General features: G+C 34.2%; 17 protein-coding genes and 1 non-coding gene across 36 annotated transcripts in view; 7 read left to right on the plus strand and 11 right to left on the minus strand.

The window, feature by feature from the left end:
- Positions 1–946: 946 nt before the first annotated feature.
- Positions 947–7571, minus strand: LOC100249749 (plasma membrane ATPase). 2 transcript variants are annotated; one of them, XM_019222275.2, is made up of 15 exons: positions 6906–7571; positions 6136–6255; positions 5937–6035; positions 5657–5794; positions 5216–5530; positions 4793–5119; positions 4574–4693; positions 3756–3878; positions 3543–3647; positions 3135–3444; positions 2471–2985; positions 2178–2351; positions 1913–2050; positions 1627–1808; positions 947–1338 (listed from the first exon to the last, which is right to left on the minus strand). In XM_019222275.2, the coding sequence occupies exons 1-15, from the start codon at positions 6948–6950 to the stop codon at positions 1242–1244; spliced, it is 2808 nt and encodes a 935-aa protein (XP_019077820.1). In that variant the 5' UTR covers positions 6951–7571; the 3' UTR covers positions 947–1241. The 2 variants fall into 2 exon arrangements, with proteins under 2 accessions (XP_019077820.1, XP_002280201.1); XM_002280165.4 differs by having other exon boundaries at positions 1913–2095; positions 6906–7569.
- Positions 7572–9533: 1962 nt separating this feature from the next.
- LOC100260024 (uncharacterized) lies at positions 9534–12658 on the minus strand. Of its 4 annotated transcripts, none has more exons than XM_010656230.3 (7): positions 12483–12658; positions 12065–12324; positions 11924–11986; positions 11679–11759; positions 11109–11167; positions 10945–11027; positions 9534–9831 (listed from the first exon to the last, which is right to left on the minus strand). In XM_010656230.3, the coding sequence occupies exons 2-6, from the start codon at positions 12302–12304 to the stop codon at positions 10970–10972; spliced, it is 501 nt and encodes a 166-aa protein (XP_010654532.1). In that variant the 5' UTR covers positions 12305–12324; positions 12483–12658; the 3' UTR covers positions 9534–9831; positions 10945–10969. The 4 variants fall into 4 exon arrangements, with proteins under 4 accessions (XP_010654532.1, XP_002280177.1, XP_059595430.1 ...); XM_002280141.4 differs by having other exon boundaries at positions 12448–12534; XM_059739447.1 differs by lacking the exon at positions 9534–9831 and having other exon boundaries at positions 10767–11027; positions 12448–12535.
- A 169-nt stretch (positions 12659–12827) lies between these two features.
- Positions 12828–16359, plus strand: LOC100254925 (uncharacterized). Its single transcript, XR_009466525.1, has 2 exons — positions 12828–12884; positions 15898–16359. It is a non-coding gene; the product is annotated as an uncharacterized LOC100254925 (transcript).
- LOC100251499 (beta-galactosidase 17) lies at positions 16319–32858 on the minus strand. Its single transcript, XM_019222276.2, has 19 exons — positions 32488–32858; positions 31020–31124; positions 30535–30730; positions 29527–29615; positions 28435–28515; positions 27003–27097; positions 24313–24383; positions 23307–23397; positions 23111–23228; positions 22932–23027; positions 22801–22849; positions 20197–20384; positions 20017–20088; positions 19506–19655; positions 18916–18966; positions 17951–18116; positions 17550–17686; positions 17372–17437; positions 16319–16744 (listed from the first exon to the last, which is right to left on the minus strand). Exons 1-19 carry the CDS (start codon positions 32692–32694, stop codon positions 16646–16648), a joined length of 2127 nt encoding a protein of 708 aa, XP_019077821.1. The 5' UTR covers positions 32695–32858; the 3' UTR covers positions 16319–16645.
- A 6609-nt stretch (positions 32859–39467) lies between these two features.
- Positions 39468–42659, minus strand: LOC109123222 (protein indeterminate-domain 11). Its single transcript, XM_019222281.2, has 3 exons — positions 41635–42659; positions 41126–41522; positions 39468–40728 (listed from the first exon to the last, which is right to left on the minus strand). Exons 1-3 carry the CDS (start codon positions 41804–41806, stop codon positions 39699–39701), a joined length of 1599 nt encoding a protein of 532 aa, XP_019077826.1. The 5' UTR covers positions 41807–42659; the 3' UTR covers positions 39468–39698.
- A 4409-nt stretch (positions 42660–47068) lies between these two features.
- LOC100253225 (putative hydrolase C777.06c) lies at positions 47069–53242 on the minus strand. 5 transcript variants are annotated; one of them, XM_059739449.1, is made up of 14 exons: positions 52981–53155; positions 52765–52801; positions 52103–52230; positions 51884–51996; positions 51381–51422; positions 50221–50276; positions 50017–50093; positions 49481–49600; positions 48479–48555; positions 48294–48357; positions 48142–48192; positions 47997–48045; positions 47699–47805; positions 47069–47458 (listed from the first exon to the last, which is right to left on the minus strand). In XM_059739449.1, exons 1-14 carry the CDS (start codon positions 53026–53028, stop codon positions 47432–47434), a joined length of 996 nt encoding a protein of 331 aa, XP_059595432.1. In that variant the 5' UTR covers positions 53029–53155; the 3' UTR covers positions 47069–47431. The 5 variants fall into 5 exon arrangements, with proteins under 5 accessions (XP_059595432.1, XP_010654537.1, XP_010654536.1 ...); XM_010656235.3 differs by lacking the exon at positions 52765–52801 and having other exon boundaries at positions 47069–47236; positions 52981–53239; XM_010656234.3 differs by lacking the exon at positions 52765–52801 and having other exon boundaries at positions 47069–47440; positions 52981–53239.
- Positions 53243–63544: 10302 nt separating this feature from the next.
- CWINV (cell wall apoplastic invertase) lies at positions 63545–67171 on the plus strand. 2 transcript variants are annotated; one of them, NM_001281279.1, is given in 10 exon segments: positions 63566–63657; positions 63660–63672; positions 63675–63692; positions 63695–63764; positions 63927–63935; positions 64330–65192; positions 65304–65462; positions 65578–65816; positions 65910–66000; positions 66806–67171. In NM_001281279.1, coding segments are annotated over 10 exon segments (1722 nt in total). In that variant the 5' UTR covers positions 63566–63577; the 3' UTR covers positions 66986–67171.
- A 757-nt stretch (positions 67172–67928) lies between these two features.
- Positions 67929–72968, minus strand: LOC100261732 (nucleosome assembly protein 1;4). Its single transcript, XM_002280175.5, has 12 exons — positions 72607–72968; positions 72288–72331; positions 72072–72167; positions 70390–70482; positions 70108–70195; positions 69962–70023; positions 69689–69873; positions 69429–69606; positions 69294–69337; positions 68522–68723; positions 68379–68396; positions 67929–68287 (listed from the first exon to the last, which is right to left on the minus strand). The coding sequence occupies exons 1-12, from the start codon at positions 72671–72673 to the stop codon at positions 68219–68221; spliced, it is 1146 nt and encodes a 381-aa protein (XP_002280211.2). The 5' UTR covers positions 72674–72968; the 3' UTR covers positions 67929–68218.
- Positions 72969–73802: 834 nt separating this feature from the next.
- Positions 73803–79054, minus strand: LOC100241231 (glyoxylate/succinic semialdehyde reductase 2, chloroplastic). The gene is made up of 12 exons (XM_002280261.4): positions 78635–79054; positions 77727–77805; positions 77476–77541; positions 76693–76768; positions 76561–76616; positions 75939–76023; positions 75800–75860; positions 75475–75527; positions 75318–75388; positions 75141–75213; positions 74239–74343; positions 73803–74152 (listed from the first exon to the last, which is right to left on the minus strand). The coding sequence occupies exons 1-12, from the start codon at positions 78834–78836 to the stop codon at positions 73982–73984; spliced, it is 1098 nt and encodes a 365-aa protein (XP_002280297.1). The 5' UTR covers positions 78837–79054; the 3' UTR covers positions 73803–73981.
- Positions 79055–79820: 766 nt separating this feature from the next.
- LOC100266965 (heterogeneous nuclear ribonucleoprotein 1) lies at positions 79821–83517 on the minus strand. 2 transcript variants are annotated; one of them, XM_010656238.3, is made up of 7 exons: positions 83360–83517; positions 83069–83242; positions 82862–82902; positions 81134–81297; positions 80908–81010; positions 80659–80828; positions 79821–80564 (listed from the first exon to the last, which is right to left on the minus strand). In XM_010656238.3, exons 2-7 carry the CDS (start codon positions 83218–83220, stop codon positions 80133–80135), a joined length of 1062 nt encoding a protein of 353 aa, XP_010654540.1. In that variant the 5' UTR covers positions 83221–83242; positions 83360–83517; the 3' UTR covers positions 79821–80132. The 2 variants fall into 2 exon arrangements, with proteins under 2 accessions (XP_010654540.1, XP_010654539.1); XM_010656237.3 differs by having other exon boundaries at positions 83069–83509.
- Positions 83518–84462: 945 nt separating this feature from the next.
- Positions 84463–87405, minus strand: LOC104880220 (uncharacterized). Its single transcript, XM_010656239.3, has 2 exons — positions 86952–87405; positions 84463–85170 (listed from the first exon to the last, which is right to left on the minus strand). The coding sequence occupies exons 1-2, from the start codon at positions 87325–87327 to the stop codon at positions 84689–84691; spliced, it is 858 nt and encodes a 285-aa protein (XP_010654541.1). The 5' UTR covers positions 87328–87405; the 3' UTR covers positions 84463–84688.
- A 4148-nt stretch (positions 87406–91553) lies between these two features.
- Positions 91554–94042, plus strand: LOC100853908 (pentatricopeptide repeat-containing protein At3g12770). Its single transcript, XM_019222384.2, has 2 exons — positions 91554–91963; positions 92132–94042. The coding sequence occupies exons 1-2, from the start codon at positions 91624–91626 to the stop codon at positions 93502–93504; spliced, it is 1713 nt and encodes a 570-aa protein (XP_019077929.1). The 5' UTR covers positions 91554–91623; the 3' UTR covers positions 93505–94042.
- Positions 94043–94966: 924 nt separating this feature from the next.
- Positions 94967–99000, plus strand: LOC132252658 (thioredoxin-like 2-1, chloroplastic). Of its 4 annotated transcripts, XR_009466526.1 has the most exons (5): positions 94994–95602; positions 96866–97048; positions 97999–98163; positions 98426–98498; positions 98629–98736. XR_009466526.1 is itself a non-coding variant. In XM_059739450.1 (4 exons), the coding sequence occupies exons 1-4, from the start codon at positions 95405–95407 to the stop codon at positions 98719–98721; spliced, it is 639 nt and encodes a 212-aa protein (XP_059595433.1). In that variant the 5' UTR covers positions 94967–95404; the 3' UTR covers positions 98722–99000. The 4 variants fall into 4 exon arrangements, 3 of the variants coding, with proteins under 3 accessions (XP_059595433.1, XP_059595434.1, XP_059595435.1); XM_059739450.1 differs by lacking the exon at positions 98426–98498 and having other exon boundaries at positions 94967–95602; positions 98629–99000; XM_059739451.1 differs by lacking the exon at positions 98426–98498 and having other exon boundaries at positions 94967–95602; positions 98044–98163; positions 98629–99000.
- A 707-nt stretch (positions 99001–99707) lies between these two features.
- On the minus strand, positions 99708–102351 carry LOC100256679 (phospholipase D alpha 4). Its single transcript, XM_002276133.4, has 3 exons — positions 102226–102351; positions 100343–102083; positions 99708–100224 (listed from the first exon to the last, which is right to left on the minus strand). Exons 1-3 carry the CDS (start codon positions 102349–102351, stop codon positions 99794–99796), a joined length of 2298 nt encoding a protein of 765 aa, XP_002276169.2. The 3' UTR covers positions 99708–99793.
- A 4941-nt stretch (positions 102352–107292) lies between these two features.
- On the plus strand, positions 107293–108303 carry LOC100258362 (PRA1 family protein F2). The gene has a single exon (XM_002279736.5). It carries the CDS (start codon positions 107465–107467, stop codon positions 108044–108046), a length of 582 nt encoding a protein of 193 aa, XP_002279772.1. The 5' UTR covers positions 107293–107464; the 3' UTR covers positions 108047–108303.
- Positions 108304–112147: 3844 nt separating this feature from the next.
- LOC100263499 (protein WHI4) lies at positions 112148–117339 on the plus strand. Its single transcript, XM_002279832.5, has 10 exons — positions 112148–112576; positions 113685–113747; positions 114554–114635; positions 114776–114850; positions 115065–115143; positions 115274–115319; positions 116255–116364; positions 116535–116604; positions 116858–116940; positions 117055–117339. Exons 1-10 carry the CDS (start codon positions 112397–112399, stop codon positions 117083–117085), a joined length of 819 nt encoding a protein of 272 aa, XP_002279868.1. The 5' UTR covers positions 112148–112396; the 3' UTR covers positions 117086–117339.
- Positions 117340–117913: 574 nt separating this feature from the next.
- LOC100244602 (inactive protein kinase SELMODRAFT_444075) lies at positions 117914–124072 on the minus strand. Of its 6 annotated transcripts, none has more exons than XM_010656245.3 (10): positions 123903–124072; positions 122075–123063; positions 121262–121416; positions 121080–121174; positions 119858–120897; positions 119481–119641; positions 119234–119310; positions 118997–119144; positions 118730–118879; positions 117914–118424 (listed from the first exon to the last, which is right to left on the minus strand). In XM_010656245.3, exons 2-10 carry the CDS (start codon positions 122253–122255, stop codon positions 118188–118190), a joined length of 2244 nt encoding a protein of 747 aa, XP_010654547.1. In that variant the 5' UTR covers positions 122256–123063; positions 123903–124072; the 3' UTR covers positions 117914–118187. The 6 variants fall into 6 exon arrangements, with proteins under 6 accessions (XP_010654547.1, XP_059595436.1, XP_010654546.1 ...); XM_059739453.1 differs by having other exon boundaries at positions 123462–124058; XM_010656244.3 differs by having other exon boundaries at positions 123404–124058.
- Positions 124073–136152: 12080 nt separating this feature from the next.
- LOC100251553 (ABC transporter C family member 8) overlaps positions 136153–138597 on the plus strand; it is a 6116-nt gene continuing 3671 nt past the window's right edge. Inside the window, exons 1-2 of the mRNA XM_059739824.1 lie at positions 136153–136177; positions 136757–138597. The exon at positions 136757–138597 is cut by the window's right edge and continues 174 nt beyond it. Coding sequence (XP_059595807.1) covers positions 136153–136177; positions 136757–138597 — 1866 coding nt within the window. The remainder of the gene's footprint in view (positions 136178–136756) is intronic.

Consider the following 138597-nt stretch of genomic DNA (forward strand, 5'->3'; position numbering starts at 1 on the left):
GGTATAGTTGGTAAATATTTATATAATTAAGGATATTTATGTAATGTATTTATTACCAATTAAATATTTAGAAAATTTGAAATATTTATAACATATGTTTGTTTGGAAAAGAAATTAATTCTTTTAAATTGATTATAAATGGTCGATATAAAATGTTTGGGAAGAAAAATGATTTACAATACAAACAAAAAAAATGGATTTTAGTGTCATGATTCAATATATGATAATTTAAAATTAGTAAACTTGGGGATAATTTAAAAATATTTCCACAATAATAAATATTTATATTATGCATATTTAGGAAAATAATAATGTTTATATAATCATCATTGATTCATTATTAATTGGATAAATTTTCCCTCTGGGTTTCATGGATTGATGAAACAAAAAAAGATGCTAGAATTTGTTTACTTGACAACAAATTTAATTTTAAAAAGTATTCTTATTACATTTTTTAATTATTTTCACTTATAAAAAACTTGTTTTCAATCATTTTTAAAAACAAAATTTCATTTAAAAACTTAAATATGAAATACAATTATCTAAGTTCTCCATCTTTTTTTTTTTTATTCTTTTTTTGCAAATAGTCAATTTTAAAAAATAATTCCTAGACTCTTTTATTAAGGATATGTTCATTTCTCGAAAAGTATTAATGGAAGAAAAAAATGTTAAAGGAAAATAATTTTCTCATATTTAGTTTTACAAAAAAATAAGAAAAAAATAAAATATAATTAAAATTAATAAAATTTTAAATTGTTTAAAATAAAATGAGTGAAATAATTTATAAAAATAATTTATTGATTTTAAATTTTTTTTTTTTTATTTTCCTTCACTTTTTCTTTCTCCCTATTTTCTTTTAAGAATATTTTATGTTATTTTACATGGTATTAGATGCTTATTAATCTATAAAATAAAATAAAAATCTCATGAAATAAAAAATTAAAGCAATTGGCAAAAAGTAAAAATAGGAAAATTTATCATTGAAAAAGAAAGAAATTAATGTCTTTAGCTAGACAATTTAACATCATTTAATCCTCTTGACATCTTGTGTTCTTCCAACAATGGATCATCATCATCACATGAGAAAACAATCTCATTATTGGATTATTCCCTAGTCCTTCCATCCTTCTATTCTCCTAGAGGAAAATCAAGGAAGAGGAAAAAGAAGTGGGTCGAAGCTAACTTCCACTTTCCCTTTAGCCTACAAAATCCATCCTCAATTAGCTTACATTCTCAAAGACTCAAACAGTGTAGTGCTGTTGAATGCCCTCGATGTCAAGTCCCTTCAGCTTCACCACTGACTCAACATGCCCTTTCAATGTGTGAAGCTCCCTTAACCTGCATTTCATATCAATTCAAGTGACATGAGATGTGGCTTTACTTAATCAAAGCTTCAATACCATGCACAAATGACAAATTATAGAACCAATGTGGGAACACAAAGAGTGAGACTTGAACCAAGACCCCTAGTTAATGGAAGCTCCGGTATCATGTTAAGCTATTAATTTGATCGAAAAGCTTGACCGATGAGGTAATAGACTGGGTCTACTAGAGGCTATCATTAATAATATATAAAGGCATTGATTCTTATCGACCAATTCAACCTGGGTTTTCCATGATCATTACCTTGCAACTTCAGCACGCCTCTTGGCCTGTTCAGCCATTTCAGACAGCTCCCTGTAGTTGCCCTTTTCAGTAAAGAGCTCGGATGTCTGTGGAGGCTGGAGGCCATGCAGTGTGCGCTGAGCCAAAGCCCATTGTGCCTCCCTCTCTCCTCTTCCATAATCCTTCTTTGTTGTGAAGGCAGTCTGGATTGTTCAGTACAAGAAAAAGGATCAATTAACCATACTGCAAAACCCTTTTTTCTTTTTTCTTTTTTCTTTTTCATATGTCATTGATGTAGGTATGGTACCTTATTCTGGAGGAGTGTGTCCCAGGCCTTGCCAGTCAATGCATACCGAATAAAGAACTTGAGAATATCTAGAGGAAAGTAGAAGACGATACTGTAAAGCCAGATGACACCAGCCCATCCCCATCCACAACCTTTGATCTTTGCAAAGCCCCAGTTTGCATATACAGCAATGAATGTAGCCACCTTAAAATCAATTCATCACCAGAATATTTCACTAGAGAAAGAAAGAGAAGAAAAAGAAGGGGAAGTTTCAGACACAACTCACCAACTGTGCTATTAGGAAGGCACTCACTAGCAGGAGACCGGGGCGTTCAATGAAAGACCAGCCCTGAGATCGAGTAACAAAGATGAGTGCCTGACTCACGATACTCACTTGGAGGTACACAACTGCTGTCAGCTCATGCTTGTTTCCCCTGATTGATCTTACTGAAAATTTATCCTGACAACAGTATTAGTATTAGTATTAGTACTAGTATTAGTATTGGCATTGGAATGAATTGTCAACACAGTGAAGAAAAGATCGTGTATTCGAATATGAATGGCATGCTGCTCACTTACTGAGAAGAAGTTAGAGTCGTGAGCAGCCCAGAAGAAAACAACAGTCATGACAGCTAGGTAGGTGCCAAGGACTATGCCAGTGGCAAAGATCTCCCTGAGCTTCCAGGAGTCAGGAAGAGGAGATGGTTTCACCCTGTCTTTAGCAATGGTCATGATGGTTCCATCATTAAGTATGGCTATGATGAGGACCATGAAGGGTGAGAAGTCGAATTTCCAGATAAGAGCGATGAGCGCGAACCCCAGCACGATTCGGATGGTTATGGAAACTGCATAGATGGTGTAATTCTTCATTCTCTGGAAAATGGCTCTGCTGGTCAGTACAGCACTCACAATCACACTCAGTCCTGGCTCGGTAAGGACTATATCAGATGCACTTCTGGCTGCATCAGTTGCATCAGCTACAGCAATGCCGATGTCTGCCCTCTTTAGAGCTGGGGCATCATTCACACCATCTCCGGTCATCCCACATATGTGCTTCTTGTCTTGCAGCCTCTTCACTATTTCGTATTTGTGCTCTGCAGGCGTCCCCCATCAGAGTTTGTACCAATAAGGGGTGGGGGGGTTGGAATGGCAGCATGCTCATATATTTTAGCAATTAATTTCTAAACTTTGAACTGTAAACCAACAATATAACTTCATTCAAAGGAGGGTTCAGTCCAAATACCAGGGAAGACACCAGCAAAGCCGTCAGCTTTTTCAATGAGCTCGTCAATGGGGAGGTCTGCAATGCTATGATCCTTGCTCTGTCCAAGGAGGGAAGAAGACGGGTACATGTTGGTTCCCATGCCAAGCCTGCGACCGGTCTCCTTGCCAATGGCTAGCTGGTCACCAGTGATCATCTTTACATTGACACCGAGGTTAAGGGCACGGCGAATGGTCTCTGCACTATCATGCCTTGGAGGGTCAAATAGAGGCAAAAGACCAACAAATTGCCATGGTCCTCCTGCGCTTTCCTTGTTCTTCTCTGGTACTGTCTGTCAGCAAGAAGAATGTTGCCTAATCAACTTCAGTTCCTACATTACCCCTTAAATGGTTAGAAACAATTAAGAGTTAAGAAGAAATATAAACTCACTTGTTGAGAAACTGCAAGAGAGCGAAGACCACGGTCAGCAAACTTGTCAATGATGGCATGAGCTTTCTTCTTTGCATGATCCTTGAGGTTGCAGAGCTCAATGATCTGGTGGAGATTAGATAAACAGGCACAGATAAACAAGGAATACAACATGAAGTAAGAAGAGATAAAAATCCCCACTAGTACTGTATGTGCTAATGACACATTCATTACCTGTTCTGGCGCGCCTTTGCTAGCCCGATGCCAGTTTCCATCAGAGTCAATGTATGTTATGGCTGTACGCTTCTCCACTGGGTTAAATGGCAGAAAGTGTACTTCTGTTATCCCTGATCTTGCCTGCAGATCACAAGTGAAACAGGGTGTGTTTAACTTCAATTGTCATATATCCCAGCGTCGTTTAACATCCAAAAATTCTAATTACATTCTCTATTTCTTTGCACTTTTATTCTGATCATTCACTTCAAACATTTTGCATGCTTAAAAGGGGGCTTCATCCCAAGGATGAAACTGAGAAGAGTGCTCAGCTGAGTGTTGGCTGTTTAAGCTCAGTTTGGCTGAGGCTTGGAATCAATCTTGACCCAAGCACAATTGCCCTACTGAAACATTTATGAAGCCAAACAGGTTTGTATTCTTCTCAAAATCTAACAGTCCTTGAATTCCTTAATGCAATCTAGAAATAATAACATACCCAGAGAGCTTGCTCAAAATTTTCTCAGATCTCACTAGTTCACATTACCTCCAGAATTTCCCTTCTAAATTTTTAAATTGTTCAAAGTGTAGTGTTGCTCGGTAATCAAACAAGCTTGAAGCTTAGACTTTAGGATGGCTTTATTAAGGAGAGTGAATGAGCTTGAACAAATCAAACTATTCATCAGGACTTGTTGGGTGAGTTGCTGTCATATTTAACTATAATGGTTGCAATGAGTCCATTTTCATTATCTTCAGTGGAAGTTGAGGTCAGAAAAGCTTAGTTCCCATCAGCCCATAAAGCTACATACTTCACTACTAAATAGTACTGCTCTTCAACATACCTCACTGGGGTCAGCCAACATTCCCACAATGCAGGCATCAATGGCATCCTGATTCTCAACCCGGGAAGCCCTAGCCGCAAGCAGAATCACCATGTCACTGTCCACATCCTTTGAAAATATCTGCAAATTAGAATATTGGTGACATGATCAATAAAGCATTACATTCCACAGTTTGATCATACTCTTAAATCTTTCCTTTATTTTTGTTCAATGGCCAACCTCAATCATGCTTTTGTCCACTGTAAGCTTGTTGAGGGTGAGAGTCCCAGTCTTGTCACTGCAAAGAACATCCATTCCAGCCATCTCTTCTATTGCTGTCATCCTCTTTGTGATAGCACCTTGCTTTGACAGACGGTGAGAACCTATGGCCATTGTCACTGACAACACTGTTGGCATGGCAATTGGTATTCCTCCAATGAGAAGCACCAAAAGATTATTGATCCCATCCCTGTACTTGCGTCTCTGAATTGGGTACATCACCACTATTTCTACTATTATGCCAAGCGCAATGGAGCATATACAGAAGTTCCCAATGGCAGTCAACACCTGATAAAACCATATCATCCATTGCCACATCTCATTACCAGTTCCACAACTTCAAATCCAGTAATCCCAGAATGGCCAATAAGTTCAGTATGGTACCTTTTGGAAGTGGCCCTGGTGGTTGGTGTTGTCAACAAGGTGAGCAGCCTTACCAAAGAAGGTGTGCACCCCAGTGGCAATTACAACAGCCTCAATTTCACCTTGCTTGCAGGTGGAGCCAGAGAAGACTTCATCACCGGGGTTCCTTGTCACAGGCAAGGACTCACCAGTGAGTGCAGCCTGATCAATTTTAAGAGGGTCGCCCTCCAGGAGACGGGCATCGGCTGGGATGATATCTCCCAACTTGATGCTGATCACATCCCCAGGGACCAGGATTTCAGCCTCCTGCTCACTCCATCTGCCATCTCTCAGAACCTCCAATCATTCAAACACACAAACAACACCCACCTTATCGTACATCCAACTTATCCAAAAGCTTGAATTTAAACTAGGAATTAAGTTGAAACCTGGATCAGGCTGACAGTTATCATATAGAAATACCTTGGCTTTGGGAGCAAGACCAGCCATCAGTGCTGCAGCAGCATTCCCTGCATTGTTCTCTTCTATAAAACTTATGGTGGAGTTGATGAAAAGCAACACTACAATTCCAACAAAATCTTGCCAATCTGGATCCTCTCCCTGCATTTAGTATACCCCAAAAAAAAAAAAAAAGCAAAAACAAAAAAAAAAACAAAAAAAAAAAAGTCAGAAGAAAAAAAGAAAAAAGGAACTGAAAGTAAGGCAAAGATGAAGAGGGAAGACATTAAGACGAGGTAATTACCCCTCCATTTGCCAGAACAATGGCCATGATAGCAGCAGCTTCCATCACCCATGACAGGGGATTCCACATAAAGCCCAAGAACTTAAGCAACTTGCTCTCCTGTTTCCAAAAAAAAAAAAAATGTTCTCAACAGATCAGTTTCTCCATCATTATAAACAAAATGAAACTAGGGCACTGCTCTAGAACATAGAGAATTTGCCTCTTTCTCCTCCAGCTTGTTTGGGCCAAAGATCTGGAGCCTCTTCTCCCCTTCCTCTGTTGTCAAACCGTCTCTTGTACATTTCAGCTGTTCGAATACCTCCTCAACTGGTATCCGCTCCTGAAACAAACAACAAATGAAATGATTCCCATCACTTGACCTGCCAAGAAAATTTTCACACAAATTTTTCCTCTTCAATGTCAAACAAGGCTTCCCCACATGCTTTTCTAGCTAAAAAGATACCAATTCATATCATGCTATGGAGAAATAGGTTCAACACATCAATGACTGCCCTTGTTTGTTGTTCAAGACGTCAATAATAAGCCTTGTTTGGTTGCTGAGAAAATGTCAAAATGGAAAAGGAGAAAAACAAAAATTCTCAAATCCTAGCAAGCTATAAATCACAAAACCATGACCAACACGAGCCAAACAGAAAAACATGAGAAAGAAAATTGAAGAACAAACACAAACACTGCAATGAGACCAAGATTCAAAAAGCCAAAACGAAACAAAATCATAGAAAAAAGAAAATCTGAAAGGAAGAAAACTCCCATTCTGAAAAACATTGAGAAACAGTTTCAGTGTTCATGAACAAGCGTGGTCACTCACTACCAACTTTTGAAACTATCACAATCAGAAAATATCAAGAAAATCATGTGTCTGTTTGAAAAAACACATTCAAAATCCAAACAAAAAAAACAACAAAAATATAACAATCATATGATCAGTTCGATGAAGCAATTTTCAACTGAACCAAAGAAAGCACTTACAAGATCAACTGTCTCATTCTTGATTTCTTCTAAGATATCAGCCATCTTCTTCTCTTCCTAAGCTCAAACAACAACAACAACAAAAACAAAAACAAAAACAAAATATTTGTATATATATCCAAAGATTCAGAAGAAAGCTTCAAGAACAACAGTAAGGTTGATGCTCATTCTCATCATCATAATCATCAACAGTTTTGTGTATAGAAAAAAAAAAACAAATTGAAAAAGGAAAGAAAATTGAGAATTCAGTCTGGGTTTTTTTCTTTTTTAAATTTTTAAATTTTTTTTATGGGATTAGTGGGTTAATTTGTAAGGTATAAGTTTCCTCATTTGGAAGACCAAGAGCCCTTGGAAAGGGTAAGTGGCTGTCCCTCTATAACGAACTTGGATTCAGTTTACGGTTGGTGTGTAAAAATTTTTGTCCAAACGAGAGAACCCCCGTGACTGTTGTTCTTTTTGTTGCCCAAGTCATTCGCTCTCACACTCACTCTCCTCTTCTTTCTTACTATTTTCCTTTTCTTTCTTTCCGTTTTCCTTTGGGTATCAAAAGAAAAAATATTTGGAGGAGCATCAATCATCGCATCATTTAAAAAGTAGTAGCACCAACATGGTTTTTCTTTTTTACAAGTTTTTATTCAAAATATTTTTAATAAAAATGTTTTTTTAGAAGCATTTTTAAGGGAATCACATGCTAAAAATGTCTTTTCTAAAAACATTATAAATTACTTTTTGAAATTTTAAAAATGTTTCTTAAATTTTAAGAAACATGTTATTTTTCTTCAAAAACAAATTTTAGGTTCAAAGTATTTTTTAAAAATACTGTCAAATAGACTTTTAGAACTTATTTGAACTATTTTCAAAATAAATAACATTTTTGATAAATTATTTTTTATGAAAAATAATATTTTAAGTGTCTGTTCTAATAATAATATATGAGATTGTTATAAAAAATAATTATATGTATGATTAAAAAATAAAATACAATATATAAAAATTATTTTTAAAATAGATTTTCTTAAAAAAAAAATACATAAAATTAATTTTAACAAGTGTTTTATAAAATTATTATTTGAGAAATGTTTTTGTTTGAAAATAATAAACCTTTTAAGTACTTGTAAGTTATTTCTAAAAATAACTAATCATCTGTTTTAAAAATAAAATATTAATAATTAGCTTTTAAATAATACAATCATGTGTTTAATTAAAAGTTGAATATTATATTGAAATAAAATAAATTATTTTAAAACTTTAAGGGATACCAAAATTGATGTAGGACAACCCTAGGATGGTTGCCTACACTCAAGGGTGGGTGGGCTAGGGTTTTATTTTTAGGGTGTAAGGAGAGGAACAAGGAATAAATTTTATGGTTGAGAAAATTATAATATAAGAAATAGAGAGAAAGAAGAACAATGAAGAAAAGATGAAAAAACCTTAGAGTCTCACCTAGAAGAAAATCAATGGAGTCTCACCATTGAGGGTTGTAACCTTGCAATGAAAGAAAGTATAATATTATTCATCAAATTCATCCCTTTGATTTATATTGATTAGCCTATTTATAGGCTTTTCTAAGAAATCCAAAGTCTATTAGAACTCTAATAACCTATTATGATTCTAATTATAATTATAACATCCAAAGTCTACTAGGACTCTAATAACCTATCATGACTCAAATTCTAATTATATTATAATTCAACTAGCTAATCCTAATTAGACTCCAACAAATATTAATCCTAATTTAATTCCAAGTAATAATAATCATACTTTAATTACAACTAATATTAATTCCCTTTCTTGATATATATCTTGAATATTCATCCTCATCAATTATTGATATAGGACAACCCTAGGATGGTTGCCTACACTCAAGGGTAGGTGGGCTAGGGTTTTATTTTTAGGGTGTAAGGTAAGGAACAATGAATAAATTTTATGGTAGAGAAAATTATAATATAAGAAATAGAGAGAAAGAAGAACAATAAAGAAAAGATGAAAAAACCTTAAAGTCTCACTAAGACCTTCTAAGAGTCTCACCTAGAAGAAAATCAATGGAGTCTCACCATTGAGGGTTGCAACCTTGCAATGAAAGAAAGTATAATATTATTCATCCTCATCAATTCAGTTATAAAAATAAATTGTTGTAACCTTTTAATATTAATAATTTAATAATTCAATTTATTAAATATTGAATTATTACTATTCGGAAATACAAAAGAATTTTTAAACCAAATTTTATCACTTAATTGTTATTCATCCCAACTCATTTTTCTTCCAAGGACAATTAAAAATGATTTAATAATTTTTCTTTTAATGAATATCAATAAAGATTTTTAAAAAATAAAAAAATAAACTGAAACATAATTCAATAATGCTAGCAAATACCACTATCTTTTGTTTTGATCTTCTAAATCATTCCATAAAAATAAGAGGTAAAATCAATAAAGATTTCTTGTTGGATTCATCCCTAAAGTCAATGAACATCTAAAACCCAATTCATCTGTAAATCATTCATTTCTAGGAAAAACTTCCTTCTATTTTCCTACTCAAAAGATCCAAAATCAAAGTCCAAACCCAAATTTGAAATTTCTTCCATCTTATAAGAAAAGAAAAACTTGAAAAATGAGAGATACTCGATCACAGGAAATGGATAAAATTATCCCATTTCATTGAAAACCTGGAAAACGATCTTGGTCAAGATCCAAAACATGATTTTACTAGCAAAGAGAAGATGGGTATTACTCAAGAGGAACAGAAGAATACACAAATCTGCTTTCTTCCAAACAAGTGGAAATTAACAGAACTACTTCTTCTGCATCTGACTTGAAATGGTAATAAGCTCCTTATGTGAATATCAGGAGGCGAAATTCATAACAGTGCCATCCTTCCCCTCTTGAGCTTGCAGAGTTGGACAGATTGCTCAGTACGCTAGGACCTGAAATTAACAAGCCAGGCTGAAGATCAGAAGCTGCTTCGAATTCATTAACTTTAGTTGAGCATTTAATCCAAAAGATTAGAAAGACTGGAATGTGCAAAAGCCACCAGGATTTAAGTTAATAAGTCTTTGAATGTAAATCTTTGTTAGATTTTGTTGATGATCTACAAGTGAGTTGGGCATTTTAGGACTGCTTGACAACGTTTTCAAAAGCAATTCTCAAAACAGTTTTTAATTGTTTTTAGTAACAAAATTCTGTTTGAGATAACATAGAAAACAGTTTTCTTAGCTTGGTCCCTGTGAAGGTACTGTGCACTTATGTATAATGTAAAAGCTTCCAAAGTATTTTTCACATTTTCAATTGTTTCTCAGAACTCCTCACAAAAAAGACCTGAGAGCACCTTAAATTTGTTCTTGAAACAAACTATTTTCAGAACAAGTTTTCAAAAAAACGTTTAAAGAAAAAAAAAATTGTTAACTGTTTTTTAAGTTGAAATTTTTTAAAACAGTTTCCAAATAGACACTTCATTTGTTATCCTTTTCTTGCCTTCAACAGGCTCTGTATACTTTTGATGTACTTGAGCAGTCTCCCCTTTTCCTAGGTCTTTACTAGTAAATATTTGCCTATCAAAAGATCAGATTAACAAGATTTTGGCTGCATTTGCATGCAGCAAAAAGTAAATTCAGAGAACATCACAAGGAAACATAGAAAACAAAGAAAATGGTTAGTTGATAAAATGTTCTAAGGAATAATGTTGATTAAAAAACAATCGTATTAGAAAAATCTTGCAAAATGTCATTGAGAGCCTAAAATTTCCATTTCCGACAATAACTAAAACCAAAAGGGATATCTGTGTGCAAATGTATCCCAACTTTGGTCTACATACCTTCTATCTCATTGATAATCGATGAATTCATAGAGGATAACAAATGAATTCAATGCTAAAAGGTTTACATTGTAGAAATGAATATGTTTACACCAACATTGCTCCCCAGATTCAGTGACAAAGTCTTGGTTCTTTCCAAAATATGATCAATGGCTCCGTTTCTAATGACAATGATAAAAATATTTTTCTTCAGTTTTTAAATAAGTAAACAAGGAGGCTCTCTTACCACGTCTTGACAGATTTCAAAACAATCAAGGCTCAGACTTGATGAGGTCTTCAACAGAGTTCCTATACTTGGCAATCAGATCCCTAGCATCGAAATATGAACATGGAATATATTAAGTAGTGAACTTGGTGCAAACAGAAAAATTCTAGAGTAACAATGCAAACCTCCGTTGATTTAGCAGTTGCTCACTTTCCTCCAGCTTGCGCTTTTGTCCCTCAACTGTCTATGAACAACATTCAGTAACCGAGAAAATGCAAGTTACATACAACTCATAGTTTCTGATATAAGAAATGAAAACAAACAGAGGTGTGCTCCAGTGTTCCATGAAAATTGAATTTTTCAGTCATTTTCTGCACATATAGAAGCTCAGACACGAACTCCGAACCCATTTTTGATGAATGGTATCTATTATAACAACATGTGGCCTTCATCACAAATGCTAGCAAAAAACTAAAACATCAACATATAACTAAAACCCTAAATCAACCATATGACAGATCCAACTGAACTCAATTAAAGGATTATATCCAATCCTTGGGCCATATTATCCATCAAATTCTAGAAGCCTACCATTTCCTTCTTAATGCTTCCCCATTTTCTCAAACACAATGGCACCTACTGAATCTCCAACCATAAACAATTAAACCCGATAAATCAATTGTAACTAGCGCATAATCTACAGAAAAAGAATGAAAACTAAAACTAAAACAAATATGATGAAATTAGTTAATTACCATGGCCTTTGTGTTGATAGATACTGATATCGAGTTCAACAGCTGCTGGCACTTTTCAAAGTGACTGTTCAATTCCCTAACCTTTCCCAGCATATAACAAAAAAATCAATGAACAAACAAAACACGGAATACCAATAAGTTATTAAGCCTAAGAAACCCTAAATTCGATCAATTGAACAAATCTCAGTAACAAAAATTCTTTCAAAACCATCAAAACTGGAAAAAGAAAAATGAAAAATTCAAACCAGTGCATCAGAGTGCTGGTCCCGTGTTCCATTTTCGATTGCGTCGGACAAATTCTCCACCAACTGTGACACATCAAAAAATCAAAATCATCAAAAAGGTATAATTAGGGTTTAGGGTTTTTCTGGGTTTACTTCACATACATGTAATAAGTGGAAGTGAGAAGCCAGTGATTGGTGATGATGGTGTTGCTGCTGCTGCTGCTGTTGCTGCTGCTGCTGCTGATGGTGAAGACGCTGCTGTTGATGCTGATAGAGGTGGTGCTGCTGTGGTTGCTGTTGTTGGAGGAACAGATGGTCCTGATCCGAGGGTGTAGCGGCGTTACTGTGAGGCGACATGCTAGGAATCATTGACCAGCTTCCTCCTGAGTATGGGTGATCCATTGCGTTATTCCTCCAAAACCCTAGAACAAAATTGAATTCTGCCTATTAGGGCTTATCATCTCAAGATCAAAATTTCAGAAAAGTTAGCAAAATCTTTAACAATTATGAATATGAATATGCAGGTGTGAAGAATTGAAAGTTACTTAGAGAGAGAGTTTAGAGAGAGAAGAAGACGAACCTCTGAAACTTAGATCATTAAAGGCTCCAGCTCTGGAGAAGACACACAAAACCTTCTCTGCAAATCTCTGGACGACGCCGTTTTGGGGTCAAGCGAAGTCGTTTGAGGAAACGGAGAAACTTAGAGAGGCAAAACGCTTTTTCCCAATATGGTTTCTTCGTTTACTACATATTAAAACGATGCGTTTTCCCAATCTGGTTTCTTCGTTTACTAAAACGACTTCGTTTTATTTAAACGCCGTCGTTTTCCTCCCGATTCCCATTTTCCTCCTGACCACCACCGAGCGAGACATCTGCAGAGACCATAAATACTCTCTCTCTCTCTCTCTCTCTCTCTCTCTCTCTCTCTCTTAAGAAGCCGTGGGTGTCTTCAAAGGTCTAAGCTTTTCGATTGAGCTTTAGGGTTCGTCTTCTTCCCTTTCTGGATAACATTGAAATTTGTTGATCTCTGCATATTTGTATGATAGAATTTTATTTTATTTTTTAATTTGTTCTTGTATTACGTTTCTGGGATGATAAACCCAATGGGTATTCGATTCTGTTCAAGGGTTTTGAATGGGCCATCAATATATAGTATATAGGAAATTTCTTTATATCGTAATGTGTGACCATTGTCAAGCATTTTCCTTCCTTTTCTTGCGAACCAAGCAAGGGAAGACTGAAAACTATGTTGCTGAGTCAAAAAATTAGAACATTGTGTGCAGTTAGGGTAAAGGGATTTTCAGAAGATGTTATGGGGTTTTGTAGCAGAAGGTTGAAAAGAGATTCTTATGCATATTGTGATGGTTGCTCTCTTGATGGTAAGGGCATAGAATAATACGATTCGGGTTATTGACTGGTCTAGCTCTGAATAGTTCTGGATTGAGACCACCGGAACTTCAAGATGAATACTGGCCATTGTGACGGTTGCCCTCTTCATGGTTTGGGTGTTGGACATATGATTCGGGTTATTGAAAAATGCAAAATTAAGAATAAGGGGTTCTATTGTAGTAAACCTTTTGTGAAGATGGTTTCACATGATAATTTGTGTTTGTCAATGGACTAATGGAGGCAAAAACTTTTTGTATTTGCTCTAAACCCACCCTGCAACTACTCTTCAATTTTAGGCGGCATGGATGATATATTTTTTCATCTAAAGATGATCGTTTAGAAAGTGATGATTGTTTGGAAATTATAACTGTATAAGGATCCTGTTCCTTTGTACATAATATGAGTATGATAGGATTGTAAAGGTGGTGAGAAATTTTGAGGCAATCCTAATTCTAATTATCAGGAAAAGCAAAAATGTATGTCTAAGGATGAATGGTTCAGAAACATGACATTTTTAATTAATAGAAATCTTCTGGATGTGGGAGATTAGAAGGGGGAAGATCATTCAAGTTCAGAAGATGAGTTTGAACGTTAGAAAGTTGGGGAGTTGGGGAAAAAAGTGTTATTAAAGACGCATGGTTTGCACCTGAATGTTGTATTCAGACTGGAATTTAATCTGTGTTCTGGTGATAGGTAAATCATTGAAACTCAAGACATTGGGTTTTCTATTCCAAGATAGAATTAGAACATTAGTGCCCTTGAGGCTTGGCTCAAGTGATTATGGGATGGGGAGGGTTTGTGGGAGGTTCCAAGTTCAAGTCTCAATGGGGACAAAAATTTTCCTATAACTAAAAATAAAAAAATAAAAAAAGAGAGAGAAGATAAAATTAGAACATCAGTTGGTTTGTGTATGTATGACTCAGTTGTAGAGGCTATTGATGTAGCTTTAGGATCTTTCATTTTTACTTTCATGTTAAGAAATAGGGACTATCACAAACTTTGGAAACTTGCTGCTGTGTCTGAACCAATCATCCTAGGGTTAGGTGCCTCTAGTGTCAATATCGGATGAGCTTAAGTCGTGGTGTCATGGGAAGATTTAATAAGACTGGGCTGTCTAGAAAGGGCAAGTAGGGTTATTCAGAAAGGGAAGGCATTTTTTTTTTTTTTCACCTGGGTCAAAAGATTTTCCTTTTAGAAATGCTAGTTTGGTGAACCAACGTGTAGGAATTTCCAGTCTTGTAAGTGGGATAGGTTTGTTCTTGATTTTGATGATTCGTCTCCAGATGTTAATTCACAAGCCCCTCCAGATGGGACTTTTTGGCCACTGCCTTGTAGTAGAACATTTGAAATTCCTTCTAAATTTAAAGTTCTGACTGGCCAGTAGTTCATAATAAGATTAAAACTCCCCTAAAGCAGGAAGTTCAAAGCTCTCTTAACCTATGTTTCATTATGTCGCTTTATCATTCCATGCCATCTTTTTCATTCTCTACAGTAAATGGTTATAAAAGGAAGTAAACGATAGAGCTATTTTCTTTTAGATATTTGTTAATTTGTTAGGTAATAGGTGAACAATGTATGCTAGACTAACACTCTCCTCACTCATGAGCCTATACTGGTAGATAGAGTTATCAAACTTTAGACAGATTACAAAGAACAAACGGGTGGAATAAACAGGATGAAGACTTAATGATGAGGATGAATCTCCAAGATATAAATAAAGAAAAGGAATTAGTATTAGTTGCAATTAAAGTAGAATTAGTATTAATTAGAATTGAATTAGGATTGGTATTTGTTGGAGTGTAATTATGATTAGCTAGTTAAGTTATATTATAATTAGAATTTGAGTTATGATAGGTTATTAAAGTCCTAATAGACTTTGGATGTTATAATTAGAATTAGAGTCATAATAGGTTATTAGAATCCTAATAGACCTTGTATTGCTTAGAGAAGCCTATAAATAGGCTAATTGATGTAAATCAAATGAATAAATTGATATTAATAATATTATATTTTCTTTTATTTCAAGTGTTGCAATCCTCAACAGTGATCTTTTTTTCATTGTTTCTTCTCTCTCTATTTCTTATCTTATATTTCTCTCTACTATAAAATTTATTCCTTATTCCTCTCCTTACACCCTAAAAATAAAACCCTAGCCCACCTACTTTTGAGTATAGACAACCATCCTAGAGTTGTCCTACATCACTTAAACTTGAGACTTCTAGTTAACCTAAGCTTCTTACCACATTAAGCTGCTAATCAACCCAAAAGTTTTAGTTGTTGGGTAACTGGCAAACAATGTTATATCATGCTAATAATATTAATGATGAATCAGTTCTTAATTTGTGATTGATGATTTAAAGAACTACTGTTGTGGTTTAGCTATTATTTTTTTGGGCATAGGTTTGAAATGTTTAAAGCCTAGAAAAACAATCCCACCAACAAGCTCCCCTGGACTCTTCTCTCTGAAACTCTCTTTGTTAAACTACTGTTATGGCTTGGATATTTCTGTCTTCAGAGGCTGCTATCTTCTTTATTATGACCACGATTTAGTTGGTTTAATGCACAACCTACAAATTCCAATTTTGCTATGTTATGGGGATTTGCAGGCACCATTAACTATGGAAATAAAACCATCAGTTGCCTTGAGGGCAATGCTTGTAGGATCGATAGCAGCATGTGCAAAAATTGCAGGCGTACTGAAGGCCGCAGGTGGTGCAAAGATCGGGGTAGCTGCAACTGCCATGACAGCAGCTGCTACTGCAGCTATGTCATCAAAGCAGGAAGATGCTTCTAAGCAGCCTTCAAAATGATTTTCTTTTGCTGATCTAGTGAGTCAATAACGTATGTAGCATGGAACAAACTGGAACCAAACTGGATTTATTTTGGATTTTTGCCCTCACACTCACAGTGAGGGTATGTATAAAACTACTGGAATTGAAAATAGATATATAACTTTCCCTAAAACTTGTAGGGGAAAATCATATTTGTCTCGCTAGATTTTGTATGACATTATAATTTGGTCACTAATTGAAAAGATATCTCCGGTTCAATGGAGAAAATTTGTTCGATGTTCAATAAATCTTAATGAATTATAATTTCATCATTGCTTATACAAAAAAAAGGGGGGTGGAAAGCCTCCCATCAGCTTTCAGTAGCAGAGGCTGCACTGGATTTTTATTCAATTATATATATATCATGTGGACATGCAGCATGACAGCATGCCTTTCAACATGCGTGTGGAAGATCTACATAAGGTCCATCGATTATTGTACTGTGGGCTGTCGTGTGTTTTCTGTGTTTTGGCCTTGGGGATTCAAGTTGGAACCACCTTTTTCCAGACCTGGCTTCTTGTTTTCAGAGCATGCTAGAACTGCTTGAACGGCATGTGAAGTCTGGATGATCAACTGAGTGAACCACAAGCTCAGAGTTTGGCGATTCTAATTCAAAGATGACCTGCGGAACAGTTAAAAGAACCAAGTCAAAGCAGGAAAAGTTCATTGTAAAGAAGACCAGATGTAGGAATGGCTTTGATCAACATTTTTTTAGGGCAATCAAGAATATTGTTATTCTAGTATAGTACTTATAAAGAAGGAGAATTTATTAAAAGCTAATGAGAATACTTGTTTAATTGGGGTTTACTTATTTATTGTGGAACTAATAGAAGGGGAATGGATTCAGAGTCTTGAAAGGTGTAAAGCTGTCACAGTTGAATCTGGAAGATACGCTTATAAAAATCTTGGTTCATGTGGTTGAATGATTCTTTGGGTTTTGAGGAGTCTTTACTTCGTAGATTCATTTACGGACTGAGGTTGGCCTAAGATCTCAGGCTGAATGATTTGTTCCTTTGGGTTGTCTTGGTTTTTTATATCTGTTTGTGTTTATCGTATACTTGCTGTGTCTCATGGCTACCATTTAATTGCTTACCTATAAAAGCATCGTCAAAATAGAGGGGCTAAAATCTTCCCTAAGGTCAGAAAACCAACAAGGATATGCCATAACCAGTAGAGGTTTGCTCATTATTTGCAAACTATCATGGAAAAAAAAAGGGAAAACGAAAAGCAGCATTTGACAATCTCATACCAGATTGTTTTCCCCATGTCTAAGCACTGGAGCAGGGACATAGAGGTTGCACTGTGGTCCAGTTGACTGCAAGGGGGGCCATTTAAAGATTCTCAAAGTAAAATAAATGCATTTAAGAATACAAACATCAATTCAGAATCACAAGAGAATCACTGAAATGTGGGAAACACCACTTTACCGGCCAAAATCTTCCTATGTTGAATTCATTGACAAATGCGATCCCTTTACCCCATCCACTGAATGATATGAATGTGTCTTTTGTTTCATCAACTACAAAACGGCCAGCATAGAGTGCTGGTTCTATGGAAACCTCCTCTGCAGAAGGAAAGGTAATGATGATTACTTTCATTGTCCCTCCACAGTATGATGCATTATTGCATACCATCGTTAATTGCACAAGAATAAGAGGTACAAGAGCAGGTAAATGTGGTTCAGAGTGGAATATGCTAATACAAACCAGGAACAGATAGATACCAAACAAATTTATACAATAGAAACAAAAGAGAACACGTACTGATGTTCTCACCTTAACCAGTTGTTTGTATTTATATGTATCGTAAGTAAGAATTGAGAACATACCAGTATTTTTTATATTCGTAAGGGCCAATGTTTTATTGATTCTGGAATGTGCAATCTCCTTGATGGGCTTGATATCCAACACCTCATTCAGGTTTTGGAAAGGAATTGCAACAATCTTCCAACTCTTCAGAACATTCCCATCCAGATAAACAGGAGACAAAATACCCTGTAGAAAGAAACAGAAAATTAGTTGAATATCATCTGTTAGGCTAAGATGCACGATCTTCTAAATTAAAGAGAAAAACAGAATGAGTGGGAATAACCACTATGCAGTTAGGAAGCATAGCATGTAATTTGCCTGAATAGATATTACATCAAATGTCTACTCAACATGATTACATTCATATTTCAGGAAGAGCATTTGAAATTTAGGTAAATCTCTAAGCTGTACAAACAGCGAATTCTAGCTTAAAAAGCATGAAAATGTAATTAGGAAATCAGGGGTTTCAGGCATCAATCACAGCTTGAAGAATAATGATGAAGATGGTTCTGCTTAACACAATGTTTAATAATTGCGGTGGACGAATTACTCAGGGCTGTAACAACTCCAGAAAATAACTTAAAATAAGATAAATAAAAGGAAACCATGAGGAGAAGATGAAGTGATACAAATCACACACAAGCTGGGTCCTATGGTTTTTGATGCAGCTGTACAGAGAAGGCATAGTCTAGGGAGTCAGACTTAATCCCATATTTCAGGACTTGGACTCGATGATAAGAACTGTCTGCCTACCAAGTACAGCCACTCGGAACCATTTATCAAGTAAATAAAGTATGATCATTGAGGAAAGAAACTATATTATATGAAATCCACAATTATACTCAATAAAGATAAAAGATAACCATAAAAGAAAGCAGCAGTAAACTTGCAAAAGGACTAAAAACTTCAGCTGGAAATTATAATAGGCTACAATCTAAAACCATAGAAGGGTTTAATAGGAATCCCGTATGTGCAGATCAGTTACCTTCTGGTCAAACAAGTGTGACCCATAATTTACACGTCCCATGTTTTCAACCTAGATAAGAAGAGGAGAAAATCAGAAAAAACTTATGCATAACCTACAGTTTAGAAGGTACTGAAAAATGATGAGCATAACAAAAAAATTAGTGGATAGCAATAACATACAGACAACCAGAACGTTATTATGGATAATGAAGCTTTCAATTTGCATGAAATTTACTGGTTTTTGTCAAGCCAGCAGCTATGAAAATGTGACTCAATGGTTTTAACGGTTTTTTAAGCAAACAAGAAAAAGTCTCTGCTTAGCCATGGAAAAACTTGAGTCACCAAGGACGTGTGCATCAGGGAAATCCAACTTACAAAGTAAATTTTTTTTTATAAGCCATAGTCTACTCGGTGTAACCAAATTAGCAGTCAGTAGTAAAAAATGAAGCAAGTCAACCAATCAATTGTAAAAATGCCTTTTTTTTCTATAGCCATTGCATTTTGAATTAACTACTTTACAAACTACAAAATAGAACTAACTGCTAAAGTGGATTAGCCAAAACCCTAATCCAATCTGCTTGAAAAGGGAAAGGGGAAAGAGTCACTCACTAAAACAAATAAGTTGATTTTGGAAGCACATTTAGTATCAGGAAGGCTCAGGTTCTGATTTGACCATCTTTCAATTGTACCTACATATGTTGGTCTTCCACCATTATCTTCAGAAGGGCATGAAATAAAAACCTGAGCTCTATCATGCACCTGCATTTTTTACATTAAAAAAGTTAGATTTTTTTTTTTTTAACTTCCGAGATATTTTGTAAACTTCAGGAAAATCTGAACCACTGATGATTATAAGTGGGACGATTTCTGATGAAATGACATGCTACGATTATACAAGAATGTTGCCCCTCATGAGATAAAAGGAAGAGAGAAAAAAAATTATAATAGGTCAGAATAGAAGGATCATAAACTGATCAGTGGTAGAGCAAAGGAAGAGAACTTTATTTGTTCAAGCAAAACATCAGCACAAGGAGAATTTCAAATGTAAGCAGATGAGTACTTTGTCACTCACATCACATAACTCCAGTCAATTTAAATATAAGGGAAGGACAAGACTTACATTTGGTATGAACAAATTGCTTCCTTGGTCCTTTGCTGCATATCCTGATGTATATAATAAAAATCCAAACATCTGAACAAAGGAACATACAAATTAAAAAAATAAATTGTTAGAAAACTTAAATTGAACAGGCATAAATAGTGAAATCTAAAATGCAACAAGAGCAAAATTCTTAAACACCTGTCCCACAGACTCCATTGAAGTTGGATTTTCAGATTCAACCACACCAATAGGATCTATTTTATCAATTAAATCAAACAAAGATTCAGTTTTCTGTAACTGGATAGGTCCATATCCTCTCTTTTCAGTGTTGGAAGGAACTGAAGGAAGAGATGCTGCACTGTGTCGCTTCACAACCCCTCGCAATGCTGAAATGAATACCACATTCATAAGTGGACCGTACTTGCTGGCTCTCCAACCAAAACTTTCATGAGAAAATTTTGGAAAAGACAATATCATGAATGGAAGCATAATAAGAAGCACTATACAACTGCAAGGAAAATGGGTCTACATGGTCATTATAACATGAATGAGCCTTCAAGTCAGAAATCCCTCTGGTACAGATGTAAAAATTAACAATGCATATGCAAGAATCATAATGAGTCGACCTTGAATGAGGAATAATAAAACATATAAAATTGACATTCACTTCAACAATGCTAACTAGCTAACTTTGTAATGTATGAGAGAGTGATACCAGAAAAGACCTCAGAGTCAGAAATTTCAAAACTTATCTAAACACCTAAACCTACTAAATGTTAGTTCAAAATTCAAAACCCATATAAGCACCTTAACCTACTAACTACCCTAATTTACAAAATTTTACCATTCTATAGAATGACTAAGTTGCATCTCAGTTGAGACCATCAGAGATAAAACTTTGATCTTAAATCATGGAAATGACTATTTTTCTATGAATAATAGCTGTATGACTTCCCCAAGCATGTCAATCGAACACCAGTCAATTGTGTTTGTTAAGCTACTAAAAAGTCCAAAAGCTTAAGTTTTGAAGTCAATTGGTTGCTTAACATGGTAGCAAAGCCTTAGTCTATGCAAGGTCATGAGAATGAGCTTAACTAAGGGAGGGAGTCATTTTTTGTTTTCACTTCCTCTATTTTTTGGCCATCTTTTGGTGGTTGTTATATACGTCTTGTGTACTTTGGTGCTCTCTTTTTGGCGCTTTTTAACGGATTCTCTTTTACTTATCAAAAAAATAAACATTTATTTCCCCTATCCATTGAACCCACAGAGAATACTATCCAAGCAGTGGCATGTCAAGGCTGTAGCTCAAATAAACTCGATATACATTGTTATTATCACCCAACAACTCAAGCTTTTACATCAATTGGCAGCTTAATACTGTATTAGAGCCTTGGTTTGTGGGAGACTAGGGGAGATCATGAGTTCAAACCTCAATGACGTTTATTTCTTCGATTTATTGAGTTCACATGCAAGCTCAAAGAAGGTCACCCATGCGATGAGGTGTTAGGGCTTTAGCCCAAGTCAGAATGATATACATTGTTAGCCCATTACCTAACACTTTAAACTTTTGGATCAAATTGGTAGCTTGGAGTTTTCAACAAATCCTTCTGACGGTTAGACTGTGCCTGTCCGTACCTAGGAATATACATAGATCAAGTGCACGCATCAACTTGAAAAACCCTTAACAGTGACTGTAAGAAGTTGGATACAAGAAAATTGCTATAAGGCTCATGTTCCATGTAAACTTTGCAAGATCCCAAGTTGTGAAAAATTGAAGGCACTTTAAGATCAGTCATCCAATGCCAAAACATCAGAAGTGTGTTTCCATTTTGAGTAACTTGGCTTGTAATACTTCTAAATGAAGATGTTGAGTCACAAAACAACAACAATTAATATACTCTTTAGTAATTAATCCTACACATTTCACACAAAGGGTGTTATCCACTTACAATACATGAGATTTTTATGAGAATTTTTATCTAGTGGCTCGGGAAAAAGGAAGCGACTTCTGAAGGAACAACAAGGCTTGGCAACTTAAAGGGGGTTGAGGGCTCAGAAGCAACTTTAGAGAGACAAGAAGGCTTCAAAAGCAATCTAGAGAGAGGAAGGGTGCTTAAAGAAATTTGGGAGTAAGACAAGCCAGCCAGACCTACCAATGTACAGTGAGAAAGGTTTTGGAGAAAAAACCAGTGAAATCCTCATCCAAGACTTTCTATCAAGCATAATATCAACAACTCTTGTAATGGAGAAAGTTTCAACAAGAAAGTGCTAAATTGAGTTCCAAGTCCTAAAGATATCTTCAGTGTTTAATCAAGAAGATAACTTTCTCCAAGGCCAACACAAGATAATTTGGAAATGAAGTGAAAGAGGATCTGAATAAAAATTCCATCCAAAGTCTTACTTCGGAACTCATTAATCATTCCAACCTTGATACCATTCTCAAACTCCCAACTACCAGATCAAACTTCGCTTTAGCCTTCAGAAATTTCCAAATTCATGCCTAAGAATGTAGCAACAAACTGACCCATCTCTATTTGAATCTTTTGTAGGATTTAACTTTCTAACATAAGCAAGCAAGGAACTTTCCCAATTTGAGGCCGTCATATCTCAGTCCAGAACCATAGATGTGTTCCAGTTTAATGCAATAACAATTAATATGTAGTGGACAAATGGACAATCATTTTTCATAAAACAAAAGGGAAATATTTACAGTTCTAGAAATAAATATATTCAATTTGATCCAAAAAATCCTATTTCAACTATGAAAGAGGAAATCACAACATAAGACAATTCAACACATACCTTTGAACTTCGCATTGTCCACATCACCAGATTCTCTAATTGGTGCATCCTAGAAAAGAAGGCATTGCTTTGATATGTATGGTAAGTAAAAATACAGTATGTTAACATAATAAAGTCAAAATCTTCCTCACATAATCATAGGAAGTAAGGTCAGGCTTGTAGTCCAACTCATCTGCACCAGTATTGGCACCATTGTAAAATCCAAAGTTTGTCCCACCATGTGCCATCTGGGAATTGGAAGATGCTATATCATAGAATTATCTTGTAAATGGTGAACTGGATTCATCAAAAGATAGAATTTAGAACATACATAAAGCACAGCGGAACCCTTCAGAGACAAAATTTTGTCAAGAGCAGCAGCTGTAAAATCAGCACCAGTACTTGCAATATTCTCCCCCCAGTGTGTAAGCCAACCTGTATAGAACTCCCTGAAAGATACAAGCGCAATCAGCAACAAACTGCAAAGATCAAAAAAAAAAAAAAGGCATACCAACAATTACACCTACGCGCAGAGAGGTGGAGACTTTCCTGGTGCATTGTACTCCTTTTGCAACTGAAATATAGGGCGTGGATCATCACCAGTTGAGAAGTCAACAGCTACAAATGGACAATTGAGATTAGCTTAGAAAAAGAAAAGAATTATGTAGTCATAAAAATATTTATGTTGCTTAATGGGTATTGTCATCCGATGAACTTCCAATGCAACTTCTATGATAGAAGAAGCTTCACTAACAGTATTCTGCATAATCTTAAATTTAGTAGGCATTTTGAAACGTGGACCAGAATTTCCGACCAGCAATAAACAGATAGATGCACATGCACACACATAGGCATTTGGCAGATACTTCACTACCTCAGAATTCCAAGGGACTAAGATTCAGTTTCTTACAAGCACATGTATCTCATATATGAGAAGCAAACTTGTCAAGAACACAATTGGATCATACGGTCTTCCCAAGAAATCCATGCACTTAAATATTTTTTTTTAATTATTTATCAAAGTAGGGTTATGCAGACTGGATGGAAACTAATGTCAGTTAAAGGAGAACTTTGAGAGTTACTAATGAACATGAGAGGGGAATGTGATACCATTGAGGCTTCAACTAATTATTGCAGTACATGTGTGTGAGACAAAAGTGCTTGAAGATGTAAAGAAGATCAAAAAGAACATATGTAAGTTTAGCAAAGAAATTGTGGTTAACGCTATAGTTGAATACACAGTTTTGTAAAACCAGAATGACCCAACAGGATTAATCATAACAACCCTGAAAAGTTGGGAATCTTGGGATAAATAGACCATGGCAGGAATTTTAATTGTAATATATGCATTAAAGATGGCTTAAATGTATTGGCTTAAATGTATTAGAAAGTAAGTAGATAAACAAAATATTTACAAAAGAAAAATGTCAAAATTGATGTCTGCTTCCTACTTCCAGTATCTAAGCAAATAGCCATTTACTCTTTTAAGTTCAAAATGCTGAAATTAAAACATAAGTTGATCACAAACTGAACCTGAAAAGACAGCATCTCCACGAATGGTGCCTTTTTCAAGAGTTTCCCTAGAACCTCCATCTGTAGTATACCTAAAAAGTCCATAAGATTTAGTCAAGAAAACAACAGATAATCAAAGAAGAAAACAATTATGACTCCAAAAGACCATTCTGATCAATATATGTAGCTCGCATACCTTTCCCTTAAATCATAAACCAGAAAAAATGCCAATGAAAGATAATCATACATGTATGTAGTGCAGGAAAAAAAAAATGCATGCATACCCGCATAAGTTCATGCCACATGCACAAAACCATTAACATGTATCCATTCAAATGGGCATAGCTATATATTGTAAAAGAAGATAACACACAAACTCTTACCTTGATTTGCAATTAGTTCACTGCTAATCTGAAGAATTTTAATTTAAATGAAATTTCTTACAGTCACAATATGGACAAATTTACACTGCATGTGTCCCACTACACCGGTATAGTATCCCTATAGAACATAGAATAAGGTTCATTTCTCTATTAAATCCTTCATTAGGCAGCTTTTGGAGATCTTTTCCCTGCCAATGAAGTATGGTGTTCAAGGTATCACTTTATAGTAGTAAGACAGAATATGTTCTTCATTATGGAATAATGGGAACCATATGAGTTATGACATTTTGTAGTAGGGAGAGAATGACCCCACTATGTTTGTTTTAGACTATTTGGCAAGAGTGGAACTGTAGGACCTTCAAAAGATGTTTTTATTCATCCCCTTTTTCTTTGGTTTACAGGTACTTTGGGTGCTAACGGTTCATCTTTGTTTAATTTTATTGTTTGTATAAGACCTTGCTAATATTTCTTTATTCCTCTATGCTCTCAATATGCTAGAGGTATACCCCTTTTTTTTATTGGCTCTTATCAATATGCTCTCTATTTGCCTACCTAAAAAAACCTTGAATGTGAAACAAAGGACTACACCATAGATCTTTTTTAAGGTAAAAAGCACTTTTAAGTTTTTTATAAGGAACTATATTTCATACTTTCCCCTTGTTGTCTACAAAGTTAGAAATGCGAAGCAAGAAGTAGTACACATGCATTGCAAATTTTCAATTGTAAGACTAGTAGTTATTGGCAATGCATCTGAAGAGCTTTAATCTACCAGAAAACTAAATTAAGTTAAACACAAATGCATTATGGATCTCAAACTATAAGTATGCATGAGATAAATGAATAGCACTAAAGCACTAGGGCCCATGTAGACAAAGAAAAATGGATGAAAAATAAATGAAGAAGAGAGTTCAAATTATTCTTGTGATAAATATTACAAAGTTAACGTCCCATGTAAGTGAATAACATACAATAGAAAGTAAAATATATAGCATACACAGACTGAGATAGGCAGGGCAGCTCCACCATATGACAGTTAAGATAGTGGCCTGTGGCTCCATTTCAGGAAAAAAAAATGCCTGATTCAGTTTTTGCCTATTACCACCACTATAAAATCTTTCTCATTTTTATGTATTATCAATAACAGACTCATTTTGATCTATTATTTATTTATTTATTTTGATAGGTAAATTTTTGTCCCCATTGGGACTTACCTAGAACCTCCCACAAACCCTCCTCAACCCTTGGCCACTTGAGCCAGGCCTCAAGGACGTTTTGATCTATTATTTAATACTAATAAGATCTTATCCAATACCAATCAATTAATTATTTGCCCCACTGTTATTGTTATAGATTGTTCCCAATTTTTAACTGTGTCAAATATCACCATAAAATATGCCAAATTATAATTTATAGTACTTAAACTGAAAAGATCTTCTGTGTTTCTGATAAAAAAAAACAAATTATATTACTTAATAGTGATAAAGAATTTATTCAATGAGTCTGACTACTTAAAAGGGAAAAAGTTACTCTTACCACTTTTTACCACCTCCTGATAGTAGGTGCTCACTGGATGAATGTAATTGTATTTATTTTATTCTTACCACTGCATCCAATGAGCACTGCTATCGGTACACTTTTAAAAAAAAAAAAAAAAAAGGCAGTAAAGAAGATAGCCAATTAAGCATCTTCCATTTGAAAAGACATTTTTGTGTGGGTTCACTATAGAATTTTAGAAGTGGACAACATATGTGAACCTTGAGGAAGAAAAATGAAGATGAAAACATCCTGCCCATAACACCAAAAGCAAAAAAATGCCAGGAAATTAAAAAAAAAAAAAAATGTTCAAACTCTTGCCACAATTTAACCAAGCTTTGAGAGTTGGTAGATTCTGTTAATTGGGAAACTAGATGACTGATATGAATTGACAATGACTCCAAAAAACAATGAGAGGGTAGCCATTAGGTAGGTATATTAGAAGTAAATAACATCTTAGGTCCACTTTTTTGTTATTCTTTTCCATACAATCAACACAGATTTGAAAATAATAAGTACCTCAGGTGAAAAAAACTTTGTATCTCTAATAATTCAAGTAATCTTATAAAGGAAATAAACGAGGCAACAAAAACATAAAATAAAGGAGGAAGAAAGGAAGAAAAGAAACGGTCTTCAATTGCCAGGTTAGAAGAAAACTAAAAAAACTGAAGTTGTTACATAAAACAAACAGATCAGAAGAATATTTTTTTGATAAGTAAATAAATCAGAGGAATATCAATCTTTTTCTTAAATACAGAACCATGACTATAGATGTGAAGATGGAGAATTCCTTACAATATTAGATCATTCCCAAGGTGTCTTCTGGCCACTGCAACCAGGTGATGAAGATAAGCTTTATCATCCCCATATGAACCATATTCATTTTCAATCTGTCAAGATAGTCTCCTTTAGTTGGAATATCACCAATCTCAGTATTGGATTTCGGACAATTAGATTTTCAAATTCACAAATTAGAAGTTTGAACTTAGCATATCAAATCATAAAATAAATCATGATTTCCTTTTTTTTTTTTCTAAAAAAAAAAAAATGGTTCTCTAGAATCTCTCACAAATTAGGAGTCTCATTTAATTATTCTTTAAAGGCTACTATTTCATCTCACATCCTTCCAAAAGACAAAAATTCTTCTTCATCTTCTTCAACATGTTCCAAATTATAGAGTGTTTCTAGGAGACTTCACCTAGTTCTGAAGAAATTTTTAAAATTTTGAGGTCTTCCTTCATGTTACCTTTTAAGGCTTTAAGCAGCTGCCTGAATCACTTAGGGGTTGAACTTACCCTAATGGATTCCCTAAAGAAGGAAATGTACAAGCATTTCATATCATCTGATGTTCTCAGTCCTCCACACTATTATTTTGTTAATGGATTCCCCACAGGGGGAATATAGAAAAAGTATGACGATTTTATAACATTCTATGTGCTCACTCCTTGACATTATTATTTTGTTTGCAAGGATTACAGGAAAAAAAAAAAAAAAACACAATGTGAAAGCACCCACTATTTTATTTCTTTATACCCAAATGTCATTAGAGATGTACTATTCTTTCTTTCATTTTTTGATCAGAATGGATCTTTCTGGAGGGGATGATGTAGTTAATTTATGGGCCAATCTATTATTACTACTTGGAATGGGAAAGGCAATTATGCTTCATACCATCTTTTAGAAGAGGAAAGAATGACAACTGCATCTAACAAAAAATTTCCAGTCATAACAGTCTGTAATAAAAGTACACAAGGGTTTCTGGCCATACTCCTGGTTTAATGATTGAGCTAATAGCCTAATAGGTGATTAAGGAATAATTTTGAACGCTCACTCAGCTCTAGTGTGACTGGTACACTCATGTGAAGCAGAATCATATGCTCCTTAACAGGATCTCAAAATTTTCAATCTCTATTTAAGATTTGGCAGTAAGAGGTAATTCCTCCAATGCAACTTCAAGGGCATTGTGGGACGTTCAGTATATAGTAGATAATTATCTAGATCCAATAGTAGCTTGTTCCACCCTTGGAAAGATATTACCTAGATCAGATAGATTGTTCCACCCTTGGAAAGACAAAAACCTTCCAAATTCTCTAACAAGAATGGTGTGCAGTTGCTGGAAATTGAAAAGTTGATTCTCACTGCATTTTAAATTACTTTATCATATATTTTAGTTGTTGAGAATCATTCACATAAAATAAATGCAAAGCAAAAGGCAAAAATGATGCACCTGAACCATTATAATAGGGCCTCCTTTGTCATAAAGAAGAGGAGCTATCTGTGGAAGTAGATTTCCCCACCATCTATCAACCTATAACAATTCATAATTGAAGTGATGAAAAAACATTAAGCAAATGGAAAAGAACAAAAAATAAAAATAAAAATAAACATAAACAGAAATTTCTACCTGAAACATACTTTTTTTGTCTAATGAGAGAGGCATTAGACACTTTGAGGTGAACAGAAACCATCATAAAGAGTTGCAGATCAATGGAGAAGATGAACTAAATTTCTTTTATATCCAACACACTGATTGTGTTGCATGCGTCCAGGCTATTCACTAAAAGAAAGCCTCACTAGGATCCAAAGGTTTCAGGCCCTTGGAGATGGCCTAATAGGGAAAGCACATGAAGTATAAATGCAATAAGGGGCATTGAGGATTCTGTTGATTGAGATTCAAGCCAAAATAGGGCAAAGAGAAATGCATAATCATCTGAAATGCGGCCTTTTATTTTCTTGGATGGAAAAAAAATTAAACCAGGCTAACATGTAAAAAAAATTGAAATGGAATAAATTAAGCTGATAAGAATGGTCATTCCCCCAAGCTAATCATGGTGTATTGGGTAACTCATTCAACTTTGCCACTTCTGCAGTTAGCATCTATCATATGGATAGCAACAAATATCCCCATAGAAGGAAAAAAAAATTCAACCTTTCAGAAAAATTAATATTACAAGGAAACTTCTCTGAAAGAGGCAAAAAAGATCCAATAGACTCACAAGAGAGAAAGAAAGCTAGAGATTGTAAACCAAAATATCTTCAGTATATAAGATTAAGTTAAATTTTTGTAAAAGAGTAAAACAATTAAAACTATGAGGAGAGAGAGAAGCTCCTTGAAATAGTAAAAAAGATTCCCTAGAATTGGGGAAAAGAGAGTATGAGAGATTGTTCATCATAACAGCTCAAGTACATAAAACAATTGAATACAATATAGTCTGTTTCTAATATCAATGTTCATTACAATTTACATCCACGAGTAATTTAAAGGGCATGCCATTCATCATTATGTTCCTAAATTATAAGCAAAGAACCTATAACGTACCAAATGAAGGAAGGCAGGATCCGATGATCTTAATCTGAGAGGCGGATTAACGGCAAGCAGCCAGGCAGGGAACCCCCCCAAATCCCACTCTGCAACAAAAAGATGTTCTCAATTGGAACCGTCGAACCAAATTGTGGAGGATGAATGATTAGAAAAGACAATGACAACTGAGGAACTAACGAATCATGTACTAATATATTGTACACTCACTTCTATTACTGGGCCCCAAACTAATAGCAGTATCACAGGATACAATAATAGGGACATGGCAACTCTAACAAAATTTCAAACAAAAAAAAAAAAAAAAACCAAAACAAAAGATGGTTGACAAAATTTTAGTTTTCATCATCTATTGTATTATGTAGACTAAAAATTCCACAAAAACAAATATTAGAGTGAACTTTTTAAGGATTAGAATGCATCATGTTACACCAAATAACAAAGATCAGGGAGAATCGTGAAAAATGTTGTGTACCAGGAAATATAGATTAAGAATGACGGGTTTAAAGAACCAGAAACCAAAGATTAAAGAATGAGATTAGACCCAAAAATACAAATTAGGGGCATTGTTGGGAAAAACATAAATATGTACTAGGAGTTGAAGAGAATGGAGAAGAAGAACAGCTATGCTGTGCACAAGCGCACTTGTGTGTGAGAGAGAGAGAGAGAGAGAGAAAGAGAGGGAGAGAGAAAGAGAGAAAGAAAGAGAATAAGCAGAAAAGGAGAGAGAATAGGCTTAATGCTTCAGAGAGAAGGAACAGCGATGAGGTTTGAATGAGGGGGCAATAGATAAGTATTACAGACTTCCCAACAGTTGATAAGATACAAAGGTGGTTGTCTTGCCTCTATGTGATATTTTAAGAAGTTTCCACTTCCAATCACGGCCCAAATTTTCCCTATTACAGTGTCCATCTATCTGCTAAAATAAACCAAAGTCTAGATACATATAGGTAAATAAGGATTAAGGATAAATACACAAGGAAGAAAGATCTGACAGTTACAGCTCACCTCCACAGATATAAGGTCCTGGTCGAAGCATAACAAGAAAATCCAGCTTCTGACAGAGTTTGAGAAATGCAACTATATCTGCAATACCCTCAAAAACCAGTTTTCCAGGTCTTGGTTCATGCAGATTCCAAGGAACATAAGTTTGAATGGTATTCAAGCCCAATGCCTTTGCTCTCAACAGCCTATCTTCCCAGTACTGCATGAATAAAGATACATAAGAAATCACCGAATTACACTAGAAAGCCTTTGGCTGCCACAAACTAAAGTATGAAGACATGTCCATTTAATTCAACAAAGACAGTCAATAAGATACAATAAGTTGCCCATGGCACCATAAGGGAAAGCCTGAAAGTATTTGAAGCTTGAAAAGCTGCCACTTGTCCCTTTCCATGTGGTAAGCATTAGGAAATTAATACACGCAAAGCAACAAAAGGGTTTACAAATAAAATATAACATATTATATTACAAAATTTGAAGAGAAATACCTCAGGATGAACCCGGAAATAATGCAAATCACCACCAATAATCTGGAAAGGTTGACCATCTTTCCAAAATTTGTCGTTCTTGATCTCAAACTTTTGACCAATGACCTGGTTATAAATCCCACTCATATAAGAAATCCAAAGTCACAAATCTAAGAATAACCATATCATTAATTAAGAATGACTAGCATGTCAATCTACCAAAAATCTAAGGAATGACAACTAAACCACAGCAAGAAACTCCTTATCAAGATCTTAACTGCAGATCATTATGCTTGAATGTTTTATAAACCAAAAATTTGCCCACCATGAAAATAGAGGAAAAGCAAAGAAAATTTCAACCTTCAGTTTTCTCTATTTTCTGTATTCAGTTTCTAAAAAAATGAAAACTCATAACTAAACCTGTATTTGGTTACATGGGTTTGGAACCCAGTGCATGGGCTACGTGGATTTACATACCGATGTATTTGTAGTAGGAAACCAAATACATTCTAGACCTAGTATTTGGAAAGTGAAAGTGAGTATAGTAGTAGTGGTAGTAAACAAAAGAAAATTCATAAAAGCCTGTGTAACCAAATACCTTCTAGACCTAGCATTCGTTTCTAGAGCTCCAAAAATGAAAATTCCCATAATCAAATTTCTCCTCTTTTCATACATTTTGTCATCGATCAAGTAAGAAATAGCTAGTCATAAATGCATAATATTTTTCAACTTAAAATGAAAGCAGCTCTTTCAATGTGAATCAAATAACAACAGAAACAAACAAAAAGAAGAAGGGAAAAAAAATCCTACATTAAAAGTTCATAGAATACCCATTGAGATAGTGTGCATGATAATCAAATCCAAGAGAATTAGAATTTCAAAACAGCTCTAGAGAGGGACAAACATACACACATTCTCATTTCAACTCAAAATCCAAGCACTTCTCCAAAACCGAATCCAGCAAGCCCTAATCAAAACAGAATTAGTATTTCTAGATAATTGCACGGAGAAAAAAAGAAACACACACATCCTCATTTCTCGTTTCGACTCAAAATCCAAAGAATTCTCCAAAATCGGAATGAACGAATTCTAGAAAGTTCCAGATAGTTCTTGAGACCACATTTCAAAGAAAAATCCAAACAATTCTCTAAAAAACCGAACCACGCCAATACTGGTCAAAACAAAGTCAGCATTTCTACACATTCCCATAAACAGAACGAATCGCAGACAGCCTCATTTCTCATTGCAACTAAAAATCCAGACAACGAAACAGAATTAAAAATCCCACAAAGTGCTAGATATTTCAACAAGCCCTAAAAGAAACAGAACTAAGATTTCCACAAAGTTCCAGAACCACATCCTCAATTGAGACATTTCGCATTCCAACTCAAAATCCAGAGAAATCTTCCAAAAACCGATCAAACGAAGCACAACCGCAATAGAATTACGAGTTACAGAAAGTTCCGTAGAGTAGGATAGTGAGGCGTACCCTGATCGGAGACGAAGCAGGGAGGGGAGGGGAGAGAGAGGAGAGGGAAGGGAGAGGAGCGAAGAAAGTGAAGGCAGCAACGAAGGGAAGAGAGAGGAAGAAGAAGGTGGTCCTGGAGCTTCGCTTCCTGGCCATTGTCAACAACCCTGACCAGCTCGACGCCTCTGTACGGAGACTGCTGGCTCGTCTCCCACTCAGCCTCTGCATCGCATTTATTTGTTGCCTTTGACGCCAATAATAAAATATGGAAAATGTGATAAAAATATGGAAAAAAAATATATTGAAAATTCAAAGTTGCAGTCAAACGCAGAAAAATATGATTCGAAAAATCACATTTGGGACTGATTTCATGACCAAAATCGGTTTGGAAACGTTTCCAAAATCGTTCTTAAAAAATCATTATTAACTGTTTTTTAAAATTTAAATTTAAATAAAAAACAGTTTTGGCGATTTATTATTTAAATATATTTAAATTATTATTACTTAAAAGTTAAAACAGTCTATCAAAAATAATTTAGAATATATAAAATTTGTTTTCAAAAAACATATTTTAAGTTTGTTCAAAGACTAAAAGTTGTTTTTGTTTTCAAAAAAAAACCTTGAAATTACTAAGGGTCTATTTGGTTCCTATTTTCAATAACTATTTTTTGTTATTGGAAACAAAAAATATAAAAAAAAAAACTTGTTTGGGGAAGGGGATATGTTTTTGTTTTTTCGTGTTTTCTCTTTTTTTTTTCTTTTTTTTTCCTATCTGTTTTTTTGTATTTCCACAAAGATGAGCTCCATCCAACCACCACCATCACCCGTAAACTATTTCTTCTTCCTTAAATTATTGAAATTAATATACTTACATATGGTAACAAAGTCATCCTTTATTTAAGAAAATTATAACTAGTGTAAAAATTTCAAAATGGAATTTTTTTTAAAATTTAAATGAATTGTGCATATGAAAATTATTTATATATTTATAATATTAAGTTAATGGAAGAAAACACTTTATTAATTAAAAAATAAATAACTTTCAAACATATTTTTTGTTTTATTTATTCTAAAAAACTTTTTTATTAACTTAACCAAACATTTAAAAAAAAAAAAAAACAAAAACTATTTTCCAAAATTCAGTTTCCAAATATATATTTTTTTTTTCTGAAAACATAAAAAACTATTCTCAAAAACTGTTTTTCAAAACAATTTTTAAAAACAGCAACCAAACATACCCTAAATAATCCTAAGGCCTTGTTTAACATTTGTTTTTTAAATTAGTTTTCTAACTCAGAAAAAGGTATCTAACAAATTTTTGGCAAAAATTATTTTTCAAAATTTGTTTTAAAAACGTATTATTTATAAAATAAATTTTAATTATATTGGATTGTTTATTTTTTTTTTCTAAGCATTAGAAGCAATAATTGACAACACGGAAAATATTTTGAAAATTTATAGGTTTTACCATAATAAAGAACACACTGCTTTTTATATTTGTATTTTTAAACATAATTTTGTTCCGAAAAACAATTAAAATTTAATGGTATAATTTATAGTTAAAAATAAGTTTAAGTAATAAATAAAAATAATTAATTTATTCTTAATTTCATATTTTTATTTTACCATTTTATCCCATTTGTCCCAATTACTTATTTATCTTCTTTACTATTCCACGAGCTCTATTTTACTCAACATTTTTTACCATAATTTTAATTTATGAGGATAAATATATCAATTTGATGATTTAAAATAAGTTTTAAGTTAATTTTATCAAACAACCTTAATTCTTAAGGTAAGAATAAAGTAATAAGTTTTAAGTCAATAATTTTAATATAATTTAACTTAAAATAAATTTAAATCATTAAGTAATAAGTATTAAGTTTTATCAAACACTCCATTTCTCTATACTTATTTTAAAGTTTTACTGTATAATACCTATATATAATTTGTCATTGATTAAATAATAGGTACATTATATATATTTTTTTCTATTATTAAACATTAGAATTTCGAATTATTTGAGTAAAGAGGAACTATTTTTGAAATAAAATTAAATTTTTGGAAACATGAAAAATTATTATTATTATTATTATTATTATTATTATTATTATTATTATTATTATTATTATTTTATATATGAACAAACTAATTTTCATCAATTTTTTTTATCTGTCTTGTGTCAAATAATTTTTTGAAACAAGAAATTGTTAAAATTATTTATGTCCAAGTGAGGTTCTATTTGCATTTTTTTTTTAAATGAAGATTATTTTTACAAAGTAGGGGGTTATTTTTTTTTTCATTTTGATACAAATATTCTTAATATTATTCATATTTATTTCATGAAGAATTTTTCTTTTTTTAGATTTAACCAATTTTTATTTTGAAATTTGAAAAAAAATAAAAACCCTCACCAATTTAAAAAAATAATATTTTTTATACTATAAATAAAAATATTCTTTCATTTAATTTTTCAAAAAAATATCTATATAAAAATATATTCTTAATTTTATGATATCCAAAAAGTACTTGTTTGGATGATTTGGTTAAGAAATTGAGTTAAAAGGCCCATGGGCCTGGAATGGGCTGAGTAGAGTGGCCCATAGGACAAGGCCCAAAGTTGAGCCTGCAGCAAAAGAGTGTCCATTGGCCAAATTAATATTAAAAATTTAGAAATAACTTTTGTTCATTCTTGGTATTAACATTGCATATTTTTCTAATATTTCTACTATTCTTGAAAATTCAAAATCTATACAAACTTTCAATTATAAATATAAAGAGCGGTTTCATGACTCCATTTGCTAGCTGCATGGAAAATTTCATTACCCTCACAAGCACGAGAAACACCCTCATTGCGAACTTGTACACATGCTTCTAGAATCATCTCAAGCGACTTTATTTGGAGTGAATTTTATTCATACAAAATAATTGATAATCGTACAAACTAAAATTACTTTTAGAATTATTTGCACTACATCTTAGAATTAACTACGATAAAATTGTTCAATATAAAAATATTTTTAATTTTATAAAAAATATAATATATTTTAAAATTTTATAAAAGCAATATCATATTTTATAAAATTAGTAATGTTTGGATTGACTTCTAAAAAGCCTTTTTTTTTTTTGTCCTCGAGCTCAATAAGAACTTATATGTCTTTTGACTAATTTTGTTAGAAAATGTTATACCTTAAAAAAGAGTTTAATATCGAATTTAAGATCATAATACTTTTTATAAAACTTCTATTTTTCCTTATACAAAGTTTTTTTCATGTTTACTAAAACTTTTATAATACTAATATTATTTGACTATATAGGTGTTGGGTAAACCAACTTAATACCTTAAAGGTAACTTAATAACTTAATTTAAGTCATTACATAATTTAATAATATGACTTAAAGTAAAAAACACCTTTAAGTAATAAGTAAAAATAATTAACTTATTTTTAAATTCACATATACATTTTACATTTTTATTCCAATTTATCCTAGTTATCTCAACGATCTCTTTTACTATTTTACGACTTCCACTGTTACTCGACCCATTTTATCTTAATCATAATTGATGATGATAAATATATCATTTTGATGATTTAAAATAAATTTTAAATTAATTTTATTAAACAACTCTAATACTAAAAATAATACTTAAGTAATAAATTTTAAGTCAACAATTTAAATGTAATTTAACTTAAAATCAAACCAAACAATCCCTATAACATCAACTTTATCATTCTATTAAAGCTAAGAATAAAAAGTGATCGATCTAAGTAATTATAGAACTTCTAGAATTTGAAATGAAGAAGCAATACCCATAATTCATAGAAATCATTGAGACAGCCTAAAAGTATAATCCCATGTTAGATGTGGATACTTTGTCCCAAAATGGTCACATGCAAACAAACAAGTCAAAGAAAAAAGTTGGCATTATTAACACAAAGTGCTTATCCCCCTTTACTGCTTTTACAATAGTGCTTTTTACCCATGACAAGTCAACTGTTTTTTCTCCCCTCTTTTCTTCTTCTTCTTTTCTCCCAACCCATGAAAAATGAAACACAAGCCAGCAAAGAAAGGAACCACTCATGACTGTGGCCAAAACCCAAACACCCTGCTCTGGGCTCACCAGCTTTTTTGGGTGTGTGTGAGAGAGAAAGAGAGCTAGAAAGGGCCTACAAGCATATGGGCAGCTGTATGCATTGTATGAATTATGTTGTGAGTCCATGAATTATGTTTTTTTTTAAATAGAAAAATATGAAAATAAAGTGTTTTAAAAAAATATATTTTAGTCATTTCTTTAAAAATAATTATATGAATATGAGGAATAATAAAAAATAAAAAACACATATAAAAGTTTATTTTAAAAGATATTTAAAAATATATATATAAAAATATAGGTTATTATATGAAACATGGGACAATAATTTCAAAAAGTGATCCCAAAACTAATTTTGAAAACACTTTCAAAACTCAACCAAACTTTTCCCAAACCCAAAACCCACAGAGCCCTAGGAGTCAAGGGCATTAGGTGATTGATCAGCTTTTGGAGAGATGACACCACACACCCACACATCATACTGTTTTTTTCTTCTTTTTTTTGGGATTTTTTAAAAAAACCAACCAGACAAAAAGCACCAGAAAGCAGCAATTATGATGAACACAAACCACATACTATGAGGTGGGTTTTTGGAGATTAATGCTAGAAAAAACAAACATGCCATTCTCTTTCTCTCTCTCATTTTATTTTATTCTATTCTTTGGAGGGTTTTTTCTCTCTGGTGTCTGCAAGGAGAGGGGGAGGACCATCATCATTCTATGCAAGTACAAGTTATTCCCTCTTTCTATTTCCATCTCTCAGAAACATATGTGAAGTGGGGGTGGTGGAGGGGTTCAGAGGAATCTCCATATTATTCTAACAATGAAAGGACAAGATGCCAGTTAGCAGCAGCAGCAACAGATTCATAGCATGCACCACTTTCAAGGCTAGCCCAGACACTGCCCTAACATAGCAAATCTTAGGGGATAAGCATCTGCCTTCTTTCTCTCTCCCATCCCACACTCTCCCTTTGTGCTTGTGTAAAGGTCTAACTTTACTTAATGATGGCCTAATCATATTATACCTTATTTCATAACATCCACATTTTTATATCATCTTTCCTGTCTCCCATCTCCTCACTCCTCAGGCCTCACACAATAATGGGGAGAACCCACTTTCACTCCCCACATTGGAATGCATAATTAAAGAACCATGATGTGGGTAAAGAGAAGTTATGTATCATCTTCTCTGGTAATTCACAATAACCCCATTCATAAGGGAATTTCTTTGATAAGTGGATTTTTGTAATTAGGTTCTTAAATATTAATTTATTCATGCATGGGGCAAGTTTTTCTATTTTATATCATGGTGGTGTAAATGTACACTTCATCATCATTGGTTTCAAATTTTATTGATTATTTGTATAAATTTATTCCATTTTATGAAATTTATTTTTTAAAGTATTTATCATTATAAGAGCGGGGTTTAAGTTAATTTTCCTCGTCTTCTTCTTATCAAAGGACTCCTAGCTAACGTATATAAAGGAGTGCAATTCGTTAAATAAATTCCTACCTAAGTTTAATATAACTATTGTTACATTTTTTAGTGATTTATTGAAGATCATGAGACGACAATATTTATTTTCATTGTTTTTTCCACCCATATACATATACGTTCAAAGATATCACTCATGGGTTAAAATCGATTTTAACCCCACTTGATTTGATATACATTGTCAACCTATTGCTAGGAGTTTAAACTATCTATAATTTTCCCATGAGGTAAGAAATTACTTAACCCTCTAAGCTTTATACTTAAGGTATCGAGTTTAAGAGTTAGTTTAGGAGTGATTAATTTGCAAGGGTTAAAAGTACTTTCTAATTCTTAAAAGTACTATTTAGATGTTCGAACTTTAAAAATATGAAGGCATCATCAAAATACTTTATTTTAAAAAAAATTATATTCAAACACTAAAATGTTTGTTTTTGAAAAATTTTAAAATAAAAACTTTACTAATAAAAATATTACAAATAAAAACGCTTTGATTGGAAATAGGCTTAACGCTCTAATATCATATTATTATTGTTTCTTTAGTTCCCTCAACTTACAAAAAAAAATATCCATGACTAAAACCCTAATATATATATATATATATATATATATATATATATATATATATAAACCTTTAATTAATTCCATATAATTGAGCTTTAATTTTTCTTCATCTTTGAATAAGAACCGACCACATGTTGCTGTGTTTTTGTCCTATATAAGCAGCAACTTGACCCTTATTTCCATATAAAACCCAAGAAAACCATGGCCTACCCCCCTCATAAACCATGGTGGTATTTTAAAATTACTGAGAAATTGAAAACACTACCCACCTCTCACAGCATTGTCTCCATAAGAAACAGTAATCCACTCATCCTCGGGATTGAATCCCACTTGCACCCACATCAGGTGTCAAACAGCATCTCTTTCTTTTCTGTTTTCTTCCAAAAAAAAAAACCCCAGAAAATATATACAATGTATATGCAGATAGATGTCACCATGTCAAGCTACGCTTCACCATCTCTGCACTTCTCAAGAATCTTTCCATGGGAAGAATCCAATGCTTTTGTACCTACTGCATATCCTTAAAGCTTTATGTATATTTATAAGTATATTCAAAGTTCACAACTTGGGAGAAAGCTTTGGTTCCACCTAGTGGGTGGGCTTATTGTTTGTTAACTGAGAAATTTATTTGAAATCCTCTTCAAACTAGTTGATTAATTAGGAGAGTGGTATGGTGGAAGCCATTAATTTTCTTACCAGCATGCAGCACTGCATGGATCATTTGGGTGTTTGTCATGTGTTACCTTCTGAAAAATCTGATATTTTATACTAAAATTGGATTCTTTCTGATGTATTTAAGTAGCAGTAGTGCATGAAATTAAGAGCAGGGCACATCAACAAGATGAAGCCACTGTTGGAGAAGTTGCTATAGGGGGTCTCCTTTTGCAGGTCTTGTTATTGAAGATGTAGAATTACAGACATTTGATCAATCTAAAGGAAAAAGGGGGAAAGGGGATAAGAGGATAAGATAGAAATATAAGGAATTTTCGAGGTCCTTCCCTTTGGGAAGATTGAAACTATAGAGAACAAAGGAGGAAAAAGGAGAGGAGAGAAAATTGAATGAGGGAAAGGTTGAATGTAGGAGCTAACCTTGCCATGGCTTTTGGGTCTGATTCTGATGATCATGGGGAGAGGTGTTCATGCAGGTTCCAAGGCCAGCTATACTGAGAATGTCGCTGTGGGAGAGAGCTCTTAGACCCAGAAAATCTCTTGTCAAACCATCATTTCCAGCACCACCACTGCTATGGTGGGTGGTGGCGGTGGTGGTTGTTGATTTTGATGGAAGAGTTTGGTGGAGATTGTTGCCATTTTTCCTTGAATTCAGCATACCACCAAAAGCATCTTCAAAGGAGGAGGAGTCAAACCCAGTTGCAGAAGACAGAGAAGTCATCATGTCTTGAAGAAGAAGAGAAGGAGATGGAGCACCACCACCTGGGCCTGTAGCAGCAGCTGCAGCTGCAGCAGCAGAAGGAACTGCAGCAGCTTTATTCCCAAAAGGGGCCAAGCCTTGGACAAACCCACCACCCATCTCTTCACGTGAAGACAAATTCAACCCAAAACCAGTTGTATTGTTACAAGAGTGATCAGCAGACACGTGAGCTTGGTGGGGTCTGATCATGGCTGGTGGTGAAGCACCAGAACCACCAGTAGTCTTGCTCATTGTTGCACCCATTTGAGCTGCCTTTTGCAGTAATGCAGTAGCAGACATGTGTGGGGAGAGTGTTGGATGGTATGGAGGAAGAGTGGGGCCAAGGCTAGGGTTAGGGTTAGGGTTTTGAATGTCATGGAGAGCCAAATCTTGGGTTGTCTGTGTGAAGTCATGGTCTAACCTTGTTGGGAACAATGAAGAAGATGATGAAAGCCATGGTGGTACCACCTCAGACCTTATACTGAAACTTTGCTGCTCTTTCTTCATCTGAAATGCATGGAAATCATGGTTGCTGTTGAATTGTTGTTGTTGCTGGAGGCTCATCTGAGAATGAGAATGGGGTGTTGATGATGATGGCCCTGCAGCAGCTTGTGAGGAAAGTAGAACTGGGTTCCCAGTGATTGCCCTTGCACTCTCCTCTGCCAAAGCATCACAGAAAGCTCTGTGAGTTATGAAACTATCCCTCCTGCAACCCAAAAAAAAGCAACATCCATCATAAAGTGGCAACACACATTGCTCATCAGCTCCTCTCTACTTCCATTCCTTTTCACCAAATGGGCTAAAGCCTAGTAGTCCATATTATCTGCTGTAATTAAAATTATCCACACATTACCCTCTATCTCTCTCTCTCTCTCTCTCTCTCTCTCTCTCTCTCTTTCTCTCTCCCTCTCTCTCCCTAGGTGGTGTTGTCTTCTAGGGGCATTGTCAACATATGTGTATATATAATAAGGTGATTTTTTTTTTCTTGTTTCCAATAATGATCTGAGTTTTGATGACTGCTCTTTAATGGAATTGAAGTCAAGCGTTCCCATATATTTATATAGTTTTCCTAAAATGATTTTTTTTGGGGAGGTGTTAGTTACCTTGAGAAAAGGGTTCCACAGTCACATCTGTACTCTCTAGTGCCACAAGTCTTGGAGTGAGCTTTCCAGTCTGATTGAACTGCATACCTCTTTGAGCACTTGTCACATTTCCACTTCTTCTCACCATGCTTTCTGCAAAAGTGCTTCTTGATTCCTGTCAGGTCCCCTAGAGCTCTTGATGGGTCATGGTGCACACAACTGGCTTCTGGGCACACATACACCTTCTTCCTCACCTCTTTGCTTGTTCTTTGCTTCAGTTTCCATGGAAGATTATGCCCTCTTCTATGAAGCTGAAGATTCTGGTCCCTCTGGAACCCTTTGTTGCAGATCTCACACACAAATCTGTTTGTTGCCATGAGTGTTTTGGGTGACAAAGCTATCACTTCTGCATCTGGGTCTGATCCAATACCAAGAAAAATGAACCAATAAATAAATAAATAAATAAATCTATCAAGCCCCATCAAAGAAATAAGAGACACAATCATGGAATAAAGAAAATGGTGTGGAACCTGGGTTTCCTGGCAGGTTTCTCTTCTTCTTCACTGAAGGCTGAGCTTGAACTTGAGCTTGAGCTTGATTTGGTGGAGCAAAGTATTGTTGTTGAGGATACATGGGGGCAGTTTCAGCTCTATTTCCAGAAGAAACACTTGCTTCACCAGATGCTGAAGTCAAATTAGACATGTTCTCTTCCACCACAACTGGCTGTTGATGATGATATTATTGTTGGGCTATCAGACCTTTTATCATCTTAATCCTAGGATTGCATCATGTGCCATGGATTTGAATCCTAGTGTTTCTTTGTCTCTCTCATTCAGATCTAGAAACAAACCTAAACCAACCTAGGAAAAGCTAAACATGGTAAGAAAGAAACACTTTGAGAGAGAGAGAGAAAGAGGGGGGGGGGGGGGGGGGGGGGTGTGGAGGGAGGGAGGGAGGTGGAGAAGCAGCTGAATCTGATATCTTGCCTCCAACCCAAAAATTATAAAACCATGAACCACCTATCTGATGTCTTCTTCCTCTCTTTGGCCTCAACCCAAGAGACAATTTTCGTTTTTACAATACACAAAAGAAGAGAGACATCAGTTTTCAGACCCTCCAACTACTTTTTTTCTTCTTCAATATGTTTCTATACTACCAAGCTTGCCAATACCAAGAAAATCCCACAACATCCACACAAATATGAACAAAAAAACACTAGACCCAGTTCTCAGAAACTCTATACAAAGACAGAGAGAGAGAGATAGAAAGAGAGAGAGAGAGAGAGAGATGTGGATGAGAAAGGGGATACCTCTGAAATCCTCCACCAGTCCAAAACCACAACCCAAGAGAGGAACCCTACGGCTAACTCTGACGTTGCACTTTCTGTCTTTTCCTTTGGTCTCTTCTCACATACACCCACAAAAAATCTCAACTTTTTCTTTATTGCATTTTCCTTTTAACAAAGTATAATCTTCTGCTAACAACTTTTGTTTAATCCCCCACCTTTCCCTTCTCTCTTTCAAAAGTAAGAACCCCCCAAAGAAAATTGAAAAAACAAATATATAAAAGCAACCATGTAAAAAAGCCACAATGATTTGTGTTTTTATAGGGGAAGGGGAAGAGATCTCAAGATGTCAAGATGCTATGGCTGATTTGTATATATATTTTACATCATGGGTAGTAGACCCCTTCTCAGCTTTCTACATTTACAGTGTCGACATGATTGAATCATTGATTAAAATTCTAACAGCCATGAGTCCTATGCTCCTCCTAAAAGTTGGTTTATTCTTTTTGCTCTTAAATTCCAGCCCCCCTTTACTTTCCATTCTCTCATTATTTCTCACTAACCAAACGCCATTATTACCAAAAGGACTACCCTAGCTTCAAACCCCTTTTGCATGGCTTCTCAGATTAAAGTTCAATTTCAAGATCATACCCATCTGGCCATGAGCCCCAAGCTATCCCAATCTCTTGGTCCCTCATCATCATTCAAAATCATCGTGAATGTCATTGTTTGCAGCTGGTAATCATCATGAAGTTTGAGAAAATGTGGTCTCTTGTGAAAGCAATATGAGCCATGCAACTATTCAAAGTAGCAGACTAGAATTTGATCGCATAAATGTATATTATTCATTGACTCACAGCATTGGTGGGGCTCATTCCTTCTCATTTTTTTCAAGTGGACGGATATTTTCCGTCCCAATTGTACATATATTCTCCGTTTTGTGCTTAAAACATGTTAAGAGGAACTCATATATTCCTTCTTATTTTCTCACTTGGATTACCTTTTCCCACATGCATTATAATGAGTCGATTTAAAATGGGTTTACATGGTTAAGAGGACCACATAGTCATATATCTTGATGAATTTTTTTTCTTATCTAATATAAAATATCACAATCACCCCATACTATACATAGTACAACCCATATGGAACTAAACAAACTCAAACACAGGGATTAAAGATCGGATTTGATATCATTTGTTATGATCTATTCTCAGTCATGTAGAATTATGCATTTTGGACCAAAGTAATCATCGCAATTTTAAAATGTGTCTACATGTTTAAGAAAAACACACGTAAATACGTACTACTTTTGGAGATAAAACAAATCATAAAAATAAAGGAATCTGAATTATTGGCAATTTTGTTACAAAAATGGTAATGTCAGTGTTATTTTTAGATTAACAATAAGAGAACAAATGGAGGTACATTGTCTTTGTGTTTGTTCCTGTTTTCTATCGGTTTGTGTTGCCTCTTACACTATGGGATTCTTTTTTTTTTTTTTAAAAAAAAAGAAGGTAACAATACATTATTGTTTATGTTTTGTCATTTTCTTGTTTTATTCTTCAATGATTTAGTTTTTGATATGGGATCTTGCTCAACCCCAAGTCTCAATATGCTCTCCCAGCTCATCACCATCTTTATAATATAGCAAAAATGTTTTTAAAAAGTTAATAAAAAAATTAAAAAAACAAAACAAAACAAAAGCATTAGGGCAATGCTCCCATGTGTGTCATGCATGCAATACACTACATGCGACGGGGTTTTAGTCGCATGATCGATGGATCATGGACAATGATTCTAGGGTGTCATCATCGCTGCCATCAAAATCTCGATCAAAATCCAATGGCTAATAACTCAATGGAGGGTCATCATCGATAGACAAACATATATTCACCTATGTGAAAAACATTTTGGTTTTTCGGTACGTATAAAGGCATCTCATGTGATATATTCCTCTTCCATGAATGAGACTTTAGAGCTAAAAGGGAAGGTGTGAAATGGGGTTCATTGATGGTGTGCTTAGACATCCATGGTATATTTTTTGGTGGGGATGGGCCAACTTAAATAGACCAAAATATAATTTATTAATTAATTAAACATAAGACTAATTACATTTAGCAACACTAATAGTACAATATGTCACATTCTATGATTGGGCATGACTAAAAAAAATTGAGAAATGAGATACAACCATCATATTTTAAGGAGGATAAAGTGGCGATAGCTCGCTTCAAAAATCTAAGGTGTTAATATTCCATTCTCACATGAAAGCTTGAAGCAAAAATGCAACAAGAAGTGGACATCACTTATTAAATATAAATAAGCTAATTTTATATCTTAATCAAAATTAAGTTATTGTCTAGAAAGTTAGAATCTATTAATATAATAAAGAGATGTCAAGTCGATCAATGAGTCTATCATATTAGTAAATGATAAAAATTTATAAAAAAAAATAAAATAAAAAGTCTTTTCATCGTGTTACATTGACTAATTGTAGCTTCCAACATGCATTTTATATATCCATGAAAGTGATGATGGAAAATGACTAATTTGCAAGTGTCAAGCAAATAGAATAATATTTTAATTTTTTTTTTTATAAATTACTAATGGAGTAAAAGACACTTTATCATGATCGAATAAGTATTTTATTTATTTTGTCATTTTCCACCACTTATGAGAATGAAATAAAACCAAAATCATTATATAATAAAAATTATTATTATTATTATTATTTGATTCTTTCACTTTCACTCAAAATTATTTAATTAGAAAAAAAAGGGAAAAAAAAAACTTCTGATTCCGGTCAAAATCAGTGGCATGAAGGGCAAATGAGCCCAAAAGGGAAATTCCATTTCACGTATCTGATTGGTCTGTGACATAACTCTGTAAGCCATTGGTGATTATATCACCACCTCTCAACCCGTCCATGCACCAAGCCTTCACGAGAAGGCACATGAACAGAACGTGGGTCCCACTCTAAATGATTGATTGAGTCAGTGGCCCCCACTGATCCTACTCCCCTGCGCCTCACTCCCATCGTTCTCAATGTATCCACGGTAACCATTTGACACGTTATCGAAAAGGGTCATCGTCGCCACGTGTACGTGGAGGATAAGGGGATCCATGGAGAGCAGTGCGGGTGAAGAGCACCGTAGTGGTCCCGTGTTTCCCGCCACCCACGGTCTGCTGCACCCGTGACTAGGAGCCGTACCTGAAGCGACAATCACATGTGGCGAGAGACGATTGGACGAGAGTGGAACTGTCAAAGGCTGAGTGCGTGATTGTACCAGAACCTCCCTCTGACAGCTGAAAGAGAAGGAGGCGAAATTCCTTTTGACACCTGTCATCCATTTTTCTTATTATTTTTTATTTAATTATAGTTTTTTATTACAAATAAATTGATTTTGGAGTGCACGTGGGGGCCACGTGACAGGGACGTGATAGACGCTAACCCAAGTGGGGGTGGCTACGAGCCGAAGACCCATGACTCCACGTGGGTCAACCATGGAAGTTTATTTCAGTAGTAGGCGGCTGAAATAATTTTGGAATTTAGCGTAATATTATTAATAAAAATAATTTATTCAATCGAAATCCTAAATATCGTTACAAGGTTCTAAGATAACTTGACTAAGAAATAATATTCTAAATTCTCGTAGAAAATTTTGGTAAAATTAGAGATTCTTTATTAAGTTCCGTGGCAAATTTTGTAAATATTTAAATAATTTTATTTTTAAAAAAGGAAAAAAAAAAAAAAAAGCCTTGTGGCATGAATGGTAGAAAAAATATTGATTTTTTGTAGCAGCCCATGTGGGATTTAAGGCAAATAAAAAATTACTATACCCCAACCCTATAAAATAAAGAATATTTAGGACTAAGAGAAGAATTTTATCACCAATATTTTTTTTTTTTTAATTGAAAGAGATTTGTGGTTGGAATTGGCATCTACCTATCTTGTCTTTTTTAAAAAGTTAAGAAAAAAAAAAAAAACAACCTTAATATTAGCAAATTTGCATGACCTTTGAGGTGGATAAGATGAACATGGTGACAAAGGATGAAAAATATCTCCACTGCTTTTAGCATGATAAATTGTCCTATATATATAAAAGTAAAATCGAAAAACTAGATAAATTGATTCAAATCAATCAAAATCGATTATATAAGTTGATTTTCAATAATAAACAAAAATCTGTTTGATTTGAAAACCGATTTGGTTGATTTGATACTTTTTGATCGATATTTTTAAACTTATATATAATTATTTAATATTTAATAAGTTTTATTTTTATATTAGGTTTTATTAAGAAATTAATTGTTTTTATATTATAGTCGAATTAATTCTAAATGCATCTAATGTAATTTTAGCATTAAATTCAAGTTGATTTCAATTAATTTTAAAAACAAATTAGACTTAAAAATGTGTTTGAGAGTGATTCTAGAAAGCGTTTTTAACATTTCAAATATTAATATCACTTCCAAACGGGTTTTTAAGGACATAATATAAACTCAAATTAATGGACTTTGAGCTCAAAACAAATACAAATATACAATTAGATTGAGGATTAAAAAAAGTTATTAAGTTGGATCAAAACCGAACCAAACCCACCTCAAAACATAATTTTACGAGAATTTATAATGACTATCCTGTAATTTAAAAAAAAAATAAAATTAAACCGAAGTTCGATAGTAATATGGACTTCTCTAGATTTCTAAATGTATCACAAAAATAACAAAAAGTACATCTTTCTTCTTTTCCAGCAACCATGCCAATGTTCCATATGATGATTTCAGAAGTTGAATGGAATTATCCAAAGGTTCACTGTGAAAGTTCCTCTTCCTCTCTATTCCTAACAAGAAATCCCATTGATTGTTCAGATATCTACCATTTTATCGATCGGTTTTGGGTTTATGCAGAAGGGAGCTAGCATGGAAGGAAAATGGCAGGACTGATTGAACCAGAGGTGGAAGGAGAAGGGAGAAGGGAAGGCTAAGAAGTATGTGTCTTCAAGCTTTGTTCATCCGGATCATTGTTTGATCCATTTTCAAGTTAGCTGATAGACAGATTCAGACTAGGATCAAGAAGAGAACAAAATGGATGATTTAGTCTGAGAGATAAATCATCTCATCATTTCATGTATGCAGCAATGCAGAAAATGTTTACAGGGGCAGAGCTCAACCCAGGAGGAGATTTCTCACACAGAGCGAAAACTCAACAATTATCATTTTGAAATACAGACATTGAATTAGGTTTATTTAGAAAATAATGGCTTGATGAAAGAAAATAGAACTTGAAAGGGCTAGAGCGTTACTGGCACACGAAGCCCGTCGTAGCTCAGTTGCACATCCAGACCCTCTGTCTTCTTCAGTTTCTCAAGATCTTCACTCACTTTCTCATGATCCATCAGGTGCATCATACCTTAACAAAATTGAAAAAACAAGATAAAATTTCAACTTTTGGTATTCAGCTTTTTTGATATGATGATATAGAAGCATCAAGATTGAAGCATCTGGGATGTCAAGTGATCAACAGACATGATAAGATTGGAAGAACAGGTATGGGAACTAAAGAAGAATAAAGTTTCCTCAAGAAAATGTCAGAAAATGTACCAGTGAATAATGTTCTCTTTGGTTGGATCTTTCGAACTTCATCTAAAGCCTAGAAAATAATCACAAATTTGAAACCTGATTATGATGATTCGTAAAAAATTCATATAAAAGAAAAATAATATGTAATTAGATGAAAAGGGTTCACTCTAGGAAGTCCAAAATGTGTTGCTGAAGAACGATCTGGCCTTAGAGCATCCTGAAGAAATAATATCAACAGTAATCATGATCATGTATATCTCAAAAATAAGTGGCCATGCCATTAGAGAAGCAGAGAGAGAGGGAGGGAGAAAGAAGCACCAGAACAAGGATTTCGCAGTTCTTCAGAAGCGGATAAGTTTCTTCGGGTATTTCACTAACGTCACTGAAATCATAAACATATAAGCAAAAAGTTTAGCACTGAAATCCTGATGAGAATTGAGCTATTATAACCATAATGTATACCATCACATTTGCCAGAAACTTGTGATTTTTAAAAGCATTACCTAATGTAGCAAATATTACCAAAACGAAAACCAAGGGAACGGTAACCAGGGCCATGCCACACTGGTAAAGGGATAACCTGAAGCACAAAAAACATAAATGCAACAGACAGTAAATAGATGAAAAGGTCACATGACAATTTGGCAGAGTAGATTTGAAACAAGAAATCAGCTAAGTTCCCTCTAAAAGTAATTGATGAGACTTTACATTAGGGTGGATTTTGAATGGGACTAACTTCTGAAAAGTTACAAACGGACCAGTCCTGTAGAGCCTAAATTCAGCAAAAGTTTAACTGAGGTGACCTACACAAAATTTTGGCATGTTTTGGGAACTACTACATGAGACCAGTCCAGCTTTCAGCAGGAACGAAGGCAGGGACTTGTATATATGTGTGTGTGTGTAGATCAAAACAATTTTTTTTAAAAAAAGAACAAAACAAAACATAATACATAGTTGGAACCTTGGTCACTATCAACAAGCCAATTTTTCCAATTTACCAAACAGACCAGAATTATTTTAGCCCTTTAAGTAGCATAAACCCAGGCAGAAAGCTTAATGGAATCCTCAGCCAATGCATTGTCAGTACCTTGGGTTGGGATTGACTAGAGATAGCTTAACCAATGATCCATTTTTCAAAATATATCATGCATTAGAAAGTTCATGATTCACCAATTCAAACTGGCATATTTCCGGGTCAGCCAGATCAAATTGCCCTACATCATCCTGTGCTTCATTTTCCAGCTTATCCCTCCCTGATTCTTGTAGATATAACATTGAAGGAGATAATTATATGGGATATAAACTTGATAGTTTTCTTACTTCTGGAGTTTCTTGAGGGGCATTTTGACAATGTAGTCAACACACTACCTCATTCACATTTTACTAGGTCAGGAGATAAAATTACTCAAACCCATTAGCTAGCATATAATAACCTATAACATTTTGGCATTCCATAGTTTGGGTATGAAAAGAAAATCCACTTCAATGTCAAGAAAATGACTGACCTTCAGATCATGTACAATGAATGGCTCCTCATGAATGATATTAAATTGCAACTCCGAGACAGCAGCACCAGGGATGATCACGCTTGTGTCCACTAAATAATAATGAGTCTTCTTCATCACCTGAAATTATTTTGAGAACAATTATACAACATATACAGTCTACTAGAACCTGCAGGATGTCAACATGCAGGATGTCAACATGCCTTAAAATAATTACTAGATAGGATATCTACTTGTTCACAACATATTATTTTTGCAGTGTAGTGAAGTACTCTGATGATGATTGGGTGATGAAGTTATAATTAAAAAGCCATTCCTAGTCAATGTGGAAATTGATGTAAAGTTGTAGGAGAAAGGTGGATTCCTTCAATCCTCAAGTCTACCATCTTTTTCATGTCGGCCATTCCTCGTCTATGTTAAATTATCTGATTCATCTTCAGTGAATATAAGTTAATAGATTATCCATGAATTTCAGAAAGGTATCAGTTTTCGTGAATTTCTGGAAAGTAAAATTAATTCAAAAGTTGAATTTAGACCTCAAAATCACGTGGTGCTACATAAATTGGAATGTGGGGTTGGACATTGTTTGTCCAGTCACGAAGATCATCAAGACCTGGACAAAAAACAAAGAAACTTCACTGCTGGATCCCATAAAAATTTCTTAGTTGAAAAAGAAATATTAACGCACTATGATGCTAATAATTCATATAATAACATTAGAAAGTGTTAACACCAGAGACCTCCAATTGCATCAGCATGAGAATGAGTAATAATAACCGCATCAATTGTTCTTATCCTGACAGAAATGCAACTAGTTACAAAAGGCAAATACATATGATGGAAGACAAAACAATAGAACAGAATCTGCAGAACACCACCAATTTTAACATTTCAACAGTCTTAGAATATATGAACACCCTAGTATTTGAACAAATGCGATTGAAAATTGCTTCACTGACAGAAAATACAACAGTCCTGTGGCATAAAAAGATCTAAGGTAAAATTTATAAGCCATCCTCAAACGAGGATGGTACTAGGGATCTCAAAAAATTAAGAACAAAAGCAATTGTTAGCATGGAAAACTACAATAGAGATAAGTTTGAAAGAGAGAGAGAATCAGAAGTTCAGTTCCATGTTTCAGTGCTGACATTTTATATTATGAGTTTCCACATCCCAGTTCGATAGTATCTCTCATATGTGAATTGCAGATTCTGCATTAGGTGATAATAATTAGTACTATATATAGATGATAAAAACAGGAACTTTTAGTACATCAAAACATGAGACTGACTAAACATACGAAACCCATCTAACAGAATATACCTCTAAAACAAAGATTTTAATTCAGTTTTTGGCATCATTTTGGTTCATGCAGTTAAAAAGGAACACCAGATTAGAAAATCATGATGAAAGGGCACAGAGTAATAACCACAGTAAGGAATGCAATGAAGACATCAGTATTGTCATCAAAATTAAGATAATCTACCAAAAGCCTAAGGTACCCTAAAATAAACTATTGTTAGAAAAAAAAACACAAATAGATTCATTTACTGCTATTAGAAACACAAAGAAATCATTTAAGATTCTATGCAAAACACAAATCACTCTAATTCCCTTGGGATGTCCAAATTACTGATGATTGAATGAGCCTTAAGTTACAGGGATGCATTTTTCTGCTGCATAAGTCGTGGTCTTAGAGAGGTTTCATCCCGCTTAGGAGTTGTGGAAGAACAATATGTACAACCAATCACTTTTCCCTACCTAAAATGAACACCATATTTCAACCTTGTCCTAGCTATGGTCATACTATATGATTCAGCTATTAAGCAACACTGTAACATTTGACATCTCAATCGACAGGATATAATAGCTTGAAGTAAAAGAAAAAGATGCCTCTTACCCAAATGTAGGAAACCAACGGAGAGCACTATGGTAGAAAAACCTGCACCATAGAAATTGAAAAGAACTACTAAATTAATAAAAGGACCTTCAAATAATAGCTGGAAAATATTAACTCAAAAGGAATTCCCTTTTCTTTTTTTTTTTTTCTTTTGGCAGGTCAATTCACGAGGCAAGAAAAAATTATAAGTACAGAAGTAAAAGAATAGAAACCATGACACATGTTAAAGATAACTGAATTGTACGAAGGCATGATGGAATGACTTTATCCTCCTTATCACTGATGGATTTTAGCTGAAGCAGAAAAATTATATCGAAAAAAGTAAATCCTAATGGAAAAAGAAGATGAAAAGATCCTAGGGAAGGGGAACTAGAGAAAGATACAAAAATAGAACTGCAAATGGAGTGTGGAGCATACATCCTTAATCAAGAAAACAGACTTGATATAAGAAAGACAGTTTCAAAACATAAGCAAAGCAATGCACAGAAGTATCTTTTACATACTTGCCAACATCTATAAGAATGGTACATCCTCCAGAGGAACTAGGATAACGGATAAGGATGCTTGTGTTGAGCCTCCTATTCTTACTACTGGGATCTGCAGCTTTCGAGCATACCTATAAAAGTTAAGAAGCATTCCAGTTCTTGAAGCTCTCAATGCAGGAACTAAATTAGAATCTGAGAGAACAAATTTCACTAAGAACAAAGATTCTGTAGTCACACCAGACATGTCTTCAGAGGATTTGTTAGGCAGCTCACACGTGGAATTCCTTCACTAGTTCCCGTCCCCAAAAATATAATTTCAGATTGCTCCACGGGTAATTGTACTCTGGTATTTCCCTTTGCAGAATCTGTGATACATTACAAAATTACCTCCATGAACAAAAAAAAATCATAATAATTGCGAGGCTAATAAAACTTGTGACCAAAGCACATAAAAAATTTGCATTCTAAATCGAGTATCATCAAATGCACAGGACTCGTTGTAGGATTCGGAAATCCACATAACAATTTTAGCAAATATCCAGAATACTTTGAACCTCTTTTTAGCCTTAATACACGAATCATACTGAATTTTATCAGCCATTAATACCCGCAAAAAAGAATACCCACTCAGTTGAATTTAAGGCAAACCCAACTGTGAAAGAACTACAAAACATAGCCCATGATAGAAAGAAGTACAGAGAGCATCATGGAACACAACCTGCAATGCATGATTCCTCCGGACACCATAAAATTTCTGTTTTCCTACAGAAAAAATGAATCAAAACTGAAACTGTTTTCACTATAAAAAAAAAAAACTTATACCCAGAAAATTCAATGCCCAACAATCCATGTAATGAAATTTGAGGCAACATTGAATACGAAAAAATGCACACACTCACACTGCAAACTAGAGATCTTCCAAATACCTTCAGTTCTCTTCCTTTCACAGCCAGAGGAAACAAAGCAACATCAAAACTTATGCAAAAAAGCATTCATGCCCAAGATAGATAATGGCCATTCAATCAGATTTAAGGCAATACCGAATTGAAAAAACACACACCCAAACACCCACATACATACAAAGAGAGCTAAGAAAAGGGTATTATGGAACTTACCAGACTCAAGGCAAGCTCGAAAAAGGCGCTGAAATGGAGAAGACCCATATCTGGAAACAGAGATTGCAGGCTTGTCGAAGAAAATTCGGCGCTTGTAAGGGGAAAAACAGGTGATAGAAGAAGGGTTTGCGCGGATTGAACCCAGAAAGGGAACCATTGAAAGCTTCAATTTTATTGGAAAAGCAATCAAAATAGAATAAAATAATGATGAAGTGCTTTGGGTTGGTTCAAGAAATGGAGCTTTACCAGATACGAAAGACCACAGAACAAGGAAGGTATGAAACGGTGTCGTTTTGATAGGTCAAGTGTTTGGGCTGGGTCTGCTTTGATTTTTTGGGCTTGGGCCCGTAACCCTTGGGCTTGTACACTGGAGAATCTTTTGGATTGGGCCTCTATTGGGTGCTAAGGCTTAGAGATACATTCCTTTTTTTTGTTGCGTTGGGGTTCAGGTTTAGGTTCACCTAGGACTAACTTGTTGGTCGATAGGGTTGCAACCCGGAAAGTTGGGTCAGGTTTGCGGTCGAATCAAGACCAACCCAAATTAAGAAACATTCAACTTGAATCCAAACTCGACCTCTAACTTAAAGTGTTTTACCGAACCTCAATTCGATATCATTTCCCGAAGCTTGAGTTCCTCAACTCAATCAAATAATTCTAAGCTTACATTTCAACACGAATTAATAAACATTCAACTTCAATCCAAACTCAACCTCTAATCTAGGATACTTAACTTGAGCTCAAATTGGTCGCGTTTTTCTAAACTCAAGTTCCTCAACCCAATCAAATAATTCATGTTAAATTTCAACCCAAATCAAGAAACATTCGACTTGAATCCAAACTTGACCTCTAACCTAAGGTGCTTAACCCGAGCTAAATTGATATCATTTTTCTAAACTCAAGTTCATCAACTTGATTAGAGAATTAAAGTTAAATTCAAGTTGGTTACATAATATATAGATATTGAAGACCTCCTTTATCAAACAGGTAACTTGTTAAGGTGACATATCCTTGTCTTCACTGGTTTTTTCTCGCTCATTTTCCATCATTTTCTCGGTTCCCTTTCATGACACAAAGAAACTGAAAATTCCTGGCTGCACTTTCAACAACAAAGCTCATGAAATTGACACAAGAGCTGTAAAAGAAACAGTCTAAATTCATGATTTTATGCATATTTTCGTTGATATCAATCATAAGTCTTAAAAGAAGGAATTAAAGACAATTAAATATAGTTTGTAAAATATTTTTAAATTTTAAAAAATATTTTAAAGGGTTGAAAACATTAATTTTAATTAAGAAATAATATTTCTAAGAAATAAAAAAACTGTTTGAATATCATGTTTTCAATTTCTATAAATAAAGTTAATTCCAATGTTTTAAAGACACAAGCTATTCGAAGACAATTCAAAAGCCTAGGGTAAAAGGAAGTTATTTAAGAGAAATTCAAAACCTTTTCAAATTTTCGAAGTGTCTTCAAATCTTCAAAGCCTCTAGTATCAAATTTTAAGATCAAAATATAGAAAAAAAAAAAATCTAGATCAAGCAACTTTAACCCTACTAAAGTCGAGCCAAAGATCAAGTTACACTAAGATTTAAGTCCTGTCAAGATCCAAGTCACATCAAAGCTCAGTTGGTACCAAAATTCATATCACGTTAAAACCCAAATCAACACAAACCCTTAAACAAGTCAAGACTCAAACTTTTTTAAGTCCTCTATCAACAACTAGGAAAAGAAGAATTACAGGACAAAATAGATATCGTAACCGCATCTTTCTCGAAATCTATAAAAATCCAATTTTACCATGCATAACTTTTCTTAAGAGATAAATTTATATGTAGAAGGAAACTATCAACCTATCTTCTCTTCTTTAAAAGTCAAGATCTCTACATGGAATCAAAGAAAAGTTTTGGCTCATGGCTCTAAGCAAAGCAAAAAGAGCTTTCCAACATGAACCATTCATCTCATTAGCTTTGTTGGAGATTCTAAAAAGAAAGACATAGAAGGAAACAATTGAGCAAGTCGGTATGACATTAGATATATGTCTATATCTTCACATAAATATCTACAAAAGACTTTTGCAATATCGAATAATAGCCAAATTAATCATGGTGGTTGAAGTGTATTTTATTGAAGAGCAAGTTATGGGATTGATTAGGACTATTGAACAACTTGCAAAATACAATCAAGAGGGGGATGTTATGATCAATTTACTTTTCCACGGGCTTAATATCCCGCATTCATGTTAAGATACAATTCAAGACATCCTTAAAATTTGCTTTAAAAGTAAATAAACGATTGAATAATAGATTACATGCTACTCTTATATACGCAAAACCACATACACAATGAATTGAGTTATGCATATAATGAAAATTTTGACTTATTTATACCTTAATAAAATTAAATTTTATTTGTTTTTCTATTCATCTAAAATAGAATACTATTAGCAATTATTAAATTTAAATAACTATTCTTTATTTTTCACAAAATAAATTAATTATGATTTTATAAGATGTTAATATCCCTATTTTTTTTATAATGTTTCTAAAATCATATAAATGGTATTACAAATTATTAATTTTGAATTATTATTATTTATTTTTAACAAAATAAGTCAATTAATGATAATATCTATGTTTTTATAATATATACAAATAATATAATTTATGATTTTATTATATCATTAATATTTATATTTTATTAAAAACTATTTAATTTTTAATTTATTTGTAATTAAAAATTTTTTATTTTATTTTTAATAAGACGTGAATTAAATTTAGTTTACATTATATAAATTGAATTTATAATTTACGTTTTTTTTTACAAATTCTAAATAAATGTTTTTAAAACCAACTTATCTAAAAAAAGTCTTTGGTTTCTTAATTTTTGAAAAGTATTTTTAAAAATAACTTGCATTAGAATTCAAAATACCTCCTAATTAAGACGAATCAAATCACTTTTGATTTCAATTCCATTATTGTTTAAATTATCCAAACATGAAAATAAAGGAGAAAAGAAATGAGATGTTTCGTTCTCATTCCTCATTTCCGATGTATCAAACACGTCCTAAGTATTTACTATCCCGATATACACCATACTCATTCAATCAAACAAGTAATTTAATAAGGTGAGAGTACTCATCTAGAAAATTCTTGTTCATTTTCCATTATGTTCTCTCATTTTCTTAGTCCTTTTTTATGTCCTAAAGAAGCTGAAAATTCATCACTGCATTTTCAACAAATCTTATCATGGCAAATGCACAAAGTCAAGTTGGAAGCATATGTGAAATTAGTAATTACAACAAAAATGACAGCACCTTTGAATGATTCAACGGTTGAGTGAGCTTATCTTTCTCATCTTTGCATCAAAACCATTTGACCCACGTTTAATTCTTTGAAGCCATGAAGCTCAAACTTTGACGCTTAAGCCATAAAATCAAGATATCAGGGCCCCACCTTGATAACTGGTTTTAAAAAACATTATTTTGTTATTCAAAACAAAAAAATAATTTTATTCTTTAAAATCATAAAGCATGATACCCATTTGGTAACGTTTTTCAAAACAAATAGGAAAATAGTTTTCCATTATCCAAAACTAAAACATTGGAAAACACTTTAATAAATAAAAATTAATTTTCAATAGTTTCATATTATCCGGGACTAAAAAATAGGAAAACACTTTAGCAACCAAAAAACAGAAAATAGGCATATTTGGTAATTGTTTTCTAAAATAATTATGAAACATTATTTTTGAGAACCATTTTTTAAAGTTGTTATCAAATTCTTATAAAATCAAAGTTTGTTTCAAAACCTAAAATGTTTTTAACATTTTTTTAATATTTTTAAATATGTTTTAATTTTTTTTTATATCTAGTGTTTTATTTTTAATCATTCTACATGTTTGAATAATCATTTCTTATAAAAAAAAATAAGTGAAAATAACATAAAATAACTAAAAGATGTTATCTGAAAACACTCCGTTTTTTATTCTTAAGAACATAAAATAAAAAATAGTTTTTGGTTATCAAATATGTTTTCTGTGTTTTTTGTTTTGAAGAACAAAAAACTATTATTAAAAATAAAAAATTAGGTATTTCTTTATTTGTTTTCACTTTTTTTTTTACAATTGTTTTTTGAATTATACAAATACAAAGAATGATTAAAAGTAAAAAAAACTACATATAAAAGTTATTATTTTTAAAACATAGAAAATATGTTAAAAACATTTTAGGGTGAAACAAACTTTTGTTTTATAAAACATTAAAGAACAATTTTCAAAAACTATTCTCAGAATTTGTTTTTTAGAATTGTTTTTAAAAAAACTTTCCAAGCAAAATCATAATGTTTTCAAAAAAATCTTTTAATTATTTTCAATTTTTTTAAACTTATTTTCTTATGTTCAGTTTAAAATATATAAAAGTTATTTTTAAAATATATTTAAAAATACAAAACATGTTAAATACATTTTAGGTTGTCAAATAAATTTTTGTTTTCTAAAACATGCATTTGAAAGAAAAAAATTTAAAACTGTTTTCGAAAATACTTTCAAATAAAATCCATGCATATATGCAATCCCCGTTCACTAACAATGCCTCAATCACCAAGTTGTGATTTCAACAATGATGTCACAATGAAAATGAGATCATTTCATTATCATTCTAACCTTAAAACCAAGTTTATAAATAGTTGAAAACAAATGAAAAAAGAAGGTTTTTTAATCACTTATAACATCAACATGTTTAAACTCATCGATATTAGACAACAAAAGGGTCAATCTGAAATCAATTATATCAATAGGTGAATAAATTTAAGGATTGATCATAAAAAGAAAATGTTTATAAGTTCATCATGTTTAAATTCATCGATATTAGACAATAAAAAGGTCAATCCATAATCAATTATATCAATAGGTGAAGAAATTTAACAATATAGTGTTGATAGTAAAAAGAATGTGTCTATAAGTTCTACATCAAAATTAGGACTTGATGGACGCATTCGGACTTAATGGGCGCATTAGGACTTAATGGATGCAATAGTTTTTGAATGGACACATTAGGACTTAATGAGTGCATTGAGACTTAATGGAGGCATGTGTCTATAATGTATCAAGTCAAAAATTGTCTATCACGTATCAAGTTAAAAACTGTCTATCACGTATCAAGTCAAAAACTTTTAAAGAATCAAATATACAATTACATGATGTAAAATTTAGGTGACGTTTGTTTTTAAAATTTTTTACTGAAAGCAATTCATTTTTAGCTTCCACATAATTTGTTTTTTAATTTTTTTTATTGATTTATTACTTATTTCTTAAATTTTTTGATTGAATAGAAAAAATAAAAATATTTAACTTTTTCTCCTTCCCAACTACGAATAAAATTGATGGAATTCCCCAAACCAAGAACAGAAACAAAAGCCTTTCAAATTAGTCCCCATTTTCTTTTAAATAAAGCTCGCTCTCGAGCATAAAACTTGGGAAGATCAAATCCAAACAACAAAGAGCACCCAACTATTAGTCTAGTCTAATAATTTTTTTTTTCAAGTAGTTGAGTTGTGATGCAATGCGAGCAAGCTTTTACTTATGAGATTAGTTGAGTATGTTTTCGTTAGTTATATGATAAAAGTAATATATTGATTTTTCTTTACATCTTAATGCTTAATAGAAATAAAATATTAAAAAATACATAACCTAATATTTAATACTATTAATCACTATTTAGTTTTAAGTCTCGTTTAACATTAAGTTAAAAAAAAAATACAAATGTAAATAAAAGTAAATTCATTCAATGACCTTGTCATATCACTAATTATTTGTTTTTCATGCTTTTATTTTCTAGAACTTTTGCTACGATGAAAGTGAAGACAGTTGTCCAACATAATTTTAAAATTTTCTCAAAAATTTTATTTTAAAAACAAAAATTATGAAATAGTGGTGCTACCGAATGCACCTTAAAGTGTCGCCTATCCAGGAACACATCGAGAGGTAATTTTTTTCTTGTTCATTTTCCACCATTTTCTCTCATTTTCTTGGCACCTTTCATGACCCTAAAGAAAGCACTGAAAATTCCTCACCGCATTTTCAACAAATCTCACCATGGCAAATGCACAAAGTCAAGTTTGAATGACAGCACCTTTGGACGTTTCAATGATTTAGTGAGATCAATATCATGTTATCCACGTTTAATTCTTTCAGGCCGGTAACGTCACACTTTGAACCAACACTTGAAGCCATAAAATCAAGAAATCAAGGCCAAATTTGATAAATGTTTTTGAAAATAGGTTTTTAAGCTTGGTTTGGAAACGGTTTTCGAAAATAATTTTGAAAAATAATTTCTGAAAACTATTTTTTGATTTTTGTATAACAAAAGTTGGTTTAGAAACCTAAAATCAATTTAACATGTTTTTAATATTTTTAAATATGTTTTTAAATTAATTTTTTATTTCTAATGTTTTATTTTTAATCATTTTATGTGTTTGTATAATTATATTTTAAAACAACCTTAAGAAAATAAGTGAAAAGAATAAAAAGATAATTTAAAAATATTTTCTAAAACACCCTGTTTTTTGCGTTAGGGTTTGTCGCAGTTGTTGAAATCCAAAAAAGATTCAAAGAATAAAAAACCCTTACAGATTAAATCTCTAGATTTTAGTTAGTGTTGTTAGATTTTTTTGAAATATGTTGATTTTAGTAGGTTCTTTAACAAAAACCTTGAATCACACTCAACTAACTGAATAATCGAGGCTTTAACCTTAATATTTCACAATTTCATAAATGATATTTAACTATATTTACATTAAAATGAACATTCCTATTAAAAACATAACTTCAATATAGTTTTTTGTGGATGAAACAAAACTTAACTTCAATTAAGTTTTTATAAATGAATTTAACCATTGTATATTATGAAAACATTTTCTTAATTTATATTAAGTTTATATACCGACAATATCTTGAATGAGAAAAAAAAAAGGAGTGATTTGTCATATGTTTCTTTCAACTTTTTTTTTTAATTATTTCCTAATAAGAAAAAAAGAATGGTGTTGAGAGACTAAGTTAAACATGAAGTTATCTTATATCTATCGAGATTTAGAGATACAAAAACAAATTGAAGTGGATAAAAAGAAATAAGAGAAAAAAAATGCTTTTGGAAGGAAATAAAAGAGAATTATTCCACTATACTATAGATAATATTTCAAAAAAGAGAATCAGATACAACAATTGGGTTTTCGAGATATCCCGTGTTTCCCTACCACGAACCTTCTCGCTCCACCAGATATCTCTTGTTTCTCATATCTCTATTCACCCCATATAGTCTCTACAAACTCATTTTCATCACATGACTTTTTCCCTTCATAACTTAAAATATTTATAGAGATATTCCTAACAATTTATTTTATTTTATAAAGAAATCTAATATTACAATAATCAAATTTTGACTAATTAGGAATTTGGGGCATTTCCCAACAATATATGCAGGGCCTTCTTGCTGATATTTCCCTTCTTCATCAGTTCTTAATTCAATTATTCATTCTTTGAATGCAACACCATACAAACTGTGCTGTGTGAGCCCACTTGACAGGCCGCCTTTTACTAGTGGCGAAAGCACTCAAAGATTAAGCCACATCCCAGCAGAATGATCCAGGAGATTAATCAGATTTCTTCCATTCTCAGATAGTGCAGAAGCTCCTCTCCTTTGTCCTCCATATGAAAAGGAGAAATCCAATAAGTGAACACAACTTTCACTAGGCACTAGCCGACTACTTTTTGATAAAGAACTTTTAGATTACTGCATCAAAAATTCCCCAACTCTCTCTACTTTCAATAGTTCATACTTTCTTCATAATTTCATGGCCACCAGAATGGACTTTTGCCCATTTTCAAAGCTCAAAACCATTCAAAGAAATGAGTCCTTTTGGAAGTATAGATATATATCTACCCATTTGAGAACTTTTTGGGGATTGACCTACTTGTTTTCATAGATTTATCAGTTGTAAAATGGGGCATTCCAATTCCTTTTAGCTCCTGAATCAGCATGAGAACAAATAAAAATATCAAAAAGTTGCATCCCATGTAGCTAGTGCTCCATGAATAGGCCTAAGATGAAGAAGAAGCTGACAGATATGCATTGATTTTGAGTGTTAGAAACCGATGATTTGAGGAAAAATTAGGTGGGGGTTATCACCATTTTATCTATACTTTAAAGCTTAATGTGCTAGTCAAATTCTTTGGGATCCAAGAATCTCCCATCACAACTATAAAAATTGTTGACCAAACTACAAGGGACGTTTATCCAAGTTGCATTAAACCACAAGAATATGATATACATAACATGGTTTGTGCAGAACTGGTGGCACAATATGCTCTGCACGTGGACGACGGGGGGCTGGCGCTTACCTACCTTAACGAATAATCAATCATAACAGCAAAAAGACGAGATAAGATGAGGATGATTCAATGCCATAACTCTTCAGAGAAACCAACCATGGTTTTAATATTAAGGACGACAACACAAGAGACAAAGTAAAGCTGTTTTTGTATGGTTTAAGGCCACTGTGCTTTATCTTTAAGCTTTAAGAAACTCAATCTTGACACTTAAAAGAAGAAGAAGAGTTTAATACAAGGATTGTGGCTCTCTTTTCCTTGCTTTTAGGCCTTTTTATCAAAGCACTATGGATTATTATATTAATCAGGGTGGTAATCAAGAACCTTAGGGCCATGATATTAGCTTAGATGGCTTTGAAGGAAGTTGAAGAAAAAAACAAAGGGGAAGTGGCAGGAAGAGAGAGAGTCCAAGTGAATTTTCCAGGAGGTGATGTATGGATAGAAGAAAAGTGAAGAGCCTAAGACCATTCTGCAGACTGAAAACTGTATTTAGTCTCAAAATTTTGTGTTTTGAGAGTTGAATTTTCAGTAAGCAAATGCAAAAACAATTACCATGTGAGACCAAGAACTTCAAGTCAAAATCTAACAGATGATCAAACCCCCTGTTTTTCAGGCTTTTACCTAGAAATCCAAACTCAGATAAGTCTTCAAAGCTGATGCATACACTAGGCATTACAACACACCCAAATGTGAAAGGTCACAGTCTACTGTGGAGATTGTGACATATGCCCATTGGGTTGGGTGGTCCATTGAAAATTGCCCAAAAAAATGGGTACCCTTCTTTTCCTCTTAGTTCTCTGCTCCGCCCCCCCCTCCCTCCCCCCCCTCCCATCTGTCTCTCATCTTTTTGGGGGAGAAATCTCAAAGAGACTTTAGTCAAACTTAGAATTCAAATTAGTAATGGTTTTAAACAGGACAATTAAGTATTAGGTCAAAGGTGTCCAGCCAATCTTTGAGTGTCCATAGTTAGGCTCATTAATGTGTTCATTTTTGACGATTAATTGATTCGACAAGTTAATTATTATATCCTCATTAGGGGTTTCAATTTTCCATATAAATGGTAGTGGACATATAACTTTTCATACAATGGAAATTGTATCTATCTTATTTGTCCAATACAATTAATGTTTGCATCAAAAGCATTTCTTGACTAATTGTAGAATTTTTTTTTTAAAGTCAACAAGTTCAAATTTAAATTTTTACGATTCGTATTTTCTTAATAAACTATCATCTTATAAGATTAGTTTATATTTATTGATATCGATACATTCAAAACTGACAAATTTTCGAGATTCCTCTGTTTCATTCTTTTTTTTTTTTTCTTCTTGTTGTTCAATATGTCATTGTTAGGCATTTTTTTCTTTTTACTTTTATTTCTCGGGTCTCTAATGAATTAGAGATAAAAATCATATAACACAATGTTAAGATTCCTTATCCATGAATAGAAATAACCCACTTGGATTTTGAAATTTAATATCGACAAAACATAATAAAATATAAATAAATTAAAAAAATTATAATCTACATATTAATTTCTATAAGTAGATTTATTTAAAATCCCATTGCAAATTAAATATTAATTATAAATTGGCCACATCTTATCACATGATTCACATGGCACACTTGCAGTCTTTATTTCTAATAAGTAATTATTATAGATGTTTAATTTGCTATCATATCAAAATTTTTGTTTGACTCATTTAAAGCATTCAAAAATGAAATTATGACACTAATAAAAGAGATAAGAAATATAAGATCATAAGACATCAATGCAAAGGAACAGTACCTTATCTATATCTGAGTGGATTTTTCTTTCCATATGATATGGAAAAGGAGCTTTTTGGCCAATCCCAAAATCAACTTTTTTTTATTTTATTATTATTATTAAAATAAAATTTAGCTAAAGAAAAGGAACCACATGGCCATTGGGGGTGGTCCAAGGAAGTTGCCTACACACTTCGCCCGCCTTTTTCTTTGTCTTTTCTAAATATTCAACCATCCCCATATATTGACTTCCATTGATACAGAACCCCTCTAATTTTCTATGGCACTTCTCCTCTCCAAAAACACTGTTTTCCTGATTTTTTGTGGGGAAAAGAAATAATAAAAAAATGAAAGTAAAAAACCTCATTGGTGACTTTTCCCATCACCCAAAATCCTTCACTATAAATAGGACACTCTGGCCTAAGGCTCTCTCCTCATTCCCACAAAGCCATCATGGCCACCTCTTCTCATTGCCTATTATGGTTCTTCTTCTCTCTGTTCTTTGGCCATGGCTTTGTGCCCCTTGAAGCCTCCCACCAAGTCTACATCCACCTCCAAAATCAGTCTCCCTCTTCTTTAAAAACCCACCAGCCTTACAGAACTGGATATCATTTCCAGCCTCGCAAGAACTGGATGAATGGTATATGTTGTCTTTGTCTTTTTCTTTACATGTTCATGGGTTCCTTCTTGTTGGTATATTCCCTTGGTTCTATCTCTCTGTTAACCTGGGTTTTTGGCTTTGTTCTCTTTTGACATGTTCTGATGTGGGATTGGCAAATGGGGCTGTGTTTGGAATATGCAGATCCTAATGGTTAGTTCTCTTCTTTTCTCTTCCTCTTCTCTTACTATTTTGTTGGTTTCCAGGGTTTGGTCATTCCTAATCCTAATCTCAACTCAAAAGAAACTAGAGAAATGACCCAAAGAGAAGAATCCAAATCTTGTTTGAACAACTGACCATAGTGTTTGGATTCATGGACCCTAATAGTGGAGAGTTGACTTTTATTTTTTCTTTCTGGTTTCTGGGTTTGTATTTTCATTTGATTTAGGCTTAACCCAGAGATGATGGAAAACTAAAATGTATCAAAAGTTTCGACACACAACACCACCCACAACTCCTAAAACAAAGTTGTTTTGATGTCAATTGGCTTTGGCGTCATGTACTAATTCTTTTAAGTACTAAGGCCTTGCGTTCTATCTCATTGCAGGGCCTATGATCTACAAGGGGCTCTACCATTTCTTCTATCAATACAATCCCCATGGTGCAGTTTGGGGAAACATAGTGTGGGCACATTCCACATCAACCGATCTTGTCAACTGGACTCCTCATAAATATGCCATTTCCCCATCCCAGCCAGCTGATATCAATGGCTGCTGGTCAGGTTCAGCAACCATCCTGCCAAACGGCAAGCCAGTGATTCTCTATACTGGTATCGATCCACAGAACAAGCAAGTTCAGAACATGGCTGTGCCCAAAAATCTCTCTGACCCCTTCCTTCTAGAATGGACTAAGCTCCCTCAGAACCCTCTAATGGAACCTACTACCATCAACAGCATCAATGCTAGCTCATTCAGAGACCCTACGACTGCTTGGCAGGGCACTGATGGAAGATGGAGGGTGATAATTGGAAGCAAAATAAAGCGAAAAGGATTAGCAATTTTGTATAGGAGCAAAGATTTTGTCCGCTGGACTAAAGCACAACACCCGTTACATTCAGGGAAGAATACTGGAATGTGGGAGTGTCCAGACTTTTTTCCAGTATCTATCAACAGCTCTACGGGTGTAGATACATCATCGATAAGTAAAACCCTTAAATATGTTCTTAAATTGAGCTTGGATGATACTAAGCATGACTACTACACGATTGGAAGCTACAACCGTGAGAAGGATACCTATGTCCCAGATAAGGGGTCTGTGGATAATGACTCAGGCTTAAGATATGATTATGGCAAGTTTTATGCTTCAAAAACCTTCTTTGACAACGCTAAGAACCGAAGAATCTTGTGGGGTTGGATCAACGAATCATCTAGTGTGGAGCACGATATCGAGAAGGGATGGTCTGGAGTTCAGGTAATTTACCTCTTTATCACTCAGAATTGTTCATGAATGTGCCTAGATATGAGGCAGTCTCAAGTCACTAGTTTCTGTGTACTAGATGCTGATCCTGGATTCATTTTGTAGGCAATTCCAAGGAATGTTTGGCTGGACAAGTCTGGGAAACAGTTACTGCAATGGCCGATTGCAGAGATTGAAAAACAACGGATTAAACCGGGGCATATGTCTAGCAGAGAGCTGAAGGGAGGATCAAAGGTTGAAGTTGGTGGAATAACAGCATCACAGGTAAGGTTTTGGTGATAAACCCATCTGGTAGATTTTCTCTGGAATGCTGTTTTGACAAAGAGGGAGTTAAAAACATGTGTATAATGCTTTTGAATTAACTATTGGTTTATTACAGGCAGATGTGGAGATATCGTTTAAGATATCAGACTTTAAGAAAGCAGAGGTTTTTGACGAAAGCTGGAGTAATCCACAGCTGCTGTGCAGTCAAAGGGGTGCATCAGTAAAAGGTGGGCTAGGGCCATTTGGACTAATGGTGCTGGCTTCAAAGGGCATGGAAGAATACACAGCAGTTTTCTTTAGAATTTTCAAACGTCAGACCAAATATGTGGTGCTCATGTGCAGTGACCAAAGCAGGTCATCTATCCCTCTCTCTGTCTCTCTCTAGATTTAATCAGACCGTGTTACCATTTTCTGGGTACTGATTTTTTTTTTTTTTTTTTTTTGCAGGTCGTCTTTAGATAATGATAATGATAAGACCACGTATGGGGCATTTTTGGACGTGGATCCTGTCCATGAGAAGCTGTCACTAAGGAGTTTGGTAAGTTCATTCAACAAAAATATAAAAATTTAAGAGTCTTCACATGTCAAAAAATCATTAAAGGTATGGGAAACAGCCATAGAAATTAGGACCACCCACTAGGAAATATCAGACCCCTTTCCTGAATTCTTCCTCCCCAGTTTCTGCCCTTTAGTCATGGTTACATCATTCAACACTTCAACACCGGCCAAAATTAAAAATCTTTGAAGCTCAGAGGCCTTTTGCATGTGATGCTAGGGTTTTTGAATGTCTCAGCCAACTTAGAGAAATAACTTCATAAATATCCTAGAATCCACCTATCTCAATAAAAGTTCATTTTGACAATAAATTAGAGGTCTAGAGTTTGAATCTCTCCTAGTATTTAAGAGATGTAGGCTACAGAGACGAGAAATGACCAAGAAGAATGATAAGAATTGTTAGCATTACTGTACCATAAAAAAGTACCCAACCCCAACACCACAACCCCCCCCCCCCCCCCCCCCCCCATGGAGGGTACTGAGCCCAGTAGATTCCAACCCTTTGTCTCCCTTGAAAGTGCAGGTAGCTTTCAATCACTCAAAGTGGGTAGATTCTTTTGGCAAAGTAGAGTTTGTAAGGAAGAAGTTCCACTCACTAATGGCTTACAACATAGATATATATATATATATACATATAGCCTGCACCGTCACATCATCTGTATGTCCTCGTTGCCATCGACTAACTAGATTTGGGAGTAGATGACTTTTACACTAGTGGAGAACCTTTTTCTGGCAAAAAAAAAAAAAAGAACAAAAGTTGATATAAGAGTTTGACATCCATTTTGCAGATTGATCACTCAATAGTGGAGAGCTTTGGAGGAGGTGGAAAGGTTTGCATAACAGCTAGGGTTTATCCTACATTGGCTATTGACGGTGAAGCCCACTTGTATGCCTTCAACAAAGGAACTGGGAGTGTAGGGATGACAACACTGAGAGCTTGGAGCATGAAGAAAGCTAAAATCAATTGAAGGAAACAATCCTAGAGATGTATGTAGAGTTGTGAGTGAAGAGCCAGGCTTTTGCAAATTTATCTTCTTCTATGGATTTGTACTAGAAGTCTGCAGCAAATCCTCTTATGTAATTCATGTCAGTTTCTTTTGTTACCTAGCTGGAATCAATTCAAAGTTAGTACAATATAAGAGAATAATTCCTGATGAGCAGAGAATAATCAGTTATCTACTAAGTAGAGAAATCTAAACTAGAATCTGACCTGAGAATTTGGTATACTATGTTTAACCCAACCTAAATCATAGGTAACATGATTATAGAAGAATCTGAGGTGTTTCACTCTTTATATTTAACTCTAATGTAACTGAATTAATTAACTCAGGAGAGTGCTTATGAATGAGGATTAAAATCAAGAAAAGTAGCTTAGCAGCAACAGTACTCTATTTCCAGGATTCCCTAATAATCCTAACATCTTCACCTATCAAACAAAACCAGGAACCATCCCACACAAATGTCAGAACAACCAATTTCTGGAATTGCTAGAAATGATTCAAGAGGAAAATCAGGTCATTCTGAACCAAAACCAACGAAATGGACCAGCACCAGACCTGGCCTTTCAGATTCAAAGGCATCCCACACAAATGGCAGATCAACTGATTTCTGGAATTGCTAGAAATGATTCAAGACGAAAATCAGGTCATTCTGAACCAAAACCAGCGAAATGGACCAACAACAGACCTGGCCTTTCAGATTCGAAGGCCTTGGCCCTCCCAGAACCTAGATCCGGTATACATTACAGGCAATATAGAGGGACAAAGGTGTTCCCCATAAAAATCTTTGGAAATAAAGACAACTTGTAAGTACCTGGGGGTGACTGTAACCAGGAACAGGACTGACACTTGAACAATTACAGATAAAGGATAAAAAATAAGCATGTACATCAACATAACCACTCAAGAACCATAGAAAAAGAACATTAATATACATTGACTTAATACTAACCATTTAAGACACAACATCAATATATAATTCAACAATGTAATTGGAAATCCACAACTCAAGCCAACCCCAGAAGAACCCAAACCCCAACAAATTATAAAGCTCCTCTATGGTAAAGACAAGGGGAAAAAAGAGGAACAGGCAATGATAATTAAATGATAATGAGAGAAAATCAAAGACCCAAAACTCTCAACAACCAGGACACCATTGACAAGACTCATCTGGCTTCCATGTCTGTTGTCTGCAATCTAATACTACTGTTGCTTGCACTCAGGAGGGCGCTCACCCAGCTGACCTTCCCCAGCACGTGATCTTCCACTCTTCTGCAGTTGACAAAACCAATCCAGATGTTAAGAAAATCCTAACATGATTTACACACAGAACAGATAATTTAACATGGTTGGTTTATCTCACCTTGGGTCCAGTAGATGTCTGCCAGAATATTTCGATCAAAAGCCATGGGAAAAAAAAATGATATTAGAATCTTGATAACTACAAAAAATCTACCATCTAATCATTTACATGTATACAGTTTGGGGTCTCTTCAATATCTTTACCTTCTTCCTACTCTTGTCTTCCTCTTCCTCATCCTCATCTTCATCATCCTCCTCCTCATCCTCGTCCTCTTCGTCCTCCTCATCTTCATCATCCCCATCTTCATCATCATCATCTTCTATATCTTCAAACTCATCCCCTTGAACAGCTTCCCCCGTAAACCATGACACAGCATGAGGAATAATTTTGTCCCGAATGGTTGAACTACACAATGCAAAAACAACTTTTGATGTGATTTCAGAAAAAAAGAAAAAAAAAGAAGGAAAAGTATAGATGATTTTATGATAAAATCAGATTAAAATTTTCCCAGCCAAACCAATAAACTAAGGGCACCTAAACATCTGGTAACATGCAGTTTAACCGTGTTTTGAATCAAAATTGGGAACCTCCTTTTTCTTTACAAATCACTGATGAAAGTGGATTGTTTTATGTAATATATAGAACAGCTTGATTGAATTTTTTAAGAAACAACATCATTCACGTACTATATAACATCAGGCTAGAGAAAATTCTTTTTTTCACTCTTTTGTCATGTCTCTGACTTCATGGTATCCACTTGTGCCTTAAATGGGCAACAGATATAATCATTTCATTTCCTTGAGATCACCGTGTAAATAACAAACAGAACAGATTGGCAAATTCACAACACCAGAATGTTCATGGAAATAATGTTCAACTGGAACACCAGTCATCCATTTTTTAACCACCAGATGGCTTCATTATTGATTTGAAAACCAGGATAATCTCAGTCCAGTGGTTAATTCAGTGACTCACCCTATGTCATAGTCTTGTTCCATTTGATTTTGGAGTTCTTCAGCCTGTCAATACATTATGAAAGAAATAAAAAAGTAAGCCTATGTCATTGTTAAAAGGATGTTGGTAGGTATTTTTCATGTAAAAAAAACTTACAACATCTTCATCAATATCCTCTTCATCCTCAGGGACCTGTGGAGGGTTGAAGAAATTGAAGAAACTTTCACAATTTTCTGTCTTAGTAATGGGTTTGGCATTCTTTGATCCCTTCCTAGGCTTCTTCTTTAGGAGCTTTTGGGTCAAACTTTTCCCTGGATACCATTCAATCTCCGTCCTACATAGTGACCAATATTATGTGAGCTATGGTGAAAGATGAAGCACAGCTTTCCAGCAAGATAATGAGTATAGATTGTTACCCTATTGCTTTCTCTAAAATAGGTTCATCATCATCAATCATGTGATATGTTTTTGTCAGAATAGAGTTTTTGAAGTAAGGATTAGCATCAAAATAGAACTCCAGCTTGAAGCCCTTTGGATTATCAATCCTATACCACTTGATATCTTTGAGATATTTGAGGGCCCCTTCATCACGCTCTGATATCTAAACTCCAGGTAACAAGAAGTCAATATTTCAGAATCAATTCAAAATATGAAAACCAAATGAAAAATGGCTTGTTCAAATCCCTTACCTCCTCAGCCAGTACTTCATTGGTCTTCATCGCAGTAAGCCAGAAGTTAGGCACTCCTTTCTCTGTATTAAGTATGCAAAGTGAATCAAGAACAATAAACTTGAAACCCAGAAAATAAAGCTTTGAATGTTGAACTTGAAAAGTACCTTCAGTGGCTTTATCCTCTTCTTGGTCCATTGGAGCTTCGTTGGTAACGCCTTCAACTTCAACTACACCATTGACAATTTCATATCTCTGCAAATGCTCAATATGTAATTGAATTAACCACCAAAATAATAAATCTGCAAATCTGTCAACTCAGAAACACATGATTCCCGTTTCTAGTTTGCAAATTTAATTTAGAAGAAACAATGTCTGAAAAATAGAAGTTCATAGTCATAACAAAATTATATAATAATAAAAATGTAGAATTTAATACTCGCAAGTACCTTTGTGTAAAGTGGTTCGTAAAGCTTTTGGTATTTCGCTTCAAGTGCAGCTCTTTCCTCAAAAAATTTAGCCTCCAGCTCATCATGTTGACCCTACAAATTGAGAACATATCAAAATACTCCACAGCTCTAAATCTCAGAACCTTAAGAAACCTAATCACTTCTAGCAACCTTCAGATATAAGGCAGCTTGTGCAGGCATAAATGATAAGATCATGAATAAAACATGTTTGATATAAATGTCCAAATTATCAACATTTTAAAAAGGCCCAAGTGAACATAGAATCACAAGACTAATAAATGTTTGTGATACTTTCAAATTCTTCACCTAGACACTTGTGCTAGAAAAAAAAAATTCCAATTGTATTAAACGCAGATCATCCAAGGGAATCTGAGACATAAAACTCAATTCAATTCTGCCTTTGAAAAAAAAAATCACCATCAAATTTGTGGAATACATTTTGAAACTAATTTAAGGTTGATTTCTATAAAAATAATAATAATAAAAATAATAATAATAATAATAATGACAACCATATCAAGATTTTGAAAATAAATGACCAATAGCATCAATTTACAAAGAGATTACTATTAGCAAAAAAAACATAACTTTTGAAATAAAGGTAATAAGCCGCATACATATTTTCACTAACTAGACATTTAAGATATTAACAAAGATCTCAAAATCTTGACAAATGTTTACAACAATGGGTTTTTTGCTAGGGGCTGTTAATATTATTTTTGCTTGCGTGTCAAAACAACCCCCTCCCTCCCCAACCCCACCCCAAGGGACAAAAGAAGAAGGAGGAGAAGGAGGAGGAGGGAAAAAACTTAAAACAATATCAAACATGTTAAGCCTTCTCCACTTCAAGAAATTCTCAAACAGCACCAAGTGGGGAAAAATATATATATTTTTTTAAATGATATTTGGTATCATTACATAACAAATCAAGGAATTTACGATTGTCCAAATATGTTAAAATATCAACAAATATAACAATAGAATTTTTTTTGTAAAACAAGGAATGATGGAAACTATTATGCAAATGTAACATTAATTTCCAAGGAAATTTTAGGAACTTCTAATACAAACGACTATATATCCATGTTACCAAACAAAGACCACTAAATGTGAAAAATGTGTAATTTGGGTAAACTAATAAGTGGGGAACCACTCATTTCGTGCCTTCTCTTGGTAGTTCTTTTCCTTCTTTAGCATTAGGTTGATGGACCATCCCACAATCATAACGGCTATGATCCACACTATAACAACCATTTAAAATGTCCCAAGAATTCCCACAATGCTGTCCTCTCTGTCCCACTGTCCATGACATCTACACTCAATCTCTTTGGCACAGTAAATGTTGTTTCTCTTCTTCTGTTTCATGTCTGGGTATATCAGCCTTAACCAATACATTGGCAATATACCCCAGTGAGGCAGCAATCAATTTTCGTGAAATATCACCAAGACTTCTATTTTAGATACACCTATGTATCCGCATATTGATGTTTGCATAATCAAAATTGAAAAGTTTTTGAGTCTAAAGTTAGCATGCATCAATCATATAATAAAACTAATATAAGAAACAAAACATCCACAAATTGAATACAATTGCCCATCAAATCTCAACGGATAAAATAAAAAACTGACACGTTTTTATAAGATTTGAAAAGAACTCAAACCTGAATTTCTCTGAGAAACTCAACACGCTTTCTGACATTCGGTGAAAGAGTTTCCAGAACATCTGAGTGCTGCCCAGCCAAATTCTGAAGCTTATTCTGCATCAAAACACCCCCAAAAGAACACAATTAAAATCACAAAACCCCAAAATCTAAGTCCTCCAATCAAATAAACAAATCCTCTACTTGAAAACGGCACAATTCACAACACCAACCAACCTTGAGAGCGTTCACGAGCCCGGCCCGATCCTCCGCACTAAGAGCTACACAGAACATAAACACAAGGATTAGAACTCAAAATAGCCACACTCGCTCCGTTTTGATGCTGAGAAAACAAACCAAACAAGCGAAGAAATAAGAAAAGCCTGGAACTTCAGATTTCTACTACTCCGAAACTCCACAGAAAAACCGAATCCACCAAAAAAATCAAACTTTGCCTCTCTTGTCCTTTCCTCCGCTTTCTCAACAACCAAACAGACCATAAAAGCACACGCTAAAAAGAGAGTGGAGATAGATTAGGGTTTAAGATTGACAGTACCGGCAGCAGCGGCGGGGAGGGCGGCTCCGAGATCAGCGATGTTGAACTGATCCTTGTCGTTGCTCATTGTAAGAGATAGCAACGAGTAAAACTCGATAGGAATGAGCGAAACCCTAGGGGCGAGAACGTGAGAGAAACTGAAGGAAAACAGAGGAGGTACAAGGGCTTCAAGAGGTTGGGAATTTATATACTGAGAGGATAGGCGTTTAAGTCACGCGCCTACAACCCGCGTGGGAAAAACTTACAAATTAAAGATCACAGAAGTGGGTTGGCGGTTGGGCCTGGCGGTTGGCAAAACCACATGACGGCTAGGGTTTGGTTTGGCCCATTTAGCCGAAGGGCTCATCATCATGCTAAAATTAAATAAATTAATTATTTTTAATTTCTCTGAATAAATATATACTATATACGTATTCAATTTTACAAATATCTATATCATATACTAATAATTTAAGAGCTTGTATGCTTGTCAACCTTCCCAATCTTGGCTAGACAATATCTAAACGATGAAAATATCAAACACCAAAAAAGGTAATTAAAAGGGAATTTTGGTTCTAAAAAAATACTTTTTAGCAAAATACCAAATCGGAAACAATAACGAAAGGTCTTAACCATTCACAAATTATCATGCAAATACTCATATTACTTTGTACATTTTTACATAATCATTTGTCGTGTTCTATACATAAAAAATGGTCTCGATTTTTTCTACGGTCGAGTCACAAGAGGGGTCGAGTTGACATCATGAGCTATCTCTCATGTTAAGATTTTCAAGATTAAAATATTTTATTACTTTATATCGTACAAATAGTCTCATTATCTTACACTTAAGTTCCATTATTTCATATCAAGTCTCGTTTCTCTATATCTTCTATATCTTTATCTTATTTGTTTTTGTATCCGAGTCTCATTTGTTTATACCATTATTCCATAATCCTTATTTAACCATTGGAATTGGGAATTCAGTAGGGTACTTATTTAGACAATGAGGAGCTAAACACAAGAAAATACCACTATAAAGGACAATGAGGAAGCTAAACCCAAAGAAAATAGCATTTTTGAAAGCTTAAAAATAATGGAAATGTATTCAACTAACAAACTCCCAGTTTGTATTTCAGAGCTTAGACTATAAAGCAAATGAATATCTCATTTTCCTGGAAGAACAAGAGCCCACAAAATGAAGACTTCATTCAAAATTGATACTGAAAATTTAGCTTCATTTCATCATAAAAATTTGGCCTGTAGGGAATACAGAACTCATGAATGATCATGGAATGTTTGAACTTGAATCAACGAGAAGCTCAACCGATAAATTCTATCGAGTTTCATGCCTAAAGGGAAACTATTTCTACTTGGATTATAATGGAAGATGGCTTTAGTATTCTGGGGGGTCCTGCATCTTCACTTTCAGTGCTTCAATGACTGCTGAGAAGTCATGGTCGCTGAGGCCATGAGATTTGGCTACTTTGTATAGTTCATTGGCAGCTGCTGCGATTGGAGTAGGCTGGGAAACAGATTCTGCTAATCCAAGGGCAAGCCTGAGATCCTGCAGCCGAGAAATAAGTTAAGGGTGGCATGATGGGGGTGGTGTCAGGTGGGATTGGTGCATAACAGTCCAGGAAAGTTACAGACCTTTTGTTGATGCTTTAAGGGAAATGCAGTTGGGTAGACGGATTTCACCATTGAAGGACCTTTCATGGAGAACATTGGTGCACTTATGGCTCCCTGTGATATTACCTGCAAAACCAGAGAGAGAAAAACAAAACCATGAATATGTTCAAAGTGGAGGAGAGGCAAACAGGAGGGAACTTCTAAGACAAGTTGGAAGTCCACTACATATTTAGTGTCAACACTGTGGGACATCATAGTCACCCTTGTGCATAATGTTCCATGGGATTGTGGGATCATTTAGAGTCCCACACCCTGATGTAGCTCTAATACTATCAGTAAGCACTTGCTCCCCCCCATGTAGATATTGTTCATTTTGAACCCAATGGACCTCATGGATTTTAAATGTGTTTACCTAGTTAAAAGAAGTCCATGAAGTCCTGAAACACAGGAAACCAAAGTTATGGTGTGTACTCCAGAAGCGCCCTACTATGGTGTTGCACTCCAGAAGTGCACTACCATTGCAAGATGGGAGAAATTTAAATGAGTCACAAGCTCAAAGCTTTTTCTGCATTTAAACTTTCCATATTTGCTTTATAGTATTTTCATACTAATATTTCCCTCACATTTCCCATGTTGCTTCAATACTTTGGTTCCCATTTCCATATGTCATATCTGCTCCTGTTTTCGCTTCCCAATTCAGTAAAAAAGCTCCTGACACAAATTACAACATTGCAAACCCGGTCTATGGCCTTAAACAATGATTATATGAATTATACATTGAGGAGCTTCCAAGTAACAAGATCACTCTATTTGTTGCCCATAAATGTAAATCATTAAAATCGGTGACTAATCAATTAAATGGAGTTCAAAGCAAAACCAGAGTGTATACAATCAAACAAGTGAGGTCTTAGCCATGGGAATACCTCGACAATAACATCTGGATCCAACCCCACTTTCTCACCGAGAAGCAACCCTTCAGAAAAAGAGGCCATCATACTGCAAAGATTCCAGTATAAATGAAGAAACATTATTACTAATTGCTTAGGACAAGGGAAAACATCGAAAAAGAGAATTTTAATTCAGGATTGACTTTTCAGAACCTTCCCATCACCATGTTGACAACAAGTTTCATTGCAGCTCCATTTCCAACACTCCCAAGGAAAAATCTTGACTGGAACAAAAGCACATTAAAATAAATGTAAAGAATCAAATTGAGTAACCAGGTCATCAGGTTATAATTATAGGAACGGAAAATACCTTTCCCATGATGTCTAAGAGTGGAGCAACAGTTTCATATAGAGATTTGTCACCTGAAAGATTACAGCCATAACTTCAGTTTCAGTGAGGCCTCCGATACTGCTTGCAACACAGCTTTCTAATGGGAAAAAAGAAAAAAAAAAGTAATGATCTGAAAGTGGAGGAAGAAAGAGTAGAAGAATCTTGCGGTTAACCAATAACACTATTAGTTTGACAAATGATTCTGCTTTGCATGTAAAATTCATGCTACCAACAGAAAAATAGTGAATCATTACTGCCGCAACAAATTCTCAGATAAATTAAGAGAAAAATAAATATTGCTTACCGCCTGTAAGAAATATTAGTTGTCCATCTTCTGCTGGCTTTTTGGAGCCTGAAACTGGAGCCTACAGAAAGCATTAATATAAGTGTCTTTTGCACAACATTAACATGTCAGTAACTTATAAAAGATGTAATCATTTTACCTCCAAAAACAATGCCCCAGTAGCTTTAATATGTTCACCAATCAATTTAGAAGTGGCACCATCAACTGTTGAAACATCTACGTACCTGAGAATGCCCATTGCACGGAAAGAAGTTCAACACAACTTAAACATCACAATTACAAGTGGAAAACAAACAATTTGGAAGTAATGACAGAAAAATTATACTCAGTGCATTATATACAATGGTGTGTGCACATGCATAATGTTTAGACTGACAATTACTTGACTCACGCGAGTCACATCTACATACACATACACTGTATACCTAAATACATATACATATAAGAATAGATACCCATTGAACGTTTCCATGATTTCATGCTTCACATCAAATGGACTCTAAAAGGTGCTGTATCTTTAAAGAAAGATATGAATATGAGAAGAGGTTTGGTGTTGGTTGGCTCTATGAATGTTCTTTAAATGTTTAATCCAATCACAAATTGCTGAGAAAAGAGGAACAAACAAGCAGCATGGCACATGAAGAGAGTGCGCTCTACTCAAATATTTTCATTTTCTAATTCTTTCTATTCGAACATGGCATGTCATAGTATGTTGGGATTGTTCAATATCCTTCCCATGAGGGAACACAAGGAAATAATACCCTTTTCCTGGACCAATTCCACTTGCAGCACCATGCTTCCCGCAAGCAACATCCACCTGATAGAAATTGAAAATCAGTAGCCATAACTAACATAGAAGTGCATGCAATATTTTTAAAATGAAACATACGCACTGCACTTTCAGGGTCTGCAAGCATAGCGAATGTGACATCACAAGATGCAGCTACTTCTTCTGGAGAGGATTTGTATCTGCAAAGAAGAGCAACTACCATGTTAACTGAAATCTTCAGGATGAATCTTTCCCCAAAAGGTTCTCAAACTATCAGAGGTCAACATGGAAACTAATCCTAGTCTCCTAGTAATAAAGCTGGCCATGCCAAGAAAGCATATTCTAGTATCGAATCTAGCTGTAGGTAAATTCCATTTATGACACATTGAGGAGCCCCTCTCACAGCCTCACTTATCTATGATGATGTCTCTGCATAAGTTTTCCAAATAAAGAATCTTTGAATTAGATTGAAGAACATACTTGTATTAGTGCAAGAAATGTATGTTACCAGTATCACACTTGCGCCCGTGCAAGCAAATGAACAAACATAAGCAATATTGAGAAAATCCCTCAACATATCTAGGAAGATGATATTATAGTTCACCAACAGTCATCTTTTTCCATAAGTATACAGTAGTACTGATAAAAGAGTAATAAACCCCGCAAAAGGAATAAGTAAAATATAACTTAAATCCCAGGTCTTTTGGCCTAACACCATGGAGCTCTCATTTCATTAGGGATATTGTGATATGGTTGTAATCGAGATTTCAAAGTCCTGTTGAATTACACTAAAAACAGAGCTCTCATCCACATTTATGACATTCAGATCAAATATGGTCAAGGCTATCCCATAGAACTACAATATACAAATAAATAACAATTTGATAGTTGTACCTCAATTACTTACTTGGCACCCAAGCTGATGAGGGGATCACATTTGCTCTTGGTCCTATTCCAGACAGTCACATCACATCTGCAACATGCCAAAAAGGGAATTAAAAAGTTTAAATCCTGAGGATCGTACATTGATTTCAAATCGCTGATTCTTTTTCAAGCCCTAAGGATATTGTCATGTTCTTGTTGGAGTATTTAATCCAAGAACTGCAAAAAATGGAGCTGGCATCCTACTCTAGATTAGATAAAGAAATGAAATCATACCCCGATTTAATAAGATTTTGTGCCATTGGAGAACCCATGATACCAAGACCCAGAAAGCCAACACGTGCCGGAAATTCATCTGGTGCAAATTCCAAATACAATTGGATTGAGTCCAATAAATTACAAGCTACCAGCAACTAAAGCAAATCATATACCGCAAATAGTATACTACACCACTGATTTAAAACTCAAAATGACCGCTATATGATGGTGATACACTTTTGTTTCCACTGTATTCATTTACTAGTTAACTTCTCATCATCGTGCCAGCAGCAACAACAATAAAACTTTAATAATGATGATAACAAGGGAACCTATTTAGAGTCTTATCTGCATTCGACTGGAAGCTGATTTTGTCTCTGCCTTCAGAATTTTACCTATTGGTTCCAAAACCGAGACTTCTTACTTCTCAGAAATCTGGATCATTCCCTTTAGTTTACCAATTTAAGCTTCAAGAAAACACTATCTTAAAATGCTTCAGGTAGAAAATCCTAAATTCAGAAGCAAATCTAGGAATTCAAATAATCTCCCAAAATACCGCTAAAAGCAGTTTGATTCTGATCATTTTTATAAAAATAAAATCACCAAAACAAACAAATGAGCCCATCTAATAAACTCAAATGAAGATTTTCCATCATCATCCCTCATCATCACCCCCAATTAATCTAACCAAGAATATTTCAACATCACAAATGTAAACCCCTCCAGTTTATCATGATTTTGACCATCTCAAACCCCATGAAAACACCCACGCAAAAGCTGCACTAACGCTAAACAATTCAAAATTTCACAAAGCTGCCAACCCGTGGTGAATAATCTGATTACACAAACACAGACTTGCCAATTAAGATTCAAAAAGAGAAAATATAAACGGAATACCCATCAAAGAAACGTGAAGAAAGAGTCACCTTTGGTGGAAGCAGTGGCTGTTTGAGAAGAGAAGGCCTTGAAAGAAGGTGGTTTGGGGAGGAAAGAAGGAATGGGTGTTGTTCCTCTGAAGTGGTTGGGAACCTGAGGAGGACAGAAGCTTGAGCACATAGCCATGGCCAGTGAAGCAGTGTTGGATGGATTGAGGAGATTGTAACAGCAATGACTCTTGACCAAGGACATGGCCGTATGGATTTTGTACTTGGGTGGGTGGCTGACACTTGAGGAGGAGCTCACATTTCTATGCAGAGAGAGAGAGAGAGCGGGGCAGTAGTGATTGGATAACCCAACCGAGAGATGGTGAGGAGGGTGTTTGGATACAGGGCTGGAGCAGGCCTGGTCTGGGATGTCATTTGCACTGAAATCATAAACTGCCAAACAGTTCTTCACTCGAGGCTGTGTATAACTCTTGTGATATCTTATTTTGGAAAGAAATTATAAAGATTAATAATATGGAAAATTCTGCAAGAATGGAAGAAGCATCTTTGTTTGGAAGTAATTTTAAGAAATGTTTCTATCATTTTTAACACTTGAATAATAAAAAATTTTAAATATTAAAAATATTAAAAATACTTCTTAAAATTACTGTTAAACATGTTTTTAATCTCAAATTAGAAATTTAAAATATATATATATAAAGATTTATGATCTAATAATCATATTTTTTAATATGGTTTGATTAATTCTAAAATGATATAGAGAAAATATTTTTCTAAAAAATTTATTAAATATAAAATAAATTTTTTATTTGTTAAAATATATATTTTTAAATATTATCATAATTTTCATATTAAGTTTTTCCTTCTAAATCATAAATTGATTTAATAAAATTAGTGAAATAAATATAAATATTTTTCCTCAACTTAAAAAAAGTTCTTGGCTTAATTAACAATTAATTCAAACTCTGTATTTATGATATTTTACCCAAAAAAAAAAAAATTGCAACCATGACATCACAATTTTCATATAGAAATTTGTCTAAAAAATGGCAATTACAGACACATTTGGGGGACATTACACCACTCAGGCAATGTTTAGAACATTGTAATAAAGGCTAAGATTGGGAAATCAATGCATTCTCATTCATTAATGTCCCCCTCAACGTCACCTTCATTCAGCACCAGTGATGACTGGCAAAAACAACATACAACTTACCAAAACAGATCATACACAACACAATTGCATTTCCTTTGGGCAGAAAAGAAACAACAAAAGGTAATACAAAGCTTCCTACAACAGAATATCAAACTAAACACTGCATTTCAACAGCATGCAGAGACCTGGTGGTTGGAGAGGGGAGGGAGGAGGAAGGGTAATGGGATGGTATTAAGCGTGCTGCTTTTGAAGTTCTTACATGTATGGGAGAAATGAAGAGAATTACAGTAGCAATCTGCTCTCAACTTCTATGAAAATGGTTTCCCATCTGGACAAACTGCCAATAGATGATGGTACGTAATTATGAAATTCCCGCCTTACGCTTCAGTAAGGATGGTATCTTCCGGTCACAGTATTCCCGCCCAGATGTCCTTTACCCCCGCCATGTCCAATGCCATTTCCATACCCTTTACCACCACCACCACCATACCCAGTAGCAATAGCACCACCATAACCATTAAGAGTCCCATAACCAGTGCAGCCATACATGGGGGCACCAAACCCATATCCATACATATATCTGCCATACCCATCTGGGTTACAGTAAGCACCATAAAAACCAGCTGCAACTCCACCATATCCCATACCATAACTGTCATATCCACCATAGCTAGTGTAGCCACCATAGCCAGCATCCCCTCCACCCATTTTTCCCCCATGTCCACCTTGAGAACCATTCCTGCCACCATAGAACTTTGCCGCACCAGCATTGTACTCGGCACCAGCTCTTTTTGGTTCAGCCTTCTTTATTTCCACCTAATATTTTATGTTGAAATTCTCAGGTTATAAGCACTGCAATGTGGAAAAACATAGAAACGGCATGATAATTTGATTTCAATCAGACTTTTACCAGTTTTCCTCCAAGTTCATGAGTTTTTCCCTCAGAGAAAAGCCTTTCAACAGCATCTTCACTCACAAAAGTGACAAATCCAAAGCCCCTTGACCGCCCGGTTACATGATCCAACATAATCTGGTTCTCAACAATGGCACCATATGAAGAGAAGTAGTCCTTCAACTCATCTGCAGTGTTTAAACCATTTTATTTATTTAAAGAGAATTGGAAAAAAACAAAAACAAAAAAACCCTTGTACTAAATTACCTTCCGTTAAAGATGATGGTATTCCACCCACAAAAATCTTTCTTGTTTTTGATACCCCTCTAACTTCCATACCCTCTCTAGGGACAGTCTTCTTCACTTCAACCTGATACAAGAATGAATCAAAACAAACTCCAACAGGGTGAAACCAATGCCCATCAAGTTGATAAAAGTCAGACAAAGAAGAACATCTGAAATATCATTCATTGGGCTGAGTTTGGCAACTTACTGCTCTGCCATCTATAACATGATCTTCCTCCAAAACCTTATCAGCCACAGCTGGATCAGCAAATGTTATAAATCCAAAGCCTCGTGGCCTTCCGGTATGTCTATCCATCATTATAACAGAATCTGTGATTTCTCCATAGTTGCTGAAGTAATTGGTGAATATCTCTGAAACCAAAGTTCCAAAGAGTGAATGGGGGTAAAAGGGGGAGCAAATACTAAAGAACATGAAAATGATGAGGAAATGGTAACATGGGAAAACAGGAACAGAAGCATGAAAATGGCTAAATATTTCACCTTTCTAACACTATAATCATAATTTGCAACCCAAAACCTAAACACCAACATGATCACCACTCCGGACTCTACGCACACATGCACAATACCAATCTCACCCAAAAGGGAAAAAAAAACATGCATATCAAGGACCTTGGCAAGTAGACACATAGACTTTAATACATGCACCATTTTGCTAAATTCTGTAAAACATACTGTGATAAAAAGAACACCCACAAAGGGAATCAGATGACACAATTACGGATGTTTAGTCATCCCATGGGAATGGAATTAGTCCCTTTTACATAGCAACCAAGGTTGACAGTTCTTTTTGTTCTGAAACATTAGGCTGACATTTATATGAAGCAAAAAAATTCTAGTATTAAGACAGTCATACTACCTAATTGTTTCTGACAGAGCTCACCAATGCTTGGGTTGGCTGACCATAAAACTTTACCCATGGTGAAAAATTCAGTCTAGGTTACAGACATCTTTCGACCTCAGCCCTGATGGAGAAGGAGCAGAGTAGGGTTGGGGTAGAGCAAGGATTCAAATATTTTGATGCTCCAATTATTTTTTAGGAGTAAAGTAAAAGTATATTATAAACAAAAAAAAACACCAAAACAGCGTTCCGAAGTACACAAGAGGTATACAACAAATGCTTAAAAGCCCAAAAAAGGAAGAGGACCAACAAAAACTATGTCCTCTTCACCGAGAACCCACCCAATTCACAAAATCTACAACTGAAGGACCAAAAAATTAAAATAACCTAGACCAATCCCATAGATTACAAAGGAAAGCCTGTTTTAGTCCTTGAACAGATTGTTACTCATTCTTGAAAGCTTTTCTATTTCTTTCCTTCCAAACGGTCCAAAGAGGAGCAGCCCGCCACACCCTTTTCCGCCTTTTACCAACAAAAGAACCATGTCATCCTAGAAGCGTGTCTCTAACAAAGGAAGTGTCCAAAGCATGCCAAAAAGGGAGAACACTAGATTCCATAACACTCTTGTCTTAACACAATTGATAAGAATGTGATCAATGGTCTCTTCCTCTTCAAGACAAAGGATCTTGATGCTCCAGTTACTACCATCCACACTAAAGAACTTTAGTTGTGGCAATATTAGCTAACGCTCCAGAGGCAAGAATTATAAATCCAGCCTATGACACAGTTAAAACCGCAAGAGTAATAAACTCAAACTCAGTTAACCACAATACCCAAACAATAACATACAATCATCGTTTCCACTCAACTTTGCACCCAATCCCATGAAAGATCAGTTATAAAAAATCATTTCATAATTTGAATTAATTTTTTCCATAATCCAACAAAAACCATAATAGCATTCAAGATCCATAAACAAAGAATTCAAACCCTCAAGGCAATGCACCAGACAAACCACTAAATTCATGACAAATTCAATGAATATAAGAACATAATATAAACAGCTTCGCATACCTTCACTTGTCTCCCACGAAATGCCGCCAACAAAAAGTTTTCTACTCACATAAGAAAAACCACAGTTACAGTTCATTCAAACCCTCAAATTTTATTTTATTTTTTTTCAGATTTTTCGAGCAATTCGGAGCCCAAAGCTAATAGCACCAGAAATAGCTTACACAAAACGCATCAAGAAAATCTAAACCATGACCTTTACACACTAACCCAGAGTACGAATTGCGAACATCGACCAGCTGCTGTATGCCAATACCTTCACTATCTACACTATTGATCGGTTCGATTCCACGCCCGGAAGAATGTCGGTGGTTGTGGTCTAGGTCATTCTCAAAAAGCCTGAATTCTGGAAGATCATCCATTGTTTTCTATCTAGCTATCTATCTGCAAATGAAGAAAGCTTCAATTTTCCAGTTTATAGCAGCCAGCCTTAGCCGAGATGGGGTTTCGAGATTCTTGCATAAACCCTAGAAAAGGACGAGCAAAAACCCTAGCCCTAACCTTGGATAGAAAAACCCTAGGGTTTTCTTTCTTTGAGGCTGCAGAAGTGAGAAACCGTCGGTTCAGTGTTTAAACGACGTCGTTTTTCCGGGAAAATTGTTTCAGTAGTCCAACCCCCGCAGAATGTGCTGCTCATCAATCGCCATCAACTAGGCGATATATATATATATATAGTGCCATAATTTATTTTTTTAATTTTTAATTTTTAATTTTTTTTTTTTATGGCGGGTTTCAGTCATAAATTTTTTCTTTTTAACTTTTTTTTACATTTTTAACAGTAGAGATTAAATGTTCAATAACTTTTGACTTTAATCTTAGGTTTTTTCCATTATACATATGTGCCAAAATTTAATATTAATTTTATTATAAAATTAGGCAAATTTTAGGGTACTAACTCAGTAACGACACCAATAGAAATACGAGATTCAGATACGGATAAATAAAATTAAGTACAAATGAGTGAGACCAAAGTATAAAGCATGGGTATTATATACAAAACAATAAGACTTAAAATGCATAATTATTACATCTTACGATAACGGGATCCTATAATTTATTATATGCCATAACAATTCAAATCAATGTTATTCATATCATATAATTTAATCAAGCCTCGTAGCAAAATTTTTGTTAATTCTTCTTCTTCAAACATGTTACCTTAAATTCATTGTCAAAGGAAATGCAGTTCTAAAATCTAATGCTGAGGTTTCATTGCAAAGGAGTAGGTGTAGGGGATGCTGATCACATCCTGAAAGCCACATTTCAGGTAAATACTTGAGATTTCTGGGAATCTATAGAACATCCCCTGCTTTCTGAGGTGGTAAAAATGAGCCTCAGGTATAACCCGGAAGCTGGAAATTCAAGCTCAGTTCAGTGATCTGAGGCATGATGATGATGATGATGATGATGGTGGTGGTGGTGGTTGCTGGAGTTGCCATCTCAAACTAGGGTTTAAGCATGCTGTTTCTGTGTTACCGGCGAAAAGATGCCCCTCCATCGCCTTCTTTTCTGCTTATAACAACTTACCCAATTCTGCAATGAATATTTGGGAAGAAACAAAACCAGCAAAAGAAGGAAGTTATGAAGGGAGGAGATGAAAAATAGAAACTTTCAAGCGTAAGTATGTATTAGCAAAATTGATAAGAGCATTTGTTACAGTTTCGACTTTAATCATCCTTTGGTTTCTATACATTGAAAACAGAGAATTTGTCCAAAAAGGGCTGAGGGAAGAGCAAAAATATGATACATGCAGTTTTCAGCCTGCAAGCTGCTCTTTACAATATTACATGCATCCTTCCTATCATCTCCATCTATTCATCCTAGTTGTCATTACTCGTCTATTTCTTCATCATAATCTTCCTCTTCTTCTTCTCCTTCTTCTTCATCGCTTTCTTCCTCTTCTTCTTCCTCATCATCATTGACAATGAAGCCTCCAAGTGTGTCTTCATCTTCAGTTTCATCATCTTTGTCATCTCCACTTGCTTTCTTCATAGAACTTTTACTATTTATGGTATCATTTGGTGTCTTGTTGTAGTCCTTTGATCTTGTTGAATATTTTGGTCTCTGATTCTTCCTGATTTTTGCAACTAACTCCTTGTCCTCATCGCTCTCACCCATCCAGTCATCATCATCATTGCCTTCTGCTTGCTTCCTCTTTCCCCTTGTGCCCTTCTTCTCCTTCTTCTCAGAAACCTCATCATCTTCACCATCTTTACTAGGTTCCTCAAGAAACCAGTTCCAGTTCTTTATATCACAGATCATTCGCTGAGGATAGGAGTCAAACTCATGCCCCATTACGATAAAACCAAACTCTGCATGTAACAAAACAACATTATGGAATTACAAAAGCATCGCATTGGCAACTAATATGAAAATAGATAGAGCATCCACATAGTAAATGTGCAAAATGCTTTAAAAAAAGAATCTAAATAATAATTTTTGGTAGATGATCTATTGTGATTCATCTTCTAAGTTGTTATCACTAACAGTTTTCTAATGACGAAGGATTAAGTGTCCATTTGGGAATAATTCTATTTAAAGCGCTTTTAATCTGTTGCACACTTGAGCTTTGGTCAGTAATGCTTTTAAGTAGAATTACTCAGTGTTCGGATATAAGCAAAAAATTTACTTTGATAGTGTTTGGTAATGCGTTACATAACAAAAAAGTGATTTTTAAAATAACAACTTCCAAGCGATTATACAAGAATCATTGCAAATGATTTTCTAAATTTCAAACACCTAATTTCTATAAGAAAACGCTTGTAAGCATTATGAACTCAAAATCACTCTCAAACAGACTCTAAGTCAACTATTTTCCAAGGATGCCAAAGGCCATAGAATCCACAACAACCAAGTATCAATAGATAGTGGTAATTTTTCATATGTTTCTTTTTTCTCCAAGTGATTACATAACTTTCCGACAATCAAGTACTAGGTGAGTTGCTTCCAAAGGATGCCTTGACTGACCTGCCACAGAATTTATGACAATCAAGTATTAACTAGTTGGGCAATCTTATAAGACTTTACCTCATCACCAATAGGCGTCATCCCTACCTTTATGTCAATAGAAACCTCAACTTTCTCAAAAATGCACTCATTTCTTTTTCAATCTTTCCTCATATTGCCACCCATTTCTTGTCCAATCTATCCCTCTACTGTCTTCAACTGGTGCATTCAGAGCCCATAAGATTCACTCATGATATAAACCGATACATTTGTCCCCAGATTAGTGCAAAAACAAATCCAACTCAACTTCCATATCAACCAACTGGAAAACCGAGCAATTGGACCATAGTGAGCTTTATCTACCCTACAAGATTAACTCATGTACATACCCCATCAGCAGATATATAATAACAGGCTCGATTTATTGGTGCATGACAAAGTGGCTTAACCTACTTCAAAACTTGTTCAGCTATTTCTAGCAATGGCATTGACTGTCAATTTCATTTAGTACAATTGTTTTCCAAGGCAAGAAGCAAAACAGGTTTAATTGTCTCAAGATGACTGATCATGTTTCCGAATTCCATGAATTAATCACATCTCTTCTACCTACATTAACTGTGGTGTTATACTTTCTTCAAAAAAATTCTCCAAAAAACTCAGGATTAGATATGGGGAAGTAATGCAATAGGGATTCAAATTCTTGGAAAGTAGTAACCTTGTGCAGCCTCCCTAAGTGCATTATTCGATTCTAGTTTGATTCAATGAGGAAATAACTATTTATATATGCACATTAATGTAAAACTCAGATAGAAAAGAGAGAGAGAGAGAGGAAAAAAAAAAAACAGAAGCATTTGCCACCTGTTTGTATTCTGGGAAAACATGGGAAAAGCAAGGAAAGCTAAAGATGGTGAACTCAACTCGACCTGACCCAGTGGTTAACTTGGCGCCCAAACTCTTAGGCCTGCTTGGTAGCAGAAATGAGAACTGTAAATGGAAACTATGTAGAAATGATGCTCAGAAAAAAATATTAGTTCAGTTTCGAAAATGAAAACTTTTCTTAATCATTTCCGCTGCCAAACAAGCCCTTGTGGTTTTTTTTTTTCTTTCCCGGCCTTTTCTCAGCAACCAAACAGTTCCAAAACCATACCTTTCACAGGGTCAACGTCTGAAACACTGAGAGACTCGAACCCACAACGACCCATCTCCGGAAATTCAGTTCTCTTCAAAGAAAACCAAATGGGGTTCTTCGAGGAAACACAGAACGAATCCCCACTCTCCATTTCACCTCTTTGATGCCTCCTGAAAACCCTAATTTCTCCACTTCCGCTGCTCAGAACCCAGAAGGGGTTCTTCCCAATGACCACGAAACGAACCCTAGTTTCTGAATCTTCGTGGAGCTCGAACGTAACGTGGTGGCGAGACACCGTTCTATCAGTGGTCGGAAACCCTGAGCCTCGTCCAAACTCCTTCTTTGAACCCTTTCGAAGCTCTGTTCTCCAGCCATTTTTGCCTTCAATCTCCATTGAATTTTCCTTCAACGGACACACAGGGTAAAACGCTACGTTTCGAATGAGGTCAATGCTCTAGTAGTTATATAGAGGGAAGGAAAGAGGAGACAATTTAAATTTTAACCCTCAATCCCTTAAAAGGTACAAAATATACGCCTCCTTTTTTCCTTCTAAGACACCTTTGCTTTTCCCATTATTTTATAGTATATTAGGTTTTTATTTTTTTATTTGGTCATCTAGTGGCTCACTTTTTTTGTTTTCCTACTGAGAAAAAGATATTAAAAACGTAAGCAATCAATAATTTTTTTTTATATTATTATATTATTTCTTTCCATTTCCTAAAAATTTAAAACCTTATTTCACCATTATAGATAAAAAATAGAGACTCCACTATCACTTAATAATGTTACCATAGAATTTTTTTCTTGAGGATGATTTAGTCATGTATCTACACTTTTTTTTTTATATAAGGGCATGATGGATTGAAATTTTAAGTTAATGTTTTAGTTTTATCATATAAATTAATTGGTTAAATTTAATTATGGTTAAGTTGACGATCATTATTAACTTAAACTTAACTATGGTTGAGTTGTATTAACAAAAAACTTAATTGTAGTTAAGTTTATAATCAGAATTTTCACATAAACTTAACAACGGTTAAGTTGTACTAACAAAGAACTTAACTATAATTATGTTTACAGTCAGAATTTTCACTCGAACTTAACAGTGGTTGAGTTGTATTAATAAAAAACTTAACTATGGTTAAGTTTACAATTAAAATTTTTATCAGAACTTAACAATGGTTGAGTTGCATTAATAAATAACTTACCTGTGGTTAAGTTCACAGTTAACATTTTCTCCTGAATTTAACAATTGTTGAGTTGCATTAACAAATAACTTAACTATGGTTAAGTTGATAGTTATAGTTACATTACAAAAATTGTGGCTTTGAGCATCAAGTCAAATTCATCTGAAATAACAATCAACCCTCAACGGTATATAAACTTATTACATAGTCAAATTCAAACCCATTACATGTGCAAATTTTTGAAGTAAAATAATTCAGTTACCATTTTCTCTCAAAACTGATCAATACGAGCATTGGTCAATGAGTTGAATGGATGATTATGCATGACTTATAATCGATCCTTCAACTCGTCAAGTTGTCTTATAAGCATGGCTTGATCATGTCCAAAGTACTCAACTTTATTACCTCCATGTAAGGAACTACTACCATCCCTCGATGACTCTCCATAACCATAATTTGATGGTCCCTCGTTTGAGTAGGTAGATTGCAAATATCTCATACCTCCTCCAATATCCTTTCTTGGGTTTCTCGGAAACCCTTCCATCTCACATCTCCCCCCAAATTGCCAATCAAAACTCTACTTTGATCTCTAGGATGTACTTGCATTTTGGACATGAGATTCAATTCCACAGTTTCCATTTCCATCTTTATACCACCCAATTCATCTCTATTTATGTTCATATCAAGAGAAATTTTGAAAACTCATTTATCAACTATGTCCTTAGAATGATCTCGACTTTTCTCAACATCTAAACCCTTTTTACCAAATTCAAAGAACTAATTTTTGACTTAACATCTGCATCAAAAATATCACTCAAGTTATTGAAATTCTCTGTTTCATTTTCTAATAAATTCTCAGATTTTAAGGAAACTCTTTCAACCCTTTCTTCATTGGACGTCTCTAACGAAGTGTTCACGCTAGATTTTCTATTCTTTTTCTTTGTAAATTAAAAGAAAAAACAATCAAACCCTCAAATTATTGAAAAAACCTCTCAACACTTCATTTGTTTCTCCAGAAAATGGTCGAAAGAGAAAGAAACTAAACTCTAGGGCCTCACGTTTTACACTATTATGATTTCAAAAGAATGAAAAACAAGGGATAAAAAAAAAACATCTCTACCACATAGTTGAATTAGCAAATGACACAAAAAGAATTCAAGATTTTGATTCATTTTCTTCTCTAGTAAATTTTATCAGCAACCAAATAATGGTAAAGGAGAAACAGAGAGTGAAAGAAATTTAACAAAACACCTCTAAAACTCTATTTATTTGAAGAGAAAACATATGAAATTAAAGAAGTTGAACCCTCTTGTCTCAATTAAGCCAAATAGTTGCATTAGTAAATGCCAAGCAAATGATCCAATAATTTGACTACTGTTCTTTCTTATTATTTTCTCGCCAACCAAATAGAGGTTAAAGAGAAAAACTAGCAATAGAATTGAAGAAACCGTAAAAGTTGACCCACCCCAATAATTGCTTAGGCAAATAACACCCAAATAATCTGAGATCTCTATTTCTTTTCTTTTCCCATTCATTTTTCTTAGAAACCAAACAAACGGTAAAAGAAAAAAACAGTTATAAAATAAGAGTTATTTGGTTAAGATGAGTTTTATGTTATGTGCACCAAAGAAAGAGAATGAAGTAGAAGAAGAAAATAAGAATTTCTTTTTTTCGGTTTTTGAAGGAAAAGATGAAGAGTCGTTCTAGAAATGAAATAGAAAAGAAGAAGCTATAAGTGTTGAAGAGAAATAAAATGAGGAGTATTTTTGTCTCAACTAGGTCATTTTTTGTGTTTTTTAACTGGTGGGTTATTTTTACAAATATAGGAGTTATTTTGACCCTTTTAACCAAATGACCCAAAAATTTATTCATAAAAAAAAAAAATTTATAGCAATTTTCACATATTTTTAGATAATATATTTAAAAAATGTTAAAAAAAACAATAAAAAAATATCAAAGCCATATAAAAGTTTTTATGTTATATATTGTTCCCTAATGTAATAATTTTAAAGAATTGTTATGTGATATCTCATATCGAATATATGATAAAATTTCTGATTCTATATAAATATGAGCTCTCCTTAAACATTGAAGACATGTTTTATAGTCATAAAAACTCCTTTAGATGGTCATATCTATATAATTGAACGTGAGTCATCATAAATGATATCATAGTTTATCCTCGATTTTGGTGTTTCTATTTGTTTTAAAGTCGTAAGAACCCATTTAAATGAAAATGCATTCTCAATGACTATTTGAAAACGTATTATGAAGCATAGCTTTATATAAATATTTTTAGAAATTAAAAATATGAAAAAGATTGATTTTGTATATTTTGATAAAAAGGTAAAATTTTAATATTTTTCTAAAAATATCCATTTAGAAGATAAGCAACAAAAGAAGCATCAAATATAATGCATTTGCTATTAATTTTATTTTACCATAAAATTAAAAAATTTATGCATAAAATTTTAAAATTATAATTTAATGATTAAATAACCATATATGATTGAAGATAACGAATTAAGATTGAAAATATTTTTCAATTTTTTTTATGACAAACAAGTAAATTATTTATTTCTTTTGTTACCAAAGTAATAATCTTAGTAAAATAAGATTGGATAAATAATGTAATAATGTAATAGCATTTTGGTGGGGTTATTAAAACCTATTATTAAAAGTATTTTAATATCATTTTGATATTATTTCAGTGTTATATTTGCTCAATTAGGAATGACAATGGGTAGGCTTGAAACAAATGACCCCGATCATTTCCCATCCCATTTATTTATATTTATTTTCATCCAAAAAAAAAAAAAGTCTAAATGAGTGGGGCGGGGCAACTATAGGAAATTCTCATGCTCACCTTATGTTATCTTGGCCTGCCCATTTAAATTTTTTCAACAATTTTCAATTTTTTATTTTTAAAACTTAAATTTATTAAAATAAATATAAAAATATTATAAGTATTTGTAATTTATTTTCATGAAAAGTAATATTTTATTTATGTTTACAAAGTTAAAAAAATGAAAAAAAAAATCAATTAAGATAATTTTTTTTTTAATTATATATAATTAAAGTGAGGTGGGATAAAGTCATTACCCGAACTCATCTCGAATTCTTAAAAACTTCCAAAACTTGCCCCAAATTAGTTTTTTTTAATCTTAAACCTATTCCATTAAGGACGAAGCATGAAAAGTGAAAAAAACTGAGTACATCGTTATCCTTAACTTCAATATATTATTCATCTTTTGTATATTATGACATAACTTGATTATAAAAAAAAAAGTCTTGTAGTCAATTTCTTTAGGATAAAAAAAAAAAAAAGGCCATTTTTTCTTGTCTTCAAAAATAAAAATAAAAATAAAAAAAACTTAAATCTTATTTAGCCATAAATTAAAAGTTGCTTTCTTATGGTTGCATGAAACGATGCCGCTCGAGGCTGCAAAAGCCTTCCCGCCCAATTCATATAAAGAGCCGTTATTTTTCAAACTTCCGTTACAATGGTCATGTTACTCTCCCTGCTCCGAACCGCCACCTCTCTGACCCAAATCCACCAAATCCATGCGCAAACCCTCATCCATGGCCTCCCACTTCAAACCCACCTCATTCCCAAGCTCATCGACCTTCATTCAATCGATTATGCTCGCTTCGTCCTTGATCAAACTCCTTCTCCCACTGATTTCTCTTGGAACTCCTTGATCAGAGCCTACACCGTCCATGGCTCTCCACAAAATTCCCTGTTTCTCTATCTCAAAATGCTTCGGAGCAGCACAAAACCAAGTAATTTTACATTCCCATTTGTCCTAAAAGCTTGTTCCACCCTTGGTTCAGTGCTTGAAGGTGAACAAATTCATACCCATGTTTTAAGATTGGGTTTTGGATCTGATTTGTTTGTGTGTAATTCTTTGATAGATATGTATTGTAAATGTTTTCGTCTTGATTCTGCTCGGAATTTTTGGGATGATATGGGGTTTAGAGATGAGGTTTCTTGGAATTCTATCATTTCAGGGTATGTACAATGGGGGCAGGTTGAGAAGGCACGGGATTTGTTCGAAGAAATGCCTATGAGAAGGAATGTGGTTTGCTGGACTGCAATGATAAATGGGTATGGGAAAGAAGGGGATTTTGTTGAGATGTTGAGTTTGTTTCGCCAAATGCTTGTTTCAGCTGATGAGGTCCAACCCAATGCAGCAACAATGGTGTGTCTACTGTCTGCCTGTTCAACTCTCTGTAATTATGAGGTTGGAAGGTTCCTTTCGGTTTTTATCGATGTTAACAAGATCCCTTTGAATACAATCTTGGTCACTGCTCTTATAGACATGTATTCTAAGTGTGGGGATGTGGAGAAAGCTTGGAGAATCTTTGATGGTGTTTCTTGTAAGAATCTGCCTTCTTGGAATGCCATCATTACTGGATGTGTGCAGGGTGGACTTCTTGAGGAAGCAATTGATTTATACCGTCACATGAAAGCACAGTCAGTGAAACCGAATGAGATCACTCTGGTAAATGTGTTGTCTGCTTGTGCTGGCTTAGGGGCACTGGAACTTGGGAGAGAAGTTCATCTGTACCTGGGCCGAAATGGCTTAGATCTAAATGTGATTCTTGCCACTGCTCTGGTTGATATGTATGCAAAATGTGGTAAAATCGACGATGCTTGTTTGATTTTTGTCAAGACTAGCGAGAAAGATGTGGCCTTGTGGAATGCCATGATACTGGGGCTGGCTTACCATGGCGATGGAAGAGATTCTTTAGCAGTTTTTTCACAGATGGTGAGGGCTGGGGTGCAGCCCAATGATGTTACATTCATTGGAGTTTTATCAGCTTGTAACCATTCAGGATTGGTAGAAGAGGGAAGGGTTCAGTTTTCAAGTATGGCCGATAAACATGGATTGTCTCCTAAACTTGAGCATTATGCTTGTATGGTAGATCTCCTTGGCCGGGCTGGGCATCTCAAAGAAGCATATGAATTGGTGCAGAACATGCTAATTCCACCTGATTCAATAATCTGGGGTGCTTTACTAAGTGCTTGCCGGATCCATCGGAATCTTGAACTGGCTGATAAAATCAGTGAAACAATAATGGCATCGCAGGATCCCAATATTGGTTTCTGCATTCTGTTGTCGAACATTTATGCTTCTTCAGGAAGGTGGAAGGATGTTGCTAGAGTGAGGAGACAGGTAAAAGAGAAAAGGATAAAAAAACCTTCTGGTTGTAGTTGGGTTGAAGTTGATGGTGTTGTTCATAGATTTGTTGTTGAAGATACAACTCATCTGAAATCTGGGGAGATCTATGGCGCCTATGAAATTCTAGTTAATCATTTGAAGGCAGAAGGGTATGTGGCAAATTTTGATTTTATTGCAAATAACATCAACGGCATGTAAAAATATATTCATCAAATGGGTTGAAGATTTGAAGCTTCACACCTTCAATTGATGGGGACTTGGGAGAACTATGAAGATTGGTGCTTCCCAAGGGAAATGAAGTATCTACATTGGATTGTTCTTGTTCTATCACAGATTTTGGTGGTCACACTCACAAGAAACACAGTGAGGGCTTTGAGTTTGGGATTTTCAGCAACTGGGGTGGCCACACTTTGTGATAGAACAACTCAAATACTGATCCCTGATGTCTTTTCTGTAACAGAATGGCCTGGGTTCATGGTGATGCAGTCTAATTCCATTGTTCCTTGCCTTTGGATTGATGGATGAACACCTGAGAAGAGACGTCATATGCCAAAGATATGAAGCTTTAGTTTCGAGGCCAAAGGCCATTTGCTAAATTTTGATTTTGTTTTGGCAAGTATTGATGATATGGTTTGAAGTCTTTGACACTTCACCTGAACCTGGAACTGTGAAAAGGGAGTTGTGGAGAATAAAATGCAGCACACTATACAGAGAGCATTTCTTCATATTTATCATAGATTTTGGCTCTCAAACTCCATGCCACTGTTCTAACCAGAAATCTAGTCTTGAAGGCCTGAAGGCCCTTGGGGTTTTCTGCAAGCAGCTTGCCGGTAGCATAGGTTGTGATAGTAGAGTCCAATGAAGAAACTAATCGCCGGTAGCATCATCGCCTTGAGTCAGGTGGTCTTGAAGATCCATATCTTAATTGTTAAAGCTTTGAAAAATATTAATAACTTGACATGTAGAGGTGTAAAATTTGAGTCTCTCTTAAGAGGAAAAAAAAAAACTTAAGATAGTGAATCTTGATTCAACACCTGATTAATCAAGAAGCATGCTGGAAAAAGGCAATTCTGGACCATAAAACTTTAATTTGAAAATTAAGAAAACATCATACTACATATGTGGGTTGAATTTTGGAGGAAGAAAGGTCATCAAGCCATGGGGCAACTTAAGATTTAAGTTGTTTCCAGACTTTCAACCAGATAGCAGTCACATATGATTTACAAATTGATGGTAAAGGGCACAAGTGGGATAAAAACAAATAGGTAGTGAGCTTGTCTCAGGTTCTCCAGGCATTTTAGAGCACATCATTACCATCAAGACAGGGAAAACTTCCAAAATGATTCCATTTCCTCCGACAAAATCAACTTGCAACATAATTGTCATGCACCCGTGAGGGAAACCCCAATAGAAGGAATAAGATGATGAAAGGTTGTAACACTGGGTGAGTGCATGAAACCACTCGTGGAACGCACACAGCAGGCCAAGGGTAAAGGCTTGGTACGCACAAGGGTTGCTTGCATAGTATGAGTAGGACTCGAAGTTCTAGTAGGAATGGTTGGTGTCATAGCATATGAGGAAAAATCCTAGTTAAAGGAGGAGTGAGTGGGTGACAACCACTTTATAAAAGGGAATGAGAGCATATATATACATTCACACATTCATAGGGAAGGATTTAGGGGGAGATCTAAAGAGACATTATTGTGAGAGCATTGCTAATCTGTGTATTGTATTTTTATTCAAAGTGGCAATAAAGTAGAAGTTGGGGTCGGTGCCCTATAATTCGATACGTGCATATGCGGGTTCTTTTATTCTAATCACGTGTGGGTTTTGGAAGCTGGCCTACAGGGGTGTGTAGGTGCCGCACGGACAAGAAAAATTATAAGGGAGTTTTTGCGCCTGCGACAGTAATCGCACGTCTTCCGGCCAGTAGTGGATTTTGGGCGGTGAATAAGGTATAAACCCAAACGGGTTCAACCACCGGTCACGCCTATTCTATAAAACGGCGCCGTTTTAGTTTGCTATCGTTTTCAGGCTTCTTTCAAAATTGATGGAGAAGATCCACTGACAAACAGAGCGGTTTCGTGTTCGCTGAATAATGTCAAATCCTCTTCGATTTTCGCTTAATTCTTCGAAAATCTCCTCTTTCTCGTTCTCACCCTTCTCGCCATCCTCTTTGATCTTCCCAAAATCCGGAGTTCCCCGGCCCAATCAAACCCCATCTTCTCGAATTTCTTCTCTCAATGTTCTTGGCCCCCTTCAATTTACTCGGCCAAAGCGTTTGGCCTCCTTCAAGGTAGACTGTTTTCTTTTGCTTAATTCGGATGTAATCCTGATTACCCATTTGTCAATTTTTTGTTTTTCTCTAATGCCGCTCTGGGTTTGATTTCTTTCGAGGTGGTTTGTTTTGTGTTCCTTAATCTGGGTGTAATGGTGATTACCCATTTTTGAGAAGTTTCTTTTATGCCGTTTCTAGTGAAATTCGAATGATTTATGGCTTGTTTCGAGTTGAATTTTGAGTATCCATTTGTTTTTGTTGTTTCGATAATGAAATTTGTGTTGCTTCTGTCATTCATTTGGTTCGTTGGTAGTTTAATGGAACCAGGCTATGAAGCGAAGTAGGGGTTTTTGGTTTTTTTTGTATTATTGATTTTCCTTTTCTGAAAAAAAAATGCTGTTTTTTGCTATTTCTGCTGCAATTTGATTCATTCATGGAATGCTTTTGGGTGATATCTTGGGTATACTTTTTTCATTGTTTGCTTAATGAGCTTTGTGTTGCCACTGTGTGTTTCTTTGGAAATTTGAGAAGGACCACTGCATGCAGCAAAATCCGAATTGTGGATTTTAATTGTCAATTTAGCTTTGTCATTTGGAGTGACTGTTTTGAAGTATTTTGTTCTCATCTAGAGTTCTACACTGACAAAAGTAAATTTGATTTGGGTTGCTGAATAAGAATTTTGAGCACCCATTTATTTGAATTTCCATCCTATGAATTTGAATTTCCCTCTTATGCCTAGATAGTTTCGTTAAAATTATTGATGAGCTATTGGATACAGCTGTTCAAATGCTGGTTTCTTTATTGAGTCTCATGTAAAATTGGCAATGTTATGGAAGCAAGTTTGTCTATTTGTTGTTGTAATTATATTGGTGCCATGTGGAAAAGCGAGTGGTACGTAGTTAGTTTAAAAAGGAAAATCATTGTGAGAGGAGATAGAATTGTCGGCATACAACGGGGTAGAAGATTGATCGTGACTTGCCTCGTCTGCCACTTGGAAGTTTTAGAACTGTGTTGCAAGGCATTCGCGTAAACTAGGTTCCCACAATTTTCAATTTCAGTATATCTTATTGATCATGCTATTGTTATGTTCATTTTGATACGTGCATTAACAGAGGCATTGGAAATAGTAGCTGCAATGATATTTGGTAATTTATTTCCTTTTGAAAATATGAGGAGTTGGCTACCAAATGCTTTCTATCTTTAAATTGGTTCTTGCATTGTATTTTTAATGAACACTTTCTATTCTGGCTTTTCATTTCTGTATTGGACATTTTACTCCAGGTACATGCATCTATTGCTGAGACTAACCAGCCAAAATGGTGGGAAAAGAATGCTGGCCCAAATATGATTGACATTCATTCCATGCAAGAATTTTTAAGCGCATTAAGTCAAGCAGGAGATAAGTTAGTTATTGTAGAGTTTTATGGCACGTGGTGTGCCTCTTGCAGGGCGTTATTTCCCAAGGCAAGTTAACTTTATTTGTTGACCACATGTTCTTGGTTTCTACCTTTGCCCATAAGTGTAGATAATTCTATCCTAGTTAATTTCTAATTTCCTAAAGTTGCAAGTAGTTCCACACATAATATTAGTTGGCAATATAAAGCTGACCTTATTATTCAAAGTGAACTGGCCATCATTAAGTAGGTATGGTTAGAAGAAAAAGAAAGGGGAAATGAACAAGCATTCATATGCCTTGGACTAGGGTTCTCCAATCACATGGGAATTTGGATGCTTCCGTTTAGAGCAATGCAATAAAAAAATTATTTTATTCTTGTCCAAATTTTGTGCTAATGTACAGTTATACATTAACCTGATAATCAGTTTCTAAAGCATATGAGCCCTTTGTTCATTAATTGACTTGATATGGGACGGTTATGACTGCGGGGCCTGTCTGATAATTGGTTAGGCTACATTTTTTCTCTCCTCAAAACTCTAGCTTTGCCTAGATGCTTCAGAAATTCTTATACATCTATTCAACAGTATATAAGTATCTATCCTTGCTCTCTGGTATTGAAACACAATTATAAGAATCCTGCTCTGTGATTCTAGAGAAATCTTGTTCACAAGAAAATACTTTCTGATTTTTGGTGTGAATTATCAGAGCTAATGATTTATGAAGTTTCCTAGAGGGCATAAAAGCAACCAAATTAGTCTATTCCCATCATTTATCTGTTTCTGGGGTTAGCTAGCAGAGCTTTTATCTGATTAGAATGTTTCACATTTTATATTCTTCCAGTTTATACTACCAGAATGAGGATATTATTAACTGAGTAATTTGTGTATCTTTTACACCCAATATTTGCATTTGCATAGGAAATTAAAAACGTTTTAATTTTTAGTTTGTAGAATGCTCTAGTCTGCTGTATATTGCTTCTCCTGAATCTTGACATCATTTTCTTTAATGGATCTCTCAGCTCTGCAAGACCGCACAAGATTATCCTAACATTATATTTTTAAAGGTGAATTTTGATGAGAACAAGTCAATGTGCAAAAGCTTGAATGTAAAGATGCTTCCATGTTTCCACTTTTATCGAGGATCAGATGGACTGCTGGAATCTTTTTCATGCTCGCTTGCAAAGGTAGGAACTTACATGCTATGATCAATCTAGCTTGCTTTTTTCTGGGTGTCATTACTGTTATACCAAATTTATAATCGAAAGCATGAGATTAGAAGTGTCTTTTAGTACTCTAAAACTTCAGTAGCCAGCCAATCTTAGTGGTGCTGGGTAATGTAAACAATCTATATTTCTTGTACTACTTCTTTCTTTTTAAAGAGAACCTTTGATTTGGATAACAACACTTATTATTTCTCAACACTTCTGGTTTTGATTCCCGGTGCAGTAGCAGGAAGGCCACCTGGTTTAAGTTGTCTGACAGCTTATAAGTTCTAGCACCATGGATATTACATCTGTTGGTAGTTATCAATGCTCTTGTTCATCACATCGATAGTTATCTCTTGCTCTCTCTGGTTCACTCACATACTATCTCACATATCTTTCCATCTACATTATTTCACTGACACACATGCTTAAAATGATTCGCAGTTTCAGAAAATAAAGGATGCAATTACAAAGTATGACATTGGTCACTCCAGCAATGGTCAGCCTAAAGGTGTTGGAGACTTGCATCCTTCTTGAGACCTCCCTTGCTTTACAGAACAAGCCAGCAGAGTCTACTTAATGATAATCCTTTCTTTGTCCATCCATCTTCCTGTATATACATGCTGATATTCGTGTTCTGCAACTAGGCATGATGTGCAGTTTTAGGTTCAAACTAAAATTGTGAAAATGCTGTCTTCTATGTAAAAAGGGTTTGGCTGAAATGCTTGTCCATTTATTTCTCTATTGTAATTTACTCTACTGAACTTCCAGTGTAAAAGGAAGAGAATTTGAATGATAGCTTCTTTCTTGAGCAAATTGGTCTTGAATGGATGAAAGTTAATTGTTTCAGAATCTTTTATTTCAAATGGCTTCATCAAGAACTAAAGCATTTTGATCATCTCAAGTTAAACTGTTTCTTGTTTAATGAAAATGATATAGAAAATCTCATCTCTCCCAGCTTTCTCTCTTTCACTCTTTCAGGAGAACAACTCTAAAAAGTCATTTCAACTGGCAAAATTTTTGAGCTATGAAGTTGAACCTTGTAAGTATCTATTGAAAAGACAGATTCTTGGGTTCTGAAAATTCAGATCAAGCAGTAATCTCTGGCAGCAGATGCTGCTGCAGCCCCAGCGATGAAGAAATGGATTGCTGCTTTTGTACTCTATTTTGAAGGATCCATAAGAAGATGAAATGTTGTTGTGCTCACTCCAAGTTGCTTCTCAGAGCAGTGAGTAAAAAATGGAGAAACTTCTGGTTAGTTTCTAAGCAATCTCTGATGAATTCAACCAGCTCTACATTTAGAAAAAAAGGGCTAATGCTGCTAAGGTCTTCAAAAACCCTGGAACTTCTGCAATTTTTTTTATTCTCATCACAAGTTTGACAGTATGTACTTTTACACTAGTTTGTATATATGTACATAATGGTTTTATTGATCTTCGTACTGAGTTTGTTTTGTTTTTTTTTTTGGGGTTTCTTTTCATGTGATCAACCCCATGTAGGATGATAAGTATGCATGGGGCTGATCAAGGAATCAAATGTATATGTACTGAAAGTTCTATACAATGGTTACTGAAGGATTTCATCTTTTTTCAGGTATATCTTCATGTTTTTATGTGGTGAAAATAGGTGGTAGAACTCTGGATCTCCTCCCTCTTATTGGAGTGTTTGTGTCTGGAAAGTTGCCACCTTCTGCAAGATCCTCAACAGAACCATCCTTTGTTACAGTCACGGGGTAGGTCACTAGGTGGACACCTTCCATGTCTTCTACCTCTTCTGCACTGTAAATTCCCCACATTTTCTCTCCAATGAAACGGAGTCTCTCAACGCATTCCAGACTTTGAGGCTCTTGGAACACTACTTCAACTAGACCAGTATGTTCATACCACAGTGACATTCTGTATGCATGAATATCCCCACGACACATTTCATTTTCACCATTTTTGGACTGGTAGCAGCCTACTGCAATCTCAGTGTCGCGCTGCCCATCCATGGACCGCTGGTTCACATTTGCAGATCCTATCAATATGTATGTGTCGTCCACTGAAGAATGAGAAGAAACCCAAGAGGAAAAACATGATTAGTAGACAATAATCATCCTCAACTTAAAAGAAATGGAAAAGTGAAGGCAAAGTTTGAGGTAAGGTTAATGCTTCTGTACCTATCATCAGCTTGGAATGGACATAGACCATGAATCTCCTATGTTTCTGAGCATTCCAGTACTGTGTTGCAGGATGAGGAGGATGTGGAGAAGCATACTCCCCTTTGCCCTTCTCTTCTCTGTTGGCAAGGCAGAAGAAGTTCAAGTAATCTCTAGGGTGCCCTGAACCGCCATTTTCGTCTATAGCTTCTCCAATTAGCCTATACATCATGGCCATTGTTTCTCTAGTCCAGTGGAGTATATCCTGACCTGGTTCACTCTCTGGTGCCCCTTCTGGCCACATTGGTATCAGGATATACACTGCAAATCTTTCCTTGGCTCTGATCTTGCTTGCCACCTTAAGTGCAATCTCGATAGGGATTAAGTTTCTGCAGCCAGCATGTTGGTCTTTCTCCCACAAATGGCAGCCCCCAATGAAGTACTGGTTCTCGATGTATATAAACCTCTCAGCCCGCCGAATTGCTTCTACATAAGCTTCATGGATGCTTTGCTCCACAGCAAAGTTTCTTGGCAGATGACTTGCTGACACATGGTCAATTGAGCGATAAACCTGTACTTTCCAATCCCTTTCAGAGGGGATGCTTGCAAGCTCTGTTATTGTGCCAATGGGGACTAGCAAAGAGGGGTTACATTGCTTACTCCATCGCTGCTCAAAATTGGTCAGCACGTCCCGGGCTGCTTCTCCAGTAATACAAGCATGAGCATCATGCCATGGCTCCCTTGGCCCCCCTTTTTGAAGGCAGGCTCCAATAAGGCTTGTCTGGTAGAAGTCTTGAGAATGGGATTCTGTATTAAGGGTCCTAAACAAGGAGTGTTCTTCTGTATCATAGCGACCATTGCAGAGATCTAAACCGCCAACAAAGCTCATGATTTCTCGATGACTTGGGGAGATCGATGACCGGCTGTCTACAGTTATGGTCTTCTGATGATGAGCAAAGAGTGTTGGGAACTTGAAGTGTAACCTGGGACACAATTTGCATACCACTTTTGTATGTTTGAAGTAGGCAAAGGCCTCTTCATCGTGTGTACTCATGACTCCTTCGTTCTTGATGAGTGGCAGTGACGTTTCATCATCCCAAACCATGATTCTCACAGCCACACCTTCCTCAGCTTTCCGCTTCAGTAACTCACCAAGCTTTACTCCATGTCCATATGGAATATCAGTCTGAGGATCACGAACCAGCACCATTTTTGGATTGAAAGACCAGCCTGCAATGTATATCAAGTACTTTGCATCATCAATGGCTTTGTATACATCCTCCCAAAGCTTCCTAGGGGCCTTACAGAGACTATATGGCGGTTGAAAAGTAGAGCAATGGTGGGCATCCTGATAAAGTATGACACTGCAGTCTGATCTTTGTGGAAATGTAGCATTCTTTACACCCTGGAAGTCACCATTCCAGAGTATATTCCCCCATGTTGGTTCAAACTCTGCTGGTCTAAACCATAACATGAACCTGAGCTTGAGCTCTGGATTGGGCCTTCCATTTTCCATGAGTAGGGGGAAGTACCCGTCAATGAAACTTGCTTCGTGTACTATCTGATGAGCCTGGATTTGGATTCTCCCCAAGATGGAGCACTTTGTCTTCAAAGTAATGGTGATAGTTGAATCAATCAGATGGGCACATAAGATCTGGAAAGTTTGGTTCCAAACACGGTCGCTTTCATGGCTCGTCTTCGCAACCTTCTTGTCGTCTATCTTGATAGTCACATAGCAAGCCTTTCCATTCAGAAACATACACTGCAACACACCATTCCAAACAACAAAAACACAAGTTAGGCCATGGTCTCAAACAGGTCATTCATCACTCAATTATTTGCTTCCTTTTTTCGGGTTTTTTTAACAAAGTATCTGCTTGCTTTTGCCAATAATTAGTACTTACATTGAAGGGGAATGAAGGAGTGTAAGGAGTGGCATGGAAGATGGTAGCTTCAAGTGTTCCATGGAAGAACTTGTGCTTTCTCCCCATGGCTCTAGACTTCAAACAATATAATGAGATATGTTGCATTGTAGTTGATATTTAAAGGTAAGTTTCTTATTGTAGGAGAGAAGAGGACTGATAACTTGAACTGCAAATAAGAGGGCTGGCGGTTGGAAAAAAACTTTGAAAAACCTGCATTTCTAGTCTTAGAGGCAACCTTCAAGTCTAGCATTTAAGTTTTTCCTTAAAGTTGAAGTTTCTTAAACTCAATCAACACTTTTCCTTGCCAAAAGAATGAAAGCATCACACAGTTTGAATGTATATGAAATAACTGCCTAGAAGATGACCTCATATTGCACAAAATCAGATCCTACTTCTAGTCCCTTTGTGATAATTTTTTTTTTTAATCAAAATATTTTTGGCTTTAATGAGAAGTGGAAATAAAATCTATTATAACTCAATTGTTTTTTGTTGGGATTGTAGTTGTTTTTTGCTCAGATTTTTTGTGGTTGGTTTATGTTAGGGTTTGCAGTTGTTTTTTATTGGGTTTTTTTTCAATTTTATTTAAACCTCCAAGATTTTTTGTGGTTGTTTTTTTTTTTTTTTAAGGTTCTTTTGCAGTTTTTTTTGTTAGTTTATTTATTTGTTTTTGTAGTTTCATTTAAACTTTTATAATGTGAAAGACGAGATCATATGAAATGTTTTGCCGATTAAATCTCAATCCAATTTTATTCTCGTCAAGTTACCCAATACTTAAGTTCATATGAACATTTTAATTAAAAACTTAACCCCAATTAAGTTCACTTTAAATAAAATTTAACCATAGTACGATTCAAGTCGTCATAATTAAGTTTTTTTAGATAAAATAAAAACTTAACCCTAATTAATTTCTTTGCAGATAGTTCATATCACCCATGTAGTTCTTTGGGATATTTTACTTTTTTCAAAAAAAGAAAAAATTGTTTTTGGGCTTGAGCAAGAAGCTAAAATCAAATCTATTATAACTCAAGGTGAAATACTCCTTTGATTGATGGTTGTATAGAAGTTTTAGTGTCTATGGATACATTGTTTGTTATTTGTTTTTTAAAATTAGAAAATAATAATAATTTTTATATAAGATGGAACAACTTTTAAAAGCTTATGTTATAAAAATAATGATTTTAAAAAATTGAGATATCAAGAATTTTTTAATATCTCAAATTTTAAAATATCTAAAAATAATTTTTAAATATAATAAATCTATTTTTTATATATATAAAAATTTCTTATTTTAAAATAAAAAATAGGAAGTATATCCAAACAAACAATTAATTCGTTATTATGATATTTGATACCTTTTAATACGACTCTTCTACATTTAATACAAGACAAGAAGGTTACTAATTGAATAAGATTTTTGAAAATCTAAAAGCTATTTTTATTTTCAGAAAAAGAAAAAATTGGGATAGATTTTAAATGAATACTATAATTTATGTGAGGAGTTGTGTTTTCTCGAGAAAAAGCATGTGAAAATCAGATTGGTTTTTCTTGGCCAAGTTATTAAAGTAAGTTTTTAATACAATTAATGTTATGCAAACCAAAATGGTTCACATCATAATTGAACAATGCTATTAAATCCAAGTTTATGCGGAAAGTGACAAGAGAAATTGAAAATTTATATTTCAATGAGTGTATAAATTTAGTATTTTCTTTTTTTGTCTGTCTGATTAAGAAATGATGAATATGAATTTAAGGCTACCTTTTGTTGGTAAATCAATGTCATTAAGATGAAATTTAAAAATTAGATAGTTTTACTACTATTTATCAAGGGGGAACTTGAGTGGGTTAAGTCGGCTTGATATTCAATTCAAAGAATAAATTACATATATGTTTGAAGCTTAGTCTAGCTAAATTTAAGTTATTCAATTTGAGTTTAACTCGAACATTTTTTTTGTCAAACTCGAGTTGAAATCAAGTTATGCTTAAGTATGAAGAAAAAAAAAACATGGTTTAAATTAACGTTCGATAAGTAAAAAAAAGCATGGTTTAAACTAATGCTAAACAAACGTCTAACTAAACTTAAGTTATCCAATCTAAGCTTTAACCAAAACATTTTTTTTGTCAAACTCTAACTGAAATCAAGTTATGCTTGAGTCTAAAAATAAATAAATAAAGGAGCATGGTTTAGACTAACGTTAGATGGGTCAGATAAGATTAGACTAGATTGTATTAAGAATATATATAATGTGATATCTCACATTGAATAAGAGATAAAGTTTTTGACGCTATATATATAGAGGTTCTTCTTAATCGTATAAATATATTTTAAAACCGTGAGAACTCTTTGAGTTCAAAATAAACAATATCTATACGTTTGGGTGTGGGTCATTATATTTTTTTTGTCCCATAAAGAGTGTTTGTTCATTTAGCTCAACGATTTCATAGGATACAACGAAGATATTGTGTTTATATGAGAGTAGAGGAGAAAGTTATTGATGAAATATATGTAGAGGTTCATTTTAACCCTAGAGACGTGTTTTAAAGTCGTGAAGATCCATTTGAGTCCATAATAAACAATATCTATATGATTAAGTGCAAGTCGTTACATATAACATATTAACATATTGAAAAAATGACTTACTCATAAAAAAATATATTTCAGTAACTATTTATATGAATAAACCAAATTTGTTGATCTCATCAACATTATATGGATTGATTTAATAAAATTATTTTCTATAAGATAAATTATTTGAATATCAATTAAATTTTAAAAGTTAGTTAAAATTTAATTATTTATAATATATTATCATCTAATTAAAACTATTAAATACTCAATTCAAGTTTTGATTGTTCCGTCTTCCAATACAAGTTCAACCCGAGTTTACCTCAAATTAATTTTTGTCTTAATCCAACCCAAATTGCAAAATGAGTTGCTAAACTCGCCCAAAATCAAATGAAATTAAATAGGTCGGGTCCACCCAACTAAGTTGGATTTCTCTCAAAATCTTATAGAAGAATTCTTGAAGTAGCTTCTTCTTCATAAATATGGTGATGATACTCATCAATTTGTAACTTCTTTGAGGCAAATTCCTCCACACATTATCTTTATGTCTTTTCATCAAGTGATAGAAAAAGCATACTAATTGTAAGATGCTCCATACATGAAGAGCCAACCATTACAAAGATGAAAAGATCACTTGATAGATAAAAAGATAGAAGAAAGTGAGATAGTCCTAATCAATGGCACAAAGCTCTTCTAGAAAGAGGACATATGGGAGGGTACAAGACATGGTCATATCACTTGGAAAAAAATGAGCCATTTAAGCTCTTTTAAGGACAAACCCCACTTGTGTGTTGGCCATTGGGGACTAAGGGTGACCATGTGCTAGGTGACCCATTGCCCCAATTTTCTAGGCAAAAGTGTTGGACCCACCTTTACTTTGCCATAAGGTCCATATAGATAAGAACATGCCCACTTAGAAAATTTTACCCTAGCATTAATCTTGAATAAGGATCAACCCATTGTGAACCCTAAGCCTTGGCTAAGGTGGTATAGAGAAGATTGGGTGTAGATTTAGAATGATTTTGGCTAAGGTGTTTAGGTTTATATTGAAAAGACTTTTGATTTCTTATAAATTAATTTTTATATTTAATTTTTTTTAATAATAATATTATTGGCTTATTAAAATTTTGATTTTGGCTTTCACCTTGCTTTTATATTTATAGCTATAAACTTAAATGGACAATAATATTATACACTTATTTAGCCAAAAGGCTCACTTCAAAAGTCAAAAAGTCCACAATGATTGCACCCATCATGAGTCCTTTCTAGTGAGGGTCCATGGTAAGCGAAGCGACACTGTAGTACCGAATCACTCCCACGTGCCGCATTTTCTGGAGGAGGAACTCACTGTACGCTCCTCCACCATAAAGCCGCAGGGCCCTTTCAAATCTTCTTATGTGGCAGTCGTTCATTGCGCAGATTTCACCACCGTTAAATACTGTTCAGGATCTGTCCTCTCGCCACGTGGGCAGATTTTTGAAAAAGCAGATAAACTTTGTGCTCCGACAGGCTTGAGCAGGGCCACGTGGCGGTGGTGGCCGGCGTTCGTTTTGTACCGAGCTGTCTCTTTATCATCGCTGTCCCTACCATGAGTAGTGAGGTCTTATCCCTCAAAGACGGGTAGTTGGAAGTGTCGCGCCACTCCACAACTACCAAATATGTCATACCAAAAGGCTAATTATTCCATCCATCATCAATCTCAACCGTCCAATTATTCAATGATCTCACTTTTTTTATTAAAAAAAAAAAAAATCTACATAAAAAAATGCTTAAAATTCAAAAAATATATATATATATATATATATATTAAATATGAACTAAATTCTTGAATAAGCCAATCAAAAATCTTCACGAGAAAGTATTTGTATTGGCTTTCATGTTAAACTTTTCTTTTAACCTAAATATTATTATAAAATTGTTTTTTGACATGTATATATAAAAGAAATTTAAGGGGTATTATTAATTTTTTAAATATAAAATATGAAAATTAGATAACCATTTAAAATAATATAGCTCGGATAAATTCTTTGACTCAAATTCCTTTAAGGCTCGTAGAATAGCTAATAAGATCTTGCTCTTTGCACAAATGTTGTTGATTATTTTCTTTAATAAATAAAAAAATATTATCGAATAGCTAAAAATATAGGATTATTGAAATACATTAGGCATATTTAGAGCTTATTTGACAACAATTTTAAAACGCATTTTCATTTTTTTTTTTGATATTTAAAATATTTGTTTTTTTATAAAAATTTGTAAATTTTAAAGAGATTAGAAATGATTTCTAATAATTATTATTAAATGGATTCATAAATTGTATTTTTTGAGTATTATTTAAGAAAATGTTGGAATTTATTGCAGTTGCTAATATTTCTAAATAATTGGGAAAATATAAGAATTATTCAATAAAATTAAAACATTTAATTTTTAAAATATTTATATTTATTAGGTTTTGTTTGATTAATTTGAAGGTGTACCGAGAGTAATGGACCTCAGGCACACTAGATAACTCCCACCGCCCTATAATTTATTATTCAGTACGAGACGTCCTACATTACCTCTTTAACACCGCCTCCATCTTCTTAATATTGTTCTCCTTCGAGGCTTCGACACGAAGTCCACTGTCCAGCGCCTCTAAGCAGAGACTCGCCGGAAATGACGACGTACGGCACGATTCCGACGTCATCTGCGGGAGATTCTCCGAGTCTCGAGTTCGTCTCCCGCGCAAAGGAACGTCTCAGATCGGGGCTCGCCACCAGGAGGCCATGGAAAGAGATGTTCAATATCCGGTCAATCGGACTCCCGATCAACTTCCCCGACGCGGTCAACAGGGTGAAAACGAACATCTCCTTTTTCCGGATGAATTACGTTATAATCGTTCTGCTGATTCTCTTCCTTAGCCTCCTGTGGCACCCGATCTCGCTAATCGTCTTCATCGTGATGATGGCGGTGTGGCTGTTCCTCTACTTCCTCCGCGACGAACCTCTGGTGGTTTTCCACCGTACGATTGACGATCGTGTGGTGCTGATAGTGCTTTTGATTCTTACAATCGTTTTCCTCTTGTTGACTCACGCTACACTCAACATTCTGGTATCGTTGCTGATCGGAGTGGCGGTGGTGGTGCTGCACGCGGCGTTTAGGAAGACTGATGATCTCTTCCTGGACGAAGAGGCCGCCAGCGCTGGAGGCTTGTTGACGACGCCCGGCAGCACCGCCGGGCCTTCTTCGTCGTCTTAAGCAATGTGGAAAGGGTAGTTTTGGAATTAACCAAATCCTTGGAGGATCTCGTGTTTTCAATTTTTATTAATTAATGTTTTTGTAGCTCGATTTTCTTTGGATGGTTTAATTGATTGTTTGTATCATTGTTTATGTCTTTTGTTTGTTGTTCATCTTCTCTCTTCTTCCCTTTTTTTTTTGTACTTCCAATGGTAAATGTGATGATTTGGAAACAAGATCATCAATGATCTTGAAATGAATGGTCTGAAATTTTCTTCTTTTCTTTGAGAATATTATAACCGCGTTTGGGGAATATCACTCCATGATATCTACTATGATAATATGAGTATAGTTTATATGCAATCAATTTAATTGGTTAACATTTTCGGATACTTTTTCCCTCTTTCTCAAGCAAAATTTTCATTTTCTTTCATTTTCTAATTTTCATTTTCTAACTAACCAAACTTCAAGAGTTTTTTTCATATTAATCTTCCTTTGGAATTTAATTGTTTAAAGTTTGAATTGTTTTTCCCAATTTGAATTCACCAGCAATGAATTATCAATCCATTCTTACTTAATTATATTCATTTCTTTTCGTACCATTTAAGTCTTAATTACCAAAAACATGACATCCTAGTGGATGAGATCCGAAGTTGTTATACCATTAATAATTATGAAGGTTATATGAAGGTTATAATGAATAAGGTTTTTAAAAAAAAAATCATTTTGATAATTATGAAGGTTGCACATGATAATGAATAAGGTCTTAGATTTGATTAATTTATTAATTAGGATCCCTTTTGAGCTAAGTAAGTTATTCAAACTCCATGTGCGCTTAAGTCACTTAAGCCCAATAAGGGAACCATACAAATACTCATTTTAATGGTCTTTTGAGTGTTATCTTTCAAATCCGAAGAGAGAGTGAGAGTCTAGACATTCACCCTTCCAAAGTCCACTCTTTAGAGTGTCATGGATATAGTTCGAGTCATCAGACAAAAAATTTTGGATGTATGAAACCTTCAAAGCATTAATACATGTTCTCAGATGGATTTTGATCTGGGATTATCCAAATCGTAGGTATGAGTTTTAATCTCTAGATTTGTATTATTCTATGATTTTTGAAGTCATTTATTTCCATTGTGTGAAATCTAAAGATTTTTAGGAATAGATGCATGTACCTTACGAGATCTAGGGCATGAGAACGATGTAGTTCGAGGTTCACAACATGAGGTTCATCTTTGATATCATTTATAACAACCTACTTCTAAGTGTATAGATGTTTTTCACTGTAAGCTCAATAGGCTTTCACGACTTTAAATGTTTAAATATATATATATATATATATATATATATATATATATATATATATATATATATATATATATATATATGGTAAAATTCACTTATATAACAATCAAACAAATCACATGATATTCCCAAATTATTTTATAAACTAAGAAACAAATTAGAACATATTTCAAAAAATATTATTTGATCCACTTGAATATAAACATTTGATACTTTAATAATAAGATGAAAACAAATATAAAGTTATAAAATAACTCACTACACTATTTACTCTTATTTCAAAGAAGTCAAATTCTTGAAAGAATTTATCCAGACCTTTAAATTACATAATGAAACAAATAATAAAACTTTCTTCTTTATAACTCTTCAAATAAAAAATTCTCCAAACTCTCTCTATTTAAATAATATGGAGAAACCATAACTGTAGGGACCCATCCCACACATGGCACACATCTCCTGATGACGCGTGGCACACATTCTCATCCGGGTTAATCTCATCCGGATTTCTCCAAGAGTACACGTGGCGCGCTTCTCCTATCCGGACTACCTCAAGGAGAGGCACACAACACTCATAAGCTTAACATCCGGACGACTTCCACAAATGCATCCGGATGACCAACATAGGCCATCCGGATACATTTGACCAGATCATTGACTAAAGTAAGCAAGTCTTACACGTTATCACAACAGCCTGTCATGGCCCATGTTCCGCCACCTGCAGAGTGAAATGACAAGATGAAGTGACAACAAGTCACTTCCCACGATCACCTACCACAATCTCTAACAGCCGCATCACTTACCACGATCTCTGTCAGCCGCCCGTAGGGTCATGATGCCCCTGCCACCACCTAGTGTCATCATGACAACACAAAATATCTCCCCACCATTAAAGAGGGGAACAAAGCTTCTGATACTATATATACAAACCTTCACACAAAGAGGAAGGTAAGCTTGCTATACCTAGTAAAAGGCCAACTGATTTAAACTCTCTCTCTGAATCATGGCTGACAAAACCATCGGAGGGTGTGTCCGGACACCCCGTCCGGAAGCCTTTTGCAGGTGGAACGACTGAATCAAGAATCTATATTGGTTGAGATCGTGCGTCCATTCATTTGGTAACTACGTGGATCACCAAGGACATGAGGCCTCAACAATAACAATAAAAATTGTGGGCAATTAAAATGACCCAAAATATCTTACTTATCTTCTCTATTTTTACTTTTTTCTTTTTTCTTTTTAATTTTTGAAAGTATTTTTAAATTTTCAAAATACATAAATATCCCTAAAATCAAAAATTGGCCTAAGAGACCCTCATTACTTTAAAAGTTGTCTATATGATTAAAAAAAGAGTTTATACTTATATAGTGCTAGGAATTTTTTTCCTTTATATAATGTGAGCTATCATAATTAAAATTCTAAATTTGGGAGAGGCTAGAACTCGAGCTCAATTCTTCCTTATAGAAACTAAGTTCTTTGCTATGTGGGCTAACTTCCTCTATGACAATTAATTGTGAGGTAAAATGTAACTCTATAAATTTGGCCTCATACCATACTACCATCATATCCTATGTTCCAAATGAACAAACTTTGTCATTTTCTATCGTTTACACGGTTGAGGAAGTACTTCTTATGAAAAGCCCCCTTGAATTGTTCCCAAACTATAGGTCGATGACCCTTTTAAGGCCTCTTGGTTATATCCCACCAATGATTTGCTTCTTTGTCTAACATAAATATTACATAAGAAGCTATTTGTTCCTCAAAATAGTCCATAACATCAAAAAATCTCTTAATCCATCCATACATATATATAGTCATCAAATAACTTCAATCTTTTAAAGTCATCAAATAAGCTACCCTCAAATATTGTCTACTTTAGACTCGATCTATCTTATGACTTTAAAAAGTTTTTATATGGTTAAGAGGAATTTATACATATATAATATAAATTTTTTTTTCCCTAATCAATATGTGACATCAAAATCATCCCCTATGGAGACATGAAGTTCCCACCATATCTCATGGGATTGCAAGACCAAACGAGTAAACACTCTTAAAAGGCCGAACAAATAAAAGTCAACATCAAAGTCAATAATTGACTTTGATACTATTTGTGATGACTCACCCCCTTTAAATATTGTATATTCTAAACCCAATAGGTTCCACCATTTTAAAATACGTTTACATGATTAAAAGTTTTTAACAATATATATGTATAAACTCTTTCTAACTATATAAACATGTTTTAAAACCATAAAGGCTCATTAGGTTGAGAGTGAACAATATTTGTATGAGAGGTAGTGGGTCGTTACAAGTGATATCAGAGTTGATCATAGACCTCAATGTTAGTCTCTATTTGTTTCATCTCGCAAGTTTGTTAACCTGTTTGGTTTCACGATCCTATGAGACATGATTAGAATATCGTATTTGCATGAAGAATGATTGTGATATCCTACAATAGATAGAAAAAAAAGTTTTTGATATTGTGTATATATATATATATATATATATATGGACTCCTATTAATCATGTAAATGACTTTTGAAGTCGTGGACCTCATTAAAACTAGTCCAGACAATATCTATATGATTAAGAGCAAATCGTATATTTACTTTATATTTAGTTCTTAAAAAAGACGAAGAAAGAAAATAATGAAAAAAAAAACATAATAGCATATTAAGGTTCAAATTTAAAGTTTGCATAATTTTGGATGGACACTATAGACTTTTTGCAAATATTAATTCAATTTTAAAATCCTCTTTTCCGTATAAAAAAATATAAAAAAATCATCCCACATGCTTTTAAGAAAATATGTATGAAACTTCTAAATATTTTCTTAATATTAAGTAAAAATATTTCCATGTTTATTAATTTTGATAATTTGAAATTTCTATTTACCAAGTATATAATTTAAAATTCAATTTTATTACAATTTTCCCCACAACCAAACACAATTTCCAGAGCGCCTTCTTCAATGCGAAGACTCTCTTCACGCACTCTGAAAATCAGATAGTGTCATTGATTAAACCAAAGCCGTGGATTTGGTGAGGCCCCAGAGAGTGTGCCATGTCCCACCACGCATACGATCCGTACTACCATCACGCCCAGGGGGACCGGTCGGGGATCAACACACTGTTCGTCTCCGGCCTTCCCGACGACGTCAAGCCCCGTGAGATTCACAATCTCTTCCGCCGCCGTCCAGGCTTCGACTCTTGCCAGCTCAAGTACACTGGCCGTGGCAATCAGGTCTAATCCACATTCTACTTTTCTTTTCTTTTTAAAAAATTTTGATTTTTTTTTTTTTGGGGGGGTTGTTTTTGGGAATTGGGAATTGTTTTCTTAGGAAAAAAAAAAAATCAGCAGGAAAATGGAGGGAAGGAGAAGAAAAGAAAGACTTTTTTTTTTTAATATTGTGATTTTGTGTTGTTTTGGAATTGGTAATTGTGTTGTGTTTTCTTTGGAAGTGGGAGTTGTGTTTTTCTTAAGAGAGAATCAGTGTGTATTTGGTTGCCTAGTAAATGGAGGAAAGGGGAAGGAAGGTGCGATAGGTGATTAGGTTTTCCTGTTTTCTTAAGAGAGAATCAGCCCCTATTTAGTTACACAAATGGAGGAAGTAGAAGGGAATTCTGTTGAATGATATGCTATATGTTGTTTTAGAAATGACAATTAGGTTTTCCTATTCTTCCGGGAAAACCAATTTTGTTGGGTTGGCTGTAAAATGGAGGAACGAGAAAGCAGAGAGAATATGTTTTATGTTGTTTTTTAAGGCAATTAGGGTGTTTTTTTTTGGTGAAAAATCAGCCTTTGTTTGGTTGCATAGAGAGTTGAGGAAAGGAAAGGACACGGGAAGGAAATTTTGAATGTTGTACTTCTTTGTTAGTTTTGGGTTTGGGCTTCTAGGGTTTTCAAGAATGTTGTCTGGGAAATTTGCTCTGTTTGGTTCTAGGGAAAACGGAGTAAAAGCCAATAAAATGAGATTTTGGGTGTGTTTTATATTGTCAGGACTGGTTGAGAGTGTCTTTGGGTTGTTTGAGAAAGTTAGTATCATGCATTTTCTCAGTAACAGAAGAATGTGATTATAGGGTTCTCTGCATTTTCATAATTGCAGTGTTTCACATTGCTTGCTAAGATTGAATATTCAGGTTTATCAGAGTAGGGTCCCATTTCATGGACTGTGCAAACTTTTAGAATGATTTAAGAAGAGAATATTGATAAGAAGAAAATGATTTTTGTCATGTTCCGGATTCTTTGACATTTCTGTGACTATTTATTTTTCAAACATTTTGAGATGCTTCAAAATTTCTTCGAGAATGCTTGTTGGCTATCACTTAGGCAGTTTATTTCTTGTTTGCAGGTTGTTGCATTTGCTACCTTTTTCAATCATCAAACCGCAGTTGCAGCACTTCATGCATTAAATGTAAGAATGCGTGTTCTTGACAGAATATATCCATTCCTTTTTTTAGGGAAAACCTTATTGTCATTTGAACACAAGTTTCATGATCTTTGGTAGATATCTATAGATATGTGTTTACTTGTCATGAATAGAATATTGCAATTCATTAGAATTTAATAGCTTGTTAGCTGTGATGAAATTAAAAAAATGGGGAAAATGTTGTTTCATTGGTCAATCAAAATCGTTAGATGACTTATTATTTGTGTTCTTATCTTTTGATTAAGGATTTATTTTAAATGATAACATAACCAAGCAAAATGTAAATGAGAATTAGATTCTTAAGGTTTGTTTGAACATTGTAGGGCAGTCATCTTAAGTAGAATTATATCCTTTTCTGAACCCGACCTAATGGAGCCTGACATTAGCTAAAATGCATTTTACTAAAGAAGTGAAGACATAAGACATAACCTGCCCTTTAATTGCAACATCTTTTTCCCCTTTTCAGTAATTTGACAAGTTAGAGAGTTCTTTTATTTTTTTATTCAGAAAAATATGACAACAAAACATGTAACATTCAGTGGTAAATATTGGAGTAATTTGGTGCTTGAAATGTTAACTGAAAATTTTCAAGGATAATGCTAGTATTTCCTGTTCAAGTAGTCAACACCTTGGAAACTGGTCGGAAATCAAGGTTTCAGTTTCAACCGTGTCGGTCCAGTTGAGATATTAAACCAAAGGGATTATATGACTAACGTTACCAGCATGAGAATATTTCTTTAAGAACTTTTGAGTCCCTTCTTACTTGTCACTTCTATGATTATCATTTTCAGGGCGTAAAATTTGACCCTCAAACTGGATCCATTCTGCACATTGAATTGGCCAGATCAAACTCAAGAAGAAAACGTGTACCAGGTATACAATTTCATGTCAGGCTGAAGACAATTGTAATTTTGAACTTGTTTCCTAAATCAGTATAATGAGTTCTGGTTAAGTTTTATCTTTGAACTCCAATTTCATTGTCAAATTATCACATTGTTGGTTTTTGTTCACAGGTAGTGGTGCTTATGTTGTTATTGATAAAAGAAGTAAAACATCAACCAATGCCCACGAAACATCAAGTGATGACGGTAATGTGCTGTGAACATTATAAAATCTTATGAAAAAGTACTGATACCGCTTATATGCCTGTTAGCAGCACCCACTACTTCATTTTTGGCCTCATTTATTCCATTTGATAATTGCTTCTAGAATCTAGTTTTCACATCAGGAAGTCACTGCCTCCTCATCTGACCCTAAATTGTATGGCTCACTTGCACATGTTGGCACATTTTCAACATTCAGGAGATAGTGAATCTGATGAACCGGCCAAAACAAGCAATCCTGACTCTGGAAACAATGATGATTTAGTGACTGCAAAGAGGTTGAAAATGCTCTCCAGTCTCATTTTGTGAATTTGACAAAGCTTAGCAAATAGAAAGAATAAAAGCTTTTGAGTTCCTGCAGTCCTTCTTGCAGGAGACTAACTGTATTTCTTCTCCATTAATTTGCAGTGGTGAGATGGCAGTTGATCCTGACAGTACTCTAACGGCTGTAAATGTAAGTGAAAAAGCATAATACATTGATGTTTTGTTAAAAATTTTCATTCAATTATGGAAATGACTTTGTGTTCTTACTTCTTGATCTACTGCATTTTGGTTTCTTGAAAGGATAGTGCGTTGAACTCTCTATTATTTGTGAGTTTAAAAGTGTGATGTAGAAATATAAGCATGCATACACTCAATAGGAACTGTTAATGCAATGAGTTATGAAATTCTCTTTTTCTCTGCTTTAGGTAGGATTGATGCTCTACTTACCATCCTGTTCATCTTACTTTTAGTTCTATACTTCTATGGATGCTTAGAAATTTATTTTTCCCTTATATTGGGGCATTACAAAAGGAGAACATTTGTCCTCTTCTTTCTGGTCTAATTGAGGATCCCCGAAATCGTTCTGTTGAATTTTTGTTTTCTATGATGTTGGTTTTTCAAATAAAAAATTTCTTTATGGTCTTCAATTAGGGGCTTGAACAGGAATGTAACTCATTTTTGTTGTTTTCTCAAATTATAGGGTTGTTCAAATTCTGAGGTTTTCGGACTGTTGTGAATGCATCATCAAAAGTTTGCATGTGTTTCATGTGATTGTTAACAAGTGCTTGCGTATCAAGTGCCTCATAAATCTCTATTAGGCCCCTTTTTGTTGATTTCTGCAAGGCAATAAGATCTTTTTTAAGCTAACTAAGAGCTTTTGTAGATGTTGAGGTAAATTTTATTAAAGGAGCTTTGGGGTTTTTTTAAGAGGAAAAAAAAAAAAAGAAGGAAGCGGTTTAAGCTGGAAGCCAGTATGTTGCTTCTCATTGAAGCACTTTTTTTGACTTATGCACTAATTTTTAATATAATTTATATAATTTCAATATTGCCTCTTTAAAAATATGGTTTTGGCCTCAGTTTCAACTTCTAAGTGACTCAGTGGTTGTTATGACTTGGCTGTTGCAGGAGCAGCCAGAAAAGACAACTGATGCGGGTCTCCCACCATGTTCCACTTTATTCATTGCAAATCTGGGTCCAACTTGCACTGAAGATGAACTGAAGCAAGTTCTATCTCAGTAAGTTGCCTCTCCTTATCTTGTTCTAAACCTCGTTTTTTGTTGAAATTCTATGCTGTCTCAAGAAGTGCTTGATTCCTATGTCTACTTTCTATGTCCTTATAAATTGCATCATTATCTATTGAGTTTTTATGAGGAAATTTGATGGCTTTTATGCTGTTTGGTGCCAGATACCCAGGATTTAATGTGCTCAAGATGCGAGCTAAAGGTGGAATGCCTGTTGCATTTGCTGATTTTGAGGTATAATATCGCCAATGGCAACTATGGACTTCAATTTTTGCTAATATGTTAACCATCTAGTAACTGATAATCATGGTCGGAACATATGTTATTGGTTATGATCTATCATGTTTCAACTTGGCAAATGATGATCCCAATTAATTGGGGTTGCTAGTAACTCTTATTCATTTACGAAAATTATCATTCTTATTTCCTTTTCTGAATTCATTGAACAAGGCAATTTGTCGTCATTAACGTCTTTCATTCCTGGCAGGAAATTGAGCAAGCTAATAAGGCAATGGATGCACTTCAAGGCAGCATGCTGGCATCCTCAGACAGGGGTGGCATGCACTTAGAGTATGCTTCACCCCTTCAATTATTCTACAGCTTCATCATCTAAGCTCCTTTCAGATAATCATCACATTTCATGATAACTGCATCTAATTGATAGTTTCTCAACATGTTTTGCAGATATGCAAGGTCTAAAATGAGGAAGCCCTAGAAGAAAGAGGAGCAAAGCAAAAATTTTCCAATGGTTTCGGAACCTTATCTGTACCATACTGCAGAATCCTGTTTTCTAAACCTGGCAGTGAAATTGTGCCAGTGTAGGAACCATGTGAGGGTTCATAGCTGTTATTGGCTTGTCTTCCTTTGGATTCTTTTTCCAGGAATCAATGTGAAAAACAGTTCCTAAGCCTGTTAAGATCGCCCTAATCTTTTAATACCAGTTCCGTAACTTGCAACTGTTGAATTAAAGATTTTCTTCACCTCATAACTGCTATTAAAGTAACAGCAATAAGACCCCATTTAAGCATTCAATGTCCTCTTGATTTCTTGCACTAGTGCCATATGGGGCATTGGTTTACAGGGTCTTGTCCAATCTGTTTCATCATCTTTGGACTTTGTGCTTTGAACACCGCTGGAGTTATGGAGTTTTGGAGAGGGTCCATTTTGAGGATAAGATCACGGGCGATCATAATCAGAAGGGTTTGGGTCTGGGGCCACAAATACAATCATGTTAAGGGACATCAGACACGGAGACCATATAATAAATGAGTTGGCTGAAAGTGAAAGCTACAGAGGACCAAGAAAACCCACCTTTAATGCCCCCATGTTTGTCCATTATCTGTCTTCTGAACCTCTCAGCTGTTATCTACATCAGACAGACTTTCCATGTTTGGACTTTGTCCCTGTGTTTTCAATATTTTGCAATTCAAATGGTTGGATTTCATTCACCCCCTCATTAACATCCTTGGCATTTCATGTTCAGTGCTTTGATCAGTTAACAAAAACATCTGAAATAACCCAAAAAGGACAGGGAGACACAAGCTGAGCAAAACATATTTTTTGAGAGCTTCTTCCTTGATTCAAACAAAAGACATCCACCATTGTTCATATTGCCATTTGGTATTTTACTACTCTTTCTCCCCATCTCTCAATGAATTACAAAACCTTGCTATCCCTCCTAACTTCCCCCTCTACTGTACAGAAGCAAAATCTAGATGACATTGGACAGGAAAAGAAAAACAAGAAAAAAAATCTAAGTGAAAAAGAAAATAGGCAAATGCATCTTCAGCATTCCCATACATGTAGCACTCCTAGCCTTACAATTTGTCTTCGCTTGAAGTCCTCCTGCCCTTATCCTTCTCCCAGAAGGCTGACCTTAGCGCTTCAAGGGACAGCTTACCACTGAATTCTTCATATGCCTCGTTTAATATTGGACCACTGTAATGTTGATGCTGGTCTGACCAAATCCGCCCACTCTGGCTGCCCACATCATAACCCGGGGTTGCCATGTAATTTGAGTCCATAACCATGTCTCCCTCCAGAATGCGTAACACCTTCATACACAAAGAACATGAAACAGGTAAACAAAAGCCTGGCTGAAGATTTTGGAACCACCTAGATTTCTCGATAGGGAATCAACTCTAATGCAAATCAAGTTTTGGAAGCTAGTGACAACTTTTTCAAAGATCAGAGCTACATATTTTCAGTGAGGGTCTAGTAATGTAATCTTCCATAACCAAAATTAATGAGAAACTTTTGAAATGATGATTTTTAAGTAACAATTAAATAAAAATTGCTTAACAGTTTGGGAAAATGCTCTAGAAAAAGTTGACCGGTTTTCTGTTAAGATGTTTCTTACCTGTGACATCCGAGGCCTTGCATGAGGATCCCTCCGTATGCACAAGGATGCTGCATGCAACATGCAATAGACCTCCTGCTCCGAATAACAGTTTCCCAGCCGTGGGTCTACTAGTTCATCAATGGCATACTCTTCCAGTAAAGGACGTGCCTGAATAAGATTTTAAAACATAAGCAACAAAAGGGAAAAGGAAACCAAGAAAATTATCTAAGATCACTTTGCCCAATATTAATAGGTTATTTGGTCTGAAGAAGGCTTAAATCATACCCATTCAGTGAGGCATTGCTGACCCTTGGGCCGGTTAAGGTCCACAGCTTTTCGTCCTGTGACAAGCTCCACCAAGACAACCCCAAAAGAATATACATCAGCCTTTTCTGTGATTTGGCCGCTTTGAGCATATTCTGGAGCCAAATACCTACATAACAAGGAGCAGAATAGCTCATTTGATACTATAACAGTGTGAAAGCATTAAAGTTAAAGCAAAAGCTGTCATTCAGTAGTTACCCAAATGTTCCAATTACTCTTGTTTCCACACCCGTGTCTCCATCAGGCTGCCACCTAGCCAGGCCAAAATCCCCAACCTAATCAAAGCAAAAGTAGGAGTAAGGTCAAGCTTTCTATATGCTATCTTTACCAAGTAAAACACAGATTCCATACCCCTTGAAAAAATAACATCACAATTGTCTTATTTATCACGTTCAAATATGTTTAACTTTGAAAAAATGGAAATAAGATTAAGAAACTGGCATACCAGTGGCTCAAAATCATGGGTGATGAGGATGTTGTTGGGTCGCATGTCACGGTGGACAATGCAACCCACTCTGCATTCTTCATGAAGATAACGCAGACCTCGAGCAGCTCCAACAGCAACTTTTTGTCGAGCAGACCATTCTAGTGGATCTCGATGGCGTCCTGAAAGTATCCAAACCATATAAATTTATAGTCAAGTAATAAGAAGAAACTAAGCTTCCTCATGAAAAAGACCCTGAAAAAATGGCTCAAGAATTAATGGCCGTCATGTTGAAGGAGGTCATTATTTAAATAAATAAAAAATCCGATTATTAATGATGACATATTTTGTGCATTTGATTAGTAGTAGCATTCCGCACAGGGAGGAACAGAAATTACCATATAGATGAGAATCCAGTGAGCCATTGCATATATATTCATAAACCAGCAACCTTCTTCTGTCTTCTATACAGTACCCAATCAGCATAACAACATTTCGGTGCTGAGCACAGCTCAGGACTTCCACTTCTGAGCAAAATTCAACATCACCCTGAGAACTAGCCAATTTGTGTTGCTTCACAGCAACTGCTTGGCCATCAGGTAGGACCCCTCTGTGGACAGATCCAAACCCGCCTTCTGCCAAGAAATTAGCTTGTGAAAATCCACCAGTAGCAAGCTCCAGCTCGGCATAGCTGAACCACCTTGGGGGCTTTCCAAATACAGGAGCCTTGTGTTGACATATTGAACACAATGGAGGTGGACCAGGAGGCGCATTTCTGGATAATGAAATTGCTTCTCTAACGTTCCCACTGAAGTCCAGTTCTGACCTATAGTTCATCATTCCAATTCTAGCATCACGATCAATTTTTGAGAACTTATCTAGCAAAGCTTTAGACGTGGGAGGTTGAGTCTTATCCCTGGATTTCTTTGAACTTTGTTCAATATGTTGTGAGGATTGATGATGAGAAGTGAGAACACCTGCCATCCAAGGTTGGAACCCAACACTTGAAGATGGAGATAAATTTTCATTGTCAGTGTCTGAACTAGATTCATCAAGATCCAAATTTTCTTTTGTATGTGATGATTCCTCTTTCTTTAGGTCTCCATTCACTTCGGAGTTGAAGAATGGTGAGGTTCCTGGATCTGAGCTTGATACTGATGAAGTTCCAACTTCAGTTGCAGTGAATGGTGTCCCCAACTCCGGACTACTGCTTGGAGTCACAACTGGCCCCCGAATGGACTTCATCGAGTCATTCTTGGTTTTAGAATGTTTTTCAGCTGTTTCACCTGGTTCAGAAGGCAATTGACAGGCTGTTTCAGATTCCATCTTAGGTGATCCAACCAAATTCAAGCGGAGAACTTTAGGTTGGGAGCGCTTCATAACCACAATGTTGCATTGCAGCTCCTCCATGCAGCATTTTTCCTCATGTTTGAGCTGCCTGCACATAACACAAGTAACTTTTAACCAAGGGAAGAGTAATGAAAATAAGGACATAACTGCTGAACCAAGAAATTAATAGACAACAGCTTGACAGAGAAATAAAGGAATTCCCAGGAGGGAAATGAAAATAAATAAATAAATAAAAACATTTTTATGGAAAAATTAGAAAGAGTATATTACTTATCCAATACAACCCAATTAGCTTCTGTTCTTTTGGCCTCTCCAGAAACTGCTCCACATGGTGATCCAGAGACAATCTTTATCTTGACATTTATCTGTGAAATGAACGGATCAGGAAACACATTAAAATCCTATAAGCGTCCCTAACACTGAACCATGTACACGTTTATTGAGGCACTCACCTTGTTTGGATCATAAACATCATGAAGCTGAAGGATCATCTGTGAACAAGAATCTGTAATCTCACATTTCTGCTCTGAACTTGCTCCTGAATGAGATTTCCGGTGACCGCTCGCACAGTCCCCTGCAAATCTTGGGAAACCCCATAATTTTCTACCTGAAAAGAGGAGAAAAAGTTAGTTGCCTCTAAAAAGTCTATCGCCATATCAGTGGATTTTTTGAAGAAAATGGAAATCACCAGATTCCTTGAAACTCATGAATTTCCTTATTCAAAACCAAACTTCACCTAGATGTAGAACTTCTGAAACTTCAATTGCTATTATCTATTCAACAAAACAACTGATGGTCGTTTAATTATCGATCATACAAACCCCAGTCTTCCAAGCCGGAGACATGAGATCTGCAGAGATGATTACCTTCTCTATGTGCATTATAACCACAATGCCAACAAGGATCCAGGGATAACATTACCATAGTATAGCCCACGCCACCCAAATATAAACCAGACAAAACAAACCAGGACATAAAACTGGGAACAGATTTCAAAAAAATTCTCATGATTGGACAAATTATGTACTCAAAAGTCGAATCTAGTCTCTAAGTGATCCTACAGAAACAAATTAACTAGCCTGTTGAAAACTAACATCTACCCAAATCATCAAAACTTACACCACAAAAAGCACCAAGGGAAATGAACATACTGATCAAGTGAAGCACATTCTTCATTTTCTATGCTCTCCCTAGAAAGAACATATGATTAATATGGAAACATTCCAATCAAGGAATCAATCCAACATGAAAGCGCAAAGGTATACCTGGGCTTTGTGCAGGGACGACAACAAGCAGAGTAATGCAATCCCCAGGCTGCACAACATGAGTTAAGGCCCATACCAGAGCAGTTTTCGGGATTTCTCTCGACGCCTTCACCGCAACAACCACCTTCTCGGCAGCCTCCGAGGATTTCTCCTGCTTCCCTCTCTTCTGATCCTTACTCATTAGGCCACCAAATTCTACTCACCTCCTTGGTTAACAGATCCAATTTCCCACACCCATCAAACCCATCTCAGTATGGAAGCTAAACAACCACTGGCTTCTCTAAGACAACAAAATATTTGCATTATTAGCTTGTCCCCACCACCATGTTTGATTCAAAGACATGTATCAGAAACATGCTTTTCTGCTCTCATCAGTAGCCCCAGAGCCCCCAAATGACAAGACCCTTTTAACCAATTCAGTCCAATTACCCAACAGAAGCACACACAAGAAAAAAGAAAAAAAGGCTAAGAATGGTCGATGGAATAGAACCCACTTCCCAATTTGTCTCTCTTTGATCAACCAGAGAATCTTGCAAGCTTATTCCAAAAATAGTAACAGTAATCCTTGAATAGATCTATGGAAACTTCAAATATTTTGGCTTAGTAAACGGAGAAACTGATTCCTTGCCTGCGTTTGATGGGAGGTTCAAATCTTTTGAGGAGTCCTCAAGAGAAAAGGGGTATCAAGGCACTGTTTGGCATGAGATGTACGATAATGCAAAACGACACAGCACCATAGTAGACCTCAACATATGTGCATCAGTAGCATGGCTTTTGAGCCTTCAAATCAGGGAGTCAACCCAGTGAAAGAAACAGGTTCAGATTCGCAATGCCCAACCAAAAAAAAAGATATGAAATGATGAACTGACAAAGAGAGGCGTTGCTTTTGCTTTTGATGTATGTGTCTCGAGAATCTTTGCTCAGAAACCTCAATTTTGAACCTTAAAGCTTCCCCATTAGCCTCGTATCGACACCAACTGGATCAAATCCTGCACAAAAGTCATATCTGATCAGCATCTTCCACAAAGTTCAAAAATAAAATAAATAAAACTCAAACTCCCTGTTTGGTTGCCGAGAAAACGTGAGGAAAAAGTAAAGAAACCTTACAGTTCGAGGACAGAAAGACTCAACTTACTTGAGTTGAATTTCTTTCCCCCTTTCATTTTCTTCCTCTTTCTCTTTTCTCCAAAAAGAAAAGGAAAAAGAAAAAGAAAAAACACTCAAATGTCTGAACCATAAGATCCAAATTTTACTTTCCCATCTCTTTCCCTTCCTTTCCCAGCAACCAAACTAAAAACACGGCAAACAAAAGTGTGAGCCACAACCTACAAATCTCAGCTTTGAATTCAACCCCATTAAGAAAAACGCCCAAACTCTATGATTCAACCTCAAAAATAACTTCTCACAAACGCAACCGCAGCAACCTCACGTGAAACCCATGATACAAAAACACTCCAATATCATTTTAGCTTTTAGTTTCCGGGAGTTGTTCTTTCACATCAGCCAAACAAACACTTCCACGCCAAAAGGTACGGAGAAAAGGGGTCGGAAGAGAAGAAGATCGAAGAGTTACACCCACCCTGACCACACCCAACAACAACACCCACCACCCCACTACCACATCCCCAAAAATAATCAAAACCCAAAAAAAAATAAAAAATATTGTGGGAGATGGAAGTAAATCAAGACAAGATTGTTTGTGATGGCCTAGTAAGAAAAGGAAACTATGAATTTATATATTTATATAAAATTTGATAATGTGAAAATGAAGTGGATGAGTTTGTTGTGATTGTGGGTGCATGTGGATCAGCACCCTCAGCGACACCACCTCTGCTTCTCCCCCATGCTGTCAGCTTCTTGCTTGCATTGCTCGCCTTCCTTCTTCAATCAGTCTCCTCTCTCTGCATATTTTTTACTGTGTGGGTCGCCGTCAGTGGTTGTGTCCACTGCTTTGCCCTTTCTTCTTCATCTATTTTCACTCCTGTCCTCTCTCATTAGCCATCACCACCCACCATCTTTTCTTTTCATTTCATTTTTGGGCTCCCATTCTAAATTTTTTAGCAAAATTATTTTTTTAAGTATTAGAAAGAAATAAGTTAATAAATAAATTTAGAAAAAAAAAAAAACCAAACAAATTACCAAAAAAAAAAAAAAATTCCCTACTTTTATGTCTTTCCAAACTTATCAAAATTCAAAGAAAAGGGCAAGGAAGATCTACGATACGATTTTAATTGAAAATTTTAGATATTAAAGGTTTGTTTGGTTTTTTTTTTTTTTTTGTAATTTAATTTTTGTAATTATTTTTAATTATTTTCATCCATTTTAAAAAATAATTATTAAAATACGTTAAAATCATTAAAAATAAAATATTAAATATAAAATTATTTTTAAAATATATTTAAAAATATTAAAAATATTTTAAATTTTTAGATAGAATTTTATTTTACAAACCATTATAAAACAATTTTTAAAAAAGGTTTTGAAAATAATTATTAAACAAGCCCGATAGTTAATGTTTCCTTCTACTCTTATTTTTCTTGCATGATTTTATTATTTAATATCAATAAAGAAATATATATAAGTTTAATAATTTGATTTGATTTTAATAAATAATTAGGATTATATAATAAATTTTAAATCAAAAAATTAAGCAATGGAATGGTAGTAGGAAAAACAAAATGGATTATTCATGAAATTATGAATTATTGTTTTTAAAAGCGATTCGAATCATTTTTCATATATAAACAATAATTTTTCTATTTTTTTTATCAACCGCTTATATATATTTGTATTTTCAATTTTTGATTAGAAGACTCCATGCAAAACATTTGATTTTTTAAAAATAAAATAAAATTACGAAAATGACCAAATTTTGGGCTCATGTTAGAGAGGTATTTCATATATTATTAGGATGGTATATATATTTTATTTTAAAATAATAAAAAAATAAAATAAGGAAGTTTGCAATTTGCATTGGGAAAATGAACTGCCTGCTTTGGAACATTTGAATATGTGCAGCGCCAAAAGCAAAAGGCTGTGTTTGGCTTTTGAGCTTGTCCTTTCTGCTTTTGTTTTTTTCCATTTTTCTTTCTTTCTCTAAGATTTTAGATTTTTAGAATAGGCGGCGTCCAATCAGAATCCTCTGTTTGTAGGAAAAAGAAGTCTCGTGTAGTAGTCGCCTGTCACCCTTTTTTATCACAGGCCTTTCCCTGTAGACGATTGGTCCCCGATGACGGTGACGACTGTCACCTTTGGATTCTAACTTGTTTTCCCTTATTTTCTAATAATTTTTAAAATTTTGTAACATTATATAATTTAGATTTTTGAAAAAAAAAAAAAAAAAGTAGTCAAATGAAAGAGTCCAAAATGGTCCACATGATACCTGCCTCTGATCAGGAAAAAGCAGAACCAACGGCTGAGATCAAGGGAGGAGCAGAAACCAGTTTCTGCACCACCTGTACTGAATACTGGCGCCACAGGTGACCACGTGCAGCAGGAAGAGAGGCGGTGAAACTGATATGGCATTTTGGTAAATAAAGGCCGAAAGAGTGGCATATGAGTAATTTGGCTGATACTGAATTTAATTTTTGAAAATGAGTCATTAAATGCTAACCGGAAGGTGAGGTTAAAACCCTAAACCCTAACCCTGCCTACGGCTAACCAGAGTTAAATTAGGGGAGTCTAATTGGTCCCACCTGCCGTTTTCCATCTCCGTCAACTGCTCATGTGCTGTCCCTCCCACTCCATTTCCCCAAGTCATATTTTAATTTCTTAAATTTTTCTATTTTTATTCATTAAATAGAAAATAAATTTAATCCAAATTAAAAAAGTAAAAATAAAAAATCTACCAGTTGAATTTTACATTTTTAATATAAAGTGTTAAAAAACTTAATAACATAGATCAAATCCGAAAATAAAGAAAAAACCGAAACATATCTCCAACCATTAATAAAAATTAAATTTGATGTTGAGGTGTGAATAAAGATAAGAGGCTTATGACCCGATCACGAAAGCTCTGTTATTCACTTTATTTGTCAGATAGTCAATGTCATAATTTATGATTATTAATTATAATTGAAAACGAAAATTAATTCAATGAAAATCCGAGAATTGATGGAAGATAAGGTATAAAATATTTGAACCCATTTAAAAAAATTTAAAGGGATTATTTTGGAAAAAAAAAATTGCAAATATAAGATATTAAAAATAATTATTTAAAAAAATGAGAAAAGATGAGAGTACTTGATCAAGTCTACGGCGATGGCGACTAAACGGCGATGTTTTGATGGCCGATGTCATCGGTTTTGGCGCCACTTACAACGGATCATGTCCCAGCTTTCGAACCTGCGAAAGAATTGATTATATGTTTTGAGGGACTAAATTATTATCTTATTACCCACTTTTATTTCATTTTATTTATTAATTATATTATTTATTTATTTATAAATTTATTTTGTTTTCTTTGAATAAGACAACACCGATCTCGTAAAATATTAAAATGGAAACGTGCTTCTAAATATTCTCCTATTAATTTGTCTTAACCTTCATTTTTTAAATTTTTATACATATTTTTAGAAATTAATTATTTTTTAAGTTCTTGTTTGGAAGGAAGACTAAAAACAACATTAAATTTGTTGATCGATTTAGTTTTTTAAAATATATAATTAATTAAAAATATTTTCTATGTTCCCAATAAATTATCACATGGTCACACCAAATATATATAAGAGGATGGTGGACGACTCGATTGGGACATCTATGTTGAAAGGGTCTTGGCAATGGAATCATCAAATTTGGAAATTATTTTTTAATTTAACTCCATAAATAATTAATATTTTAATTACTATGCAAAAAATATTAAATAAATAATTCTGGTTTTTATTATATAAAACACTTCAAAAATAATTAAATAAATAACTAATATGTTGATTTATTTGTGTAACACCGTATTAAGTGAAAATAATCGACGTAATTCAAGATGATTAGATACAAATTTGTGAAGATGAAGAAAACAATCTAAAATATTAGAGTGTGTTTTATAATGTTTAACTCGGAGTATTTTTAATAAAAATGTTTCATTTAAAAGTGTGTTGGATTATGAAACTTGAATCGGTTTTTTTGAATTTCGTTTTGGATGTCAATGCAGTCAAACTATCTAATGAGCTCCTGGGGGTTGAAATTCTTGATGTGCTCACGGAGGTTTAAGGGGTCAGTGTCCTCTAGAGATTTTTATTTTTTTATTTTTATGTGATAATTGACAAGTTTACCTCTATTATATATTTAACATTTTTATGTTTAAAGTTTTGTTTTTTAGAGAGTATGATCATAATTGAGATATTTTTTTCAAGAGTTTTACAATTGTAACTCTTCTTATTCATTTTAATTAGTGAATTATTGAGTATTGGTGCACTTCGTGGACGTAGGGATCACATTGATCATCAAATCACGATGAAAGTCTTGTATTTTTTTTTTATTATTTACTCGTGTGTGTAATTTCGTTAACAAAGTGTTATTAAAATAATCACTTATCAAATATTTCTTAAAAAAACATTATAAGTGTTTTTTAAATTTTGTTAAATAATTTTTTTTCTTTAGATTAAAAGTGTTTTCTAATTTCACTAAGAAATAAGCTTTAAAACACTTTCTAGGTACAAAAAAAAACTTTCCAAATATCTAATGAAGATTTTTTATTTTTTATTTTTTTATATGTGCATGTTGAATTAATAATAATTATGAACAAACATGACCCCTCAAATTCATTAGCCCTTTTTTGAAGCCCTTTAAACAATATGCATGTGAATGCATTGGAATTTGGGATAATGACTTCACACTTTTTAGAGTTGGAATAAATACATTCAATTTTAATTTAATTAATGATAAGCTTTTTTGGGTATAATAAATTAAACTTATCATTATTCCAAAGTTTAATTAATATTCACAAATAAAAATAAATAAATAAATAAAAGAGGCAAGATGCAGGTCCAAAGGGTTGTTTTGTCTGTATTGGGCAAATTTTAAAATAGAAAATAAGGACAAAGACCCTCAAATTCAGAACTCCAAATTCCAAAACCCACATTGATTTTCTCATCAGTCATGACCAAATTTATTTATTTTTTATACATATTAAAAAAAAAAAAAACACCAGGGTGTAGTAGTAGTCTCTTTCATCTGAAGGGGGCATCAGCCCAGCCAGTCACAGCAGTGGGAGCTTATACCACAGCCCTGACAGTATTGCAAAAATTTGTCTTTATGTTTTTTTTTGTTTTAAACTTTCATACAAGAGACAAAAGAAAATTATTGTTATTATTATTATTTTATGTAATCTTGAGTTTTTTTTTTTACAAATAAAATTAAAACATTTTGAATGCTTGTGATATTGAATAATATTTATATAAATTTGCACAAAATTAAAGACACCAAAACAATTTTCTTGGATAACATTTTCCCAATAATATATTTTAAAAATTATTATTTTTAAAATGTACATTAATAGATAATTATACTTAATATTATAGAGTTTTCATTTTTCATGAATTAATTTATTTATAAATTTAAATTTTATTTTTATAAAAAGTGATATTTAGTTATCGTTTTTTTTAAGTTTTGTTTAGAAAAATTTAAATACTAAAAAGTGATATTGTCTACTCCGATTCAAATAAGTCTTCAAAGTTTTAAAATCCGTCTATATAATTAAGAAAAATTTATACTTATATAATACCAAAAACTTTATTTGTATCAAATTTTCTCCTCAATATCTCGATAAAATTTAGATAATAAATCATCAAAAGATAATTTTAAAAACCCATTATTTTCTTTTTTTTTTCTTTTTTTCTTTTATTTATAGAATCAATCCACAAGGAGAGATATTTTTAGAGGCAATAATAGAAGATTGATGATTTGCACTAAAATAATTAATTAATTAAAGAGGGAACAAAAGGGATTAGGATATTGGGCCAAGTGAAAGAGAGAGGTTTGTGCAAAAATTTTCAGGTCATTAAATGCTGGCTGGGCCTTTCTTCTCTCCAAAGCTACTTTCATTAATGCCCAATTGGAGCCACTTGACAACTCTTTTCAAATTTCAAATTTTTGTCCAACTTGTGTGTCCAAAATTTTGGACATGGGTGCCCTTGATTTTGAATGTTTGGAATGGTTGTTTTGACTTGTCAGGATATTTTTAATAATTTTTATTAACCATATTTTAGGATCATTTTTTTGGTATATATATAAAAATAAAATGTATAAATATTCCATGTCGCGTAAAAGTTCCGACATTTAATATTTCAATTCAAATATGATATGAATAATAATCAGGTTAAAAATATAAACTCAAATGTGATTTAATAAAATTATTTTTATTTAATAATAAAGTTTAATTCCGTTTTATATAAGTACATTTAATTAACATATCGACTAATATATATTTATTACTTAATTGACCTAAAATGAATTAAAAATAAGCTAAATAGTTTATAGTCATAATTAGGTTCACAACATGAATATTAAACGGATCAAATTTTATTAAATTATTTATATAGGTTCACACAAATTTGATTTAAACATAATTCTACTCAATTATTTATTTATTTATTTTTTAAATGTACTGAATTCGAGTTGTGCTAGTGATGCGTATCAAACTTTGTTACCCTTCATTTTTGTCGTATCATTGTTTTTATATTAATAGAGATGTGACGAAACGAGTACCTATAGTCATCCCTTCCCATGTTATAAAATGTAAAAGTGTGAAACATTCGATTTCAAAACAAAAAAAAAAGTTATTTTTAGTAGTTAAGAAGTTGTGGTAGGGATTTGGATTTACTCCCACAAGAAACTACATTAAATAATTGGATTGAGAAAGTCTTAAGTATGATTAAGATGGATGATAGAATAATTAATTACAAGAAGAATAAAATAATTTTATTGAGCATAATATCAACCAAAAGCCTAAAAAAGGTGTCATCAAATTCATGACCTGGTGGCCAGCTCACCCATTATATAATATTATATTAATGCTATGTTACGTATGCATTAGCATTAAATCAATGCTTATAAATATGAAATGAGCTGTTAAAGGGGAATATTAGTAATGATAATTCTTCAACATCAAAAGTCTTAAAAGTAGAGGTGAGAAAAAAAAGAGTTCATTGTCGCCTTAGGTCTTATGGGATCGCCCTTAATGGATGGGCAACGGTGGATAATAATTAGTATGAATTAAATAAGCCCCAATTGAATACAAGGTGGGGACCGTTACCTTATTCGTTAACCCCAAAACTAGTCTTTATATATATATATATATAATATTTTATTTTAAAAATTAAATGTGAAATTTTAAATTGGCACGGGATGAGGTGACATAGGAAACTTGTTCTATATATATATATATAATAGAATTGATGGGACAGGAAACCCTACTCGACTCACCATGCCCTTTTCCGTTTAGATATTTTCTTCATTTTCTCTTATCTTATCTTATATGTTTTTAATTATGTAGATATTACATATTTTGAATGGTATTATTTTACTACCTCCCCATATTAGAGCTTAACACTCAAACCTCATTCTGCCTTATTTACTTCCAATTACGTGGATTTTGTCTATTGTTGCCTTATTTTATGTCCAATCATATAAATGTCATTCTTACTAGGTTCAATGGGGCGTCTATAAGGTTAATAAGAAACTTTTCCCCTGTGAAATATCATCACTATTCTGCATACGAATATGATGTCCTCGTTATGTCTCATAACATTAGCCAAGTCGGGAATTGACTTATTTTTAAGGTTAAAGGGAATATATACATTTTCTCCCATATCATATAATATAGGATATCAAAAAAATATTATAATATTAAAAAAGATCTTACACTGATGTTTCATGCACTAATAATATTATTTGTGCCAAATCACCATATGATTGCATTGCATTCTTTATGCTTTGATCATTTTTATTTTTCATTCACGTGGATGGGGGGAGGGCATTCAGCCCTAGCCACAGTGAGAAGCACTTTTTTGATGCCAAAAGCTGAAACCTTTTGTTTTGTTTTTTTTTTTTTTGTTTTGATATTTTTGGTAATTTCATCATATATGGTGATGGGCTCAATCTGGTAATGGCAGATCCGAAAGGGACAGGCCCAATGAATAGGCTCTTTCTTCTTCTACTCATGGGTGCTAAAAAAAAAAAAAAAACAAAAAAAACACTGACCAAAACAGGGAAAACTTGATGAACAGGGAAGCATAATGTAATTCCCTTGATATCTGGGCATGATTTGAATGCAAGATGTGGCAGAAGCTCAATAATGCAGCTTTTCCAGAGGTGGGTCACCCACGATTTTGATCCACACACACTCAAGGAGTACCCAAAAAGCCTTTTTTAGATTTTTTTTTATTTTTTATTTATTTATATTTATTTATTTATTTATTTGGGGTTGGTGGGGGCTGCCTTTGGGTTTTTGAGATGATTCAATGGAGAGTGTGTTGGTGAATAATGAATAATGCAGAGGGATATATGTAGGGTGACTGGGTGAGTGAGTTGATTATGAGGGAGAGGGAAAGGTCTGTTTGTTTGAATAGGAAAAGTTCTTTGTCTTGAAAGCAAAAATTATGGCAGATAGCCTTTTTTTTTTTATTATTTATTTATGGGTAGTATTTCAGAGCCCTTTTTCTGACTCTTGTTGCAGCCATATGTTTTCCATTCAACACATTTGGTGCAAAATTCTTTTAGAATTTGTCATATTAGGAGCCCATTGATGGTGAAGGGAAAGAAATTCCTTTCAGAAATTTCCCCAATAAATTGAGCTAAACCCTAATGCTATGTTTGGATACCAGGAAAATATGAGAAAAAAAAAAGGTTTTTACAAGTTCGTTCTTTTCACTATGAATCACCTAATGAATGGAGACTGGGGAATTGGTTAATCAACGTTGTTTATAAGTAAGTTGAGTTTGTTCTTCACATCCTTATTAGTTTTCAAAAATCGTTTTTAATTGATCAAGAATCCAAAATGATACAAAAGTTTATAATATTATTTTTAATTATGTTTTAGAGTGCTTTATAGAAAAACACATGGAAATATAAGCTATGTTTGGTTCCGAAAAATTTGAGAAAAAATGCAAAAGAAAGAAAATAAAGAGAAAAAGTAGAAGGAAATAAAAAATAGATTAAAAAATAATAAATTATTTTTATATGTTTTTTTTAAACTTGTTTAATTTATTTATTTTCCATTGTATTAAGATTAAATAATTTTAAATTGCATCAATTTTTAACTAATTTTAATTATATTTGATTTTTTTTTATATTTTTCATAGTGAAACAAAATATGAGAAAATTATTTTTCTTATCAATTTTTTTACTTTCTTTAATATTTTACGAGAATCAAATATAACCATAGTAAATTTGTTCTAAATAATTACCTGTTTTAAGAATAATTTTTCAAAAAATTTTTTAAATCAAAAGTTTATTATAAAATATGGAGAAAAACAGTTCAGTTCAATATAATTTTCTTACATTTCTTCAATTTGTTTTTTCTCTTTTGTCCTTTGAGTCTCCTAAAATAAGTGGAAATTTGAAATAATGAATTTAGTAAAGCCAATGAAGTGCAGGTCTTAGGCCCATGGATCTAGAATGGATTGGGCCATGATTTGGACTCTAGCCCAATCAAGTGTGGCTCCTTCCCTAGGTCCATGTCACTCAAGGGCCTTATTCTCATAAAGGGGGATGAATTTTTATAAATACTTGTTACCAAAACATTTGTTCTTAACTTATCCTTTAGTAGTTTTAGTGGAATTTGTTAGTTATTTGGTATTGAAAACCAAAAAAATAAAAAAAGAGAAAAAGAGAAAAAGAGAAGATTTCCCTTTTGAAATAATTTAGGGTCTATTTGATAATGTTTTTACAAAAATAGTTCTAAAAAAATAATTTGATAATAGTTCTTAAAAATAATTTTTTCACTAGGAGTCACGTATATATAATATAAAAACTTGCAAAAAGCATCTTAAAATACTTCAAATTTGTTCTTTTAAAAAAATTATTTTCAAAATAAATTATTTAAAACTCATTTTCAATACCAAAAATGTAGTGCTCCAAACCCAATTTAGGGGTAAAATCGTAATTCAAAAATTATTAATTAATTAAAGTAATTTAATAAGGGTAAAAATATCTTTTCGTATTTAAAACCCCTAGATATAAATTAGATTTTTCTTATCTTCTCTATTCAGAAAACCCTTTTACACAGATATAGAAAGATAAAAGAGTATAGGGTTGAAGATTTGGAGGTTTAGGGTTTGAAAATTAATTTTTCAAGTAAGATTTTTAATCCTTAAATTAATATTTTATATTCGTTAATTAATTTTGAGCACTTTAAATATTCTTTGAAGTATATCAATTTTGATTATAGTTCGTTTAATTAATTTTTAGGTTAAAAAGATTAAAAAATTATGAACATAGTTTGATTTACTAATGGAGATCGATAAATTTTGATTACTCAAATGAATAGATTTAGATAAAAAAAAATTATATGGTTTCAGATGTGAAAATTACATAAAATTTGAGGTTAAAAGTTTTGACTTTAGTGGGGAAAAAAAATGATGAAAGATGCACAGGAAGGATTTGGCATGTTGAAAAAAAAAAAAAACAAAGAAATGGTCTGCATGCTGACCTAGGAAATGAAGTAAATAGTATTGTGGTAAACAATGAGGAAGAAAAGGACGTTGATGGCTTGAAAGAGAAATAGGTTAATGTGTTGTTAGGTATTGAAATTAATAATAATAATAATAATAATAATAATAAAAGAAACAATAATAATGAATGGAGTTGGTGTGGAGTTGTTAGGAGATAAAAAAAAAAAAAAGAATTGCATGAGGTATTTATTAAGTTTCGATAGGAGATTTAAATAATAGTAATAATAGTTTAATGTAAATAAATATTCTTAAAAGATTTAATTTAGATAAGTTAGAAAAGAGAAATAAATTATTGTTTAGGAAGTTGAAAATAATATTGGATGGTAATAATATTAATATGAGAAATTAATTAGGATCTCTAATATTAAATAAAATATTTTTAAGATTGTCAAATTTATATATTTAAATTAATAATCAATAATCAATATTGTGTATGATATTATGTTAGGTGAGGAGGAAATTCTTCAGAGTTAAATACTTCAAGATTTTGAGTGTTTTTTTTAAAGTAAGGGAAATTAATGCAGATTTTTATAAAAGAAAATAATTTTCTTTTTATATTGTATTTTGAAATGTGTAAAAATATTATTTTTATCTTTTCACATGGATCAAATATGTGTTTTGTATGGAAAGTATTTTTGAGAATTTTCTTTGTTTGTGAAAAATGAAAAATTGAGGAGATATGATATTTTGTTTTGTAAGTTTGAATTAATGAAATAAAGTGTTTGACTTTGGATTATATAGCCCTAGTCAACGAGTTATAATTGTTGACATTTTCGACCTTAGTTAACGGGTTATAATAGTTGATATTATATGACCCTAATCAACGAGTTATAATAGTTGATCTTATGGTTCTAATCAATGAGTTATAATAGTTGACTTTATGACCCTAGTTAACGAGTTATAATTGTTGACATTTGGTTTTATTCACCTTAACTAGAACAAATTTAAAACTAGCCACTCATTTGTAAAGTCCCACCTAATTGGACACCATTTGTTATTTGATAATCAGGGTAAAGATATTTTGAATGTATTTGATTTGGTTTTGATGAGAAATTGTTTTGAAATGGATATGAAAAAGTTTTGTTGAAAAGTTTGAATGTATTAGTATTTTGAACTCAAAAGATTTTATGAAAATAAGTATATGTTATATCTCCTATTTACAAGCATGATTGAAAATGTTTGATCCATGAAACTGTATTAATGTTTCTTATTGGGCTTTGAGTTCATCCCCCTTTGTTGACAATCTTTCAGGTAACCTCAGTTCGGACGAGGAGTGACCGTTAGAAGGGAAATTTGGCTTTATTAAGGCATTTGTTTAAACTCTTTTTATTTTGGATATTGTTTAGATGTTAAAACTTAATTCTCGTTTGAATTATTTCGACTTTGGAGTTATTTGGATAATAACACTTTGGTTGATGTAGTAGTTTTTTATTTTTATTTTTTATAACCGTGGTTGTCCGGGACAGCTTACGTGCACCTTGACTAATCCCATGGGGCCTTGAAGTTAATGATCGGGTAAACTTCTAGTGGCCCTGAGGGGATTCGAACTGGTGACCATTGGGGAGCAAACCCAAGGTCGGATCGACTGAGCTACCTCGCAGGACTGATGTAGTAGGTTTTTTTAAAGTTGATATTTGAAGATTTTAGAATTTTGTCATACTATTCTGAATAGGAATTTGGTAATTGGTAAATTTTCAGTTACAATACGAATGTTTGTGTCATTTCTACTTTAAGCCTTTGGGCTTGAGGTGTGAAATGACCGTGATGCCCTTAGAGTAGGTTTTGGGGAATGACAGAGAATGTTTTCCATTTTTAAGAACAATTATGACTAAATGTTTCATGACTTTTTTTTTAATAACCAAAAAACCTTCATGAACAAGTCCTTAAGACTCTCTATGGGAAGCCAAACCTCGGGGTGCTAACTACCCCACAACAACCACCACCGAATACTTATCATATTTGAATTATACCCATCTCTACAAGCCATGTTATTGTAAAGCTATTGGCAATTTTTATTTTTATTTTTGTCATTATTCCTTATAATTCTGCATGGAATGGAACAAAGAAGTTGTGAAATTGAGGAAATATTAAGCAAATAACTTTATTTCAGACAAAATTACATGGGCATGGATTATGGGATCATACTTTTATTTTCCACAAATATTTTTTTATTTATTCAATTTCATGGGGGAGCCATGAGAGGAGCACTTTCTTTTCTAATTTCAACAACAAAAGTATTTTATACCAGAAAGCTCCCTTTCAAAAATATTTTAATGTATTCATAATTTATTTTATAACCATAAATCAACCTGCTATTCAACAAATAATATTATATTTTTGCATTTGAGCTCCCACATATGCATATAGGTCACCTCTGTTTCCTCTACAATCAAGCTCAGCTACTCTCCAACAATGGCTTCCTTGGAGATCTCACTAGGTAACTCCCATTTTTCTTTTTCCTTTTTTTTTTTTAAATTTTATTTTATTTTTTATCAGTGTATTTGGACCTTGAATCTTCTTCTTCTTTGACAACTGGCCCAAATATTTAGCTTATCAGTGTTATCATTCTGCTTTGCTTATGGGATGTAAATACTAAATAGTCAGATTTAAATTAAAATTAAATTTAATTTTTGAAAATGATTTTAAAAAACTTTTTACAATTTGAGATGGGAGCATGTGTGGACAAGACAAGGAAGTACTAATTTTCCTAAAAGCTTAAAAATTATTAATATAATCCACATGTGTCGATATGGACTGCAATGTATATTGGGCTGTCCATGATGAGTTTCTTTTTGCATGTCTATGCACATGAATGGATGAATATTTACTCATCTGGACCTTGAATCTTCTTGCTTGTTTGATAGCAAATGTTTTGTGGTTTTTGTTTGGTTATGTCAAGTGGACAAAGATTATGGAATACCATTTTGTTTTCTTGTTCTTTCTTGCCTTTCCATTTATGGGTTTCACACATTGTTTTTCCACTGATGTGTATGATTTTGCTACATGTTTTCTTGAGTATGTGTATTTGTACTTCTTTTCAAGAGTTGTGATTCTGATTGGCCTTCATTTGGTGGATATACAGGTGGGTTCTCTTGGGTTTGTGGGGAAGAACTTGATCTGGGTTCTTTTTGTATTCAAAGAACTATATTAGATGTCTTGAATCTCCTGTTTCTCTCTGTTTTCTCTGTGATTTTGGTTATAGGCTATATTAGAAAACATGAGATTAGTGGGTGCAGCAGGAGGGATTGGGTCTCTGGGGGTGTTTCAATCTGTTGTGCTCTTACTGGCATTGCATACGTCAGTGCTGGTTTCTGGGATTTAGTTGTGAGAAATGGTGGGTCTCAGCCTTTGGGTTGGTTGGTTTACTTTGTTAGAGGGCTAACTTGGATATCTTTAGCAGTTTCACTGCTTGTTCGAAGTTCCAAATGGAGCAGGATTCTTAGTTTCCTTTGGTGGTTGACCTTCTTCTCATTGGTTTCAACCCTAAACATTGAAATTTTGGTAAAAACTCACAACATCAAAATCTTTGACATAGTGCCATGGCTTGTGAACTCCTTGCTTATCTTTTGTGCATTTAGGAACATTTTCCATTCTGTCTCTGAAGATACTACCCCAGATAAGAGTGAGTCTGAACCTCTACTGGCCAAAAAGCCTGTAAGAAGAACTGAAGTAGGGAAGATTAGCTTTATTACTAAGTTGACATTTTCTTGGATTAATCCTATACTTTGCTTGGGTAACTCGAAACCATTAGTCCTAGAGGACGTTCCTCCTCTAGCATCAGAAGATGAAGCTGAACTAGCCTACCAAAAGTTTTCTCAAGCATGGGAATGTCTTCAAAGAGAAAGAAGCTCAAGCAGTACTGATAACTTGGTTTTTCGGGCATTAGCCATAGTCTACTTGAAGGAAATGATTTTTGTAGGGCTCTGTGCATTGCTCAGGACAATTTCTGTAGTAGTTTCTCCTTTGTTGCTTTATGCATTTGTAAAGTATTCAACTCGCGATGAAGAAAATTGGCAAGAGGGCGTCTTCTTAATGGGGTGTTTAATCATTTCCAAGGTGGTTGAATCTGTGTCTCAAAGGCATTGGTTCCTCAATGCCAGGAGGTTTGGGATGAGGATGAGATCAGCTTTAATGGTGGCAGTATATCAGAAGCAGCTCAAGCTTTCAAGTTTGGGAAGGAGAAGGCATTCATCCGGTCAGATTGTGAATTATATTGCGGTTGATGCTTATACAACAGGGGAATTTCCTTGGTGGTTCCATTCAGCATGGAGTTACATCTTGCAACTTTTTTTGTCCATTGGAGTCCTCTTTGGGGTTGTGGGTGTTGGTGCTCTTTCAGGCTTAGCCCCTCTTCTCGTTTGTGGACTTCTTAATGTGCCATTTGCAAAGATATTACAGAAGTGTCAATCCCAACTTATGATGGCCCGAGACCAGCGACTCAGGTCTACTTCTGAGATCCTTAACAGTATGAAAGTCATCAAGTTACAGTCATGGGAAGATAAATTCAAGAACTTCATTGAATCTCTCCGGGATGTTGAATTCAAATGGTTGGCTGAAGCACAGTATAAGAAGTGTTACAACACTGTACTGTATTGGATGTCTCCAACCATTGTCTCTTCAGTTACCTTCCTGGGATGTGCCCTTTTTGGGAGTGCCCCATTAAATGCCAGCACCATTTTCACCATTGTGGCAGCCTTGCGGTGCATGGGAGAACCTGTCAGAATGATACCTGAGGCTATATCTGTTATGATCCAAGCCAAGATCTCCTTTGAGCGGCTCAATGCATTTTTTCTAGATGATGAGCTCAAGAGTGAAGAAATGAGAAGGGTTACATTGCCAAATTCAGATCACAGTGTT

This window comes from Vitis vinifera, chromosome 9 (genome assembly GCF_030704535.1).
Source record: "Vitis vinifera cultivar Pinot Noir 40024 chromosome 9, ASM3070453v1".
NCBI lineage: Eukaryota > Viridiplantae > Streptophyta > Magnoliopsida > Vitales > Vitaceae > Vitis > Vitis vinifera.

What these genes read in the sequence shown, in the direction of transcription:
- LOC100249749 (XM_002280165.4), bottom strand. Translation starts at nt 6,950, where the DNA reads ATGGCTGATATCTTAGAAGAAATCAAGAATGAGACAGTTGATCTT. An exon ending in ACGACTCTAACTTCTTCTCA is followed by an intron (nt 2,352 to 2,470) that starts GTAAGTGAGCAG and finishes TACTGTTGTCAG; the next exon opens with GATAAATTTTCAGTAAGATC. An exon ending in ACACACTCCTCCAGAATAAG is followed by an intron (nt 1,809 to 1,912) that starts GTACCATACCTA and finishes TGAACAATCCAG; the next exon opens with ACTGCCTTCACAACAAAGAA.
- LOC100260024 (XM_010656230.3), bottom strand. Translation starts at nt 12,304, where the DNA reads ATGGATCACCCATACTCAGGAGGAAGCTGGTCAATGATTCCTAGCATG. An exon ending in CTCACTTCCACTTATTACAT is followed by an intron (nt 11,987 to 12,064) that starts GTATGTGAAGTA and finishes GATGTGTCACAG; the next exon opens with TTGGTGGAGAATTTGTCCGA. An exon ending in CTATCAACACAAAGGCCATG is followed by an intron (nt 11,168 to 11,678) that starts GTAATTAACTAA and finishes TGTTGTTCATAG; the next exon opens with ACAGTTGAGGGACAAAAGCG.
- LOC100251499 (XM_019222276.2), bottom strand. Translation starts at nt 32,694, where the DNA reads ATGCAGAGGCTGAGTGGGAGACGAGCCAGCAGTCTCCGTACAGAGGCG. An exon ending in CTGCTTCGTCTCCGATCAGG is followed by an intron (nt 31,125 to 32,487) that starts GTACGCCTCACT and finishes ATTTATAACCAG; the next exon opens with GTCATTGGTCAAAAGTTTGA. An exon ending in AAGTCTCCACCTCTCTGCGC is followed by an intron (nt 23,229 to 23,306) that starts GTAGGTGTAATT and finishes TGTATCTTTCAG; the next exon opens with GGAGTTCTATACAGGTTGGC.
- LOC109123222 (XM_019222281.2), bottom strand. Translation starts at nt 41,806, where the DNA reads ATGTCTAATTTGACTTCAGCATCTGGTGAAGCAAGTGTTTCTTCTGGA. An exon ending in AAACCTGCCAGGAAACCCAG is followed by an intron (nt 41,523 to 41,634) that starts GTTCCACACCAT and finishes GTATTGGATCAG; the next exon opens with ACCCAGATGCAGAAGTGATA. An exon ending in TGTGGAACCCTTTTCTCAAG is followed by an intron (nt 40,729 to 41,125) that starts GTAACTAACACC and finishes TTTGGGTTGCAG; the next exon opens with GAGGGATAGTTTCATAACTC.
- LOC100253225 (XM_019222283.2), bottom strand. Translation starts at nt 53,137, where the DNA reads ATGGTTCCCTTTCTGGGTTCAATCCGCGCAAACCCTTCTTCTATCACC. An exon ending in ATTCTTATAGATGTTGGCAA is followed by an intron (nt 51,423 to 51,883) that starts GTATGTAAAAGA and finishes TCTATGGTGCAG; the next exon opens with GTTTTTCTACCATAGTGCTC. An exon ending in GGTAATATTTGCTACATTAG is followed by an intron (nt 48,358 to 48,478) that starts GTAATGCTTTTA and finishes TTATGATTTCAG; the next exon opens with TGACGTTAGTGAAATACCCG.
- CWINV (XM_059739388.1), top strand. Translation starts at nt 63,578, where the DNA reads ATGGCCACCTCTTCTCATTGCCTATTATGGTTCTTCTTCTCTCTGTTC. An exon ending in GTGGAATAACAGCATCACAG is followed by an intron (nt 65,463 to 65,577) that starts GTAAGGTTTTGG and finishes GGTTTATTACAG; the next exon opens with GCAGATGTGGAGATATCGTT. An exon ending in AGCTGTCACTAAGGAGTTTG is followed by an intron (nt 66,001 to 66,805) that starts GTAAGTTCATTC and finishes TCCATTTTGCAG; the next exon opens with ATTGATCACTCAATAGTGGA.
- LOC100261732 (XM_002280175.5), bottom strand. Translation starts at nt 72,673, where the DNA reads ATGAGCAACGACAAGGATCAGTTCAACATCGCTGATCTCGGAGCCGCC. An exon ending in GGCTCGTGAACGCTCTCAAG is followed by an intron (nt 72,168 to 72,287) that starts GTTGGTTGGTGT and finishes GTTTTGATGCAG; the next exon opens with AATAAGCTTCAGAATTTGGC. An exon ending in AGAGGATAAAGCCACTGAAG is followed by an intron (nt 70,024 to 70,107) that starts GTACTTTTCAAG and finishes TACTTAATACAG; the next exon opens with AGAAAGGAGTGCCTAACTTC.
- LOC100241231 (XM_002280261.4), bottom strand. Translation starts at nt 78,836, where the DNA reads ATGTCCTTGGTCAAGAGTCATTGCTGTTACAATCTCCTCAATCCATCC. An exon ending in CTCATCAGCTTGGGTGCCAA is followed by an intron (nt 76,769 to 77,475) that starts GTAAGTAATTGA and finishes TCTTCTTTGCAG; the next exon opens with ATACAAATCCTCTCCAGAAG. An exon ending in TTGCAGACCCTGAAAGTGCA is followed by an intron (nt 76,617 to 76,692) that starts GTGCGTATGTTT and finishes AATTTCTATCAG; the next exon opens with GTGGATGTTGCTTGCGGGAA.
- LOC100266965 (XM_010656238.3), bottom strand. Translation starts at nt 83,220, where the DNA reads ATGGATGATCTTCCAGAATTCAGGCTTTTTGAGAATGACCTAGACCAC. An exon ending in GTTCGCAATTCGTACTCTGG is followed by an intron (nt 82,903 to 83,068) that starts GTTAGTGTGTAA and finishes TTATGTGAGTAG; the next exon opens with AAAACTTTTTGTTGGCGGCA. An exon ending in ATGAACTTGGAGGAAAACTG is followed by an intron (nt 80,565 to 80,658) that starts GTAAAAGTCTGA and finishes ATAAAATATTAG; the next exon opens with GTGGAAATAAAGAAGGCTGA.
- LOC104880220 (XM_010656239.3), bottom strand. Translation starts at nt 87,327, where the DNA reads ATGGAGATTGAAGGCAAAAATGGCTGGAGAACAGAGCTTCGAAAGGGT. An exon ending in AGACGTTGACCCTGTGAAAG is followed by an intron (nt 85,171 to 86,951) that starts GTATGGTTTTGG and finishes TGTTACATGCAG; the next exon opens with AGTTTGGTTTTATCGTAATG.
- LOC100853908 (XM_019222384.2), top strand. Translation starts at nt 91,624, where the DNA reads ATGGTCATGTTACTCTCCCTGCTCCGAACCGCCACCTCTCTGACCCAA. An exon ending in CCTTGGTTCAGTGCTTGAAG is followed by an intron (nt 91,964 to 92,131) that starts GTGAACAAATTC and finishes CTATCATTTCAG; the next exon opens with GGTATGTACAATGGGGGCAG.
- LOC132252658 (XM_059739450.1), top strand. Translation starts at nt 95,405, where the DNA reads ATGTCAAATCCTCTTCGATTTTCGCTTAATTCTTCGAAAATCTCCTCT. An exon ending in AGCGTTTGGCCTCCTTCAAG is followed by an intron (nt 95,603 to 96,865) that starts GTAGACTGTTTT and finishes ATTTTACTCCAG; the next exon opens with GTACATGCATCTATTGCTGA. An exon ending in GCAGGGCGTTATTTCCCAAG is followed by an intron (nt 97,049 to 97,998) that starts GCAAGTTAACTT and finishes TGGATCTCTCAG; the next exon opens with CTCTGCAAGACCGCACAAGA.
- LOC100256679 (XM_002276133.4), bottom strand. Translation starts at nt 102,351, where the DNA reads ATGCAACATATCTCATTATATTGTTTGAAGTCTAGAGCCATGGGGAGA. An exon ending in CTCCTTCATTCCCCTTCAAT is followed by an intron (nt 102,084 to 102,225) that starts GTAAGTACTAAT and finishes GGTGTGTTGCAG; the next exon opens with TGTATGTTTCTGAATGGAAA. An exon ending in CCATTCCAAGCTGATGATAG is followed by an intron (nt 100,225 to 100,342) that starts GTACAGAAGCAT and finishes CTCATTCTTCAG; the next exon opens with TGGACGACACATACATATTG.
- LOC100258362 (XM_002279736.5), top strand. Translation starts at nt 107,465, where the DNA reads ATGACGACGTACGGCACGATTCCGACGTCATCTGCGGGAGATTCTCCG.
- LOC100263499 (XM_002279832.5), top strand. Translation starts at nt 112,397, where the DNA reads ATGTCCCACCACGCATACGATCCGTACTACCATCACGCCCAGGGGGAC. An exon ending in ACACTGGCCGTGGCAATCAG is followed by an intron (nt 112,577 to 113,684) that starts GTCTAATCCACA and finishes TCTTGTTTGCAG; the next exon opens with GTTGTTGCATTTGCTACCTT. An exon ending in TTGCATTTGCTGATTTTGAG is followed by an intron (nt 116,605 to 116,857) that starts GTATAATATCGC and finishes CATTCCTGGCAG; the next exon opens with GAAATTGAGCAAGCTAATAA.
- LOC100244602 (XM_010656245.3), bottom strand. Translation starts at nt 122,255, where the DNA reads ATGAGTAAGGATCAGAAGAGAGGGAAGCAGGAGAAATCCTCGGAGGCT. An exon ending in CCCATGATTTTGAGCCACTG is followed by an intron (nt 119,311 to 119,480) that starts GTATGCCAGTTT and finishes TGCTTTGATTAG; the next exon opens with GTTGGGGATTTTGGCCTGGC. An exon ending in AGAGTAATTGGAACATTTGG is followed by an intron (nt 119,145 to 119,233) that starts GTAACTACTGAA and finishes CTTGTTATGTAG; the next exon opens with GTATTTGGCTCCAGAATATG.